Below are 144179 nucleotides of genomic sequence, written 5' to 3'. Positions count from 1 at the left end.
TGAATTGTTGGGGCAATTTATTTTGGTGATAATCTGTTGTGGCTATTACACAGCCACGAGGGTAAGACATTTTGACACACAGATCAAAAGATTAAGCCAATGTAATAAATATTTCATCTTTCATATACTGTACATATACTACTTTGAGATAAAATAGCATTCCTGTTGCTTCTGTTTGGTAAGTCCCTGCTTAATTACAATAAACACTTTTTCCTTAAAATAGATGGAAAAATTAATTGTAAAAGTGAGACACAAACTGCTCGATTTAAAAAAAACAAAACACCTACTTGATGACTGCAATTTCTAAAGCAGTGGTTCTCACATTTCAATGTACATAATTACCAGGGCTGCTTGTTTAAAGTACAGATTCCCAAGGTTTTACCTGCCAGGATTCTGATCAGATAAATATGATATGGGTCCCAGGACCCTGCATTTAAAACAAGCTCTCCAGGTACTTTTGATGTCACTTGTCCACGGATTCACTCCTGATAAATCCTGTCCTAGACCTGCCCTTCTCTAACTTTATTCTGCATGAGAATGGCCTGGAAATGTTGTTAAAGTGCAAGTTCTGATTCAGTAGTTCTTGGGAGAAGGGTCTGAGGATTCTAACATTTTCCCAGGTGAGATCAATGTCCATGAACCACACTTTGACAAGCAAGGTTTTAAAACCTAAACCTTTGTTAAACATAAACCAAGCCTCTCAGAGATATGAGATATGACAAAGTTATAATACTTACCAGTAAGTAAATTAAGCGAAGTACTGGTGGTGGTGCTGGTGGTGGAGATGATTTGGAGGTTTTTAGCTAGAAAGGGGGATACTTAGTGATTATGCTAATTAAGGATTGAAAACTAGCACTTTAGAGAGGACTTGAATTATCCATAGGTCTGTCCGTATTTTGGGTAAAAAATAAATCCTACTATTTGTTGGACAGCAAAGACCTTTCAGTTAGGTCCAGTAAGAGTTATTCAAAGATAATGGTATTTTTTTCAACTTCAGCTGTTTAGAACACTTTTGATGAAGCGCAATGTTCAGTTTTATACCACCTAGACAAAAGCTGCTACAGGTGGGGATTTTTCCTTTCAACACTACTAGTGGAGAATTTGTCCAGCAAAACAAGGCAGATAGATGATTATGAAGTCATAAAAGTTTGGTTAGCAGATTTATTTTCTCAGGTGCCTTTTTTTTCCAACATTATTAATTCAGTTTTCATCTTACGTTAAGTAACGGATTCAACAGTTGCTAGAACTCAGTGTCAGTCCCTTGATTTAAACAACAGACTTAATGCTGACTATTATGCATAGGGTAGAGAAGGAACTCTCAGCTTACCATTTATTTCCTTAAGTTGCACCAAGCAGACTTACGGCTTTTAAAATGTGCTCAGTTGGCTGAGCATGTGAAATCCATGGTTCTTTGGGAAATCCATGAAATACAGATGCTAATTTAACCAAGTATATAATTGTATGCAATACCAAGGACTTTAGCAAATGTTAGTAAACATAAGTTTTGTTGAATAGTGATAGTTTGTAAGCAGAGTGTTCTTCTGGCTCTCTTAGCCAATATCAATCCTGGAAAAACTATAAAGAGTAGAGACATGTATTTCAGGAACTTGACAATCACAATAAACCTGGAGAGAGGGAAGGTTGTTTGGGCCTGTTTGGGGATGGAGGGTCAGGTGAGAGGATGCAAGTGGGAAGGAGGAGGCCATGAGAGTAGAGGTTGGAGAATCATGTTAAGTTCTGTTCTTTGTCTCTCCCCTGAGTTTTCTAGGCAAGAATGTTCCCGGTGAATGTAAGGTTCTTGTCCCATTGCAGAAAGAATTCAGAAACAAGACAGGGAGGTCAAGAAAGTAAAGTGAGGATTTATTTAAGTGAATATACGCTCTCAGAAGGAGAGTGGGCAGACAGGTAGTAGATGGCCTGGATTTCTTTGGCAAGCTGGGCATGTGGGGCATACAAATGAAGGGGTGAAATATTCATCGGGGAAAGAGGGGTTTGGCGGTCATATTCCCTGATTTTCATCCCAGCTCTGCCTTCCCAAGGGAAGGAGGGATTTTTGTCCTTATTTAGCTTTGATTGAAAGTGTCATGGTGTCAGTGCATGATGGGTACTTCTTATCTGCAAGGCTGACATAATGAGCAACAGGTTACATTCAGTCACAGGAGATTCTTGCCTTTCCCCATCTTTTTTTCTGCCTCCAGGACACTTGTCACCCCAAAATGTGTGGTTTCCTGTCAGTCTGAAGGGTCCTGCTTTTCTTTGTCTGCCCATGGACTCCTGCTGTTTACAAGATGCCTGGTTTCCTGCCACCTGGCCCATTCCCCCCTTTCTCTGCTCATATCTAGCTACCTGCCTGCTGTAACATGACCACCAACCTCCCTCCATTATGGAAAAAAGCATCAACAGGCTAGATCTGTGGATGCTTGATTCCATAAGTTGGGGTGAGCAGGTGATGCAAAAAGGGGCAGATGGATCTTCAGACAGTCACTCCTCACCCACTCCTTCCAGGTCTGCAGGGCTGGTGGATTATAACTTTAAGGACTCGCACTCCTGCTAATCCCTAAAGATTTGAAGAAAACCTCTGGACAAAGGAGTTGCCTGGTAAGTGGGCAGCAAACTAGACTGACGAACAGCAGTTCATGTCAACTCTGGGGCTTTGCACCGTGACTTATGACCTCTTCCCTTTCTTTTGTCAGAAGTTCAGAAATAACAGATAAGTAAAACCAATGAATCATCGAAGTCATAATTAGTCAAAGTTTATTGTTGCACACACCAGAAAGAGAGTTTGTGAACCAGGAGCCCTCAAACCAAAACATGGAATGAGGCTCAGTGGTATATTTTTATAAAGCACTTCATATAGTGAAGAGGCTGTGACTGTTTATTATTCACAGTGATTGGTTATAATATTAGCATTTTCTTAAATGATAGGAATTAGCTAATGGTTACTGCACATCAGCCCTGGGAAATAGTTTAGGTTTTGATTCTGATTTCCAGAGGCATAAATTAGAAATGGCGCAGGTCAAGTTAGTCTTGCAAAATAAGCTAACTTAACCTTTGCTTGTATGACTAAACCGGTTTTATTTGCTCAAAGCATTTTCAAGGTTGGTCTCTGTTTTTTATTTTAATACCTTAAATTCCCTGGGACTGACACAGACCAGGCTGGGCCTTAAACCTTTCTCCAATACACCAGACCAGACAAGATAACTGATTCCCCTTACCTGCCTCACATGAGTTCACAGGCCAGAATAACTAGAAACCTGAGGAGTACAACCACAGGAATGAACTCTCCCCAAAAGTAACAGGCAAGGAGGAAGAGAAAGAAAATGTGAACTACTACCACATGTGGGAGGTAGAAGGAGAATGCTACACTTGTGACCATACGATTTCCAGAACAAGTCACATTTTTAGAAAAATATATATGAGAGAAAAAGATAAAATGAGAAAAAATTCCAAACATAGAATTTTTCTCTCCTAAGCCATGGAAGACAGCTATTGACTTCTATTAGCAAGAGAACATCCCAGCAACTCAGGGAACATTGACTTCCTTGAAAAGAATCTGAGGACCATCGATCTGGACACATTTGCACAGAGAGGCTTGGGAGTCAGCAAACTAGTCAGTTAATTCTGGCTCTGCTAAATCTGGCCTGGGTTCTCTTATTTATTATAGGAATATTTTAAAATTCATAAAGTGATCAAATCTGGTCTGTGCTGCATACAATTATAGGGTATATATGTGGACATTTTAATCTTACTTTCATGTAATTTAATGTGAGATTATTAATAAATAAATTTCTATCATTTTTTGGTATGCAGCACTTAAAAAAACAGGTTATTTATTGTGGTATTGGTTATAAGTTAAATGTAATCAACGTAACCAATTGCCATTCAAATTCTTATTTAATCTATTTCGTACTTTTTAAAGTGCAAAGTAATATGTGCACATCATAAAATACTGATTTTACAAATTTTTATATTTATTTTAAAGTTTTTAATTTACATTCTCATTGCCAAAGTTTGTGGATCATATTCATAAAAGGGAGAACAGAGTCGAAACCTCCTTATTAATCTCACCCTCTGCCAGACCACTAACCCCTCACAGGAAGTCATCATTTTAACTCAGTCTGAGCTAAACTGTAAACACCTATTTTATTACTATTACTAAAAACACATATATTTTATTATTTTTTGAGAAATGTATAATTTTTAAACTAAATTTATTTTTGGCTGCATCGAGTCTTCATTGCTACACGCGGGCTTTCACCAGTTGTGGCAAGCAGGGGCTACTCTTTGTGCAGGCTTCTCACTGTGGTGGCTTCTCTTGTTGTAGAGCATGGGCTCTAGGCACATGGGCTTCAATAGTTGTGGCTCGTGGACTCTAGAGCGCAGGCTCAGTAGTAGTGACACATAGGCTTAGTTGCTCTGCGGCATGTGGGGTCGTCCCAACCCAGGGATCGAACCCGTGTCCCCTGCATTGGCAGGTGGATTCTTAACCACTGCGCCACCAGGGAAGTCCAAGATGTATATAATTATAATAATCTCCCAACTGCTGGAACTTTGAGACTTCCTTTCAGCTTTAACCCTAGAATGAAGAACTAAGAATTTTGAGTATATTTTGTTTTGTTTTCTTTTTTTCTAAAAAGTTGTAGCCAGACATTTGGTTCATTTAAGGGAAAATTTTAATACTGGATCAATGTCACATATTCTGCCATTTTCCTGGTCCTTACACTCCAATGTAAACTTTTAATAAAATTGCAGTTCTCCCTTGTATGGGGAACCATAAATTGACCAAGAACCATTTCAACGAAAGAGTTTTTGCTTTGTGAACAATGAGTGATTTTGTTAACAGGCAACTATCAAAGTCTAGATCTTCAGTGATTTAAAGAACTGGAAAATGTCAAATACTAAGTATTAGATATATGTGTAACGTCCATGTCTCAACACAAGTATTGATCTGAGGATCTGATTTCTGAAGCTGAGTGAAACAGAATTCATAGTATACATATTTTCACTTGTAATCCATCTTCTCCCTCAGCATGTAAAATTGTAGGAATTTTGACAAATTCATTAAGAACAGAGAAGTTATTTTTTCCATTGTGTCCATAAATAATATTCAAGACATTTTATTGTTTTTTCATCTCAAATCTATTTTTTATTGTTATTAATTTCAAGACAGGCACATGTACATTGAATGTGCCGTACTAATTAATCATGATGCCGCCAGTAAAAGTTCATTTCCTGTTTAAATCAATATTTCAGTTTTAATATTTAACAGATGAAGTAAAATTAGAAGAAAGAAGGCTATTAGTTATAAAATTTTAAATATTGACAGAACACTGAATCTCAATAAGCTGAAAGACAAGATTTATAAATTTGAAGTAGTCTTAGCTTTGTACAGAGCAAACATTTCAAGGAAAATTGATTTGCCATGATTATTTATTCATTTTTATCTGATGATGCTTATAAATTTATAGAGCTGTAAATACATATAATTTCTTTTCAAAACGGTTCATTTTCAAGAGATGAAGAAAATTACATATTTCTCTGAAGAGTGAAGAATGCTAAATGCAGTGAATATATACCAAGAGAACTTGCTTAAGTCCTCAGTGGTTTGGAAGGGGTTTTGACATTCACAGTGATTTCTTTCCATTGTGGTGTTTTGCATTTTATAACTTCCCAAATAACAAACAAATAAATCAAAATATCTGATAATAACAAAAAGGAGTGTCTTAAATTAGGGACTATAAACTTAAAAATATACAAAGTTTTTCATTGTAAATATTACACTGATATTAATTTATATAATTCCCATTTTTCCACCACGAGTATGCTGCTAAATTCTAGGTAGGAAGGGATAAAAACATACTTTATGTCATCACTGATACACAATACTGAGCTAACAACTAAACACTTGATCAAAATAATTTCTCCCAAATTGATGTCCTTTAAAACTGATTTTGTTAATGAATGAACATGATTTTGAATTTGTAATTAATCAAGCATCTATATCTATTTCTATATGTATATATCCCTAATATGTATGACATAAGAAAGAAGCCACGCGTGCGCGCGCGTGTGTGTGTGTGTGTGTGTGTGTGTGTGTGTGTGTGTATGAATACCTCTCTGTGTAAGTGTGGCACACTTGTGTTTATAATTCTGTGGCTACATTGGCATATTTGTACTGTAATAGAAGCACAGATATAAAATTAAAACTTAAGATTACACAAATGACTTCCACGGAGGGAAACCTTTCAGGAATTCTGTATTTTTAGACTGATCATGTTCTTCCCTTATTTATTTCTCCATTATTATCCAGTTTACCTCCCAGTGACTTAAGACCATGAGTGAGCAGATGGGGAAGTAAACTGACCACATCATCTTCAGGTGTCAGCTTTTCTGCCCTAGAACTGTATTAATGACAGGCTAAAAGCAGCTATGTCTCTTAGCCACATGTTGCAAAGTAATGTCATGTTTCAGAGAATTTCTTTGAGAGGGTTGAGAAGTATGTGTTCATTATTCAGGAGGAAATCAGAAGATCACAACACAGATCTCAGTAACAATCAAATGCTCACTTCCCGTTCCGGCTGTCATTATCTAATCATACAGTCTGCTCACATGAGCATTTTGACACTTTCCTCACACATCTACCCACTACTCAACCCTCCTAGTGTCATCCTCTCTGCTTCTCATTCTTGCATCTGCCTACCTAAAGTTCTTTATAAATCCCTATGAGAATCCACCAACATAATGAATTTACTTGTTTTTACCATACATATCCATGGTAGAAAATAACATTTAGACAAGATAATGGCTACAAAAGTCAATCATGATAATGTCACAATAATTTTATTAAGATTTAAAAACCCACCCCTCCTTGAGCTGTAAACACTGTAGAACTCTGTTTAGAACATCATCACCTCTCACTAAATGCCAGCGTTAACATTATCTTTATGATGAATTTGCTTTACACTCAAGATAAATTGATGAATGTTCCTGTCAAAGAAAAGAAAAGTATTCTTTTCTGCATAAACCTCCAATCCTTAATCCAAACAAAAACACAGACACAGGCTCAGGGACTGCTTTAACTTAAATCACAAGTCTCCATGACAAAAGGAAATATAAGTTGCTATGTATATAGTGAATGACTCCTTCATGAAAAGCACAAATATAATCCTAAAAAGCGGACCTTAAAATCACACTCAATGCAAGTTCTTTTTTTTTTTTTTGGTAAGGGTGAAATGAATGAAAACAGTGGTGGTTTGCATGGCATGCAGGGAAGGAGTTAGTCCTTGACACAAATTCTAGAAACTTTGAGTTTCAGCCAGTTGGGGTGACACCTCCACACCTAAATTATGTAGTAGGCTATTTGAGGGGAAATTTTTATTTGATTTTTACTTGCCAAGTAACAATTTTTACCTGATTTGATATTTCATATCCTACAGTGATTCATGTACTCTGATACATCCTTGATTAATTTTTTAATTAACAAAATAGGTAAAGGTGGTTGCATTTGTGGTCAAAATAGCAAGAATAATAACTCCCATTCATAAAGATTTAAGATATACCAAGCACTGTGCCAGGCATTTTACATATATTAAATGCATGCTAACAGACTTTTGACAGTGTTTATTAGACCCACTGCAGAGATGAAGAAACTGAGGTTCATAGAGCTTGAAATGTGCCTGAATGAACAGAATAGTTTGTGACTGTGCCAGGACTAAACCCCTGATCTGAATTGGTCTAGAGACCACACTGTTCCGCTCCTCCCAGCCAGAGGTGAACCTTATGTCTTTTATCAATAATTCATTTCTCTTCTCACTATTCCATAATGTCTCCCAGATGATCAGAAGGACTCTGTCACCAAAGTACTTTATGCAGGCCTAAAGTAGGAAGATGAAAATGAGAATAAAGTATAATTTAATGGTATGTGGAGTTTTTGTCCCCATCGTGTGTCACTGGAGTAGCCCTTGCTGCTGACATATGAGAAAAAGCAGTTCATCACTTTCAGGCCAAAGAATATGAGAGTCAATATGCCACCTCTATGCTTTCTCTTTCATTCAGCTACAACCCCGGAGAGTTTGTGTTGTAATGGTGGAACTAAAAGGTGGAACAGCCTGGATCCATGGGTCACCTGATAGCAGTGTGGCCAGGAAAACCCACATCAGATTTCATGTTCACAGAAATAAATATGTTAAGCCATTCAAAATTCAGGTTTTGTGTGTTGTATCATGCAGCAATCACTCTATCTTATTAACACACTGTCTTATTAGCTACTTTCTTTGCTTAGCTTATTTTAATATCTTAATAAGAAAGCTACTGATGCACATATTTTTGTGGCAAAAGAGTTTTAAACAATATACATAAATCAAAGTTCTCTGCTTTACAGTATTTCTCCAAAATTCATGCCCTCACTGAGAGGTAATCACAAATAAGAGTCTAGTGTGTATTATTTAAAAAATGACTCCAGGATTTCCAATATAGAGATGTAGTATAAAAATATGTTCTATTTTTAAAATAATGGATAAAAATAACGTTATTTTTCTACTTGCCTTGCCTATTAAAATGAATGCAGGATCTTTCCATGACAACACACAGAGATAACCTCACTTATGTAACTATACCCAAAGCAAGTATGTGTCAATGAACTTAACCATTCTCCTACTAATTAGAAACTGTTATTTCTGATTTGTTAATATGATTTATAGAAGTGAAGTCAAAAAATTTTGGAAATGCATTATAGGGCACACATGCATGCTATCTCAAAGGAAAGATACTGCAAAATGTAAATTGGGCTAAAGTGGAGGGGATTGTATATTTTTATAAATATTGTCCAAATTTATTTCCAAAATTTTTCTTCTAGTACTTAGTCTCACAAATTAATGTATTTTAATACTCTAAACACTTACAGATATTTTAACTTATCAGTGCTTTAAATTGTAGTCAAACTTAAGAGTGAGAAAATATTCTCACTTTTTCTTACAATAATATTTTGTATTTTCCTGTTTTCTAATTAGGTTTAGCAGAAAATTATATTACAACCTCACTCACATTAAGCTGAATTTATATAGTGATTTCCTGAGTAACGGGATATTTCTTGGTATGCTTTAAAATTCTGATATGTCAACATGGTATTTCTCCATTTGAGAAGCAAGGATTCGATCAGAATGACCAGGTGTCAAGGAATAAGGCCAGACAGGAAAACCTTACCTAGTGAGGATCCAAGAGGACAGCATTATCCAGAGTCCATGAGAGAAATCACATGCAAAGCAAGTCCAGGGACCCCACTGTAGGATAGCTGTCAGGATTCTGAGTCCAGAGTTCAGCATTATGTGGAGAAAGCACAGGAAGTAGAGAAGATGGGGAATGTGAGGAAGGGGGTGTGGGGAGGGTCCAGGACAAATTACATGAAGAGGTTTGGGAAATCTCTGATCACCATTGCCAGCTGAGCAGTAGGGACATCTCAGAATGGTGAGTCTACTGGATGAAAGGAATAGAGACATGAAAGACAGCCACCTTACCTTAGAATACTCCCTCCATACTGGGGGTCCAGTGTACCCTTCTTGGTGTTCCAGGACTTGTAGCTGGTGTGTGTGTGTGTGTGTGTGTGTGGGTGGGTGTGTGTGTGTGTAATAATAGCACTTAATGTAAAATCTACTGTCTTACAACACTTTATTTTTTGACTATAGGTACAATGTTGTACAGCAGATCCTAGATCTTATCATCATGCTTAACCAAAACTTTCTGTCTGTTGATTAGTAACTCCTCATTTCCCTTTCCCCTCAGCCCCTGGCAACCACCATTCTGCTCTGTAATTCTGTGAATTTGACTATTTTAAATACCTCATACAAGTAGAACCATGCAGTATTTCTTTCTGTAACTGGTTTATTTCACTTAGCATAACATCCATGATGCTCATCCATGTTGTTGCATTTGGCAAAAAAATTTTTTTTTCTTTAAGGCTGAATTGTATTCTATTCTATGTATATACCACATACATTATTGAGTCTTTAGGGTCAGGCCCCAACAAGGGTTCTCTTGCCTAGTGAGGGTGCAAGCCAGTAGAAGGAGGCAGAGATGAGTTCAGAAGCAAAGGAAAGCTTTATTCTTTGGTCAAAGAGTGGAGAGGTGTGAGCTTGTGTTCTAGAGCACGGGCTCTCCCTGCCAGGCCAGGCTGTGGGCGGGGCTGCTTTATTGGCAGCAGAGGGGGGAGGGGGCGGAGTTCTCACGGGGCGCGCAGGCGTGTTGCTCAAGCTCCAGATCCCAGTGCGGGCGCACAGCGTCTCTGCATACAACCCTCGGAGCTGAGGTGTCGGGTGCGGCAGTCTTGCGCTAAGAACTCTGGTCTGAAGTGCCGGGTGCAAGGCCTCTGCACGTAGCACCCTGTGAGCAAGAGAGAGAAGATGAAGCACAGAGGAAAAGAAGAAGAAAAAAAAAGGTTTGACTTTATTGTATTACCCAGATTCTATTTCCCGGGAATTGTTAATGGGCTTTGATGGTGACAAATCTCTCCTCTGCCTTTTGTCCAGCTCCTCATTCTCGAGTGGTGCTGAGGGGCGACAGTTTGTCTTCTGTGACTGCTGCTGATATGGGGCGTCCTCATAACCGCAGGGGGAGGAGCAGAGCTTCCCCAGCTGCCTTTAGTTATTTTTTATTTTTCCCAGGCCTTAGCCCTGTTTGCGTTCCTGAGCTACCACCCATGGAAATTTTTATAGGTTCTAACCTTTGGGAGACAGAGGACACCAGACAATTTGATACATGGCCCAAATGCCAGCAAGAGAACAGTGGTTATTAAGGGACCCATGAAAGGTAGAAACTGGCGACGCTGGGGAGGGCTTGTTTTACTCAGCTCCACATTTGTTTGGCTGGATGAGGCTGGTTGCCTTCTGTTTGCCAAGTTGTTTCCAGTAGCCTGTATGCACTTTCTTTCATAAGGCCACTTGCATTGAAGTAAAACAACCTGATGCATTTTCCAGTGCAAAGACCCCTCCCTGGTCAGCGAACAGCTCCTGAAATCTCTACTGCTCAGCAAGGCATATAGGGTTACTTATCGTTTGCAGTTTTTCAGAAAAGGAGTTTTAGGTCAGAGAAAGGTTCAGAAGAGTAGTCAGAAGGGTCCATTGTCTTGGGTTGTTTACTCTCGAGTGATGCACTCACAGAGTAATCCCCTGCAAGAGTTGCGAGTCTCCATGGGCAGTGATGCACGCACAGAGTAATCCCCTGCAAGAGTTGCGAGTCTCCATGGGCAGTTAGTCCAGATTCCCTTGCCGACCAGTTGACATTGGAGGGCAATAGCCAGTAGATGGGCTTGCATCCCAGGCCTTTTTGTCCTGACATTTTCTCCCCTGTATCTCAGTTATTAAACACCCAGTGGGCAACCTTAACCAGGCAACAGGTAGGGGTGTCTGGTTCTGTTTCCAGTTTCTGAAGTTTACGCCTAATGCCAGGGACAGTTCGGGAAATGAAAGACGACCTCAGGTTTGCCTCCCTTTTCAATGACTCAGGGTCAGTGGTAGTATAGATTCCGAGGCATTCCCTAAGGCTTTAGGAACGTTAAAGGGTTTTCAGTTGGCTCCTGATTGATTTCCTTTATTCCAATTGACAGGTTTCTTTCCTACTACCAGAATTCCCTTTAGGATCATATTTTTATAATGAGTCAGTCTCTGTTTTCTACCTTCTTTTCCATTGTCTCGGTGGTCCCAGGTGGGTTTGTTATCTGGGACCACTTAATTCCCTGGTCTGAAAATAACGCAAACTACGTTGTTTCTCTTCTGTTTGCTTCCTCCTGGGCTTTTAAAAAGACTGTGGCCTTTTCTTCCCCCCTTAAGAGTACATTGAGGGGGCTCTGCATGTCAGCCCAGGTGGGGTCATGAGTCTGAAAAATTCCCCTAATCAGATTCAGGAACTCCTCTTGATCTTCCTTCAACCCCTTACTATGACTTTTCCAGTTATACAGATCAGAAGTGGTAAATGGGACGTATACCTGGATGAGTTTTTCTTCTCCGTCGGGGACCTGACTCAAAGGGAGTAGTTTTCCTGGTGGATTGTTGGACCTTGGCTGGTAATTAATAGACCCATTGACAGGCCAACTTTAGCCATCTCCCAGCTTGTATTGGAGACATGCTATATTACATAGGAAAATTATATGTTTTTGGTCAAGGGGTGATACCTGAAAAACTTCCAGTTCTGCAGGATGCACCCTAATGAGCTATCCTTCGATTTGGTGCACATTTGGTTTCCTATACCCTTAGATGTTCTGTTTTGGATTTGTTACCAGTTACCGAGGGGGTGGTTGGAGTGATTTGTTGGCACACAAATGCCACAAGATTTGACCCAAATAAGATTTCTGGTTTGGGAAATTTGGAACCAGCAACCAAACCATTAATGGATTCCTCAAGAGACCCAAATAGGCATGGGATCTGATACAGTTGGGAGTTCCCCTTGAATTCATAATGGCCTGTGCTTGAAATAGTCCTTCCTCAGTCAGAATGGACCAGAGGAGGTTAGACGGGACTACCTCCAGGCTAAAACAGCTTAGCCATGTTAGTTTCTGACCACTTTGGTCCTTTAGGGAGTGGCACAGCTGTCTGAAACAGGGCTCTTCTCTTTCCTCCTTTTGGCCGGGTGAGAGCTAAAAGCGCGAGGGATTCCCATGTGGTACTCCCCAGATCACTGGGGCAGCTGGTATTCTTTGCTGATACCGGGATGAGATCCCGTGGAACCCCAGTCAATAAAGAATTACCCAAGGTGCGCCTCACAAGCAGAGGGGCGAGGAGAGGCCAAGCAGTGTGTGTTTCCTGTTCTTGCCAGCAGCTCACAGGGCTTCCCAGTAATGGGCTTGTGAGTGGCTCACAGGGCTCCCCAGCCCAGTTCAGAGAAACTAGCACTGACCAGAGGAGGTCAAATCCCTGGTCACATTGGGACCCTTTCGCATTTGGGTGTCCTCAGTGCCTTTTCCTAAACTCAGATCAAGCATCCTCATTCTGTTTTTTCAGGTGGTCCTTATTACCTGGGCCTTTTCCTCGTCTCGCCTCTTAGCTCACAGGGCTGGCCACTTTCCTTTACCAAACTGAATGTGACTGTGAAGAATGCTACTGTTAACCCCTGGAGGTTGGCGAGGAAGGCAAAAAGCCCTAGTACGGTCACTAGTGCCTTGTACAGGGGTCAAGTGGGCAGCACTTCTGGTGAGACAGCGGGCAAGACTGCCACAGTTCCCTCTGGTCCACAGATCTTCACCATCCCCTGGCATCCAGTACTGAGGGAAGGCCAGCCAGGGGCAGCGGGCAGATACACATTGAGTTTCAGGCTCTGATCCCTAAGGATGCCAGAGTATGATCACTTCAAGGGGTCACAGTCCAGATTACTCTGGAAGCTACGCTGTGTGCACACCACACCTGGCTATTGAGTTGTTGGACAGAGTTGCTCTGAATTCGGCCAAGGCCACCACCATTTTATGGCATCAGAGTGTAGTCAAAGATCACAGTCAGTCATCTTCACGTGACCCTCCCAAAGCGTCTGCCATCCTTCCACCGGAGCTGGGATGAGCCCAGAGCCTTTTGGATACATGCAGGCAAATAGGCCATGGTCCATCCCACCCGGGTCACCAAAATTTGTTACTGACCCTTTCATGTCAGGCCCCAATAAGGGTCCTCCTGCCTGGGGTCACTTGCTCCAATAGGAGACCAAGTTTGGTTCAGAAGCAAAGGAAAGCTTTATCCTTTGATTAAAGAATGGAGAGATACCAGCTCTTACTCCAGAGTGCACACTTTCCCCGAAAGGCCATTGATGGGATTGCTTTATAGTGTTCTCATCTGCGGAGGGAGGGGCAGAGTCCTTGAGGGTCAGGCACAGCTGCTCTCGTGGCACTTCAAAGTGACGTGCTGGGTTCAGCATCTCTGCACACAGTGTGCTATTGCCATCTTGATTTGACATGTCCTGTGTAGTACTTCTGCACACAGCATGCCAATTGGGGTATCAGTCACAGAGGGTTCTGCACTGGGAGCTCTAATCCGTCATGGTAGGAGCAAGGCCTCTGCACATTCCTATAGGCAAGTGAAACTAGACTAAGCACAAAAGAAGAAGTTAAACCTTATCACCTAAATTCCACCTTATTTTTCTCAGGGACGCCAGTGGGCGTTGCTGGTGACACATATTCTCTATCCATTCATCCACCCATGGATGTTTTAGTTGTTGCTGGGAGTTTTCTTATTGTATACTGAAGATGGGTGTTTCTTCCCCTGTGGACAGTGGCCCTCCTCCCCTGACGCTGGGGCTACATAATAGTTGATATTGGTGACTGATGACAGTGAAGACAGGCCAGGAGTCTCATGAGTAGTGGAGGTGGGTGTGCAGCTTCGAGTGTGTCTTGTTTTTCTACTTGGAAATTAGAGGCGGGGATACATGGGTGCTAATTACCTCAGTAACTCAACAGATGAAAGGCTGCATGTGGATGATGTCTACTGAATCAATTCAGATAGTGTCTTCAGCTCAGACTCCTTTCCGTGGTTTCTGAGCACTTGGCACACTGCAGAGTAGGTGTTCTGTGACTTTGATTGCTGGCCTACATTGGCACCAGTTACTGCCTGGAGTAGGAAGTTGGCTCAAGGTATAGACATTTGCAGGTTGGATGTGGAACCCATGAAGATGGCACACATTCTTCTTAAATTGACTGGAGTAACAGAGATGTGTGTAGTACAGTGCAGAAAACATATCATCCTGTTGTGCACACTCCCACCTCTAAAATGAAGAGTTTACGGCCTGGGAATGAGATGTCCATTATGACATTCAGAGTGATAATTTCACATGGGAATGCTTAAGTTAGATGAGCAGCTGTGTTGGAGGAGACGGAAATGTCATATCCTGGGGACCGCAGGAGTCCTTAAGACAGGCCACCAAGTGAAGCTTCTTGGTTTTCCACGGGAAAGAATTTAAGAGCGAGCCAAAGAAAAGCAAAAGCAAGTTTATTTGATAAAATAGAGGGATACACACTCCATAGGGAGAATGCAGACCTTCTTAGAAATTGAGAGCAGCCCCAGGGCATGGGGGTCATCTCAGAAGGTGAGAGCAGCCCTGGAGTAATTTAATATGCTAATAAGTGGGAGGAATATTCTTGCTATTTCAGGGAAGGGTGGGGGTTTCCCAGGAATTGGGCCACTTGTCCACTTTTTGGCCTTTTAAGGTTTGTCTTGGAACTGTCATGGCATAAGGAGGAGTGATTTTGAGTATTACAAGGAAGGCATAATGAGCTAAAGGTCAATGACCAGACTCTTCTCAAAGCCACCTAAGTTTCAGTTGGTTCCAGCCAGTTGGTTCCAGGTTTTTATTGCATCCCAACAGCTGCGCCCCTTCTTCATTTATCTAGCATTTATGTCCTGCCCACCCACCTCCTATCTCAGCTGTAGCACTTTGAGTTTCTTCAGTGGAGGCTGAGGTAAGGCTCTACATTTTGAATCAGGAAATGTGACCCTTTAGTACTTTGATTGACTGATTCATTCAGCAAACACTGATTATATGCTGAGAGTGAAACAAAGATGATTTCTGCCTTCATTTTCTTGAGGGTTTGGGTATCTTAGGCTGCTCACTTACTTGTACATATCAGATTGATTGATTGATTGGATGTGTTGGGTCTTCGTTGCTGCACACTGGCTTTCTCTAGTCGCAGTGAGTGGAGGCTACTCTTCGTTGCAGTGCGCAGGCTTCTCTTGTTGTGGAGCACAGGCTCTAGGTGCACACAGGCTCAGTAGTTGTGGCTCACGGGCTTAGTTGCTCCGCAGCACATGGGATCTTCCTGGTCCAGGGCTGGAACCCGTGTCCCCTGCATTGACAGGTGGATTCTTAACCACTGCGCCACCAGGGAAGTCCTTGTATCAATTAAAAAAGGGGACAAGGCAACCCCAGCAGGTTTTTTTCCTTTCAATTGATGAATTATTTTTCTCTGGTGTTCATTAAGAGACCAGGTAGTTTTAAGCCTCAGACATTTATTTGCAACATTATTTAGGCTGCTAATTTCTATTTTCAGGAAGTTTTAGTAATCATACTAGACCGAACATGAACTGCTGTTTGACAGTCCATAGCCACTCCTAAAACCTTAGGGAAGCCACTCTCTCTCATTGTGTCTGTGACACAAAGGTATTGTGCTTATTTGTTTTCAAACTGTCCTGTCAGTTATAATAGCTATTTCTTGAGGTTTCTTTTTAATCTGTTTAAGGGGTTTGAAAGTGTTGGTAAGAATGACATTCTGTGACTTAAGCACTATCATCTCATGGTGTTGGTTCACAGCGGTAAACTGTGCCAAAGAATCTAGAAATTCCATATTAGTGATTTTCGTAGGTGAAATTTAATAACAAAGTAATTCATATTTTCTATTGCATTTGTTTCTAATTTCCTTCCTTTAAAGAATCTTACCTTACATTTGTGAAAATTACTGTCTCTATAATCTTATCTATATTCTTTAGGTCTAAACATTATTTCTAGTAAAAGGCTAAATAAATTAAGAAAGCATGTTTCCAGTCAAATATGCTTTAATTTGATTTTTACATCATAATTAAAATTTGTGTTTAAATATTAGCTAGCATAAATCCTTGTGCTTATGAAACTTATCTTGAAGTCAAAAGTCATTGCAATATAATTATAGCTCTAAGCCTGTTAGCATCCTCAGTCCTTGAATGTCATTGGAGTTAGGGAATTATCCTAGTAAATACTGCTGAAGAAATTTTCTTATAAGCTTTATATCTCTTCTGACAAAAACAGAAAAATAAAATCAAGTAGAAGAGCACACATCTCAATATTTCTTAACAGAAAATGGGGAAGGAGATGCTTTTCTTTCTCTAATCTGAACCCTTTACCCTTTGAGACAAGAATTTAGTTTTTTTCCAATTTATAACTGAATCCTTATCAAGCATTACTCACACCCTCTTGCAGCCTACACAGTTTTTTTTTTCCTCAAGGAGATTACAGTTACAACTTAAAGTTCACCAGAACATACTTTTAAAGACCAGTATGAACAAGTTTTCAACATAAGAATAAAATTATTTTATCCTAATACAAATGTGAATAAGAATACATAGAACAGCTTGAAGAAATTAACATGAATCAGATCAAAGTGGTAAAATATTTATTATACAAAATAAGATTATATCATCCCATAATGTGCTGAGAAAAAAAACCTGGTTGAAGATTTTATAAAAACTGGTAGAAGGGATGGTCTTAGATAAATATAAGCAATTTAAAATCGTGTTCTAAAAAATATTTCTTAAGTCCTAATATGGAACAAATAATTTGGAAAAAGTGAGTTCAGTGTACCCTGGCAGGATATTTTCCCATCGAAGATGGCACTTGGAAACCTTGACATAATTATTTAGAAATGTTATCAGCACACCAGGCTCAGAAATTTCATTTTCAATTTCTTCTGCAAGTTGATAAATATATAGTTACACTTTTAGTAGTTCTAGCGTATCAAAAAAACTGTAGTGGAAATTAGCTGGCCCTGGTCAGGAAAATTATCGTTATTACGTCCCTTTTTATATCCTCACTTGAAAAATTCATCTAGTGTGTAAATGTCTAAAGAAAAGCTGAACACACTCAGATTACTAGACTCACCTTAGAGCATCAGTCCTTTCAAACATGAAATAGATCTCAAGAAGCCTGGAGGGACTGTACCTTAAAAAGTACCTAACTCTCATTTCCCATGTCACCAAACTCCATTAATTTCATGAATAACAAAGGACTATGATTCATTGTTAGTGGTTATTATAATTAAGTGTAAATGTTTCTTTTACTTTTATAAATCCTGCATCTAGAAGAAGCATATTTGCTAAGTCACTCAATTTTAATAAAACTGTATCACATTAATAATTGTTATTAATTTAGGCATATGAAAGAAATATCTAAAACCTGACTTACGTGCTTGAGTCACATGTATTTTGGTCCAAAAGGTACCCATGCGTATCACACTGTCATGTAGAGTACAATGAAAGAATGTCACCTTCTTTGGGAGATGTATTAGTAATAATTCACACATATAGACAGAAAGCATGAGCGATGGGATTGTATTTAGGTCACAAATGTCAGTGACCCACTTTCATAAAAGAAAAACAAATTTAGAGGATGCACAGATTAATTTAAATGTATAAGAATGTGTTAAAACATAGTATAGTAATCATTGTACTATTTTTTAAAGTTACTATTTGTCAACAGCAATGACCTGCAGAAACAGCAAACTTCAAATTGAAGTAAATCAGAAGATACTGCCTTACGTGTTGAAAGATTAACTAGAATTACTAAAAGATAAATTAGTTGTGTTCTAAGTAGGACACTGACCTCACAGCCTCAAAGACTGTATAATAGCTAGTCAGAGAGCAGAAGAATACTAGACTCTAGAAACATCTAAAGTGACTAAGACACTATCCCTATCTTAGAGAATCATATAATGTAGTAAAATACAAATGGCAAGTAGACAAATTGTTGTGCAATGAAGAAATGATGGCAAGAGATTTTCAACGAAAAGCCCATTGGAGGAGGCTGCATTTGAGATGTGCCTTGAAGAACTCTAGGATCCTGAATAGGTTGTGTTTGGGTCAAGGAAAATTGTGACTTCACTTTTGTAGCCTAAGTATGTAAATTTCAAAATGAAAAATTTGTTGCTGCTTAGTCCTGTGTGATGGACCAGCCTATAGGTTTGATCCAAAGAGGGCTGTTTGAGGTGATGGAGAATGTGTTTTTTGGGGAAATGAGGAAAAGTAGTAGCAGAACAATCTGGGCTCAAGCCTGGGGCTAATAAAATTCTTTTGAAACTTCTCTTAGTATACATGACTTAAAATAGATAACAATATAAAAAATATTTCAAAAACTGATCTTTGAAAAAATATATATCGTGAGCATGCAGTAATTTGGTAAATGAAAAAAAAGTTTATCTCAAAGGAAAAATATACTTGATAATTAAGGTAGAGTAACCAGATAAAACTCTTTAAATGAAAGAACATTTTAACTTTCCTTATGATACATTTCAGTGAAAAAAGCCAAAGAAATTACATTTTTGTCACTCTTACATTTAAAAACTGTTAAAATAAACCAAGTTTCTCCTAAACTTGATTCACATGTGAAATATCTTTCAAAACATAAAATTTCCCTATCTCTCTTTATCGAAAAAGAACTTAGGTGTTTAGATCTTTGATTTTTTTCTCCTGAAGATAGTGTTTTGCTACTGGACTAGTGAAAGGCAGCGAATAAAACCAATGAATGAAGGGAAAAAACCCTTATTTTGTCTTCATCGGGATTCTTGGCTCACAGCTCTTAAATCCCTTGGAATTTCCTGAATGATAAGAGCCATGGGAACATCTTTTGTTAAAATATTTGGTGTCTTGTCCTCAGTTCCTGAAAATGCTTCAGAACTATAAAGGTGAACTGGGTGTCCTGTTATTCCTAACAAGCCCCTTCCCACCACAACTGGTTGATGTCAATGAGATGACTTTCAGAAAGCACCCAAGGATGCAGCAGGGGGAAGGGCTTGTTGTCAGGAGAATCAACCATGTGATGAGAAGTCGGAACTTTCAGTCCCACTCCCTGAGGGGAGAAGGGTTGAAGGCTGAATCCATCATTAATGGCCAGTAATTTAATCATTCATGCCTATGTAATGAAGCTCTGTAAAAACCCAAAGGGAGGGAGTTCAGGGAGCATCCACAGTGGGGAACCAGAATGCCTCCATGTGCCACCGTGCCGGGTCCCACACTCCATGAGGACAGAAGCTCCTTTGTTCAGGACTTTGCCCCATGTATGTCTTCATCTGGCTGTTGATTCCTACCCTTTAATATCCTTTGTAATAAATCACTAATCAAGTGAGTAAACAGATTTCCTGAGTTTTGTGAGCCTCTCTAGCAAATTAATCAAACTCAAGGAGAAGGTCATGGGAACCTCCAAATCGGTAGCTGGTGGGTCAGAAGCACAGGTAACAATTTGACTTTGCAATTGGCATCTGAGGTGGAGGGTATTCTTGTGGGACTGAGCCCTTAACCTGTGGGATCTGATGCTATCTCTGGGTAGTTAGTGTCAGAAGTTAGTTAAATTCTAAGATACCCAGCTACTATCAGAGAATTGTTGGTGTTCCCCCACATGTTGGCTATTGGGTGACCAGTACCCTTACGTATGTGTTAACTTCATAAACCAGGATTGCTTTACACCTGAAATTTGAAGACTTAAGTTTTCCCTAGAACTCAAATGTTTTAGACGCTTCCAGAAATAGTACTGGGCATATATATTTGCCTCCACTATTCTCATTCGCAGAGAAATATTGGAAACTTGACTATAAATCAAGCTAATTTTCCGTTGTGGTTATGTGATTATTATTATTGTTTGGAAGTCACATATAGCGTATTAATGATTTTGTTTTCAGCCCGAGGAGCTGAAAATTCGGAGATAGCATACAGTTACTTAACCATTCTTGTAAGAACCAAATCCTATCGTTTTTGTAAACAGTTTTTCCAAGAACTTTCGCGTCACTTCACTGTCATGATGGCCTCATTAAGAATCCTAATTTATCTGAAAACAAACATTTTTTGAGTGCTTACTATGTATCAGGCACTCTTTGAGGCCTAGAGTTATAGATAACAATGTCTGTCATCAGGTTGCCAGTAGACTAGTGAGGAAGGCAGATAAGCAAAGAGTTACGCTAGTTGTGTGTAAATTCTAAATGACTGACTACATACAAAGTCCCGTGGGAGCAGAGTGGAAGCATGCCAGAGCTTACCTTGATCTTATCTGTGTTAGTTATTTATAGCTGTGTAACAAATTAACACATATTTAGCTGTGTAAAACAATACACCTTTATTATCTCACAGTTTCCTTGGATTAAGAGTCCAAACAAGACTTGGCTGAGTCATCTGCTTAAGATCGCACACATTTTCAATCACAGCATCAAACAAACTTACCTAGTATATAGAGGATAATTTATACATGAAAAGTAATACAGAATATTAAATATGTAAAATAAAGTTTAATTTTACACATGAAATTACACATATAATGATGTTGTATGGTAACAGTAAATCTTGTTTATCTTCTTTAAAGTAACTTTTGACTTAACTAAAGTCTCCTATATAAAACTTTGTGAAAAAAATAAACTACAATGTGATCAGTGTTTTAATCAGATGCGTCTGAATCCCCTTGTTGTGCTAATTCATAATATAACCTTAGAAAAATGTTAATGTTAATTTATAGTAGCATAGTAATGAAGTCAATTTTATTCTTTGAATTAGACAATTGGAATATTAATATTTTACTACCTAACTTTATATCAGTCAAAATATAATTACACTTATTTTGGCATCTAAATGCATTAAAACATGTCTTGATCACACATACTTTGTCTTGGTAGAAAAAATATTAGGAAAAAGCAACAATCATAAGATTATATTGCTGTCAAATAAGAAACACTGCTCTAAATCTAACGGATTGTACTGAATTACAAGTACTTATGTGGGAAATGTATCTACTAATTTATGTTCTCAATTATATTGGTAAGCATGTTGAAAATTGCAATAATGCACTTAAATATATAATCAAATCAATGTTTAAGCCCACCTACTTAGCTCTTATTCTAATTAAATGTGCAATAACTTCTTTGCTAATAAGAACCCCACGTTGAATCCTGTAAAGTAATCAGGCCTCTATTTGATGGCTTTACGTATATAGAACAGAAACATTTCTACTTTACACTGCTGTAAGGAAAGACCATTTGTTTCATTTTAGCTCTTCTATTTGAACTTTCAAATAATAATTAAATAATTTATTTAAAAGCTCTTTGAAAATAGAAATGGTTCTACAGAACTCCCACTGAGATTCATAGAAATTCTAAAATTAGGGGAAAACCTACAAAAGCCCTGAAAATTCATGCTCTCAAATGCTAGAAATCCCAAGAGCTTTCTGCTCATGCGTGGATAGGGCAGATTGAATGGAGGAAACTGGAGCAGAATCATGACCCAGTCCCTGCGGAAATGCACTTTCTGGGAGGAGAGGTTGACAGACCCCCACACAGAGCACACAAACACTGCACAGCACAAAGCCATGTATTGACACAACCCTGGGGCTCTGTCCTCACTTTTGGTGCACATGCGAACCTCTGCTCTGTGCAGTCCTGGGTTCCAAAGTTGGAAACTACCCAGCATTGCTGGGCTTATCTCTCTGGGGAAGGTAGAAAGATCAAGTATGGGCATCCAGTATTATCTCTGTGCGAGGGAGGTGAGGGGTCCTTGAGCTTGGGCTGGGTTAAGAGAGGGTTCCAGTTTGAGCCATTTGCTGTGGCATAACCAGCCCTCTCCCACCAAATCTTGGGCCTATCTTTGAGGTAAAACTAGACTCCCCTTTCCCCCTACTAGATTTCTTTTCCAAGCCTTTCTGTCTACAAATGCTTGTCAGAAACAATTCCATTATTTTCTTTGCTTCCATGAATTTGACTATTTTAAATACTTTTTAAAAGTGAAACCATATAGTATTTGTCTTTTTGTGATTGGCTTCTTTCACTTATCATAATACCCTCAAGGTTTATCCATGTTGTCTCCTAGTCCAGCATTTACTTATTTTTTTAAGGTTTAATTCTTATTTTTAAGGTTTCCTTTTTATTTAAGGAATAATATTCCATTGTATGAGTATACAACATTTTCTTTATCCATTTATGCATCAGTGGACTTTAAACTTGTTTTCACATCTTGGCTACTGTGAATAATGCTCCAGTAAACATGGGAGTGCAGATATCACTTTGAGATCTTGAATTCAGTTCTTTTAGATATATACCCAGAAGTGGGATTACGGGATCAGTGGTAGAATTATACTAGATGAAAGAACAGTTGTTCCTATTTTCCCACATTGATGTTAATTTTATGAACCCATGTACCCTTGAAGGAAACCATAGAATACGGGGAAAGATTTTGCTAATTTTTAAGTTTGCCATTTCAAGTTGAATTCTCAATAAGTTTAATTTATTATTGTGTTCACTCCTCCCAACACAATTTAATTAATTAAATGGGGAATGTAAATGAATGAGAAAGATCATGAACCCTGCACTCAAGGTTGTCACAATCAAGTGAAGAGGGCAAACTTGCATAGTGCTTCCCCATGGAGTAGGTGCCTCCTCCAGGTGGATGAGAAAAGCTTGTTGAGCATATATCAAATTTGCAAGTATAAGAAAAATGCATCTCTTGTTTCAGTGGATGGAGCCTTGTGCTGAGACAACCTTGCCCTCAACAAGATACCCCTTGTAAGGTATAACATTTGCTAGAGTACGTGGTATCCCAGAACATGGTTACTAATTTCTGTAATACACTCAGCCGAACAGACTGACAATTTCTGGAATAGAGAGAAGAATGCATTTCTGTGTGATGGTAGACATGGGGATAACTGCTTAACAGAGGAGTTTGATCAAGGAAGATGAGTAGGAATTTGCCAACAAAATAATGAGATGGCAAGGGACAGATGTGCTTGAGAGAAGACTGTGAAAAGAGCAGCTAAGCATGAAATTTCATGGACAACTTGAGTGGATATTTCTGAGAATGGTTTATAAGAAGTGTCAATAAATTGGTTGTATGTGTAAGACAAAATGGAATTGAGGAGACCAGTAAATTTTAAATTGATTAATTGGTATTGTTTTACTGAAAGCAGGAACTCAGTGGAAGGTGTTGATCACAGGCAAAATCTGATTTCATCTGTGTTTTAGAAAGGGTCTCTGGAGCCAGTGTTGAGAATACATTAAAAGTTTGGAGACAGAAATCAGTCAGGTATACTGACTAAGAAGCTCTGGCAATCTATTTCTACCTCCCTTTGGTTTTTCTTCTATGATTCTGGTAAGGGTCACAATTTGATTACTAGCAGTAGAAACAAAGAAGGATGTGAGAAGCAATAGTGACAAAAGAGGTGACAGTATTGCACTTGGAGGAAGGAATAGGAAGAAGGGACAACTGTAAAGATGAATCTGAATATAAAGATTAATCTTCCATATGACCCAGCAATCCCACTACTGGGCATATACCCAGAGAACACCATAATTCAAAAAGACACATGCACCCCAATATTCATTGCAGCATTATTTACAGAGCATGGAAGCAACCTAAATGTCCATCAACAGATGAATGGATAAAGAAGATGCAGTACATATATACAATGGAATATTACTCAGCCATAAAAAGGAATGAAATTGGGTCATTTTGTAGAGACGTGGATGGACCTAGAGACTGTCATACAGAGTGAAGTAAGTCAGAAAGAGAAAAACAAATCTCATATATTAACACATACATGTGGAATCTAGAAAAATGGTACAGATGATCTTATTTGCAAAGCAGAAATAGAGACACAAATGTAGAGAACAAACATGGATACCAAGGGGGAATGGGAGGCGGTGATGAATTTGCAGATTGGCATTGACATATATACACTAATATGTATAAAATAGATAATGAGAACCTACTGTATAGCTCAGGGAACTCTACTCAATGCTCTGTAGTGACCTAAATGGGAAGGAAATCCAAAAAAGAGGGGATATATGTATACATGTAGCTGATTCACTTTGCTGTACAGTAGAAACTAACACAGCATTGTAAAGCAACTATATTCCAATAAAAATTAATTTTTTTATTCAATAAAATATTTTCTGAAGTTTATCATTTTTACAAAACAGAACAAAAAGCAGGTATCAAAAACAGCAAAGAGTTTACAGAATTTATGCACAAGTTTTCACAGACGTCAATGATTATGAAACTGGTGTCTAATGTATATACTAAATACAGTCTAATTTCCCTCTTGGTCATAAGCATTCAGGTGGTTTGTTTCAGAGTTACTGAATAATAACTTTTAATAAGCACTGGTCATTTTGTGAGAGCCGATTAATTTTAAAAAAGGATTAATCTTAATGGTTTGGTTGATATTCACAGTTGAAAGAAAACAAATTTTACTTGCAGAGCAAATTGGTGGCATTTTTAAAAATAAAAACTTTTTCTTTTCCCAAGAAATGTGGCAATAGTGGGGAAGAAGAGTATTAATTTTATCACCACAATGACTTCTGGAGTCTAGGCACAGTTTCCTGGGATTTGCTGAGATAATGTCATACAGCACACTAAATTTTTATTAGGAAATCCATTTGTATGTTTTTCCATTTAAGTATGTATTACCTTCTCAAAATGTCTGTGGAATCATCTCTGAGGCATGCAGTTAAGATTGTGTTCAAATGACTGAATTTTTCACTGCAGGCTTTGAAGTTTTTTTATAAATCTTTCACCCTCACTGAGTTTTCCAGCACATTCCCCTGAGTTAATTATTATTAATTATTCAATTAAAATTATTCTTTTCAAAATAGCAGCCATTATTCTGCCCTGGTCATGTTATTGTATAATTTTTTAAAGTCAAGTAGTCATCTTGAATGATTAATGGCCTCTTTCTAGGGTATGCAATTTAACATTTTATAATTTCAATTTAGCTCTCATTTGCCTATCTAGCCTTCAAACTCATATAATTTGCCCACATAATTCAAACAAATTACAAAACCTGGCAGGATCTAGGCTCAAGGTAAGAACATAAGTAGAATTTAAGATCTGTAATACAATATGGATATCTGTCTAGGACAGTATCTTATTATAAGACTGAGCTTATTTGTATCTAGAGGGCATCCACAACATGTCCAAGGTTACCCAGATAATTAGTTATGGAGCTAGGATTAGACCTTTTCTGCCCATTCAGTTTTGTGTCCTTCCTTTCTGGGTCATTAATAGTTGATCTTCTTGCAAAGTTGCATGCAGCCATGCTATTTGAGGAATGCAATTACCTAGATACACAGAATGAACAAAATATTTTCTGAGTGCTTCTTAGTTTCTCCCAGGATAATATAATTACAAGAATCATGTACAATAAAACTATGAAATTAAGAGCAGGAAGGAACTTGTACAGGTGACTCTAAGGACAGCTCACAATGACAAGTGTCTGTTATATTTCAGAGAATTTCATTTCTCTGGCCATGATCTCTAGACTTATAAATTAAGGAACTTTTTTCCCAGTATTATTGAGATATAATCGACATATAACATGGAGTATATTTAAAGTTTACAGTGTGCTGATTTGATAAATTTATATACTGCAAAATAATTGTTACAGTAAGATTAGTTTACACATCTATCACCTCATGTAGTTACAATTTGTGTTGAAAATTTTTAAGATTTACTCTTAGCAACATTCAAAGATACAATACAGTATTTAAAAAAAAATTTTTTTTGGAGTGTACAATTTGGTATATTTTTTTTCTTTTTAGTAATGTATATGTGGCAATCCCAATCTAAAAATTTTTTATTGAAGTATAGTTGATTTACAATACTGTGTTTCAGGTGTACAGCTTCAGATTCTTTTCTGTTATAAATTATTACAAAATATTAAATGTAGTTCTCTGTGCTATACAGTAAATCCTTGTTTATCCATTTTATTTTTTATTTATTTTTTGTCTGCGTTGGGTCTTCATTGCCGTGTGCGGGCTTTCTGTAGTTGCGGAGAGTGGGAGCTACTCTTCGTTGCGTGGGCTTTTCATTGTGGTGGCTTCTCTTGTTGCGGAGCACGGGTTCTAGGCCTGTGGGCTTCAGTAGTTGTGGCACACAGGCACAGTTGTTTTGGCTCACGGGCTCTAGAGCGCAGACTCAGTGGTTGTGGTGCACAGGCTTAGTTGCTCCGCAGCATCTGGGATCTTCCCGGAGCAAGGATGAAACCCGTGTCCCTTGCATTGGCAGGCAGATTCTTAACCACTGCACCACCAGGGACGTCCCTATCTATTTTATAGATAGTGGTGTGTATCTATTAATCCCAAACTCCTAGTTTATACCTCTACCTCCTCTTCCCCCTTTGGTAACTATAAGTTTGTTTTCTATGTCTGTGAGTCTCTTTCTGTTTTGTAAATAAATTAATTTGTATTATTTTTTAGATTCCACATGTAAGTGATACTATATTTGTCTTCCTCTGTCTGACTTACTTCACTTAGTATGATAATCTCTAGGTCCATCTATGTTGCTGCAAGTGGCCTTATTTCATTCTTTTTATGGCTCATATTCCATTGTATACCACACCCTGTTTATCCATTCATCTGTTGATGGACACTTAGTTTGCTTCTGTGTCTTGACTATTGTAAATAGTGCTGCTATGAACATTGGCTGCATGTATCTTTTCAAATTAGAGTCTTTGTTTTTTTCAGATATATGCCCAGGAGTGGGATTGCTGGCTCATATAGTAACTCTATTTTTAGTTTTTTAAGGAACCTCCATACTGTTTTCCATAGTGGCTGTAGCAGTTTACATTCCCACCAACATTGTAGGAGTGTTTCCTTTTCTCCACCCCCTCTCTAGAATTTATTGTTTGTAGACTTTTTGATGATGGCCATTCTGACTGGTGTGAGGTGATATTTGATGTAGTTTTGATTTTTGCTTTTCTAATAATTAGCAGTGTTGAGCATCTTTTCATGTGCCTGTTGACCATCTGTATGTCTTCTTTGGAGAAATGTCTATTTTAGGTCTTCTGCCCATTTTTTTGATAATATACAGCATTTTTAACTCTAGTCACCATACTGTACATTACCTCCCCAGAATTTATTAATCTCATAACTTACAACTGTCCTTTATTACATTTACATTCTTTTCTTAGTCTGATCTTATTTTAAGAAAAGTAAAGAAAAATAATTACATCAGACTACAGATTAGAGTTGCCTGAAAAACTTCTCTGACATAAGCAAAGCAAGATTTTCATTTATTTTAAGGGTTGTTACATAAGAGAACGTATTCAAAATGAACAAGTTGGGTAAAATAATTTTTAGAGAAATGGTACTATACTCTCTGTGTAAGAAATGGAATTGAATGGAGACTAATTCATTGATATCTTCATAAAAATTGGCTAATCAGTGGCTGGGAAACAATTTATCATTTGTATTAGAGAGATTTTGGAAATAACAGTTTAGTCCTTATATATAGACAGTCATGGTTTGCTACTCATTTGCATGAGGTAGACAAACTTCAGTTCAGGCTTCATTCAGCCACACACAAAAACACTGAAAATTATGATAATGCTTTAATCACTGAGTCTAATTGCTTATGAATACTATATTTTGGAAAAAAAGCTGAATTTTAAATTAAAATAAGAATGTCATGACAATTCAAATAAAATTAAAAGAACTATTTCTTGTTTTCTCAAGCCTCTGCTTTGTTGAGCTGATGCTTTTGTCCTCTAATTACTATTGAAAATTTTCCATCATTAGCATTGATCACTCAGCTATATTTATACTTTAAAAAAATGGTTTTTGTTTCCTGCAAAGTACATGGCTGCCTAGGAAATATTCTATATGCAAATTATATAAAAATACTATGTATTTCCTGGAGTAACTGTACTGAAGACAAATTGTGTATCTTAATTAATGAAATTCTAGGAAACTTTATCCTATAGAAGTAGACCACTAAATGAATTATAATATAAACGACTTGGGAAGAAGGTGAGGAAGCTGGGAATGTGACCTTACAAACACATTATTTATTCCTACATTGTCTTCCTATTTAATTTTCCATTTCCATTGTTTTACTTCTTATCTAAGATAGTTATACTATTTTGGAATATTTAAAAATAGATTGCATACTTGCAGATATCCATGGAATACTCTCTCAGGCATGCAGTTAATAGTGTTTTAAGACATAGACATATATATACTACCAACCGTTAAATAGCCAGTGGGAAGTTGCTGTATAACAAAGGGAGATCAACTCGAGGATGGATGATGCTTTAGAGGACTGGGACGGGGAGGGTGGGGGGGAATCGAAGGAGGGAGGGAATATGGGGATATGTGTATAAATACAGATGACTGACCTTGGTGTACCTCAAAAACTGGTACAAGAGTGTGAAGCAATTATATTCCAATAAAATAAATTTAAAAAAAAATAGTGTTTTAAGATTGCGGGGCACTTCAAATGAGTTACAAGCCCTCTTCAGAGCTGGGTTTGATACTCTGTTGGTTCTCTAGTAGTTATTTGTATACCTGTCACAAGCCCATGTAGTTGCAAGATTCTCCACTGTAGGTCCAAATCTAAATTTTCCAGCCTTTATTTTCACTGATCCTTTCTAGTCTTGGTCTCTCTAGACCTTTTGTGTCAGAATCTGCATTTCGCAAGATCGCCAAGTGATGTGTATGCTCATGAAAGTTTATGAAGCCCTGCTCTCAAAGAATGGTCCCACTCTATTTAAATGGGTCCCTTAAATGCCTGGTACGTGCCTGGAAAAGGGTTAGGTTTCTAATATGTGTTACTTCATTTAGTCCTCACCACACCCTTACTATCATTCCACTTCTTAAGATATAAGGATTGTTTAAGTGAGTCATTGAAAATATAAAATATACATAATTGTAGAGATAAAATAACAGCAAACCTCTGTATCCTATACCCAGATTCCATCGCATAGCCAAACATTTTTCATGATTATTTTGAAGCAAATCCTAACCATCACCCCATTTTATCCTTAAATAGTGCTGTTTCTCAAACAGACTCTCTATTTTTGACACAGCCGTGATGCTGTTACTATTAAAATATTTAAGTTATTCCTTACTATCCTCAAACATCCAGGCAGTGTTCATACTTCCCTAATTGTCTCATAATTGTGTTTGTATTGTTGCTGCCATTTCTTTTTAAGTAACTTTGTTTCAATTAGCATCCAAATACAGTTCATCCATTGTGATTGTATGTTTTGTCTTTTGACTGTCTCTGGCTCTCTCTGCAATATTGTGATTTATAAGAGATATACATTTGGTCATTCAGATGATCACAGTTCCTGGCTCAGAGCTCCCAAAACCCTCAGCATTCCCTGAACCATAAGAGGAATGGGAACATCTTTTGTTGAGATATTTGGTGTCTTATCCTCAGTTCCTCTAAATGCTTCAGTCATAAAGATGAAATGGGTGTCTTATTATTCATAATGTAGGGGAGGAAAACTTTTCCCTCTTTCCCTTCTAGGTTCTTTGGCTGGTCTAATAATTAAATTGACATAAGACAGATTAACAGGAAAAACAAAGTTTAATTTTGTATGTACAGGAGCTCAGAAATATGAGCTCAAAGAAGTAACTAAAGCAGGCAGCTTTTATACCTTTTAAACAAAGAAACAATTTTTTGTGAAGAATGGACAAAGGCGTTTGGACTAGGGGTAGTAAATGGCCAACAAGTAACAAGGTTAGTTTACACAGTCTTCTTGGCTCTAAATTCCATGTCTCTGCTGATACGGATGTCTTCTACCCTCTTGGTACAGGGAGGGTACCTTTCACATCAGAGATTTATCTCCTGCTTTCTGGGAGACAAAGGAGGGTCAGAGTGCCCTTCTTGCACTGGCTGTTTCTTGAATAACTTTAATTCAAAATAATCAATATTTCAAAGTGGCATATTTGGATATGGCCTGTCCTGAACCCTATCAATAATGAGCCCGTTTCACCACAGCCAGGTTTATGTTAATGAGGTGACTTGTGGAAAGCACCGAAGGATGGGGGCTGGTTCCCAGGAGAACCAATCATGAATAGAGGGGTGAAACTTTCAGTCCCATACCCTGACCTCCTGGGTGGGGAGAGAGGCTGGAGGTTGAATCAGTTCCCAATGGCCAATGACTTAATTAGTCATGCCTGTGTAATGAAGCCTCCATAAAACCCCCAAAAGACAGAGTTTGGAGAGCTTCTGGGTTGGTGAACACATGGAGATGTGGGGAGAGAGGAGAACCTGGAGAGAGCATGGGAGCTCTCTAAGCAATTTCCTTATACTTTGCCCTAGGCATCTTTTTCATTTGGCTGTTCCTGCGTTGTATCTTTTTATAATAAACTAGTTATCTAGTAAGTAAAATCTGAGTTCTATGAGCCACTCTAGCAAATTAATCAAACCTTAGGAGGGGGTTGTTGGAACCTCTGATCTATAGTCACCCAGTTAGAAGCACAGGTGACAAACTGGACTTTCCACTGGCATCTGCAGTATGTGTTTGGGGGGAGGGTGAATCTTGTAGGACTGAGCCCTTAACTTGTGGAATCTGATGTCATCTCCCAGTAGATAGTGTGAGAATTGAGTTAAATTTTAGGACACCAGCTGGTGTCCTGAGTATTTGCTTGGTGATATGGGGGGAAACCCTCCCCCTTCACACATTGGAATTGGGCATGTAGAATCTATATACTCTCCCTAAATCTCATTTAATCTCTAGTTTACTACAAATGAAGGTATTTTGTATTCCAATTTACAAAGGACAAAACTGGAACTCAGAAATTAAGTATATTGCCTAAGATTAAGCAGCTAGTAAATGGCAGTGCCAGAATTGAAACCAGGCCTGTCCGCTTCCATTAATTCTTCTCTAGATCACGTTAGTGCCCTTACAATGTCACCAGTTTTATCTCTTCACTCTCATTTAGCTCATTGACTTCTTGCCTTTTCGTTCATTCTTAAAGATTTTTCATATCCGCACGTGTCCATTTAGGAAGTTCACAGTTTAAGGTCTAGTTTCCTGGGAAATCAGACACACCTTGAATGATGTCACTACCCTCCAACAATAAGTGACAGAATGAGGAAAAAGGGTTGTGCATGTATGTGTGCGTGTGTCTTGCTTGCTTTCTTGATTGTTCATTAATTTTAAGCTTGCGTTCTTTCAAAGATTATGTGTATCTATAAAGATTCAATTATTGTTGGTGCCATCCTGGGACCTTTTAAATCCACCCCCATGTTCTGGTCACATGCACAATTTCCTTCACACTATTGTAGGGCTATATTTTTGCCTTACTTTTTCTCCAGCATTTAGGGCCTGTATTGCATAGTGTATGGATTTTGCTGTCACATGCTGAGTCATTCTCAGCAACTATTTAGTTCTGCCTTTAATATGGAAACATAGTTTTGTTTTAGGATTTATCATAATTTTTCTGAACCTTAAAAAATATTGTCAAGTTGTGTTATATATTGCAGAATATACATTGTGCCTTCCACCTTCCTTCCAAGAAATTTTTAAAGTTTACTTAACTACATCAGTATTCCAGAATAAGTTAGAGTACATATACATTATATTTCATTTATAATGCTGAGGCTTAGAGCTTATCTTCATATAGTCACCTAACCATCTTCACAGCAATTTTCCAGCATGTGATTCGATTCTGGAAGGCATCCTTTTAACTTTATGATACCAGCATGAATGTAATAGAACATTTCACCAATTTTAAAAAGTATTAATTACGGTGCTCTTGTAAAACTTTAATTTTTGATCTTAAGATTGATATCAAAATTTGGTGTGTAAATTATTTACTCAGCAAAACTTTCTGTTTCTCAACTGATGAGGAAACCACTATATTCTCAAAATCTATGTATTACAGTATGATATAGAACTCTATCCCATGTTTTATTTGCTTGATCATTAACCACTAAAGAATTAAGTATTAAATGGTTAAGTTGTGACCAAATGTTCACTATTGCCCGTTACATGCCCTCTACCTTACCTTAAGCAACTTTTAGTCAGGGTTTTCTCCACCCTACAGGCCTCCGAACTTTGGCTTGCACTCGAGTTTGATCATTAAAATGCAGAACATCCACCCTTAACATCTCATCCTGAGAACTAGCTGACCACATTGAAAAAGACAGCCCTGATCATGCCGTCTGATCACTCCCACTCATTCCCCCATTTTCCCTTCAAAAAGTATTTTTAAGTTGGATTTTGAGACATGTTCAGATCCTAAGGTTGGAGCATCCTCCCTATTGCAAAACTGTTTTTGAGTAAAGTCTCTACTTATTCAAGTCCAGATTTGTTTTTATTTGACGTTTGTTAGCATCTCCGACTTGTTATACTATACATCTTTACATTTACTTTTACTCTCCCTGCCTTCTAATGCCTAATAAAAGCATAGTGGTCACTAAATTTTTTGAGCATGTTAATGATGTTTCTTTGAGAGAACTGTTTGACTAGAACGCATATTCGATATTGTCACTAAAATGCCTCTTCTCTAATTCTTCTTGAATCATTAAATTAGAACTACTAGAAATGGTTTATCCATTTATATTACCCTGTCTAATGAAGTTCATGACTGCACTTTTATGTTTCATATCTCCCAAGTCCACCCTGGATAACAATGACAAGGACATAAATGTTCACTGCAGTCACCAATGTTTTTGCTTCCCCTAGCGTTTAATAAGATCTAGTTCTGTATTTGGAATGAGAGCTCCTTCAAATACTGGGTGTGGAGCTCCAATTGCTGCTAGTGAAGCCAAGGTAAAGACTTTGGCTTTTGAAGCACAGCAATAGATGTCAGACATGAAGTATGAGCAAAGGTTGATGAGAGGCACTGTGGAGAGCAGTATTATCCAGGTAGTCATTGCCCTTCTGAGGCTGACCAAGGTCATGATGGGACTGGAAAATAAATGATGCACTTAAATTATTCAGTCATGAAAAATGTGTACACAACTGTTACCACTTAATCAGTACCAATATTTTTGATAGAAAATTTGGAGTTTACACTGATGGCTTTTCCTTAGAAAAACTCAGTTAATTTTTCCCCAGAAAACTCAGTTTGTTTTTTTTTAAAACCTCACTAAAAATATATTTGAAACACATTGTTCTACTAGGTAATTTTAGGCATTACAGTATGGTTGTTATTTCACAATAGTTCTCAATTCTGGCTGTACATTGAGATGCCCTGGAGAACTGATACCAGTGCCCAGGCCCCACCAGAACAATTCAATATCAATCTCTGGAAGCGGTTGAGTGGAGACATGTTCTAAAAGTTGTCCAGGATATTCTGTTGTTCATCCAGAGAGGATCGTTTCTGGGGTCAGATTACCAGGCTGAGAATCCAGACACTAATAGTGTCCAACTGTGTGACTGTCAGCTGGTAATTTAAAACTCCTCCAGACTTGATTTTTACATTTGTAATAAGGAGATAATGGTTATTAATGGAAAGCAAGTGAGATAATTATATAAAATGCTTAGCGTAGTACCTGGTATATAAGTGCTCTCTAGATGTATGGCGTTGTTGTTGTTACTATGACTGTAGACTCTATTATTACAGCTTGAACTCTATCTTATAACTGAAATAAGGTACAATCGAGTCTCCACAGAGCCACCAAAGCAATTCTTCTAAAATGTAAACCGGAGTATTTTGCTCCTTTGCTCCCCTGGTTTTTCCAGCTCATGTCAGAATGAAAACCAACATTCTTATGGTGGTCTTCATGACCCTCCTGATCAGGCCCACCCCTCCCCCCACCTCAGCATCTCCACAGGAGCCCATTCACTCCTGTCCCTCCCTGTGCACAGGCCTCCTTGCTGTTCTCCAAGTGCCCTAGGAAGGCCTGCTCCCTGTGGCCTGTGTAAGTCTGTCCTTTATTCCTTTTCCCTGGACGTGAGAGGTTGTGTTCCTCAGTTACTTCAGGTCTGCTGGAATGCTACCGCTAAGGTTCTGCTTTACCAATTTGCATTTTTATTTTTTCATTTAATTTTTATTTTATATTGGAGTATAATTGATTTACAATGTTGTGTTAGTCTCAGGTGTACAACGAAGTGGTTCAGTTATACATATATCCATTCTTTTTCAGATTCTTTTCCCATTTAGGTTATTACAGAGTATTGAATAGAGTTCCCTGTGCTATACAGTAGGTCCTTGTTGATTATCTATCTTACAATATATATAGTAGTGTGTATAAGTTAATCCCAAACTCCTAATTTATCCCCCCCACCCCCCGCCACCTTTCCCCTTTGGTAACTATAAGTTTGTTTTCAAAGTCTGTGAGTCTGTTTCTGTTTTGTAAATAAGTTTATTTGTATCCTCTTTTTAGATTCCACATATAAGTGATATCATATGGTTTTTGTCTTTCTCTTTCTGACTTACATCACTTACTATAATAACCTCTAGGTCCATCCGTGTTGCTGCAAATGGCATTATTTCATTCTTTTTTTATGGCTGAGTAATATTCCATTGCATATATGTACCATATCTTCTTTATCAGTTCCTCCGTTGATGGACATTTAGGTTACTTCTGTGTCTTGGCTATTGTAAATAGTGTTGCAGTGAATGGTGGGTTGCATGTATCTTTTCGAATCTATGGTTTTCTCCTGATATATGCCCAGGAGTGGGATCGCCGGATCATATAGTGGTTCTTTTTTAAGTTTTTTAAGGAACTTCCACATACTGTTTTCCATAGTGGTTGTACCAATTTACCTCCCACCAACAGTGTAAGAGGGTTCCCTTTTCTACACACCCTCTCCAGCATTTATTATTTGTAGACATTTTTTTGGTGGCCACTCTGACTGGTGTGAGGTGATAACTCATTGTAGTTTTGATTTGCATTTCTCTAATAATTAGTGATGTTGAGCATCTTTTCATAGGCTTTTTAGCCATCTCTATGTCTTGGGAGAAATGTCTATTTGGATCTTCTGCCCATTTTTTTATTGAGTTTGTTTTATTGATATTGAGTTACGTGAGCTGTTTGTATATTTTGGAGATTAATCCATTGTCAGTCATTTCATTTGCAAATATTTTCTCCCATTCTGTGGATTGTCTTTTCATTTGGTTTCCTTTGCTGTGCAAAAGTTTTTAAGTTTAATTAGGTCCCATTTGTTTGTTTCTGTTTTTATTTTCATTACTCTAGGAGGTGGATCCAAAAAGATATTGCTGTGATTTATGTCAGAGTGTTCTGCCTGTATTTGTCATAGATTAACTGACCATAGGTGCATGGGTTTATTTCTGGGGTTTCTATCCTGTTCCATTGCGCTATATTTCTATTTTTGTGCCACTACCATACTGTTTTGATGACTGTAGTTTTGCAGTATAGTGTGAAGTCAGGGAGCCTGATTCCTCTAGCTCCATTTTTTTTTTCTCAGTATTGCTCTGGCTATTTGAGGTCTTTTGTGTCTCCATACAAATTTTTAAATTTTTTGTTCCAATTCTGTGAAAAATGCCATTGGTAATTTAATAGGGATTGCATTGAATTTGTGGATTGCCTTGGGTAGTATGGTCATTTTAACAATATTGATTCTTCCAATCCAAGAACATGGTATATCTTTCCATTTGTTTGTATTATCTTCAGTTTCTTACATCAGTGTCTTATAGTTTTTGGAGTACAGGTCTTTTGCCTTCTTAGGTGGGTTTATTTCTAGGTATATCATTCTTTTTGATGCCATGGTGATTGTTTCTTTCACTTCTCTTTCTGATCTTTCATTGTTAGTATGTAGAAATGAAAGAGATTTCTGTGTATTAATTTTGTATCCTGCAACTTTACTGAATTCATTGATAAGCTCTAGTAGTTTTCTGGTAGCGTCTTTAGGATTTTCTATGTATAGTATCATGTCGTCTGCCAACAGTGACAGTTTTACTTCTCCTTTTCCAGTTTGGGTTCCTTTCATTTCTTTTTCTTCTCTGATTGCCGTGGCTAGGACTTTCAAAACTATGTTGAATAAGAGTGGTGAGAGTGGACATCCTTGTCTGGTTCCTGATCTCAGGGGAAATGCTTTCAGCTTTTCACTGTTGAATATGACGTTAACTGTAGGTTTGTCATATATGGCCTTTACTATGTTGAGGTAGTTTCCCTCTATGCCAACTTTCTGGAGAGTTTTAATCATAAATGGGTGTTGGATTTTGTCAGAAGCTTTTTCTGCATCTGTTGAGGTGATCATATGGCTTTTATTCTTCAGTTTGTTAATGTGGTGTATCACACTGATTATTTGCGGGTACTGAAGAATCCTTGCACGCCTGGGATAAATCCCACTTGATCATGGTGTATGATCCTTTTAATGTATTGCTGGATTCAGTTTGCTAGTATTTTGTTGAGCATTTTTGTGTCTATGTTCATCAGTGATATTGGCCTATAATTTTTTTTGTATGTGGTATCTTTGTCTGGTTTTGTATCAGGGTGATGGTGACCTCATAGAATGAGTTTGGGAGTGTTCCTTCCTCTGCAATTTTTTGGAAGAGTTTGAGTCGGATGAGTGTTAACTCTTCTCTAAATGTTTGATAGAATTCACCTGTGTAGCCATCTGGTCCTGGTATTTGTTTGTTGGGAGGTTTTGAATCACAGTTTCAATTTCAGTACCAAGTTACATTTTTTTTTTTAAATCCCTACTTCCACCAACCACTCTCCAAACTCTAAACTTCTTTCAATTCTCTCTATAGTTAGCATTTATCATCTGAGAGTAGTATAGATATGTGTTTACTCTTTATCTCCAGCAAGGGAATTTTTGAGAAGATATTTGTTTAGTTAACTTTCATATCAGCAGTGCCTAGAAAAGCATGCACTGTGCCAAAGGTAATCACTAAATCTTTGTTCACTGAAGAAATAATAGTAATTTTAAAAATCCTGCCAGTTTAATGTTAGCGTTAATTTACATAGGTTACAACAAAACCCTTGGCATTGTAGGGATAGTTTCTTTTGTATTTGTGAGAATGCTAGAATCAATGCAGGGGAAAAAAAGCTTCCCAGCTATTAATGATGGCTTTTTAAGAATGTCCCAAAACATCGAGGCCTCAGGTTCTGATGTCCTCTTTTTTTTTTTTAATTTTTTTAATTTTTTTAATTTTTTTTATTTTTTGGGGGGTACACCAGGTTCAATCATCTGTTTTTATACACATATCCCCGTATTCCCTCCCTTCCTTGACTCCCCCACCCTCGAGTCCCCCCTACCCTCCCTGCCCCAGTCCTCTAAGGCATCTTCCATCCTCGAGTTGGACTCCCTTTGTTATACAACAACTTCCCACTGACTATTTTACAGTTGGTAGTACATATATGTCTGTGCTACTCTCTCGCTTCGTCTCAGTTTCCCCTTCACCCCCCGCCCCCTCCCATACCTCGAGTTCTCCAGTCCATTCTCTGTATCTGCATCCTTGTTCTTGTCACTGAGTTCATCAGTACCATTTTTACATTCCGTATATGTGAGTTAGCATACAATATTTGTCCTTCTCTTTCTGACTTACTTCACTCTGTATGACAGATTGTAGTTCTATCCACCTCATTACATACAGCTCCATCTCATCCCTTTTTATAGCTGAGTAATACTCCATTGTGTATATATGCCACATCTTCTGTATCCATTCATTTGTTGATGGGCATTTAGGTTGCTTCCATGTCCTGGCTATTGTAAACTTGTACCATAATGTTTATTGCAGCACTATTTACAATAGCCAGGACATGGAAGCAACCTGATGTCCTCTTAATTGATCCATCCATTCTGTGATTCTAAGAAGTTGATGGCTATCTTCAATTCATACCTGAAAGCCTACTTATGCTATAGAATAGTGCATTGGGGAAGTTTATGTTCAACTCTCAGTGCAGTATCACAGTAAAAATGTTCGAGTGGCCATTTTAAACTTTAAGCCTATCTTAGAGTGCCGTCTCACTCTCCTTTTAAATTCATTTTCTTCATTCTTACCTCTTTTCAAGAGATTTTATTGAAATGGAAAATGATTGAAGGAGATAATTTTGTACAAGGACCAACTTTCTATGATGAATGTACTTACACTGTGAATTTTCTCCCTCTCTCTTTGGTTCTCTCCCTGGAACCCAGTACATTGATTGTGTTAAATACTATGTCATTGCAGTGATCAAATTATGTTTTCTATTGATTTACATTTACCCGTACTGCCCAGCAGGTTGTGAATACCTAAAAATCTAAAGAGCTTTTCTTACATATTTTTTGTCTCTCTCTTAATGCTTTGTGCATGATATGTGATCTGTCATTATTTAATTGAACATATGCCTGAACGAAAAATGGCTCTTTTAAGCTACTTGACTCACACTCTTTGGGCTGGATTTATCTGCAGTGTCGCATTTTAGATAGAACTGTATTGAACTAGATTATGTCTAAAGAAGCATTATGCATGGGCGTAGTATGTGAGTAATGGTGGATGGAAGTAAAAATGTCCAATTTAGATAACAGGAGTTTTGGACAGCTGTGGAGGGGTAGGAACTAGTTGCTTCTATATGTTTATAAAATTGTCATTAGTAAAAGTGGCAGACTCACTGTGTACTGCTAATAAGAATATACCCGTCAGGTAGATGTAAAGGAGCACAAGTTTCAACTCAAGAAGACAAGCTCTTTTGCAATACCGTTCATCAGTAGAATGGTTTCCTCCCAAGTCAATGAATTCCTCAACACTGAAAACATTAGAGCAGAAACATTAAGCCCCTCTTGATAAAGGGTGACTCCACTGGTTCTGTGAAATGTGTTGGTGTTATCTCCCAATAGTTAAATAAAATTTTGGCTAAAGAAATGAACCAATTTAATCTCTTGGTGGATCTTTTCTCCAAACATGAAGTCTAAATACATAATGCTCTTTTTTAAAAAAATTATTTATTTATTTATTTTTGGCTGTGTTGGGTCTTCATTGCTACGCAGGAGCTTTCTCGAGTTGTGGCAAGTGGGGGCTACTCTTCATTGTGGTGCGAGGGTTTCTCATTGTTGTGGCTTCTCTTGTTGTGGCACATGGGCTCTAGGCAAGCAGGGTTCAGTAGCTGTGGCACGTAGGCTTAGTAGTTGTGGCTCACAGGATCTAGAGCATAGGCTCAGTAGTTGTGGCACAAGGGCTTAATTGCTTCATGGCATGTGGGATCTTCCCGGACCAGGGATCGAACCCATGTCTCCTGCAATGGCAGGTGGATTCTTAACCACTGCACCACCAGGGAAGCCCCCATAATGCTCTTTTTTGTTTTGGAAGTAAAAGTTAATTCCATTCTGATTTTACTCTATTTGCAGTCCTTTATTCTCTTTAATACCTCAAAGCTGAGGAAGCTTAAGTTCGTTTTATACATGATAGAACAGAGCCTTCTAGGATATTTCAGCATCCCCAAGAAAATCTATATCCCTTAGATTCTGGAAATTCAAGCTACATTGACTCAATACCAAGGAGGTAAACTTCAAAGAAAACAGGTTATCAGTAACATGCATATTGCAGTATTTAGCACTGTCCCAAGTACTGCGAAGTACTAAAAAAGAGAATATCTTTACTAACAGAAGTTTGTAATACAATTGAGGAAAGTTTCAGCTACCTGAATGCCTATTATTGAATGATATTTTACATTACAAATAAGAAACATTACAACACAGTAACCTAAATTATATACTACATTTGAGTGCTAAAGACTGGTACTAAAATTTAAAGATTTGTCTTTCTTAAAGGATAGTTATCTGATAAAGACCATAAGTGCATTTTAAGAGAGGTGAGCTCTTGATCTGACAGTGAACTTAGTTACAGAAGTTGTGCTGCAGTTGAGGCTTAGGCTGGCTCTAAAGGATAGGCAGGATGTTGATGGCAAAAGCATATCAGAGGAGAGCAGTGGATTATTTTTGAGTAATTTATATTTGACCTAGACTAGCGCTTTTATTTATTGAGTACTTACTTATGGTCTCCTGTTGCCCTTTTATTATGTTTTTGTGACCTAGAAGGAATAAGACAGTTTTAATATAAATGTTGATATATTATTAAATAGCAATGATAATATATAAACTATGTGGCCAAATATTTTTAACTATTCAAAATTCCCTTTTTCTTTTCTTACACTTCCTTCCAGACTGCTGCATAATAACAGAAACGTAATTTCTTCTCTAGGGCTATTCCTAGAGTGTACAGTATACGCAGTGTTATGGATTGCAAGTTATGTTTTTGCTAAATTTGGTTTTGTTAAATTTTCGTTTGTTATTCTAGGATGATTTATGTTAAATATAATATAGTTTTTAAGTCAGAAAGTATGAGGGCTACAAATTATAAGTTACAGGGTCCTCTGTTCATTTGAACTTCTCAGAGAAGTGGGATCCTAGATTCAAATGCTAAGTGGCCAAGTAGATAACAAAGATGTTAAAATTAGCTCTAGTATAAGCAATGGAGGTGATGTAGCCTGGGGCAAATGGCAAATTGTAAAGTAGATGCCGTGACTGAATGTTCAAATTAAAAGAAAAACTAAAAGCTTGAGCCTGCCAAACAGTGATGGGGCCATATTCAGCTCACCAGCTGCCAGGATGGTATCCCTCATCTTCAGTTGGTTTCTGTTTGTTTGGTTTTGTTTGATTTGGTTTTACTGATTGATTGATTTATTTTTTAATGCATCTTTATTGGAGTATAATTGCTTTACAATGTTGTGCTAGTTTCTGCTGTACAACAAAGTGACTTACATATATATATACATATATCCCCATATCCCCTCCCTCTTGAGTCTCCCTCCCACCCTCCCTATCCCACCCCTCTAGGTCATCACCAAGGACTGAGCTGATCTCCCTATGCTATGCAGCAGCTTCCCACTAGCTATCTATTTTACATTGGGTAGTATATATATGCCGTTGCTATTCTCTCACTACGTCCCAGTTTCTCCTTCCCCCTTGTGTCTTCTAGTCCGGTCTCTATATCTGCATCTTTATTCCTGCTGTGATCAGTACCATTTTTCTATATTCCATATATATGCGTTAGCATACGGTATTTGTTTTTCTATTTCTGACTTCACTCTGTATGACAGTCTCTAGGTCCATCCACCTCACTACAAATAACTCAGTTTCGTTCCTTTTTATGGCTGAGTACCTAAGAGAGAAGCTGTCACCCTGAATATACAAGGAATATCTCAGTTCAAATCATGAATAGCAGCTAAAGCGAGGATAAAGCTCATCAAAAAATCCTCATCACTCAGATACAAGATTGGCTCACAATAACTCCAGGCTGGGTGGATTTTCCTTCAGGCAAATCATACAAAAAGAGTAGACAGTTATATACCAATACATAAACCCTTGTCATCCTTTCTCCACACTGGTATGTTTTGCACCTTAATGTAAACTTTGTAGGGTGTTCCTAGGCCTTTCTGCACATCCACTTCAAGAGACCTCTGGGACTTCCTACAGGTTGTACAGACCTTGGGAGCACTGTCTTTGCAGGATACACACCTCCAAGCTATAGCCTTGTTAAAGTAGTCCAACCATGAGTGAGGTGCAATGACTACAGCAAGTAGGACTGGAAAAAAAAAAACTTGATGCTAAATCAATGACCTTTTGGCTTTGGTTCAGCCAATAAGAGGGCCTGTGTGGTGACAGTGGCACAGCAGCTGGCCTTTGCTGCAGCTGTGACATGTCTTGTTGCTGTTCTGGGCTCATGGGCATGAAAATTGATGGGGAAATTTCTGGGTTTGGAGTTTGTGTTTCTTACTAGCTCAGCTAGTTCTTAGTTTCAGATCATGTGCAGGAGGTGCAATGTTGAAATCCTTAAAAATAGATTCACAGAAATTTGGAATTTTGAGCTCTATATTTATTCTAAATTTATCTCGTTTTATTCAAAATTTCTATATCAGCTAATAATTCTCTCCTGGTTGCTTCAGAATTGCTTAGCTTACTTCTGAAAGAGAGGTTTGTATTTAAACTTTTCTCAGTTAATTTTGAACAAGTTGCCTGGCCTGGTTGCTTACCTCAAAAGCAGACTGAAAGCCCTGCAGACATGCCCAGCTTCTCACTGTGATGACCCTTCCAAAGTGGATCCAGCATTTGTGATCCCAGACTAGACCTTTTCAGTTTCAAACCCTTTGGTCATTTTAGAAACAAGAGCTGCAAAATACTCCTGGACATCTTTCTCATTGCTGATCCAGTTCATGGTTTCTGCAATCTAAGCTTCCCAGCAGGCCCCCTACTCTTAGCTGCCAAATCCTTAACCTCAACTTCATATTGTGTATTTTGAGTTGTTAGATTATCTACAAGTCAAAGCCTTTCATTTTCACCCGTAATTTCTTGGTTTCTTCGCACCTCATTGCACTTTGTCAAAAATACATCTTTTACCATGTCTTCTGCCTCCTCCATTTCATTATGACATTCTTGTTTTGACTTTTGTTATTTCTCTTTTAACTTTAATTTTTTTTTTTTCTGCAGGATAAGCTGATGGCTTTCTGAATCGCACACTCTGTTTTTTTTTTGTGGTTTTTTGTTTATTTGTTTGTTGTGGGTTTTTTTTGTTTTTTTGTTTGTTTGTTTTGGCTTCTAAGACAATGGGATGTTTCATGTCCAACACATTCCTTTTCATAAAACAAGCCTTTCTTCTCAAGTTCAGATTTTATTTCAGAAATCTCTTGCTGGTATTCTAAAGTGGAACCTGGAATTTAACCTCCTAGGCTTGTTATGGGGACCTCAAGCTCACTTTGTTTAGAAAAGTTCTCTTTGCTTTCATGAGACCTGTGTTCCTGTGAAGCCTCAGCAAAACTATCCTCAAGCTGAGCTTCCAGCTCTTTCCTGAACATCTTAGATTCAGAGATTTCCTGTTCCTTGGAGTCACTTTTCGGCATGGCCACTTCCATCTCTTCCTCTTTGTCATTAAGCTTTGAGGAAATCTTGTGCTTCTGTAAGCCATACGTGCTTTTATCTTTGAGAATTCCTTGCAGGGTCAGCTTTTACTGCTAATGGGCATCTTGTAATTTTTGGCCTGGGATTTTGGACTGTCTGAAGGTTCAACCAGTTGCTTATGAAAGATCTTATTTTTCCTGCCTCATGATGTGATACTGGTTTTCTAGTCCTTTCAGTCTAGGTGTGGATCTTCATGTTCTTGGCAAAGTGTTACTATATTCTCAAGTTGTTGCTCGAGCCTGTTTGAATCAGCTATTTATCCTTTAAATATATAATTTATTCATTTAATTTTAAATTTCTTTTTCTTGGTTTGAATTTCTATGGCATGAAGTGAACAATGTAGAGTCTGTGCATTCTTGTAACTTCCTATTCAGTTCCAGTTTCTCTTGGTCTAGTTTTCATACTCTACTTTCATCCTTCTACCTTTAATTCTTGACTGCTATAGACCTGGCTTTTTTTTCTGGCACTGAATTCAGGGCAAAAAACAAGACAGAGAAGCCCCTGCCCTCATGGGGCTTCTGTTTCAGTGGTGATAACAGAGAAAAGAACAACAAATAATATGATATCAGTCTGAAAAGGAAAATAAATGAGTTCACGGAGAAAGAGTAAGGGATAGCTCTGTGTGGCAGATAGATAAGGCATCCTTAGGATATTTTGAGCAGTTGCCTATTGTGAAATTTAATGAGAATTCCTTTCAAAGTGCTAGTAACAGTCACTTGCTAGTTGTAATAATAGAGTCAATGTTCTAATATTGTCGTTAGTGATAGAATTACTATTTCAGCTTTCCAGAATGATCTCAATGGCTACTGTAGAGATATGGGCTTTTTACTGTTAAGAATATTGTTGGGTCCAAACTGGATTATAAGAGACACTGTCGTAGAGACAGAGAGTTTCTGCAGGAAGGGAAGAAGGGGCAGAGGCAGAAATGCAATTCATGGGGAGGGAGGAGTGCTTTGGATAACCTCCAAATCATTTACATTGAGTTTTAGAATTACTGTTTGTTTTTATGTTGGAAAGATGTGCCTGATTTAGAAATGCACTGAGATTACATGGTTTAAGAGATGCCAGAATGTTGAAATCCCTGATTTTGCACTGTGGTTTCCAGTGTAGACAAGGGAAGGAAAGATTATATCCTGGAGGAGCTTATGATAATCAGAATGAAGGCTTGCTGCCTCCTCCTATTTTATAATAAGTTCACTGCCTGACTAGAACTTGGGCTAGACCTTACAAGGGACTCAAGGAATATCTCTGGGTGATTATTTTTACCAGAATTGTAAAAATGCCAAAGAAAGAATAAATTTTCTGATAATTAACCCCAAACCTAGGGTGTTTACTTTTGAAAAGTTAAGAGTTGATGTCGGGGCTTCCTAGGTGGCGCAGTGGTTAAGTAATCCGCCTGCCAATGCAGAGGTCACGGGTTCGATCCCAGCTCCAGGAAGATCCCACATGCCGCGGAGCAACTAAGCCCGTGTGCCAATAAATAAATAAATTAAAAAAAAAAAAAAAAAAAGGGTATTATTCAAAAAAAAAAAAAAAGAGTTGATGTCAACTGCATGTTTCAGGTACCATGAGAGTAACTTGAATTAGGAGCGCCTCTATGTTAAAATACAAATACAAATCAAGTGTTCATAATTAGCAGAGGGGAGGTAAGAACACGAAGGTTTACCACTCATTTTCTTCGTCCCACAAACTTTTAAGATATATTCGTTATATTGAAAACAGATTATATAATTCCTACATTTCAGTACCCAGGTTCAGAGTGATTAAATTTAGGCCGAAAGAAAAATTTGAGCTGTTTTTTAAGAGAACTAAAGTAAGTTATTGGAAAAAAAATTAAACTAAATGATAGAATTCTGAATTATTTCACTAGATAATATAAAACATATATATGGGGTGGTTGTTCAGATAATAACTGTTTTCCCGTTCTAGAGAAGTGGTCTCAACTTTGGCTGGGCATTTGAATCACCTGGGGAATTTTAAAACTACAAATGTCTTCTTGCTACCCCAAAATGCTGATATTAATTATCTGAAGGGTGACCTAGAGCACTGAAAGTTTTAAATGCTTCCCAGATGATTCTAATGGCAAGCCAAAGTTGAGAACCCTTGCTCTAGAACACTGATTCTCAAAGTTTATCACGCATATGCCTTTACCTGGAGAGCTTGTTAAAACAGCTTCTGAGTCCCACCTCCTGATTTCCTGGTTTAGTAAGTCTTTGATGTGACCTGTAAATTTGCCTGCTGAGGTCACTAGTTTGAGGACAGACTTTGAGCTTGTTTGAAAGACAGAATTTCAGGTCCTACTCCAGATCTAAGGATCAGCAGCATCTGTATTTTCAAAATATCCCTGGGTGATTCTGGTTCTCAGTAAAGTTAGTGAAGTATGGGAACCTAGAAAGACTGAACAAGAGAAAATGCCATCAGGAGGGATTAGATCAAACATTTTGGCAGGAAATGACATTAGTACTAGAAATGATGTTGCTGTGGGAAACTATAGGCTCAATATGTATCTTTATGACATTACAGTAGATTTTGTTTCTCCTCCTAATTCTGTCTTTATATATAAGCTAATGAAATACAAAAGCAGGTATTACTTAACTTTACCCTTTAAATAATTCCACGTTGTACAGTATTATATAGTCCCCAAATTACAGAGAAAACAGAAACATTAAGTTATTTATCTTTTATACTTTCGACTGCTCTTAGATGAGAGAAGCTACATTTGAAATCGTGTTAGTATATCTAGTACAACATTTAGCCTCCTTCTAACTTTTTTATCTTAATAAAATTTTATAACAGCTTTAGATATGCGGAAAAGTTTTAGCAATAGTACAGACAGTTCCTATACCCCTCACACCCAGTTTCCCCTACTGTTAGCATCTTACATTAGTATGGCACATGTGTCACGACCTATATGGATACATTATTACCAACTAAAGTTTCTACTTTCTCCAGATTTCCTCAGATTTTCCCTAACATTATTTTACTCTTTGAGGATCCTCACTAGGATTCCACATTACATTTAGTTATCATGTCTCTTTAGACTCTACTTGGTTATGACAGTTTCTCAGACTTACCTTGTTTTAGATGAGATGACCTTGACAGTTTTGAGGAGTACCTGTCATGTATTTTGTATGGTGTTCCTCAATTTAGTTTTGTCTAATGTGTTTCTTATGATTAAACTTGATTTATAGATTTCGTGGTAGAAGACCACTGAGGTAAAATACCATTGTCTTTCTATCATACCAAGGGAACATGCTATCACCAGGACTTAATGTTAACATTGATCACTTAACTGAGATATTGTTTATCAGGTTTCTCTGCTGAAGTTACTCCCCCCCACCCCCTTTCTAAACTGTACTCTTTGGAATGAAGCCATCACACTCTACCTCCACTTAAAGAGTGGGATTTATGCACTACCTCTTTGAGCGGCCTGAGTACTCACATGAGTTATTTGAAATTGTTCTGCAAAGGAGATTTGTCTATTTTCTTTAGTTTACTTATTTTTATTTATTTGACCATTTATTTATATCACTATGGACTCTTGAATATTTATTTTATACATTGGATTATAATTTTATACTACTTTCTATATTTTCTTACTCAAATTGTTCCAGCTTTGGCTATTGAAAACTCTTTCTTTTGATTCCTTTGTGCCTTTGACACATCCTTATCTTTGTGTTTGTTTTTAAGAATTTCCATGATTTCTATCATTACAATATAGTCCACAGTCACTATGTATATTTCTTGTCCCAACCCTAGAATTGACCATTTCCCCAAGGAGTCCTGGTTCCTTTTATTGGAGAATATTTTTATTTATTGGAGAATGGGTGCCAAGTATGCTTATTGCAACTGGGGTGTCAATGCTTCTAGGCCTTCTCAGCTGACAGAACAAGGAAATATATGTATATATACAAACCCCTACACATGTACATCCCTATAAATACTTCTGTATGTATCCATCCATATCTACATTAAGCTAAAACATTAGTTCTTTCTGATATCTTCGATTCTAATCCAATACCACATGAGTCATTCTAACCTTTCCCCATTGCTTTTCTGTAACCTCCTAGTCCAACAATGAGAGATCTGTATCCATCATTTTCCAACTATTTATTTAATTGTTAAATTTGGTTTACATGTGTAGTACTTTCAGTGTTGGTAACCTGTGCCAGTATGAGAAGGAGCTTTATCAACCAGATTTTTTATTGCTATTACATGATCAGTTTACTAAGAAATCTGTATAAAATTATTTTTAAGTTGTGAAAATCCATTACTTATATAGTAAGACTCTGGTGTTTTAGTGGATTATGTTCCAAATGAGGGGCCAATTAGAGATGCACAGTAAGAATCATATAGACAATGTTTGGTAGATGACAGTGAACTAAGCTCAGGGATGGTTTTCAACTGACACAAAATTGTATATATTTGCCAGTGGATAAAACCTTGACATACTTCTTTGTTAGTTGGTAACTGGCCACTGTCATTAGTGCCCGCACCTTATGCCTGGGCTGTCTACCCCTTCCCTCTGGACTTCATACTTACTCAAGACCTAGTAACCAAAGGGTTAATGCCTGGCATAGTCAGGATTCTTCAGGATCCTATGCTACTCATCTATTTATCTATAGTTTCCTTTTGCATTGGAGGATTTATTAGCATTAGAAGCTAACTCTTCTGAATATCACCCCTTTTCCATATGAAACATGATCATGTTCCCAAAGACACAGTAGTTATATTTCTAATGCCATCAGGAGCAGTGATCCTGCACATTTGCAGTTGGCTGGTGTGCAGTAGCTTCATCATCATTAACAGCAAAGCTATCATTGGACTGTCTCCTCTATGAATTTCTTGGCACACAAACTCGTGGGTTGTGCCTGATTTAGCCACCCATTCTAAACTAATATCAATTAGTGCTTTTCCTAATCATGGGTGAGATATATTTTAGCAGAATTCTTGGACTTTTCTTAAAAAGAAAAATGACATAAACTTGTTTACTTTGGAGTTGCTGGTGTTAAGGTGCTGGTTTATATAAATTTTTTCTGACTAAAATACATGTAAATGGAACTTTGCACATATATTTTAATATGTTCATTAATGGGGAGTTTAATGATAATTAAATTATAATTTAGACTTCATTTGTTGATATGGTAATTAAGTGTTCTGTTCTTAAAAGTCTTTATCATAACTGTAGAATATTATGTTGATGAGAAATATATTTTAAAATATGTAAATCTAATGTTAAAACTGAGAATGTAAAGCTCTTAATTATATTTACTGCTTTCTGATATGGCAGACACATTTTTTCAACCTTGTTATAGAATCATAAAACTTTTGGATGCATAATAAACCTTCTTATGCTTGTCTCATTACTATGATAAGGCATTGCCACTCAAATGGAAATTATGCTGTTAAAAAATTGTCAGTGCATACTGTGGTATTTGCGAAGGGTACATCTGGGCAGATTGGGCTGGATTCCAGTATTTATTAAATTATTTTAAGCATTCCTCTTCTAGATACTTTACTTTTTTTTGAAAGAGTAGGAGCCTGCATCACACAGAGCAGACCAGCAGAAAATAAATCAGTCCCATTCCTGGTGGTGCAGTGTTTAAGAATCTGCCTGCTGATGCAGGAGACATGGGTTTGATCCCTGGTCCAGGAAGATCCCACATGCTGTGGAGCTACTAAGCCCGTGCGCCACAACTACTGAGCCTGAGCTCTAGAGCCCACAAGCCACAGCTACTGAGCCCATGTGCCACAACTACTGAAGCTCATGTGCCTAGAGCCCATGCTCCACAACAAGAGAAGCCACCACAATGAGAGGCCCATGCACCACAATAAAGAGTAGCCCCTGCTTGCAACAACTAGAGAAAGCCCACAAGCAGCAATGAAGACCCAACACAGCCAATTAACTAATTAATTAATTAATAGAAAATAAGTCAATCCCAGAGTTAAACCACTTGGACTGCACTCAGGTTGGCAACAGCATACTAACTATAATGTAGGTAAAGTAATAGCTGGTTCTTTGGGAGGAGGTCAAGACGGCAGAGTAGAAGGAGATCGAGCTCACCTACCCCAATAAACACATCAAAAATACATCTACATGTGGAACAATTCTCACATAATACCAGCTGAAAGCTGGCAGATGATCTCTTACACAACCAAAGCTGCAAGAAAGATGCCCACATAACCGGGTAGGATAAAGGGAAGAAGAAGAAAAAAAAAAGGAATCGGGATGGGACCTGTGCCCCTGGAAGGCTCTCTGAAAGAGAAAAGGTTCCATCACCCTTGGGACACCCTTTGCTGTCTAAGAGGTCTGCTGGAATACATAGGGAACTGGAGTGGCCTGGACTTTGCTCAAGAGGAATGTGCAAATGCTATCTTGCTGGCAGGCAGGATAGAGAGGGATCAGCACTTATGGCTGCCACATCGTCACACTTCCCAGCCCAAGATGTGTGCCTGCTGGTGCATATGGCAGCTGGGTGCTGAACCTCAGGCTTTAGAGGACAGACCGGTGGAGAGGACTTGGTTTGGCTGCATGGAGACAATATGAAGGGCCTGGTGTGTGGTCTGGGCTGCCATTGCTAGCGCATACCAGACAGAGTGCTGGTCTGTCACAAAAGTGCCATTATCAGTATGCTCATGGAGAGGTGCAGCTCCAGCAGTGATGGACTTTGGGAGCCCATATACACTGGAGGTGGAACTGACATCCAAGCTGATTATCAGGGCTCCCACAGTGTGGGCAGGTCCAAGGAGTGGTGCCAGCAACAGCAGACTTTGTGGGTATGCACACCAGATGGTGGGTGGTATCACAGAATCACATGTCCCTGGTGGACAGCTCCTGGGAAGGAATATGCAGTGTCTCCTTTCCCAATAGGAGCACTCTGGTCCTGCCTACCTCACACCACAGCTGAGAACTGGATCTGGGGGCTTCTACTTCAACAACTGGGGAGCAGACCCTGCCCCCAATAGGGCTGTGACAGCCACAGACCAGAGAGGAGGCCCTGTCCAACATCCAGTGCAGATACCACAAAGCCAAACATACCCCCAGTCAAGGGGACAATGTCCAGCACACTCTAAGGAAAGACACGGCAGGCATCCATACAAACAATAGCCCTTACACCAAAAATACTGGACTCACACAGTCTACACAGAGATGCACCCACATAAAAACAGTCCTTCCGGACCATAGTAGATAACTGTTTCTCCTCAATTCATAGAGTTAGAGAAAGTTCAATTAAGTAAAAAATCAGAGGAACTACTTCCAATTAAAAGGACAAGAGAAGAACCCTGAAAGAACAAACAATGAAGCAGACCTCTCCAATATATCATGTCCTGAGTTCAAAAAGGAGGTAATAAAAATGCTAAAGAAATGAAGAAAAACTCTCCATATAAATGCAGATCAGAGAATTCCCTGGTGGTCCAGTGGTTAGGACTTGAACTCGGTGCTCTCACTGTTAAGGGCCCAGGTTAAATCCCTGGTCAGGGAACTAAGATCCTGCAAGCAACACAGCATAGCCAAATAAATAATTTTAATTTTTTTTTTTAAAAGAAAGAAATGCAGATCACTGGAACAAGGAACTAGAAACTATAAAGAGGAACCAATCAAAATTAGTCAACTCAATTGCTGAGATACAAAACCAAGCTAAAGACAGCGAATAGCAAATTAAACAATGAAGAAGAACAAATAACTCATCTGGAAGGTAGAATAATGTAAATCACCCAAGGAGAACAGACAGAAAGACAATTTTTAAAAAAATGAAAGCAATATATAAGTTCTATAGAATAGTACTAAGCATTCCAATCTACACATAATAGGGATCCCAGAAGGAGAAGAAAGAGAAAAGGGAATTGAAAATGTATTTGAAGAAATTATGGCAGAAAACTTCCCAAACCTAAAGAAGGAAACAGATATCCAGGTAGAGAAAGCACAGAGGGTCCCAAACAAAATGAACTCAAACAGACCCACACTAAGACATATCAAAATTAAAATGGCAAAAGTTAAAGAGAGGATTATAAAGATGGCAAGAAAAAAGGAGTCAGTTACAAGAGAACCTCCAAAAGGCTATCAGCTGCTTTCTCTACGGAAACTTTGTAAACCAGAAAGGAGTGGCATGAAATATTCAAAGTCCTGAAAGAAGAAAACTGCCACCTAGGATACTCTACAAAGAAAGATTATCATTTAGAATAATAAGAGAAAATAAGAATTTCTCAAATAAGCAAAAACTAAAATAATACAACAATATTAAAACTATCTTAAAAAAATAAAAAGATAATTGGAAGGTCTCTAAATAGTAAGGAAGCAAAAATCTATAGGAAAGGGAAAAACACAATAGTAAAGGCAAACATATAAAAAGACTAAAGATCACTTTAATAAGCCACTACATGGATTAAAAAAATAATCAAAAAATTTTTGTAAAAGCAATTATAACTACAATGAACAGCAAAAGGATACACATAAAGATGTGAAATAGGATATCAAAATCACAAAATGTTGGGGGGGTGTAAAAAAATGTAGATGTTTTAGAATATTGTGGAACTTATATAATTACCAGTTTAAAGCAAGTAGATATAGTTATGGTTTAATATACGTGAAAACCAGGACAACCACAAATCAAAACATAAATAGATTCACAAAAACCAACAACAACAAAAAAAGGAATACAAGCATAATACAAAAGAAAACCATCAAACCACAAAAGGAAAAACAAAAGAAGGAACAAAAAACTACAAAATCAACTGGAAAACAAAATTTAAAATGGCAGTAAATATGTACTTATCAATAATTACTTTAAATGTCAGTGGACTAAATGTTCTGATCAAAAGACAGAGAGTGGCAGATTGGATAAAAAAATAAGAACCTACAATATGCTGCCTACAAGAGACCCACTGTAGGGCAAAAGCAACACATATCGAAAGTGGTTGGGTAGAAAAAGATTTCATGCAAATGGAAATGACAAGGAAATGGGGGCAGCAATACTCATATCACACAAAATAGACTTTAAAACAAAGTCCATAAAGGAAGACATCCATAAAGAAAGACAAAGAAGGACACTATATAATGATAAAGAGATCAATACAGGAAGAGGATATTATACTTGTTAACATATATGCACCCAATATAGGAGCACTTAAATACATAAATACTAACAGACATAAAGGGAGAAATTGACAGGAACAAAATAATAGTAGGAGACTTTAACACCTCACTGACATCAATGGACAGATCTTCCAGACAGAAAATCAGCAAGGCAACAGAGATTCTAAATGACACAGTACACAGTTGGACTTAATTGATATGTACAGGACAGTATATCCAAAAAAAAAAACAAAAAACCCAAAATACACATTCTTTTTACACATACATGGAACATTCTCTAGGATATACCACATACTAGGACACAAAACAAGACTTACCAAAATTTAAGAGGATAGAAATTATTTCAAGCATCTTTTATGACCACAACAGTATGAAATTAGAAATGAACCACAGGAAGAAAAATGAGGAAAAGATTGCATGGAGACTAAATAACATGCTACTATAAAATAAATGGGTCAACAATGAAATCAAAGAGGAAATCAGAAAATATCTTGATGCAAATAACATTGAAAACACAACCATACAAAATCTATGGAATACAGCAAAAGCAGTTCTAAGAAGGAAGTTCATAGCAATACAGGCCTTCACAAAAAAAAAAAAAAAAGAAAGAAAGAAAACACACACACACACACACAAGGAAAATCTCAAATGAACAACCTAAGTTGCCACCTAAAATAATTAGAAAGAGAACAAACAAAACCCAAATTCAGCAGAAGGAAGGAAATAATAGAGGAAATAAATAAAATAGAGATAAAAACAATAGAAAAATCAATAAATTCAAGAGTTGATTTTTTTGAAAGTATAAACAAAATTGGCAAACCTCTACCCTGGCTCACCAAGAAAAGGGGAACCAAATAAAATAAGAAATGAAAGAGGAGAAACAATAACCAATACCACAGAAATTCAAAAAATAGACAAAATTGACAACCTAGAAGAAATGGACAAGTTTCTAGAAACATATAGTCTGCCAAAATTGAGTCAAGAAGAAACAAATCATTTGAACAGACTGATCACTAGAAATGAAATAGAATCTGTAATTTAAAAAACTCCCTACAAACAAAATCCAACACTCGATGGCTTCACTGGGAAATTCTACTAAACATACGAAGAAAAATTTATACCTTTCCTTCTCAAACTATTCCAAAAGATTTAAAAGGAGGGGACATTCCCAAAATCATCCTATGAAGCCACCACCACCCTAATACCAAATCAGACAAACGTTACAAAAAAGGAAATTACAGGCCAATATCTTTGATGAATATAGATGCAAGGATCCTCAACAAAATATTAAGAAACCAAATCCAACAACACATAAATAGGATCATAAACTATGATCAAGTTGAATTTATCCCAGAGTCACAAGGATGGTTCAACATATGCAAATCAATCAATGTGATACACCACATCAATAAAAGACAAGACAGAAACCACATGATCATCTCAATAAATGCAGAAAAAGTATTTGATAAAAATCAACATCAATTCATGATAAAAACTCTCACCAAAGTGGGTATATGAGGAGTATATCTCAACAAAATAAAAGCCATTTATGACAAACTCATGGCTAATAGAATACTAAAAGTTGAAAAGCTGAACGCTTTCTGACTAAATTCTGGAACAGACAGGGATGCTCACTTCCAGCACTTCTATTCAACATAGTATTACATGTCCTAGACACAGAAGTCAGACAAGAAAAAGAAAAGGCATCCAAATTGGAAGGGAAGAGGTAAAATTGTCATTATATGTAGATGACAGGGTACTTTATATAGAAAACCATAAAGACTCCACACAAAAACAATTAGAATTAATAACTGAGTTCAGTAACATAACAGAATACAAGATTAATATACAGAAATCTGTTGCATTTCTTTACACTAACAATGAAATATCAAAAAGAGAAAGTAAAAAAAAACAATCTGTTTAAGATCACATCAAAAAAAAAAAAAAAAAAAACTTAGGATAGGATTAAACCTAACCAAGGAGGTGAAAGACTTATATGCAGAGAACTATAAAACATTGATAAAGGAAATTGCTGATGATTCAAAGAAGTAGAAATATATCCAATGCTCTTGGATTGGAAGAATTAATATTATTACAATGGCCATAATACCCAAAGCAATCTACAGGTTTAATGTGATCCCTATCAAATTACCCATGACATTTTTCTTAGAACTAGAATAAATAATCCTAAAATTTATATGGAACCATAAAAGACCCAGAATTGCAAAAACAATCCTGAGGGAAAAAAACAAAGTTGGAGGCATCACCTCCCCACACTTCAGACAATACTACACAGTAATCAAAACAGCATGGTATTAGCACAAAAACAGACCTATAGATCGATGGAACAGAATAGAGAGCCCAGAAATAAACCCACACACCTGTGATCAGTTTATCTTTAACAAAGGAGGCAAGAATATATGATGGAGAAAAGACAGTCTTTTCAGCAAGTAGTATTAGGAAAGCTGGACAGCCTCATGTAAATCAATGAAGTTAGAACACTCCCTCACACCATATACAGAAATAAACTTAAAATGGCTTACAAACCTAAATATGAGACATGATACCATAAAACTCCAAGAAGAGAACATAGGTAAAACATTCTAGGGCATAAATCACAGTGTTCTTAGGTCAATCTCCCAAGGCAAAGAAATAAAAGCAAAAATAAACAAATGGGACCTAATCAACTTTACAAGCTTCTGCACAGCAAAGGAAACCTTCAACCAAATGAAAAAACAACCTATGGACTGGGAGAAAATACTTGTAAATGATGTGCCCAACAAGTGGTTTATTTCCAAAATACACAAACAGCTCATACAACTCCATAACAAAAAAACAACCCGATCAGAAAAGGGCAGACCTAAAAAGACATTTCTCTAAAGAAGGCATACAAATGGCCAACAGGCAAGTGAAAAGATGCTCAACATTGCTAATTACTAGAGAAATGCAAATCAAAACTACAATGAAGTATCACCTCATACCAGTCAGAGTGGTCATCATCAAAAAGTCTACAAACAATAAATGCCAGAGAGGGTGTGGAGAAGAGGGAACCATCTTACACTGTTGGTGGGAGTGTAAATTGGTACAGCCATTATGGAAACCAATATGAAGGTTCCTTAAAAAAATAAAAGTAGAGTTACCATATGATCCAGCAATACCACTCCTGGGCACATATCCAGAAAAGAGGAAAACTCTAATTCAAAAAGATACATACACCCCAATGTTCATAGCAGCACTATTTACAATAGCCAAGATATGGAAGCAACCTAAGTATCTATCAACAGATGAATGAGTAAAGAAAACGCAGCATATGTGTGTGTGTATAATGGGATGTACTCCTCCATAAAAAAGAATGAAATATTGCCATTTGCATCAATATGAATGAACCTAGAGATTATCATAAAGAAATAATTCAGACAGAGGAAGACAAATATATGATATCACATGTGGAATCTAAAAACTAATACAAATGAATTTGTTTACAAAACATAGTCTCACAGACATAGGAAACAATCTTATGGTTACCAAAGGGGAAAGGGGACAGGGAAATATAAATTAGGAATTTGGGATAGACAGATACATACTACTATATCTAAAATAGATAAGCAAAAGAACTTACTGTATTGCACAGGGAACTTTAATATCCTATAATAACCTATAATGGAAAAGAATATGAAAAAAATATATATATGTATAACTGAATCACTTTGCTGTACACCTGAAACTAACACAGTATTAGAAATCAACTATATTTTGGTTTTTAAAGTATTAGAAAATAAAAAACAGAGCCATACCTGGTTCTTATGTGCCATTCTATCATGTGTGGATTAAATACATATTTTTAAAAATATGTAAAGTGAGTTAAGTACATCTAAAGAACACTACCCCATAGCTATAAGCAATTTTTGAGTTTCTCAAAGCTCCCTTAAGGATTAAGAAGAGCAATACTCTGGTATGTTTTCATCTTTTGGAAACTTCATTCATTCATAGTGCAAACCAAGAATATATTGAATACTTATATTTGCTTTTAAACATAGCCTAGCTTCTAGGTTTATTCATTTTGTATTTCAAATTCCTCCAGATGTGTTACTTGGTTTTGTTGATCCATTATTAGTAAAAAGAGAGAGTTTTGTTCAGATACATCAGGTAGGGCCATTGAGTTCTTCCTCCATTGATCACTGAGGTTAGCTATAAAGCTGTCTATGTCTTTTGTCTATGGCTTTTGATTATAATCTTGGTTTAGGAATAATGTAAGAATATATTTATGCTAAAATTCTGAACTTCTAGCAATAATTTCACATTTGCAAAGAAATTTCCAATCACTTCCAAATTTATACTTAGTAGAAAACATACTAATTTTATTTTTCTACTACAGAGGAGTATGAATTAAGGACATCTTGGTTTACTGTCAGTCTATTGCTTTTTGTTTGTTTGTTTGTTTTTTCCTTGAAACAACATAGAGAAAATGACATAAAACTTATTTGCCATTTTAACAAATCATTGTCAAGTAAACCCTCCTGTATCCACAACTCTTGTCAGGAAATAGAACATTACTGGCACCCCATATGTCTACTGTATATCCCTTCCCAATCGAACATGCTTTAAATTCTGTAGTCATTCATTATAATAATTTTTCTATAATTTGGGTTATTTCACATTAGAGAGGTAATATATTATTAGTCAGGATTTTCCAGAGACATAGAGACAATAGGATGTGTGTATATAAAATCAGATACGTTCATATATCTACATGTATATATTTATAGATATAGATATTTATTAGCTTATACAATTAAGGAGGTTCTGGAGTCCCAGGATACTATAATGATGGATACATGTCATATATTTGTCCAAATTCATAGAATGTATAACACCAACTAGATAAGGTAAACTATGGACTTTGGGTGATTATGATGTATCAGCATAGATCTATCAATTGTAACAGATGTACACATTGGTGAGAGATGTTGATCATCATAGAGTAGGGTATATATGTTTTGGAGGAGGGGGTGTATGGGAAGAAAACTGTACCATCCTCTTAATTTTGCTGTGAAGCTAAAATTGTTCTAAAAAAAATTGTCAGGAAATCTTACAATTTGTATGGAAACGCAAAAGACCCCAAATAACCAAAGCAATCTTGAGAAGGAAAGATGGAGTTGGTGGAATTAGGCTTCCTGACTTCAAACTATACTACAAGGCCACAGTGATCAAGACAGTATTATACTGGCACAAAAATAGAAAGGAAGATCAATGGAACAGAATAGAGAACCCAGAGGTAAACCCAAGCACATATGGGCACCTTATCTTTGACAAAGGAAGCAAGAATGTACAATGGAAAAAAGACAGCCTCTTCAATAAGTGGTGCTGCGAAAATTGGACAGCAACATGTAAAAGAATGAAATTAGAACACTTCCTAACACCATACACAAAAATAAACTCCAAATGGATTAAAGACCTACATGTAAGGCCAGACACTATAAAACTCCGAGAGGAAAACATAGGCAGAACACTCTATGACATAAATCAAAGCAAGATCCTCTTTGACCCACCTCCTAGAATCATGGAAATAAAATCAAGAATAAACAAATGGGACCTAATGAAACATAAAAGCTTCTGCACAGCAAAAGAAACCATAAACAAGACAAGAAGACAACCCTCAGAATGGGAGAAAATATTTACCTATGAAGCAATGGACAAAGAATCAATCTCCAAGATATACAAGCAGCTCATGCAGCTCAATATCAAAAAAGTAAAGAACCCAATCCAAAAATGGGCAGAAGACTTAAATAGACATTTCTCCAAAGAAGACATGCAGATGGCTAACAAACACATGAAAAGATGCTCAACATCACTAGTCATTAGAGAAATGTAAGTCAAAGCCACAAAGAGGTATCACCTCACACTGGTCAGAATGGCCATCACCAAAAAATCTAGAAACAATAAATGCTGGAGAGGGTTTGGAGAAAAGGGAACCCTCCTGCACTGTTGGTTTGAATGTAAACTGGTACAGCCACTATGGAAAACAATGTGGAGATTCCTTAAAAAACTAAAAATAGAACTACCATATGACCTAGCAATCCCACTCCTGGGCATATACCCTGAGAAAACCATAATCCAAAAAGAAACATGTACCACAATGTTCATTGCAGCACTATTTACAATAGCCAGGACATGGAAGCAACCTAAATGCCCATCAACAGATGAATGGATAAAGAAGATGTGGTACATGTATACAATGAAATATTACTCAGTCGTAAAGAGGAATGAAATTGAGTTACTTGTAGTGAGGTGGGTGGACCTAGAGTGTGTCATACAGAGCAAAGTAAGCCAGAAAGAGAAAAACAAATACCATATACTAACTCATATATGTGGAATCTAAAAAAATGGTACTGATGAACCCAGTGGCAGGGCAAGAATAAAGATGCAGATGTAAAGAACGGACTTGAGGACACGAGTTGGGGGATGAAGGGGAAGCTGTGACGATGTGAGAGAGTAGCACTGACATATATACAGTACCAAATATAAAATGGATAGCTAGTGCGAAGCTGCTGCATAACACAGGGAGATCAATTTGATGATTGGTGATGACTTGGAGGGATGGTATAGGGAGGGTGGGAAGGAGTCACAGGAGGGAGAAGATATGGGGATATATATATAAATACAGCTGATTTAGTTTGTTGTACAGCAGAAACTGGCACAACATTGTAAAGCAATTATACTCCAATAAAAAACTTAAAAAAAAAAAGCTCCTAGAAGAAATATAGGCGAAAACCTTCATGACATTTGAGTGCACAATGGTTTCTGAGATATGACTCCAAAAGTACAGACAACGAAATCAAAAATAGACAAATAGGACTACATCAAAATTAATAACTTTTGTACAGCAAGTGAAGTAATCAACAGAGTTAGAAGTCAACCTATGAAATGGAAGAAAATATTCACAGGCCATCTATCAGATAAGATGTTAATATCCAGAATATATTCTAGAAACTTCAACTCAACAACAGAAAACCAAATAACCTGATTTAAAAATTGCCAAAAAATTTTAATTGCCATTTCTCCATAAAGGAAAAACAAATGGCAAACAAGTACATGAAAAAATGTTGAACGTCATTAATCACTAGGAAAATGCAAATCAAAACCACAACAAGATATCACCTACACCAATCAGTGCTGCCACTGGTTTAAAACAAAAGTTTTGATGAGGATGTGGAGATATGGGAATTGTACACTGTTGGAGGATTGTAAAATAGTGTAGCCACTATGGAATACAGTATGGAGTTTCCTCAAAAAATAAAACTACCATGTGATCCCACTTCTCAGTATATATCCAAAAGGATTAAAAACAGAATTCTGAAAGGATATTTGTGCACCCATACTCATGTAGCATTATTCACACTAGACAAGACGTGGAAGCAACCCAAAAGTCCATTGATGAATGAATGTATAAAGAAAATGTGGTATATAAATACGAAAGAATGTTATTCAGCCTGAAAAAAAATTCCTGGTGCATGCTACATGATGGATGAAACTTGCAAACACTACACTAGGTGAAGAAAGTCAATCACAAAAAGACAAATAATGTGTGATTACACTTCTGTAATATATCTAAAATAAACTCATAGAAATAAAGTAGAATGCTGATTGCTAGGGTATGGGGGAGGGGAAATGGAGTTGTTCAATGGGTGTGGAGTTTTATTCATGCAAGATGAAAAAGTTCTAGAGATCTGTTGTACAATACTGTGCACAGAGTTAACAATACTATATATACTGTATGCTTGAAAACTGTTGAGGGTAAATCAATGTTATGTGTTTTCTTTCACAATTAAAAAAAGTTGATTAGTGTGGAAGACATGAGCTGCACCTTCTAGTGCCTTTTCAAGGCAGGACATGTTGTCCAACTACATGGAGTGTTGTCAGCTGACCGCCTCTATTTTTCACCTCCTACAAAGTCTCTCTCAGCCACTTAGACTAAAGTTACGTCCTACTCATGCAGCCTCCTGTGACAGTTAGGGACTGAAGGTTACAGTTTGGAGGATTCTTTCTGTTGACTACAAAGCAATCTTTTCTGGAATTTCAAATTTTTCTTAAATGAGTATGTCATGCTCTCTTCATCTGTCCATCCATCCATCCATCCATCCATCCAATTCCATATTGCGTTCAAAACTTCCAAGTAACGTTTATGTGCTGTGTGCTGGTCTCTGTCTTTAAGGAACTTCTAACCAGATGGAAGTGTTAAGATATTGATGAACAAACTGACTATGAAGGGAGAAAATGTAGAAGTCAGAGCAGTAAATATACTCTACCAGATCGATGCTGTAAAGAGGTGCACATCTACAGTGGTGGGAGTTGGAATGAATAGAAATGGGATGGATGGAAAAAAAGACTATTTTGATAGAATAAATAATAGCCTTGATGGCAATGTAGGACATCTAAAATCCTTTGAAAGGAAAGAACTAACAAGCATTATATATGCATCTGAATAGGGCCCTATGCATATATACACCAATCTCTGCAGCTAGCTCTAAACATCTGTAAAATTTAGTCATTAGAAAAAAGACCTTCAAATCTTGATAACACAGGTCATGTTCTGTTTCTAATCAGTACATGGTTTCAAAAATGGTAGGACATTTTTATTGTTGGTTTGTTTGTTGTGATTAATGGAGTATTTTTTATATGTTTTTGTTAATAATGTACCATATATCTTACTAAATTCCTAAGTAAAACCCTCGTAGTGGTTAGTAAAACTTCAAGCCTTATCATTCAGTTGCTTAAAGTGGGTGTACAAATTGATTTAGTTTTATATTCTTTTTGATGCCACTCTTTCTCCCACCTATACTCTCTGTTATTCTCATGATAACTGTAAACTTCAGTGTTTAAGTGATCATTTTCAAATTTCCAGGTTTAGCCGTAAATCTTAGCTCCATGTTTTGCATAACCTATTCCCTGTAACTGTGAGTGTTGGTCTCCAACTGGATTTTGTAACTGTTGATCACTTGGCTGTTTGTAAATGTTCACATCTGACCTTTTTTCAGTGACTTACTAGACTTAGTGCTTTCTTATAATTATCAGAAAGGTTTACCAAAAAAAAAAAAAAAAAAGAAACCCACATCAATTGCAAGAATTTAAATTCATTTCACCCCTGCTGAAATACAAAAGGTAGTTCAGAATTCCAGTTTTGGGCTTGAAGGTACAGTTGTCTTCCATGCACTTTAAATGATCCTTATTTTAGTCTTGCATAAACTGGCTCTATCCTAGACTACATTCCAGCTGAAGAGCAGTGGCTTCATACTTTTCAAGTACTGCAGACTCTTTTAACCTCAAACCATTTACCAGATCCTCCACATGAGAGTACTTAAATTTTATTTTTTTTTTGAGAAAACATATGATGAAAAGTTAACTCTATAATCAGCAACTCTTTAAAAGCTTCATTTTATTAACTGTTAGAGCATATGTTGACATCTGTAAGATCATGTTTAAAAACATGTGTTAGGCAAATTATTTGTCAGACTGTTTGATGTTCATAAGGCAGTATAGAACCAAAACTGTTTACTATGTTTCCACTGCCCCTCGGGTATCTGCAGTGCAGGAATCAGGAAGTATTTTCAAAGATGATGGGAATCTGATAATTTTGCTATTGTGAGTCTATAATTGATATTGAGTAGAGATATTTTGGATACATTTCACTGACCTCTTATTAAAAAGCAACAAAACAGTGCACTAAAAACATAGTTTGTCTATTTTCCAATCATTGGCCTTATATCCAATGGGAATAGTCTGGAAATGATCATCTATCTTTTAAAAATGAAAAGAGATAAGGCTTCCTTATGCTATATTTGACACATTGTAGTTCCCAGTTAATTTTATTTTTTATGTCCCTTCTAAGCCACTTCTACAGTTTTTTTCCTGTAGTTGATTTCTAATCTCATAACGTTGTGGTCAGAAAAGATGCTTGATATGATTTCAATTTTCTTGAATTTACCGAGGCTTGATTTATGACCCAAAATGTGATCTATTTTGGAGAATGTTCCATGTGCACTGGAGAAGAATGTGTAATCTGCTGTTTTGGGATGTAATGTCCTATAGATATCTATTTAAAAAGCTGATTTATTGTGTCATTTAAAGCTTGTGTTTCCTTATTAATTTTCTGTGTGGATGATCTGTCCATTGGTGTAAGTGGGGTGTTAAAGTCCCCCACTATGATTGTGTTACTGTCGATTTCCTCTTTCATATGTGTTAGCATTTGCCTTATATATTGAGGTGCTTCTATATTGGGTGCATATATATTTATAATTGTTATCTCCTCTTCTTGGATGGATCCCTTGATCTTTATGTAGTGTCCTTTCTTGTCTCTTGTAACATTTTTTGTTTTAAAGTCTATTTTATCTGATATGAGTATTGCTACTTCAGCTTTCTTTTGATTTCCATTTGCATGGAATATCTTTTTCCATCCCCTCACTTTCAGTCTGTATGTGTCCCTAGGTCTGAAGTGAGTCTCTTGGAGACAGCATATATATGGGTCTTGTTTTTGTATCCATTCAGCCAGTCTGTGTCTTTTGGTTGGGGCATTTAGTCCATTTACATTCAAGGTGATTATTGATATGTATGTTCTTATTACCATTTTCTTAATTGTTTTGTTTTTGTTTTTGTAGGTCCTTTTCTTTTGTGTTTCCCACTTAGAGAAGTTCCTTTAGCATTTGTTTTAGGGCTGGTTTGGTGGTGCTGAATTCTCTTAGCTGTTTCTTGTCTGTAAAACTTTTGATTTCTCCATCGCATCTGAATGAGATCCTTGCTGGGTAGAGTATTCTTGGTTGTAGGTTCTTCCCTTTCATCACTTGAAATATATCATGCCACTCCCTTCTGGCTTGCAGAGTTTCTGCTGAGAAATCATCTGTTAGCCTTACAGGAGTTCCCTTGTATGTAATTTGTCATTTTTCCCTTGTTGCTTTTAATAACATTTCTCTGTCTTTAATTTTTGTCAGTTTGACTGCTATATGTCTTGGCATGTTTCTCCTTGGGTTTATCCTGCCTGGGACTCTCTGTGCTTCCTGGACTTGGGTAGCTATTTCCTTTCCCATGGTAGGGAAATTTTCAACTATAATCTCTTCCAATATTTTCTCAGGTCCTTTCTCTCTCTCTTCTCCTCCTGGGACCCCTATAATGCAAATGTTGGTGTGTTTAATGTTGTCCCAGAGGTCTCTTAGGCTGTCTTCAGTGCTTTTCATTCTTTTTTCTTTATTCTTTTCCGCATCAGTGATTATCATCATTTTGTATTCCAGGTCACTTATTCACCCTTCTGCCTCAGTTAATCTGCTGTTGGTTCCTTCTAGTGTATTTTTCTTTTCTGTTATTGTGTTGCTTATCTCTTTTTGTTTGTTCTTTAATTCTTCTAGGTCTTTGGTAAACTTTTCTCGCAGCTTTTCGATCTTTGCATCCAATCTTTTTTCAAAGTCCTGGATCATCGTCACCATCATTATTCTGAATTCCTTTTCTGGAAGAGTGCCTATCTCCTCTTCATTTAGTTGTTTTTCTGGGGTTTTATCTTGTCCCTTCATCTGGTACAAAGTCTTTTGCCTTTACATTTTCTCTGTTTTTCTGTGGCTTTGATTTTCAGTTCCACAAGATGAAATACTGCTGATACTGCTGTCTGCCCTCTTGTGGAGGAAGCTGTCTAGGAGGCTCGTGGGTGCTTCCTGATGGGAGGGACTGATGGTGGGTTGGGCTGGGTGGGTGGAGCTCAGTAAAACTTTAATCGGATTTGGTGGGTGGAGCTCAGTGACACTTTAATCTGCTTGTCTGCCAATGGGTGGGTCTGTGTTCCCACCCCGGTGGTCGTTTGGCCTGAGGTGACCCAGCACTGGAGCTTACAGGCTATTTGATGGGGCTAATGGTGGACTCTAGGAGGGCTCATGCCAATGAGCACTTCTCAGAACCCCTGCTGCCAGTGCTCCATCTCCTTGGTGAGCCACAGCTGCCCCCCACCTCTGCAGGCAACCCTCCAACACCAGCAGGTAGGTCTGGTTCAGTCTCCTATGGGGTCACTGCTCCTTCCCCCTGGGTCCTGGTGAGCACACTTTTTTGTGTGCCCTCCAAGAGTGGAGTTTCCATTTCCCCCAGTCCTGTGGAGGTCCTGCAATCAAATCCCACTAGTTTTCAAAGTCTGATTCTCTGGGGATTCCTCCTCCCGTTGCTGGACCCCTGGGTTAGGAAGCCTGACATGGGGCTCAGAACCCTCACTTTAGTGGGTGGACTTCTGCAGTATAACTGTTCTCCAGCTTGTGAGTCACCAATCCAGCATTTATGGGATTTGATTTTAACGCGATTGTGCCCCTCCTACCGTCTCATTGCGGCTTCTCCTTTGTCTCTGGATGTGGGGTGTTTTTTTTTGGTGAGTTCCAGTGTCTTTCTGTCAATGATTATTCAGCAGTTAGTTGTAATTCTGGTGCTCTTGCAAGAGGGAGTGAGCACACGTCCTCCTACTCCACCATCTTGATTGTTTCCTAAGCCACTTCTATATGGTCAAGAGTCCCTGGGTAATCCCACCATCCGCAATCATAATCCCTCTGAAAATTATGACAGACCATCTCCTGACTTCCCAAGCTACCCAAGCTGCTGGAGTCATTTGTTACAGCCTAATTGATCTCGTTACCTTGCTTAGGCATCAATATTTAACCTTCAAGCTACAAGTTTGTAATCAACAAATCTTCTTTAGCATTGCTCTTATCAATGAGAACACATTTCATGGTGGGATTTTAGAGGCATTTGACTGAATGGTTGAGAAATATATTTTAATAAGGGTTCTAATCAGAGGGAGCTCTATTATGACACAGAATTGATGACCTCCTTTAATAACTTGTAAGGCCAGCTCTGACCTTAGCCTGTGCTACTCTTTGTATTTCTAAAAGTCTCTTCAATAGAATAGCTTGATTCCAGGTATTTCAAGTGCAGCTGTGACTTTTTTTTTTTGTTATGTTCATTTAAAAAATCCTAAAATCTTCTAAGAGATAAAATGTGGATATTCTATAAATATTACCTAGTCTATGTTTTAGCTAGATCATGGCTGCCTTAAAATAAAATACATTAAAAATATGAAGGAATAGTTTAATGAAAATGAGCTTACTGTGTTCATATGAGTTTATGTCATCACAGAGGGAGTTTTAGCTTTTGGTTACCAGCAAGATACTGATAATGATTCACATAATATATTTAATGGCTTTTGCCTCTGCTCAAAATTCTTTGGTATTAACCATTAAAGATGTAAGGATGCAAACAGAATAAGAGCCATTGGATCATATAGTTTACAAATAATTTTCAGACTTAGCTTTATTAGGTATTGTAAGGCTGATCATGTTACCAGAGCAATCTACCATAGATCACATTTCTACTCTTTTGGTATGAAGGCAGTACTATTTAGCACTGTGTTAAAGTATTCTGTATAGCTCTCCAAATACTTAAAGTTTAAATTTTGCCTTTGTATCTCTTTGTAATGATAGTTATTTACAGAGAAAAAATTTTGTAAATTTAGAGTATACACATATAACTGCATAAAATACATACACATACATATGGGGTTTTGCCCAAACATAAATATGTTTAGGCATTGGCAATTTCTCCTTTTTGTCACATTTCATTCCTAGAAGCCACATTTTGAACTTTGTTAACAATAGATTATAGTGTTTTTCTCCAAGAGTACTCTTTTGAAAAGAAAATATATAATATTAGATATTAATCAAAGGTAATGTTTTAAAATACTTAAAATAGGCTCTAAGATATCCAGGTTTCTCAAATGTTTTATAGAAAATGTAGTTTATGCTTATTTTACCAGATTATTGGGTATCCAGCAACTGAGGTGATTCATGTGAAAATAAGGTAAATTTAAGTCATTGCTAGATGGATATATATTTCTATACTTGATGAATATCTACAGATCTCTTATGTGATCTAAAAAAATAATTCCGTGCCCTTATTCTGCTGTGATACAAATCAATGGAAGACTTTCACGTATGTAGCATACTTCCATGGATTTAAGAAATTTTAGATTCAACCAGAAATCTACGTTGAGACACTAAATTAATTAATGTATGTTATCTGGAATTAGTAACTTTCATAAATAGAAGTGGCTTTATGGCCTGCAGATAACATATATCCTGAGCTATTGCAGTATCTAGAAGTGTAGCTATAATTCTACTCCTTTTTTCCTCCCTCTAAAGAAGGGATATTGAAAGATAAATAAGTGAGAGTCACATTATCATCAGGAATATTTGAGCCTGCTTTGATTCTTGAAAATGAAAGAAATTAAAACTCTGGAACTTCTTTCTGCATTAACAAAATGACTTGTGATAGGGATATTCCAATGTTTTACAACACAATGGATGAACTCTATCGTTATGAATATACATTACTGCACCCAAATTAAAATTTACTTGTCTCATCAATTGTCCTAACTTAAATATAGTATCTGTAGTAAGTATTATGTATTTAAATAAACATTAATTAACATTTTTATGTGAATATTTGCTACTAGTTATTAAATTGAGAAATATTTTTTAAAAATTTTGGATAGTAAAATCCGCTTTAGAAAGTTTCCTGAACAAAATTTGTTTTTTGTAATAACTTTCTCTTAAGCAAGGACAGTCATTCAAAATCATCCCATTAATTTTACAATTTTACTTAAATAGTAGATGGATAGTACTAAGCATTTGTTTTGTTTTTGGTTTTTTTTTTTTTTTAGCTTTATCTTCTGGTCATTGCCAGATATATTCTTTCTTTCTTTCTTTATTATTTTTTTGGGGGTACACCAAGTTCAATCATCTGTTTTTATACACATATCCTCGTATTCCCTCCCTCCCTCAACTCCCCCCCACCCTCCCTCAAGTCCTCCCCCACCCTCCCTTGAGTCCCACTCCTCTAAGGCATCTTCCATCCTTGAGTTGAACTCCCTTTGTTATACAACAACTTCCCACTGGCTCTTTTAAAGCTGGTAGTATATATATGTCTGTGCACTCTCTCACTTCATCTCAGCTTCCCCTTCACCCCCCACCCCCCCCAAACCTCGAGTTCTCCAGTCCATTCTCTGCATCTGCGTCCTTGTTCTTGTCTTGTCACTGAGTTCATCACTACCATTTTTAGATTCCGTATATGTGAGTTAGCATACAATATTTTTCTTTCTCTTTCTGACTTACTTCACTCTGTATGACAGACTCTAGGTCTATCCGCCTCATTACATATAGCTCCATCTCATCCGTTTTTTAGCTCAGTAATATTCCATTGTATATATATGCCACATCTTCTTTATCCATTCATTTGTTGATGGGCATTTAGGTTGCTTCCATGTCCTGGCTATTGTAAATAGTGCTGCAATGAACATTATGGTACATGTTTCTTTTGGGATTATGGTTTTCTTTGGGTATATGCCCAGTAGTGGGATTACTGGATCATATGATAGTTCTACTTGTAGTTTTTTAAGAAACCTCCAAATTGTTTTCCATAGTGGCTGTACCAATGTACATTCCCACCAACAGTGCAGGAGAGTTCCCTTTTCTCCACACCCTCTCCAACATTTGTTGTTTCCAGATTTTGTGATGATGGCCATTCTGATCGGTGTGAGGTGATCCCTCATTGTGGCTTTGACTTGCATTTCTCTGATGATGAGTGATGTTGAGCATCTTTTCATGTGTTTGTTGGCCATCTGTATGTCTTCTTTGGAGAAATGTCTATTTAGGTCTTCCGCCCATTTGCAGATTGGGTTATTGGCTTTTTTGGTATTAAGCTGCATGAGCTGCTTGTATATTTTGGAGGTTAATCCTTTGTCCGTTGTTTCATAGGCAACTATTTATTCCCATTCTGATGGTTGCCTTCTAGTCTTGTTTATGGTTTCTTTCACTGTGCAAAAGCTTTTAAGTTTCATGAGGTCCCATTTGTTTATTCTTGATTTTATTTCGAATATTCTAGGAGGTGCGTCAAAAAGAATCTTGCTTTGATGGATGTCATAGAGTGTTCTGCCTATGTTTTCCTCTCGGAGTTTTATAGTGTCTGGCCTTACATGTAGGTCTTTAATCCATTTTGAGTTTATTTTTGTGCATGCTGTTAGGAAGTGTTCTAATTTCATTGTTTTACATGTTACTGTCCAATTTTCGCAGCACCACTTATTGAAGAGGCTGTCTTTTTTCCATTGTATATTCGTGCCTCCTTTGTCAGATATAAGGTGCCCATATGTGTTTGGGCTTACTTCTGAGTTCTCTATTCTGTTCCATTGATCTTCCTTTCTATTTTTCTGCCAGTACCATACTGTCTTGATCACTACGGCCTTGTAGTATAGTTTGAAGTCAGGAAGCCTAATTCCACCAACTCCATTTTTCCTTCTCAAGATTGCTTTGGCTATTCGGGGTCTTCTGCGTTTCCATACAAATCGTAAGATTTCTTGCTCTAGTTCTGTGAAAAATGCCATTGGTAATTTGATCGGGATTGCATTGAATCTGTAAATTGCTTTGGGTAGTACAGACATTTTCACGATGTTGATTCTTCCAATCCAGGAACATGGTATGTCCCTCCATCTGTTTGTGTCGTCTTTGATTTCTTTCATCAATGTCTTAAAATTTTCTGCATACAGATCTTTTGCCTCCTTAGGCAGGTTTATTCCTAGGTATTTTATTCTTTTTGTTGCAATGGTGAATGGGAGAGTTTCCTTAATTTCTCTTTCTGCTCTTCCGTTTTTAGTGTATAGGAATGCAAGAGATTTCTGTGCATTCATTTTGTATCCTGCTACTTTACTAAACTCATCAATGAGTGCTAGCAGTTTTCTGGTAGAGTCTTTCGGGTTTTCTATATATAATATCATGTCATCTGCAAAGAGTGACAATTTTACTTCTTCTTTTCCAATTTGGATTCCTTTTATTTCTTTTTCTTCTCTGATTGCTGTGGCTAAAACTTCCAAAACTATGTTGAATAATAATGGTGAGAGTGGACACCCTTGTCTTGTTCCTGTTCTTAGAGGGAATGCTTTCAATTTTTCCCCATTGAGAACGATGTTGGCTTTTTGTTTCTCATATATGGCTTTTATTATGTGGAGGTTATTTCCTTCTATGCCCATTTTCTGGAGAGCTTGTATCATAAATGGGTGTTGAACTTTGTCAAAAGCTTTTTCTGCATCTATTGAAATGATCATATGGTTTTGATCCTTCCATTTGTTGATATGATGTATCACATTGATTGATTTGGGTATATTGAAGAATCCTTGCATCCCAGGGATAAACCCCACTTGATCATGGTGTATGATTTTTTTAATTGCTGTTGGATTCTGTTAGCTAGTATTTTGTTGAGGATTTTTGCTTCTATATTCATCAGTGATATTGGTCTGTAATGTTCTTTTTTTGTGACAGCTTTGCCTGGTTTTGGTATCAGGGTGATGGTGGCCTCATAGAATGAGTTTGGGAGTGTTCCTCCTTCTGCAATATTTTGGAAGAGTTTGAGAAGAATAGGTGTTAACTCTTCTCTAAATGTTTGATAGAATTTGCCCATGAATCCATCTGGTCCTGGGCTTTTGTGTGTTGGGAGATTTTTAATCACTGCCTCCATTTCTGTACTTGTGATTGGTCTGTTCATAGTTTCTATTTCTTCCTGGTTCAGTCTTGGAAGATTGTATTTTTCTAAGAGTGTATCCATTTCTTTCAGGTTATCCCATTTATTGGCATATAGTTGCTTGTAGTAGTCTCTCATGATCTTTTGTATTTATGAGGTGTCCGTTGTTACTTCTCCTTTTTCATTTCTAATTCTGTTGATTTGCATCTTCTCCCTATTTTTCCTGATGAGTCTGGCTAATGGTTTATCAATTTTGTTTATCTTCTCAAAGAACCAGCTTTTAGTTTTATTAATTTTTGCTATTACTTCCTTCCTTTCTTTTTCATTTATTTCTGCTCTGATCTTTATGATTTCTTTCCTTCTGCTCACTTTGGGGTTTCTTTATTCTTCTTTCTCTAGTTGTTTGAGGTGTAAGGTTAGGTTGTTTATTCGATAATTTTCTTGTTTCTTAAGGTAGGACTGTATTGCTATAAACTTCCCTCTTAGAACTGCTTTTGCTGCGTCCCATAGGTTTTGGGTTGTTGTGTTTTCATTGTCGTTTGTTTCTAGGTATTTTTTGATTTCCTCTTTGATTTCTTGAGTGATTTCTTGGTTGTTTAATAGTGAATTGTTTAGCTTCCATGTGTTTGTATTTTTTGCAGTTTTTTTCCTGTAATTGATATCTAGTCTCATGGTGTTGTGGTCTGAGAAGATGCTTGATATGATTTCAATTTTCTTGAATTTGCCAAGGTTTGATTTGTGACCCAAGGTGTGATCTATCCTGGAAAATGTCCCATGTGCACTTGAGAAGAAAGTGTATTCTGTCATTTTTGGATGGAATGTCCTATAAATATCAATTAAGTTGAGATGGTCTAATGTGCAATTTAAAGCTTATGTGTCCTTATTTATTTTCTGTTTGGATGATCTGTCCATTGATGTAAGTGGGTGTTCAAGTCTCCCACTATTATTGTGTTACTGTCGATTACCCCTTTTATAGCTGTTAGCTTTTGCCTTATGTATTGAGGTGCTCCTATGTTGGGTGCATAGATATTTACCATTGTGATATGTTCTTCTTGGATTGATCCCTTGATCATTATGGAATGTCCTTCCTTGTCTCTTGTAATAGTCTTTACTTTAAAGTCTAATTTGTCTGATATGTGTATTGCTACTCCAGGTTTCTTTTGACTTCCATTTGCATGGAATATCTTTTTCCATCCCTTTCCTTTCGGTCTATATGTATCCCTTGGTCTGAAGTGGGTTTCTTGTAGGCAGCATATAGAAGGGTCTTGTTTTTGTATCCATTCAGCCAGTCTGTGTCTTTTGTTTGGAGCATTGAATCCATTTACATTTAAGGTGATTATTGACATGTGTGTTCCAGTTACCATTTTCTTAATTGTTTTGGGTTTGTATTTGTAGGTGTTTTCCTTTTCTTGTGTTTCCTACTTAGAGAAGTTCCTTTAGCACTTGTTGTAAGACTGGTTTGGTGGTGCTGAATTCTCTGAACTTTTGCTTGTCTGGAAAGCTTTTGATTTCTCCCTCAAATCTGAATGAGATTCTGCTGGGTAGAGTATTTTTGGCTGTAGGTTTCTCTCTTTCAGGACTTTCAGTATATCCTGCCACTCCCTTCTGGCCTGCAGAGTTTCTGTAGAAAGGTCAGCTGTTATCCTTATGGGTTTTCCCTTATATGTTATCTGTTGCTTTTCTCTTGCTGCTTTTAATATTTTTTCTTTGTGTTTAATTGTCATTAGTTTGATTAATATGTGCCTTGGTGTATTTGTCCTTGGGTTTATTCTGTATGGGACTCTCTGTGCTTCTTGGACTTGGTTAATTCTTTCCTTTCCCATGTTGGGGAAGTTTTCCACTATAACCTCTTCAAATATTTTCTCAGACCCTTTCTTGTTTTCTTCTTCTTCTGGGATGCCTATAATTCAAATGTTGGTATGCTTAGTGTTATCACTGAGGTGACTGAGACTGTCTTATTTTCTTTTTTCTTTTTCCTGCTCTGTGGCAGTTATTTCCCCCATTCTATCTTCCAACTCACTTATTCGTTCTTCTGCCTCAGTCATTCTGCTGGTTATAGCATCTAGGGTATTTTTAATTTCAGTTATTTTGTTATCCATTGCTGTTTGTTTTTCTGAGTTCTTATGAACTGTTTCTTGTACTTTCTCTATTTTGTTATTGAGATTTTGTATCATTTTTACTATCATTACTCTGAATTCCTTTTCAGGCATTTTTCCTATTTCCTCCTCATTTATTTGGTCTTGTGGGGTTTTTTCCTGCTCCTTTGCCTGCATGGTGTTTCTTTGTTTCCTCATGGTAGTCCAAACTTTTGGGGTTGCTTGTCCTGGCAATAGATGTGTTTATAGAAGACTGTCCAAGCCTCAGACTAATGTCCAAGTGTTGGATTAAACAAATACAAAGTCTTATTCAAAATATTTTAATGTGTTTTTAAGGTGTCGAGTTCAGAAAACTGAAAAATGAAAAGTTCTGAAGATCATGAAGTCCAATATCAGGTGCTGGCAGATTCAGTGTCTGGTGGGAGCCCACTTCCTGGTTTATAGATGGCAGTCTTTTCACTGTAGCCTCACATGTCCAGAAGCAGTCCTCCAGAATAAAGCCAGAGCTGATCCTATATAAGCTTTTGCTCTTTGCTCCAGTGTAGGCCCTAGATGCTGTAGCCACGGCGCGAGGCTAAAACTCCAAGAGAAACCTCATATTTCTAACAGGAAAAGGAGACCCCCAAAACAATAAGTTTCTAAACGACATCCTATGTCCATGGTGAAAGCACAGAGTTCATGAGCCTTAATTAAAATAACTTCTCCAAAAACTTGAAGAGCCCAATACACCTTTCCGCCTTAGCGCAAACGGAAGAACCCACCTTTGCTACGCATTTGTTTTGGATGATGATGTTGGTAGTAGTAAATTTCTTAATATAAAGCACTTTCAAAGGGCTGACCCAGAATGTTTTCTTTTCTTTCTCCTATTTATGAGTTCATTTAGCCCTATAAAAAGACTTGTGGTGTATCAAAAAAGCAGTGTTAGCAGTGAACTCTCCACTAACCATTCATTGCCACTGCCAGCTTTGTCACCCTGTAATTTTTGGTTGAGTTGCCTTGTGGAGAAATTTTAGACACACTATCATATTAAGATTAGAAGTTTTTTTCTAGAAACCACATCCTGGAGCCTTGCCCCTTCCTCTTGCCCTGACCCTATTTCTATGAATTAAAGCCATGTTCAATCGAACTTCTTTTTGAACAAAAGATCTTTCATTAGTACATATAGGAACAGAACTGTAGTTAAGAGCAGAAAGATATAAAGAATATCACAAGCTTATGATACATAACATATTTTCAGGAGGCCATCAGAGCACTTTATATGCTATTGGAAGGCAATAAAATACTGTAACTACAAAGCCCTTTATCATAAATATTTAATATAAAGTTTCAAAATTTCAACCCTAACATAATTTGGAAAGACGAGGATAAGGGTCATTTATCTTCACTAATGATGGAGAAAGACTTACAGATATAAAATTTGAGTGTTATCATTACCCAGTTAATGACTGAGGTGATGAATGGTGAAACTTCACATACCTTCTCTAATGTGTTATATGTACTCATCATGTCATTCAGCTTCAAATCATGGTGCTTAAAACCATCATTTGCATTGTATCAGTTATTCTCTACTGTGAATTTATATTTTTTGAGTGATTTATGTTAGTTTTTGCCTTTGAAAGATGTTTTTGTTTATTTGCTTTCCTCTCATATGAAGGATAGTGACTTCTTTCCTACATTCTGGCAATGAGGAGAAATGGAAAGTAGAATTAAGACAGTAATGTGTGCCTGGGCTTGGGGAGAGGAATGTGGTATTTATGTGTGCATGCAAGTCTGTGTGTGTGTGCCTTATATTGGGGAGACATGTATTAAATGAATCAAATTAAATTGCCTTTTATGTAGTTGGCAGTTTCATATGTTTCAACCCACTATTTAAGCATTCATTTGATGAAAACAGCCTTAGCACTAATATGGTAAGTGCTACTGCAGCTTCAGGGATATTTCATAATTGTAGCATCCAGAAGTATCATTTTTTAATAAGAGGAAATAGGAGCCCAAAATAACATCATGAGGACATTAAAATACAAGTGAATGAGAGTTACACTGTTATCAGGAAACTTTTGAGTCTGCTTCAATTCAATAAAAATACATATTTCAATAACTCTGATACTTTATTACTAACTAAAAAAATGAATTGTGATACCATCACAGGAGTTTGAGATGTGCTTGAATATAGCAACAATCAAAAGCTATTAATACTTAGCTAGGATTAAACTGATAAACTCATTGAAATAAAATATTAGTATCTCTATATATTAGTTTTGGTTAAAAATTACACAGACAGAACAATATATTAAATAACTGAAATCTTTACAAACAAAATTGAAGTAAATAAATTATCATTTCCATAATAGCATTTTAAAATGATTTACTAATTTATATAGCTCTTTAATTTCATTCAGAAACTGTGCTAATGAAGTGTTCTAATCTAAAACAGATCTGAATTATCATTCTTTAATTACTTCCTTGATTATTTATATAAAAGAAACAACAAAACACTCTAAGGCATGAGAATTATAAAGGCAGTGTCCCATAATCCTAGTTTTCTGTGTTTAATAGGAGTTTGAAAGCAATCATGCTATGAAAATGTAGTCATTATAAGTGTATATTTTTAGAATCATGGCATTAGAACTATCATCCCAACTGTAAATCAATGACATCTATTGTGTATTGATTTATACTGCAGTTTTTGTCATCAAATCTTTAGCAGAAGGAGCCACATGATTTTGTTGGCTAAACTAACTTAAATCCTATAAAATGGCAACCAGTAAAAGATTAATACGATGTATTTGGAAATGAAGTTATACAAAAAGAATGCATTATATTAAAAGTATTAACATAAGAATAATTTGTACTGAATAAGGTGAATTATTGTCATAATTCTTAGTTTCATGTGATTCTGAAAGACTGCTATTCTTAATCCCTGGGAGGAGCGCAAAGCAGTTAATTTCCTTTAGTTCTTAACCAGAGGACTGTGTGCATGGCCTGAAGTAGGTAGAAAAAGGCAATAATTTCTGACTGTGTTACTTAAAAGCAGATATACTGCTTCTGTAAATTTGTATTTATAGGATATAGAGCAAATTTACACACTCACTTCATACTGCTATAAAAAGCATCTGGTTTCGTTTCCATCTTTGGATGCTCCTGTCCTGCATTGCACTTTTCAGTTTGGGGGTCTGGCTCAGCAGTTTTTAGCCCTGAGAACCACTGACCTAGCTGCTTGGAGGAGCCTTTCCAAAGGGCTTTACACAATCCAAACACATTGTGTCTACTTTATATGCAGACCATTAAGGTAAAAGTTGATAAGGAAAAATGAATGTTCACGCAGTCTCAGAGTTTCATCTATAGGTTGGTTATTAACTACCAAGGGAGAAAGGAAGACATCTGGTGGACACCACCATAACCAGATGACCAAATTTAGCATCAACATCACAAATAACTTGGCACTTTTGACCTGTTGTGCTTCTGTGACACACTAAGAACCATACCACAGTACATATACAGTTTTCTTGCAGAAAAGTTTGAACTCCTCTAGTCATGAAGGGACAATCAGAGATTTCAGACAACTGGCCTCATCTCTTAAAAAATGTCAATACCATGAAGGACCAAAAACGGCTGGGGGACTGTCCTGGATTAAAGGAGCCTAAATTCAATGGGTGATACTAATTGGAACCCTGACATTATTGGGACTCTTGAACAGGGACTATAATTTAGATAATGTTGTTATGTAATTATTAAATGTGTTGGTTGTAATAATGGAATTGCTACTAAATAGACTTTTTTTTCTTAGAATATGCATGCTGAATATTTAGGGGTGTATGTGCCTCTGTGTGTGTGTGTGTGTGTGTGCGCGCGCGTGTGCGTACCTGCACATGAACACGTGCAAATACCTTAAGAAAATAAATCACAAAAGAAAGAAAACAAGAGAGAGAGGAAGGGAGAAAGCAGATATGGCAAAATGTCATTTGATGAACTAATGGAGGATTATTTGTGTTTCCTGTTCAAGTCTTCAACGCTTACATAAATTTGGAATATTTTAAAGTACATAGTTGGGGTGGGAAGAAAAAATCATTAATAAGTATTGGATGGGTCATGGGTCTGAACATAAAAACTAAATAGTGCATTCCAGATGTCTTCCTAGGTATTATGGTACTTTTCATTTGATTTATTATACTGAAATATCAAGAGTAATCAGCATTAGACAGAAATTGGCCAGAATGTCTTCTCCATTGTCACATTTTATAGCATTCCTTAGGACCCAAGAGTACTTTTTTTTCTATATAAAACTTCAAACTTTCTATCTTTGTAAGAATTTATCTTGTGCTCAATAGAAGTATTTGGTCAAGTCAATTTTGTAAGTATTGGTTATTCTTTCCTCTGGGGAGCATTTAAATGAAATGTGTTTCTTACTGGAAACCAGGGGAATGTTTATAGCTTCCAAAAAAGGTTACTTTTAAACTACTTTTTACTATGAACATATACAATTGCACATTTTTAGAACTGCTAGAAATTATTAAAATGCAGGTTAGTTAATGATAAAATTGAGAAAATAAGTCAGTGAAGAAAGGTTATAAGTGTTTACATTCCTCATTGTATGGTTTTATTCAGACCTCCTAAGTTTAAGCATCTGTGCAGCCACAGGTCTGGAAACTAACCATTCCCATGCAGTGATAAGAATATAGCTTTGTTTCAGGCAGGTTGAACTTGAACCTGACCACAGTATTTTCTAATGGTGGGATTTTAAACGATTACTGACCTTTTCAGGGTCTTGTTATCATAAACAAAGTCCAAGGAAAATATTAACATCTGCCCTCTGAGACTGTTAAGAGGATTTATAGAAATGAGATAGTGCATATTAGGTATTCAAAACATTATCTGGCACAAATAGTACAAGCCCATTACCACTACTTTTATCTACATCCACACCAGATCATCCTCCTTGTTGTCACCAGGAATATCCATCCTGATTTATGCCCAGTAGAAACATTCTAAATCACTAATGCCAGAAGTGTGTTATTTAAATCCCAGAATGGAGTTGAAAACCGTGGTGTCATGTGCCTTTTCATTTTATTGTCATTCTGATATTGAGTATTTTTAGAAAAAATTTTTACCACTAATTGTTCTTTTCTATATAGATTAGCATAGGGAATCCATAAATATTACCATTGTTTCCTGATGAGGTACCATAAATTGTCCTATATCCCAGGAAGTATTTTTATTAAAATAAAATATTTTACTTAAATTTAAGGTTTTTTTAATTTAACAATATTTATTATAATTTATAATGATATATTATTATGGCATAATATGTAAAATAGAAATCTATTTCTATTTAATATGAATTATAATTTATTTAAAATTAAAATATAATATTAAAACATATAGTATTACTATTACCATCTGCATGTCCCTTTTCTTTTTTAACGTATTTTTTTTTCTTGTTTTTTTTTTAACATATTTTTAATAATAATGCTACCAATGTATAAAGTGCCCATATAGCCATGCAGTATAACTTGTTAAATTTCTGTATCATGTGCATCATGGAAGAATGTGGTCAAGTCAATTATGTATATGTTGCTTATGAAACTGAGCAGGGCCCTGTAGGGCTCCCAGGCACAGTAGCCTTTCTGTGTCTCCCGTTTCTTGTTTATAGGGAATAGACTCCAGCCTCCATGACCTGCCCTGAGTTCCAAAGGGCAGATTTGAACAGTTGCTGATCAGGGAAGGGAGGGGAATGCAGAGACAAGGGAGGAGACCACCTGAGGCTATGTTAAAGGAGTGCAGGTTCTGTATACACCCTGATCCTTATCAGCAGCCCCACCCTTGAAACATTGCTATAAAACTCCTCACCAAATCCCCCTGGGTTGGGACAGTTTTTCAGGGCACAAACCTGCTGTATCCCTCTTTGCCTGGCAAAGCAATAAAACTATTCTTTTCTACTTTACCCAAAACTCTGTCTCCAAGATTCAATTTGGCAGCAGTGCACAGAGGCCAAGTTTTGGCATCAGTTATTCTCACTCTGAGGAGCATGTGAAATCAAATGCTATCTTAATTAATAAACTGATTTTGTGAAATTTTAGTCTCACAATAAAGTTTTATTTTCACTTTTTTCCTTTAGTCCTTTACCATTTACATCCATTCAGTAGTGCTTCTTTCATTCATTCATTTAGTAATTGTCATGGGTAGCTGCTTGTGAATTGTTCCTAAGTGTGGAGGATTCATGGGTATGTGATTTATTAAGGAAATGATCCCAGGGGAAAAAAGAAGTAATGGAGTAGGGGAAACAGGAAAGAGAATCAGTCACCATAAGTAAAAGTGACATTTCAGTCACAGTTCACGCCTCACCCTCATACTTGGGGTTCTCAAGATCTGAAATTGCACCACTGAGATTTTGGACTATTTGAGGCAAGGGAGCTGGACTTTTAAACTCCCATGCTACATGGGCATTGGCTTGGACTTGCTAAAGGGCACATAAACTCCCAGGCATTTCAGGCTTTGAACAGCTACAGTGGCCCAACAGAAGTTCTCTGAAGAAGGTTAGAAGTGCCATTTAGGACTGTTGACAAAAAATTAATCAGCCAATCTAAAAAAGAAATGAAAATTTTATTCAAGCCAAATTGAGGATTATAACCCAAGAACAACCTCTCAGAAAGCTCCAAGAAATGTTCTACCTGTTAAAAGTCAAAGCACACTTATTGACAGTTTACACAATCTAGGGAGTAGTGGGGGCATGTGTCATCATGGCCCCTTTCAAGATTCAGAAGGAATGCTATTTTCAAGAAATTGTCTTGTTGATACTAGGAGAGTGTTGTCTTTTTATGGTTGAGCAGGTATTTCTGCTGATGGGGGAGGTTTGGTCAATGCATAATGCAGATACACAATGCACAATAGAGGGGATTTTGCACAAAATTTTGAAGAATTTTTATTGTTAAAGATAAATGGATAATGCACTCTGTAAGGAAGAAATAGCATATGTAGGACCATGAAAGAAATAACAATTTAGTTATATGAAGCAGATGTATAGGTTTAATACCCCAAGAACTCCTTATATTTGAGCTAAGATATTTTTCTTGGTTCTGTAATGGATGAGTTAAAGTAGTGGTAGGAAGTTGGTGAGATTAATTTAGTTTTAAAATTAATTGATAAAATAAAATAAGTTTACATCACTTTCCTTCTGCAATTTGTGTACTGACTTCCTCTTTTCTTTCCCACATATACCAATCATATGTGCATGTGCACACAAATGTGGACACATGCATACATCTGTACACACATACAGTCACTAACTGTAACACAAAGGAAGTTTCTTAGTCCATTGATTACACATCTGTCACAAGGCATCCAGTTGCAAAGTCATTCAGTGAACTGTTTCAATAAATAGATTGCTTCTCTGCTCAGTTACAAAATTTGTCAATCAGTGGATGGCATAATACACAGTTGAAAAAATAGATTGTTCTCATGTGAGGAAAAAGAGGAATGATAGGAATCAAAGGAATGATCTAAAGGAGCAATATAAACAGAATTTTAAATTTTTCATCATGGCAGTAACAACATTGGAAATAGCTGAAAGTTGAATGATTGTTTCTGAAGGGTATCAGAATATGCCACTGCAAAATATGCCTCTTTGGCATAAGGATTATTTTGAGCTGATTGCTTTGAGAAAGTGCAGACACAGGAGAAGCTCTGAAAACAGAATAGAATTTACCCCTTTGTAAGAAGAATCTACATTTATAAAGGAAATTTGCATTAAAAAGGGGGCATTACTGGAAAGTGAGTTATTATCAGAGATACATTTTTCATCTGAGAGACTTACCTACAGGGCAGGGCAACCTTTGTTTACCACACATTTTCTCCTTTTACCTTTCCATGAATTGCCTACCCCCAACCCCCAACTACATTTTTCTTTTGTCTTTATTTAGCTGAAGATGGGATTTAAGGTGGTGACTTGGGCAATTTGAGGTGGTTAGTTACTTAGTTTTCCTGGATATCTACTGTGTATACAGGGGGTAAGCATGTTAATAAACTGTTTGTTTTTCTCTTGTTAATCCATCTTTTATTACAGGGAATCTTAGCCAAGAATTCAGAAGGGTAGGGAGAAAATTATTCAGCAAAGAATTTATTAATTATCATCCAGTGAGTATGAGGACTGGAATAAAATCTGGCTCCAAATTAAGAACAAGGTAATGGCAGGGGAAGCAACCATCAGTTAAGTGGAGAAGCGCAATGAAGTTACAAAAATCTCAGTGAATTGTTTCAATCTGGCTATTGTATCTTATGTCAATGTAAATTAGTTTATAGACCAATTACTGTAAAATTCAGTGGACTGATTGGAGGATATTGGAGGACAATTGTGAATCAAGGATGGTTTTCAAATCCAAGTCCCTGTGCCCAACACACAGTGAAGCCAAATAGACCTAAACGTTGATGCTGAAATCTCAGCTTCTCTGTACACCAGTGCCGAATTGAATCTCAGAGACAGACCTTTGGGTGAAGTAGAAAAGGATAGCTTTATTACTTTGCCAGGCAAAGGGGGACACAGCGGGCTCCTGTCTCGAAAAACTATGTGTCCCAACTTGGAGAGCATAGTGTGAAGTTTTACAGTAATGGTTCAAAGAGGGTGTGATTAGCTCATGGACATTCTTTTGATTGGTTGGTGGTGGGGGTACGTAGGAGTCAGCATCATCAACCTTCTGGTTCCCACTGCTCTGGGGTCTACTGCTTGTGGGCAGCACATTAACTTCTCCCACTTGGAGGGGGTTTCAGTATCTACAAAACAGTTCAAAGATATTGTTGTGTATATCCTTTGATGGGGAACCAAGACCTTGTCCCAAGACTGCACTGTTGTTTCTTGACTGGTCCTCCCTTGTCTCACATCCCCTCCCTTCCCTAATTAACAACTGCTTGAATCTCCCTGTTGGAACTCAGGGAAGGTCATGGAGGCTGAATGAAGCCTATTTCCTATAATCAAAGAAATGGGGAACACAAAAAGGCTTTGTGCCCAGGAGCCCCACAGGGCCCTGCTCAGTATCAATGTCTAGTTTGGAGCAGAGAAAGGTTTATTGCATGGGCCAAGCAAGGAGAGCAGACAGCTTGTTCTCAAAAGACCCAAACTTCCTGATGGTTTTTAGGGAAGAGTTTTTAAAGGCAGCATTTGGAGTTGTTACCAAATGCAAGTTAGTGTGCCCTATGCACAGTGAAATCAAACCAAAACCTCAGAATTTTGAGCAGAGAAAGGTTTAAGGCAGGGCCATGCAAGGAGAACAGGTAGCTCATGCCCCCAAAACCCCAAACTCTCTGAAGGGTTTCAGCAAAGCATTTTTAAATGTGAGATGAGAGAGGGGCATCCCAGGGTATGTGATCAATTCATGCACAATTCTCTGATTGGTTGATGGTGAGGTAACAGGGTGGTGTCATAGGAGTTAACATTATCAACCCTTAGGCACCAGAAGGTCTGGGGCTACTTGCTCATGATCATCAAGTACTTAATTCCTTCCATTTGGTGGTGATTTTTAGCATCTGAAAAACTCAGGAAATACGCAGAAGATACTATCATCTAGGTACTTCAGAGAGGAGCTTACAGCAGAGGACATGGGGAGAAGTCTGTCCCAGGAAGGCCTTATAGGGTCCTGCTTGGTTACAGGGTGACTGTTGCAGGGTATATGACTTTCTTCTGATTGGTTGATGGTGAGGTAACAGGGTGGTATTCCAGGAATCTCAATCATCAATCTTCTGGTTCTGGGGTCTCAGCATGTAGTTAACATTCTCCACCTGGATGGGGACCTTAGTTCCTGCAGAACTCAAAGATATACATCAGATTGTTATGTATATCCTTTGAAAAGGAACTAGGACTCTGTTTTATCACTGAAATATTGTTTCTCGATTGCTTTTCCTTTGTTTCTGCAATCTATTACTTCCCTAATTAGTAACTGCTTGAATCTGCTCTTTGGAACTCAGGAAAGGTCTAGGAGACTAAAGCCTTTTTCTACAAACAGCAAATGGGGGACACAGAAAGGCTTTCGTACCTGGAAGAGCCTTGCGGAATCCTGCTTGGTTTCAGGATGTAAGAGAAACTGTTAGAAGTCAGTAAAGCCATAGAAGAAACTGAGAATTGGGTTGTTAAAAAAGGAGACCCTAGAAAAGAAATGACTGATTTTATCTGTTATGATAAATCTCTGTTTCCATGATACATCATATTAATTATAGTTTTCTAACCAAATCATATTATTTCATAAAGTTCTAATACATTATAGCTTCCTTAAGAAATCTGAAATAAAGGTAAAGCAAGGGCAAATAAATTTAGTTGACTAAAAACAAAAAACTAGATGTCAAACATCAAAAAGCTAATAGACATCTTGTGATGCAATTGCATCCAGATTTTATGACAGCAAGTGTCAGGAATAACAAGTTTTCAATTTCTGGGCTAATTCTGTAATAAGTAATGTTGACAAGCACTCAATATCCTGAAGATTATTAAAACACCAAGACTGAGTTGAAATGAGTAGCTATCAATGATTAGACTGTCCCCATATCCATCCCAATGATCATTAAGAAAGAAAAATGTTTTTATAAAGTACTTGAGTTGACTGGTCATGTTTAGTAGCTGATGGATGACTTAGACTATTTAAGTCATCAGGGTCTATGGAAACTGGAAGTATGCAAAGAAAAATCAATTAGGTTAACCAAAAGATACAGATGATTTATGACATTTTGTGATTATAAATACAAAATAGAATCCATTCCTTGTGTAATTTGAAAGTTCATGATCGCATTTATCATAAATCTCTAGATGACTAACATTTGTTATGTTCATGGATTCCCTTTGTTACAAGTCCCCATTGCATGTCCCCAGCTCATGGCTTCATTCTCAGCTCTGAATACCTTTCCCTCTACATCCATGACACATTTAGTGGGAGTCAGTCTGTTAGGTTCACATAAGTGGTCTATTCTCAGAAAACAGCTCTGCAAAGAATATGAGTAAGTTTTGTTTCCATAAATTACTTGTCAGGGACCATGGACATTTAGGACTTTCTACAGATAGTCAAATCAACAGTTTGTTAAATTAATTAATGCCAAGGCTTTTGTGATACATTTGTGTGTATGTCTGTACATGTGTGTATTTATATAGTAGTTATATGTCTACTGTATGGCAAGCAGGCTAATAAGAGTGCCAATCTGAACCTCTACTCCAACACCTAGTAACTTAATAGCTATGGGATATCAGGCAATTTTTAAAAATGTTTCTGTGTTTCAGTTTTCCTTTAAACATGTAGATGCAAATACATTTATAATGAGCGTTAAATATACAAATGTACATAAAGTGCATATTCTTAATATTAAGTACACAGTAAATGTTAAATAGTAGATACTATCAATGTGTATATATAACATGTTTGTCATGTATATATGCATGTACATATGTGTAATAAACACATATGTACATATAAAAGGACCAGAAAGAAATTAACCAACATGTTAGTACAACTGTGTTTATCTAATAAGAGTTTTTATTCTTCTTTATACTTTGCTGCAAATTTCAAATTTTCAACAGTGTGCATTTGTCACATTTATAATCAGAAAAAATGATAAATATTCACTTGGAAAAAATGGTCTTAATCTGATACATGAGAGAGTTAGTGTGGTTATCAAGAATAATTTCTTCATAACGAGACCTTTTAAATACTGGAATAGGCTACTAGGTTTATGGATTTGCTTTTTGGAAACCTTAACACTCTTCACCTTTTTAATCCTAATTGAAGGAGGAAGAGTACATCTCAGGTTTTCAAAGCCCTGACAGCATGAGAAATAGTTCTGTGGTTACAAACAAATTAACTTCTATTACAAAAGTTATGTTTTGGGACTTGCCTGGTGGTCCAGTGGTTAAGACTCTGCTTGCACTGCAGGGGGCATGGGTTCGATCCCTGGTCCGGGAACTAAGATCCCACATGCCACAGGACACGGCAGAAAAAAAAAAAAGTTATGTTTTATCAATCAACACATAAGGAAGCAGAAATACTAAAGTACCTGGGAAGTTGATATTCTTATTTTTTTTTAAGGAGTTTTCTTCAGAATTGATTGATAATAAGGAAGCAGGTGAGAATTTTTTTTCCTTCATATTTAATTCAGAATGGATATTCTTCCAACCATGAATATTCAGTTTTGATCATATATATATCCTTTAGCCTGGAGCATTTACGGAAGAAACCAATCACAGTCTAAAGATACAAACTAAGACGACCAAATATGTAAAGACCAAAGAGATAACTAGGAAAATTACTTTTTTCCCATTCTGTCTTTCTGAACTGGTAAAAGTAATTGAATGCAAATAAATTCTAACTGGCTAAAGATCCTTAGTGCTTATGAAATTTGTCAACTCTTCTGGTACGGACACTGCTTGTATTATTTAAGAAGAATATTTGTCATCTTTAGCATCCATTAGCACATCATTGGGGATTTATTGATCCTGGAAGCGTCATACGTTTATGTAAATATGACCATTCTCTGGGATTCTTATGCATACTTTATTTTTAAACTTATTCAATTTTTATTAGTTTAATTGTATACATTTTGCATTTTTATGAATTTGCTTTCTTGTTTCAACTTATGAAATATTTGACACAAATACCTATGCAGAATAATTTAATAAGCACCTGTGTAACCAATGCTAAAATTAAGAAATAAAACATTGCCAGTATTATTTAAGCATCCACTGTACCTCTCCCCAATAATACCCCTCCCCTGGCCATCTTGTCAAAGGAAAGTATTTTCCTGAATGTTCCCATTGTATTTTCATACTTTACTATGTATGAAAATGCCCATAAATTATACATAGTATGTGAACATTTCTATACTCTATTTTTCTGGGGTTTGACTTCTCCATTGATATTGTGTTACAGCCGTCATCCATGTTGACTATGGGTGCTCCAATTAATTCATTGTCTCTGTATTTAATATTCCATTATATAATTGTAGCACATTCTCCATATAAAGGATGCTTACTTTGTTTCCAAGTTTTTTAGTATCACAAAGAGTGCTACTAGGAACATTCTAATACATTTCCCTATTTGCACATACATAATAATTGGTATACACACCCCAAAGTGGATTTAATGTCATAGGAATTTACATATTCAAGTGAACATGTTATTGGCAAATGTTTATATCAACTTACCATCAACAATATTCTTTACCAATACCTCTTATTATCAGACTTACTAACCATTCAGGTTTCTTCTTTGGTAAATGACTGTTCATGTCTTTAGCCTATTTTTGCTATGGGATTGTTTATCTTTTTCTGAATTTTTAGATCTTTGTATACTCTGAACATCAAGCCATTGTTAGTTATATTCATTAAAAATAGTTTTTCTTGGACTATGACATCTTTTCATATTATTCATAATTTTTATTTTTTAAACATTCATTAAAAAATAGGCTTGAGATGTTGCAAAAACAGTGCAGAGTATTGCAGTCACTAAGCTTCGTGCATCTCCCAGCTTCCCTCAATGGTGAACAATCACCCAGTTTCCCCAATAGTGACATCTTATGTAACTATAGCATATTATCCAAGCCAGGAAATTGATATTAGTACAATGAAATTAACTACATTAGAAACGATACAATTTGCCAGTTTTTGCTTGCAACTCTTGTTTTGGGGGTGTCTTTTTGTACAATTCTACAACATATATCTAGATTCGTATATATATCTGTATATGTATTAATTCATATAATTCTCACCACATTCAAAGTACAGAGCTGGTCCATTGTTACAAAGGAGCTCCCTCATATTGTTACTACGTATAATTACATATTACACACTCCTTCCTACTTTACTAACCCATGGCAACAACTGACCTGTTACCCATCTCTATATTTTATCATCTCAAGTGTGTTATATAAATAGAATCATACTGAATGTAACCATTTGTTTTGAAATAATTGCATATTGTTCCAAAAGAAATTGCAGAGATAGTACAGAGTTCTCACGTAACTTTTACCCAGTTTCCCCCAATGGTATTAACTTACATAATTGTAGTCCTTTGGTAAAATGTATTTGTTTAGATCTAGTCCTTTTATCACGCGTGTACATTTATGTGACTACCACTGCAATCAAAATTCAGTACGGTTACCTAGTATTACCCCTGAATAATGGTACCAACCCTCTTTGCCCAACCATGCCTAATACATGGCAAAAACCAATTTGTACTCCATTGCTATAATTTTATTACTTGGGGAATGCTATGTAAATGGATCATATGGTATGTGACCTTTTGAGACTGATTTTTTTTTTTCACTCAGCAAATATGGCCTTTAGATCCATCCAAATTGTTGCATGTATCAATAGGCTTTCTTTTTCCCTTTTCATTCCATTGCATAAATGCCCCACAGTGTTTTTATTTATTTATTTAAATTTATTTATTTAATTTATTTATTGGCTGCTTTGGGTCTTCGTTGCTGCACATGGGCTTTCTCTGGTTGCTGCGAGCGGGGGCTACTCTTCATTGCAGTGCACAGACTCCTCATCATAGTGGCTTCTCTTGTTGTGGAGCACGGGTCCTAGGCGCGTGGACTTCAATAGTTGTGGCACGTGGGCTCAGTAGTTGTGGTTCACGGGCTCTAGAGCACAGGATCAGTAGTTGTGGCGCACGGGCTTAGTTGCTCCATGCATGTGGAATCTTCCCAGAGCAAGGCTCGAACCCTTGTCTCCTGCATTGGCAGGCAGATGCTTTACCACTGCGCCACCAAGGAAGTCCCCCACAGTGTTTTTAAACATTCATCTACTATAGGACATTTTGGTTGTTTCCAGTTTTCAGCTATTACAAACAAAGCTGCTATGAACAATTGTGTGCGGGTTTCTTTGTGGACATAAGATTTCGTTTTCTAGGATAAATACCCAATTCTGCCATTTCTAATTCACATGGTGAGCATATGTTTATTTATTTTAAACTTTCCAACTGATTTTCAGAGTCACTGTGCCATTTTACATTGTTGACAGAAATAATCAATAAACTGATCTATAGTAGGAATAGAAAAGAGTTTTATGTGAGCCAAACTGAGGCCTATAGCCCAGGAGACACAGATTCAAGAAGCACTTAAATTGTGTTCCACTGGACTACAAAATGGGGGAGGCTTATGAAGGCAAAAACCACAAAATTGCAGAAGTTGTCTGTCAATAATAATTGGAACTGGTAAGAAGTAAGGGTGCTTGTTAAGGATTGTTTGGGGTCTGAAATTGTTCCATAGTTACACGGGGAAGACTTGCGACCATAAAGTTGCAGCTGCCAGCTGCCAGCTGCCCGCAGGTATTGTTTTGAGAATGGCTGGTGGTGTCCTTGAGTCTGATACAGTGCAGAAAATTCAAGTTCTCAGTGATGCAGGAGCATGTCTGAAACCATATCCACAGTGGCCACTCAGCTCCATTTTGAATGCCTGAACCACAGTTGCTCCATTTTGATTTTTAAATGCATTCTTTTCTTTAGTGGTTAAAAAGGATGTACAATGTATGTTTGATAGGCCACAAGACAGGCTGTTCTAATTAGCATAAGTTTAGCTTAAATCACATATAAACCAGAACAACTTCGCCATACCTCAATATGTGAAAATTTCTTCCATCAATTTCCACCAGCAATGTATGAGTGATCCAGTTTCTCTGCATCACTGCCAGTATTTGATGCTGTTGCTTCTTTTAGCTGTTCTGATAAGTATGTAGTGATATCTCATCATTATCCTTAATTCACATTTCCCTGAAATCTAGTAAAGTTGAACTTTTTTTAATGTGCTTATTTGCTATCTGCATGTCCTTTTCAGTGAAATCTTTCATCATGTCTGTATAAGAAAAAACTCAGTTTTCCACCTTCTTGTGTAAGCGAAAACCCAGTTCGTCCCTACTGTGTGTTTCTTTCCTATGTGTCTCCTTTACTACTCACATAGAACATTCACACTTCTGTCACTTCTGGTCACCAAATGTTTGGAAGATTTTTCCCCTCAAAAAGCAATCCTCTGTGACACCAGCTGGGTGTCCTACAATTTAACTAGGACACTATCTACCTGGAGAGAGCATCAGATCCCAAAGGTTAAGTGCTCATTCCCACAAGAGAGCCCATCCACCTCCCCTCCCCCCAACCCACCCAACTTCAGATGCCAGTTGCAAGCACAGGTTATCACTTGTGCTTGTGACTAACAGGCTATATAGATCAGGGGTTCCAAAGACCCCTTCCTTGGATTTGATTAATTTGCTAGAATGGCTCACAGAACTCAAGGAACCACTTACTTACACTTACTGGTGTATTAAAGGATATGATAAAGGATCCAGGTGAACAACCAGACAAAAAAATATCAATACATAGGCCAAGCTCTGGGAGGGTCCTGAGCATAGGTGTTTCTGTCCCCGTGGAGTTAGGGTGCGTCAGTCTCCCAGTGTGGTGTGTTCTCCAGCCTGGAAGCTCCCCGAACCCTGTACTATTGGGATTTTATGACGTCTTCCTCATGTCAGCAGGATCAATTATTAATTCCATTTACAGCCTCTCTTCCCTCTCTGGAGGATGAGGGATGGGGCTGAAACTTCCAAGCTTCTAATCATGGCTTGGTCTTTCTGGTGACCAGCCTCCATCCAGGAGCCCACCCAGACTCACCTCAATACAACAAACAATGCTCCTAGGGCTCTTATTACTTAGGAATTTTCAAAAGTTTTAGGAGTCTTGTCTCAGAAATGGAGTCAAAAACAATTAGAACAAGAGATGTTCCTAATGTTCTTACCACTTAGGAAATTATAAGGGTTTTAGGAGCTCTGTGCTAGGAACTGGGAATAGAGACCAGTACATATTTGGTTTGGCAAGTATTTCTGCTGGCTTGTATTTTCATACTCTTGAGAAGGTTTTTCATGAATAATTTTTTTTAAGTTGATGAAGTATAATTTATCCATCTTTTCTTTTATGGATTGTGTTTTTGGTATAGTGTCTAAAATCTTCAGTAGACCCCCAAAGTTTGCTCCTACATTTTCTTTTAAAGGTTTTATAGCTTTACATTTTATATTTAAGTCTTATGTAACATTTAATTTATTTTTGTATGAGATCTGAGGTTTAGGTCAAAATGCACTTTTCCCTACTGGATGTTCAACTGTTGCAGCACCAGTTTTTATAAAATCCATCCTTTCTCTATTCAATTGCTTTTGCAGCTTTGTTGAAAATCAATTTCCATACACATATGGGGGTATTTTCTGATCTATTCATGTGTATGTCCACTCAGCCACCAGTATCACGGAGTCTTTATTACTACAGCTAATTAATGTCTTGAAGTCTGATAGATTCCTCTCATTTTTACTCTTTAAACATTGTTTTAGCTGTTCTAGTTCCTTTGCCTTTCCATATAAATTTTCAGATGAGATTAACTATACATGGAAAAAAATCTTGCTGACATTTTTATAGGAATTATGTTAAGCCTGTTTATCAATTTGACAAAAATTGAGATCATTACTATATTGAGTCTTTTAATCCATTAACATATTGGGTTGGCCAAAAAGTTTGGGTTTTTCTGTATGGTGTTATAAAAAAACCCAAATGAACTTTTTGGCAAACCCAATATATCTCTCCATTTATTTAGATATTCTTTTATCTCATTCATTAGTGCTTAGTACTTTTTTGCATGCAATGCCTGTATATATTTTGTTAGATTTATACTTAGGTATTTCAGAGTTTTATTGTCGTTGTTTTTTTGAGTGTCAGTGATATTGCATTTATAGTTTCCATGTGTTCATTACTACTATATAGAAATACAACTGATTTTTGCATATTGATCTTTAAGTCTGCAACCTTGCTGTGTTCACTTGTTGATCTAGGAGTTGTTTTGTAGATTTCTTGGGTTTTTTAATATATACAGTCATGACTTCTTCAAAGAGGGACAGTATTATCTATTCATATATGATGCTTATGATTTTATTTCTCTTATTGCCTTATTGTGCTGGCTAGACGTTCTAATACTATGTTAAATACCAGTGGTGGGAGTGAACATTATTGACTTGTTCCTGATCTTATGGAAAAGTCATTCAGTCTTTCACCATTAAGTATAATGTCAAATTTGGGTAATTTTAGATGTTCATTATCAAGGTTAGGGAATTCACCTCTATTATATCCTAAGAGTTTTGTTATAAATAGATGCTGAATTTTGTCAATAATAATAATTATCATCATCATTATTATCTTCTGTCTGTACGATATTCTACTATTCATTTCAGACTTGGGTAACTTCTGTCTTCTCTCTTTTTTTCTTTGTCTTACTAGAGGTGTGTCGATTTTATTGGTCCTTCCACAAAAATAAAATAAAATAAAATAAAATAAAATAAAATAAAACCCACACAAAAAGAACAAGCTTTTAGTTTCATCGATTTTCTCCATTCTTTTTTTGTTTTTTGTTTACAATTTCATTAAGTTCTGCTCTTATCTTTATCATTTTCTTTCTTGTCTTGCTTTGGGTTTATTTTGCTCTTCTTTATCTAGGTTCTTGTTCTGTGAGTTTAAATTACTGATGTGAGACTTTTCTTATTTAGTTTACTATCTTAGTGCTATAAATTTCATTTTCAGCACTGCTTTAGCTGTGCCCCACAAATTTTGAAATGTTGTATTTTCATTTTAATTCAGTTCAGCATATTTTTACATTTCTTTTGAGACTTCTTCTCTGACCCATGGGTGACTTAAAAGTGTTTTTTAGTTTCCAAATATTTAGAGTTTTCCTGTTATCCTTCTACTATTGATTTTAATATTGACTCCATGATCATTAGAAAGTACACTCTATATGATTGTAGTTATTTTCAACTTGTTAAGGTTTGTTTTATTAACTACGATATGGTCTATCTTGGTATCTGTCGCATGAGGTCTTGAAAAGAATGTACATTCTCCTGTTTTTGTATAGAATGTTCTGTAAATGTTGTTAGATTTTATTGATAGATGGTTCTTCTGTATCCTTGGTGATTTTGTATCTGGTCGTTCTATCATTTGTTGAGAGAGAAGAGTGTTCAACACTCCTGGTATGTCTTTGTTAAATTAACATTTGTTAAAAGGAACACAAATTAAGGGTGCTGAATGGTGAGAAGTGGTCCAACAACAGACCACAAGAGAAATTTAAATAGAGAAGCTTGTTACTCACAGGTCCTGGGGGAAGTACACCCAAGCCTCCAGGGGCCACATGGCAAGATCAAGGCAGAGTGCAGACAGAGGTAGAACCTGGGGCACATACCTTTATTAGGGTCTGTGGGTAAAATGCTTTGGGACTCCCAGGCTAAGGCCGGATTGGTCAATTCAAGACAAAACTGTAGAATTTTGGTAAGTTACGTGGAATCTCATCTAAGGGACATAGAAGGGGGTGACCCTGAGAGGCAGAGGAGAGTGTTGATCACAAGCTCTATTGCAGAAGTCGTATCAGGAACTTAATTTGCTTGTGACTCTGTGGTATGCTATCTAGAGCATGCACTTGTATGAGGGGCTAGTGTCAGTTTAAGTTCTCTGCAGGCTGATTGACCAAAAAAAAAAATGAATGCCAAGGCAACAATACCATGGAATAGCTTAGCTAACCTTTAATAATTCCAAACATAGTTATAGATTTATCTATTTTTCTTTTCAGTTTTATCCAGTTTTGTTTCACACATTTTTCAGCTCTGTAGTTTGGTGAATCCACAATGAGCATTGCAGTATCTTCTTGGTAAATTGACCCTAAAACTTGTAGAAAGGTAATGTAGTCCTGTCAATACATTGATTTTTGTCTCACGATACATATGTCAGACTTTGGAACTACAGAACCATAAAATAATACATTTGTGTTGATTTAAACTGCTAAATTTGTGGTAATTTGATAAAGCAGGAAAGGAAAACTAATATGCTAGTATAAGCAATTAGTGCTATAAATTCTTCTAATCACTGCCTTACTTGCATCCCATAGATTTTGATGTATTGCACTTTAATTTTCATTGATTCATTTGAACATATTTTTTAAATTTACCTTGAGAAATCCTCTTTGACCCATATATTCTTTAGGGGTATGTTGTTTAATTTCCAATAATTTGAAGATTTCCCTGTTGAGTTTCTGTTATTAATTTCTAGTTTCATTCCATTACATGCAGAGAACACACTCTGTGTGTTTTCATTCTTTTACCTTTGTTAAGGTTTTTTTTATTACACAGGGTATGGTCTAGCTTGTGAATATTCTATGTGTGCTTGAAAACAATGTGTGTTCTTTTGTGTTGGGTTGTGTTCTATAAACATTAATTGTATCCTGTTGGATAATGATGCTGTTCAGTTCTGTATCCTTTATACTATATTTATATCCTCCAAATCCTTGATGAGATCTTTTCTACTGTTACTGTTGATCCCTTAGAGAAAGGTGTTTAAATCCCTAACTATAAGTGTGGATTTGTCTACAAGTCCATTTAGTTCCCTCAATTTTTGTTTTATGTTTTCGAAGCTCTTCTTTGAGGGCTTACATATTAGGAATGTTGTGTCTTTATAATTTCTGTGGGCATCCCTTGAAGACCCTGGGTCAGACTGTCAGCTAAGTGTCCTATTCACTTCTTTATATCATCTCTAAGGGGATGATGGTGTAGCCATTGGTCACCAAAGGGAATAGCCCCAGGCCCTACCTGGAGCCAAGGTGAAGATACTCCTTCAGTAATTAGGAACCAAGTATCCCAGAACAGAGAGGGACCAACAGAATAGTCTTTGCTAGGTATCCCATGGTAGGGATGGTGGCTGACACACCCATTCACTTTCTTTTCCTGGGGACCCAGGGAAGTAACTGCCTTGGTTTGAATTGTCAACTTCACAGCAGCAGAGAGGAGGGATCCCAAGCCTAGTTAATAGTTACTATGATGATCTTAAATGTGAGCTAAGAGTACAACTCACTAGAACAGAAGGGGCTTGAATGCCAGCCACTGCTCTCACCCCAGTATACCTCAGACAGGGCTGGAAGGCCTCATCCTAAAACTCTGTGTAACTTTCTCCTTTGGTGTATTAGTTTCTAGGACTGCCATAACAAGTACCACACATTTTGTGGCTAAAATAACCAGAAATGTATTCAATCATAGTTCTGGAAGCCAGAGGTTTGAAATCAACTTGTTGGCAGTGTTGGTTCCTTCTGAAGGCTCTGAGGCAGAACCTATTCCATGCTTTTACCCTGGCTTGTGATGGATTGCCAGCCATCTTTGGTACTCCTTTGTCTTGTAGAGGCATCACTCCAATCTCTGCCTCTGGCATCACACGGCCTTCCTCCCTCTGTGTCTCTGTATCCAAATCTCCCTCTCTTTTTCTCTTACAAAGATATCAGTCATTGCATTTAGGGCCCACACTATTTTAGGATGACCTCATCTTAATTTGATAACATTTGCAAAGATCCTCTTTCCAGATACGGTCACATTCACAGGTACTGGAGAATAAGGCTCGAACATATCTTTTGGGGGCACACAATTCAATCCACTACCCCAGAGATCTTAGGGGATGGGAAGAAGAAGAACAGAACCCCTGTGGGTTCCTAGAGTATTGTCCTCAAAGAAACCTGCAAAAATGGTCTTTATTGTAGCTACAGAATTATATCCCTGTTGAAGATGAACACACTCTCCACCCTCCTTCCTCCAGTGGACTGTCATTACCTGCCCTCCTGCTCACACGTCTGCCTCATGTCCCTGGCCAGTGTCACCATGTCTTGGGAACAGAGCAGTAAGAAATGTGAGAAACACCACAAATCCCAAATTCAGACACTTCCCCTCCTATTTTGGGGGATATTCCCCAGAGACTCCCCCCCCCCGCCCCCGCTTGCCGCTGGCATTCCTAGGAACCTCAGAGAGCCACATCCACTACCATTGCTTCTGCAAGTGTTTCACGCACGAGGTAAGATGAAGGTGCCAAGAGCCAAGATGAGAAAAGGACAAGCACATCCGAGGCCTGACTTTCATTTCAGAGTTGACCCGGAGGCCTCCTAATGAGGAAGAATAGTGCAGTTGACAGCACACTTCCTGCTGCACAAGTATAAAATAAGAGACCCACTACAAAAGCAGACATGCTAAAGACTGTCAACACAAAGTACAAACACTACTTTCCTGAAATCTTCAGGAGAAACTCTAAGTACACAAAGCTGACCTTTGGCATTAATGTAAAAGAAACCAACCCCAGATTCCCACAGAGAACCAGCTGAACACCAGCAGACGGCCTCGGACACCGGAAAGGGCTGCGGAGAACCTGACATAGCCGACTGAATATTCGTCTAATCCAATACTTGGACATTAGTCTGAGGCTTGGACAGTCTTCTATAAACACCTCTATCACCAGGACAAGCAACCCCAAAAGCTTGGACAACCATGAGGAAACAAAGAAACACCATGCAGGCAAAGGAGCAGGAAAAAAACCCACAAGACCAAATAAATGAGGAGGAAATAGGAAAAATGCCTGAAAAAGAATTTAGAGTAATGATAGTAAAAATGATACAAAATCTCGATAACAAATTAGAGAAAGTACAAGAAACAGTTCATAAGAACTCAGAAAAACAAACAGCAATGGATAACAAAATAACTGAAATTAAAAATACTCTAGATGCTCTAACCAGCAGAATGACTGAGGCAGAAGAACGAATAAGTGAGTTGGAAGATAGAATGGAAGAAATAAATGCCACAGAGCAGGAAAAAGATAAAAAAATAAAAAGACTAGAAGACAGCCTCAGAGACCTCAGTGATAACCTTAAACGTACCAACATTCGAATTATAGGCATCCCAGAAGAAGAGGAAAACAAGAAAGGGTCTGTGAAAATATTTGAAGAGGTTCTAGTGGAAAACTTCCCCAACATGGGAAAGGAAATAATGAACCAAGTCCAAGAAGCACAGAGAGTCCCATACAGAATAAACCCAAGGAGAAATACACCAAGACACATATTAATCAAACTAACGACAATTCAACACAAAGAAAAAATATTAAAAGCAGCAAGAGAAAAGCAACAAACAACATATAAGGGAAAACCCATCAGGATAACAGCTGACCTTTCTACAGAAACTCTGCAGGCCAGAAGGGAATGGCAGGATATACTGAAAGTCCTGAAAGAGAGAAACCTACAGCCAAGAATACTTTACCCAGCAAGAATCTCATTCAGATTTGAGGGAGAAATCAAAAGCTTTCCAGACAAGCAAAAGTTAAGAGAATTCAGCACCACCAAACCAGCCTTACAACAAGTGCTAAAGGAACTTCTCTAAGTAGGAAACACAAGAAAAGGAAAACACCTACAAATACAAACCCAAAACAATTCAGAAAATGGTCATTGGAACACACATGTCAATAATCACTTTAAATGTAAATGGATTAAATGCTCCAACCAAAAGACACAGACTGGCTGAATGGATACAAAAACAAGACCCTTCTATATGCTGCCTACAAGAAACCCACTTCAGACCAAGGGATACATATAGACTGAAAGTGAAGGGATGGGAAAAGATATTCCATGCAAATGGAAGTCAAAAGAAAGCTGGAGTAGCAATACTCATATCAGACAAATTAGACTTGAAAGTAAAGACTATTAAAAGAGACAAGGAAGGGCACTACATAATGATCAAGGGATCCATCCAAGAAGAACATATCACAATGGTAAATATCTATGCCCCCAATATAGGAGCACCTCAATACATAAGGCAAATGCTAACAGCTATAAAAGGGGACATCGACAGTAACACAATAATAGTGGGAGACTTGAACACCCCACTTACATCAATGGACAGATCATCCAAACAGAAAATAAATAAAGACACACAAGCTTTAAATGACACATTAGACCATCTCGACTTAATTGATATTTATAGGACATTCCATCCAAAAACGACAGACTACACTTTCTTCTCAAGTGCACACGGAACATTTTCCAGGATAGATCACATCTTGGGTCACAAATCAAACCTCAGCAAATTCAAGAAAATTGAAATCATATCAAGCATCTTCTCAGACCACAACGCCATGAGACTAGATATCAATTACAGGAAAAAAACTGCAAAAAATACAAACACATGGAGGCTAAACAATTCACTATTAAACAACCAAGGAATCATTACAGAAATCAAAGAGGAAATCAAAAAGTATCTAGAAACAAATGACAACGAAAACACAACAACCCAAAACCTATGGGACGCAGCAAAAGCAGTTCTAAGAGGGAAGTTTATAGCAATACAGTCCTACCTTAAGAAACAAGAAAATGATCGAATAAACAACCTAACCTTACACCTCAAACAACTAGAGAAAGAAGAACAAAGAAACCCCAAAGTGAGCAGAAGGAAAGAAATCGTAAAGATCAGAGCAGAAATAAATGAAAAAGAAAGGAAAGAAACCATAAGAAAAATAAATAAAACTAAAAGCTGGTTCTTTGAGAAGATTAACAAAATTGATAAACCATTAGCCAGACTCATCAAGAAAAAAAGGGAGAAGATGCAAATCAACAGAATTAGAAATGAAAAAGGAGAAGTCACAACGGACACCTCAGAAATACAAAACATCATGAGAGACTACTACAAGCAACTATATGCCAATCAATTGGATAACCTGGAAGAAATGGATACATTCTTAGAAAAATACAATCTTCCAAGACTGAACCAGGAAGAAATAGAAACCATGAACAGACCAATCACAAGTACAGAAATTGAGGCAGTAATTAAAAATCTCCCAACACACAAAAGCCCAGGACCAGATGGATTCACAGGCGAATTCTATCAAACATTTCGAGAAGAGTTGACACCTATCCTTCTCAAACTCTTCCAAAATATTGCAGAAGGCGGAGCACTCCCAAACTCATTCTATGAGGCTACCATCACCCTGATACCAAAACCAGGCAAAGATGTCACAAAAAAAGAAAACTACAGACCAATATCACTGATGAATATAGATGCAAAAATCCTCAACAAAATACTAGTGAACAGACTGCAACAGCACATTAAAAAAATCATACACCACGATCAAGTGGGGTTTATCCCTGGGATGCAAGGATTCTTCAATATACGCAAATCAATCAACGTGATACATCATATCAACAAATTGAAGGATAAAAACCATATGATCATTTCAATAGATGCAGAAAAAGCTTTTGACAAAGTTCAACATCCATTTATGATAAAAGCTCTCCAGAAAATGGGCATAGAAGGAAATTACCTCAACATCATAAAAGCCATATATGACAAACCAAAAGCCAACATTGTTCTCAATGGAGAAAAACTGGAAGAATTCCCTCTAAGAACAGGAACAAGACAAGGGTGTCCACTCTCACCACTGTTATTCAACATAGTTTTGGAAGTATTAGCCACAGCAATCAGAGAAGAAAAAGAAATTAAAGGAATCCAAATTGGAAAAGAAGAAGTAAAATTATCACTCTTTGCAGATGACATGATACTATATATAGAAAACCCTAAAGACTCTACCAGAAAACTGCTAGCACTCATTGATGAGTTTAGTAAAGTAGCAGGATACAAAATTAATGCACAGAAATCTCTTGCATTCCTATACACTAACAACGGAAGAGCAGAAAGAGAAATTAAGGAAACTCTCCCATTCACCATTGCAACCAAAAGAATAAAATACCTAGGAATAAACCTGCCTAAGGAGGCAAAAGATCTGTATGCAGAAAACTTTAAGACATTGATGAAAGAAATCAAAGATGACATAAACAGATGGAGGGATATACCATGTTCCTGGATTGGAAGAATCAACATCGTGAAAATGACTGTACTACCCAAAGCAATTTACAGATTTAATGCAATCCCGATCAGATTACCAATGGCATTTTTCACAGAACTAGAGCAAGAAATCTTACGATTTGTATGGAAAAGCAAAAGACCCCGAATAGCCAAAGCCATCTTGAGAAGGAAAAATGGAGTTGGTGGAATCAGGCTTCCTGACTTCAAACTATACTACAAGGCCATAGTGATCAAGACAGTATGGTACTGGCACAAAAATAGAAAGGAAGATCAATGGAACAGAATAGAGAACTCAGAAGTAAGCCCAAACACATATGGGCACCTTATCTTTGACAAAGGAGGCACGAGTATACAATGGAAAAAAGACAGCCTCTTCAATAAGTGGTGCTGGGAAAATTGGACAGCAACATGTCAAAGAATGAAATTAGAACACTTCCTAACACCATACACAAAAATAAACTCCAAATGGATTAAAGACCTACATATAAGGCCAGACACTATCAAACTCCTAGAGGAAAACATAGGCAGAACACTCTTTGACATACATCAAAGCAACATCCTTTTTGACCCACCTCCTAGAATCATGGAAATAAAATCAAGAATAAACGAATGGGACCTCATGAAACTTAAAAGCTTTTGCACAGCAAAAGAAACCATAAACAAGACTAAAAGGCAACCCTCAGAATGGGAAAAAATAATTGCCTATGAAACAACGGACAAAGGATTAACCTCCAAAATATACAAGCAGCTCATGCAGCTTCATACCAAAAAAGCAAATAACCCAATCCACAAATGGGCAGAAGACCTAAACAGACATTTCTCCAAAGAAGACATACAGATGGCCAACAAACACATGAAAAGATGCTCAACATCACTCATCATCAGAGAAATGCAAGTGAAAGCCACAATGAGGTATCACCTCACACCAATCAGAATGGCCATCATCACAAAGTCTGGAAACAACAAATGTTGGAGAGGGTGTGGAGAAAAGGGAACTCTCCTGCACTGTTGGTGGGACTGTAAGTTGGTACAGCCACTATGGAAAACAATTTGGAGGTTCCTTAAAAAACTACAAATAGAACTACCATATGATCCAGTCATCCCACTCCTGGGCATATACCCAAAGAAAACCATAATCCCAAAAGAAACTTGTACCATAATGTTTATTGCAGCACTCTTTACAATAGCCAGGACATGGAAGCAACCTAAATGCCCATCAACAAATGAATGGATACAGAAGATGTGGCATATATATACAATGGAATATTACTCAGCTATAAAAAGGGATGAGATGGAGCTATATGTAATGAGGTGGATAGAACTACAATCTGTCATACAGAGTGAAGTAAGTCAGAAAGAGAAGGACAAATATTGTATGCTAACTCACATATACGGAATCTAAAAATGGTACTGATGAACTCAGTGACAAGAACAGGGAAGCAGATACAGGGAATGGACTGGAGAACTCGAGGTATGGGAGGGGGCGGGGGGTGAAGGGGAAACTGAGAAGAAGCGGGAGAGTAGTACAGACATATATATACTACCAACTGTAAAATAGTCAGTGGGAAGTTGTTGTATAACAAAGGGAGTCCAACTCGAGGATGGAAGATGCCTTAGAGGACTGGGGCAGGGAGGGTGGGGGGGAATCGAGGGGGGGGCGTCAAGGAAGGGAGGGAATATGGGGATATGTGTATAAAAACAGTTGATTGAACCTGGTGTACCCCCCAAAAAAATAAAATAATAATTAAAAAAAAAAAAAAAAAAAAAAAGAAACCAACCCCAGAAGCCACTTCTACGCCATTGTCAGCAAGTTGGACATGAGCAGCAAAGGTAGTTTGATTGGTGGCAAGGAGGTACATAAGACTAGGTTCCTGATGCCTCTCCTGGGTTTGATCTTCATGAATGGCACTTATGCCACTGAGGAAGAGATCTTAGGATTCCTGATTAGTGTAGGGGGTATATGCTGGGAGAAGGCATTTAATTTGGGGGGACCCAAGAAACTCACCACCAGAGATTTGATGCAGGGAAAATACCTGGAGTAGGGGCAGGTGCCCAGCTGTGATCCTCCAGATGTGATCTGTGGGGTGCAAGAGCCCAGGTTAAAACCTGCAAGATGAAAATCCTGGAAGTTTTGGCCAAAGTCAACAAAGCTGTTCCAGTGCCTTCCAGTCCTGGTATGAAGAGGCTTGGAGAGATGAGAAAGAGAGAGACTGAGAGTTGCAGCCAGGACTGGCACTGCTGCCATTGTCAGTGCAAATTCCAGGGCTATGCCCAGTAGCTTTTCCTGCCCCTAGTGAAATGAGGCAGATTCTTCATGTTGTGAATGAAGAGTGAACGTTCTTAGTAATGGAGGGCAAAAGTGGGCTGGAGGGAAAACAGTGTGTAAAATCTCTTCCTGTTCTTTATGGAGAACTTTACTGTTTTTGGTTGTTTTTTGTTTTGTGGTGTTGTGTTTTTTTATATTTTTCAAATGTCTTTTTATGGCAGGTTTATTTAGCATCAGAATCCAAGTTTATGAATGACATGGATCACACATTTGCTGCTGTTGATCATGTTTAAGAGTTTTGATATTTTCTTGGAAATATCAATAATTTGGATCACAAAATAGAGGGAAAAATAAAATGGTTAATTATTGGTTTTTTATATTTTAGACTTTTGGTAAAATTAAAGACAGATTTGCTTAGCTTATTCAAGGATGTTGGAGAAAAAAACCATAGTTAATTAACCCTTAGGCCATAAGCCCTTTCATCCTTCAGACATTATTGGGCATCTGCTCTTTGGAAGGTTCCTTACTAGTACCGGGAATGCTAAAATAAAGAAGATTCAGCCCTTGCCGATGGAATTCTAGAGTCTAGGAACAGCTTTGACATGATCAAGATGGTGAAATACTCTGCACAAATGAAATAGAACAAATACAAAGGAGTTAAGCAGGATGGGTTCCAGGTGAGAACAGTCAAATGTAAATGTCATAAGCAAGGAAGTTTGAGATTTGGACCCTGCAATTTCTTCAGTGGGAGGTAATTTTAAGTTAAGTTGGGTGGTGGGCTAGATGAAGCTGTCAGTATTGTGAGCAGAGGCCAGACACTCAAATGTTGTATCTCAGAGTTGAGAGACTAAGCCTGGAATGAAAAACTGTTCATAACAATTATTTTGGTGTTTTAGGTAAACTAGAGAGAACCTCCACTTGTGGCAGTAATGGAAGGGGTCCTGCACTTTGTCCCAGTTCAGTTGAACCCAGTACAAAAGCTAGGTATTTTATGTATATTGTGTCCAGAGTTTCTGTGAAAAAAGTTTGTTACTCGATTGAGGTAAGATGTGAAGAAGACACGGAGCTTGCACTCTTTGTCTTTGGGCTGAGAGAGCCAGAGCCTGCTCCCTTAAAAAGGTCATTTGAATTATTATCTTGAATGTAATTTTGTAAATCTATAAATGAGGTTTGGATGGAAAGGCAACTGGGAGGAATAGAAGAAGATGGCCCTTCACACAAATTTTAGGAGTTTTGAGTTGCATCCAATTGGAGAAGACTCCCCAGCACTCAAATTAAGTAATATTGTTACTGAATGCAAGTCCACGTGCCTGACGGACAGTGAGGCCAAACAATACCACAACGTCAGAGTTTGGAGCAGAGAAAAGTTTATTTCAGGGCCATGCAAGGAAACAGGTGGCTCATGCATTTAAAAGCCATGGTCAGTCAGGTCACATGATGTTCGTGTAAACCTCCAACAAGAGAAAGTTTTTCTCTGTTTAGGTCAGGTCATGGTCAGGCTATCCCATATATTTCAAGCTATAGGCAACATTCTTTTACAAAATGTGCAGAGCCAGCATGAGTAAGCACAGGCAGCAGAGCACAATGGTTAAAGTGAGGTTAAAGTAGAAGGAACAGATCTAATATGGAGTCAGATCTGTTCTTCTCTGTTACAGTATGTAATAAGGGAAATGGGGGAAGTTGATGAAGTTTTACTTGCAAATCAGCATTTTGATTGATTTGCTATTCCACATCCCATAGCACTTAATGTTCTCTGAGATATGCATTCATAAAATATTAATCATCTAAGATATGCCAGTAACTGTGATATGCACCTTATATATATTACATATATTCCAACAGTCCTGGAAGACAGGGCTTATCAAACCCATTTAATAGATGAAGAGCCTGAGGCTCATAAAATTTGGTAGTGTGGCCATGTTCACAGGGCTAGAACATGACAGAGCTAAGACTAGACCCCTGTTCTGAATTCTTCTGGAGCCAACTGTTCTGCTGTCATTTCTTCATAAAAATACTGCTCTTTCCCCACTTCTCTGCAATGGCACATTTTTTTTTAATAAATTTATTTATTTTATTGGCTGTGTTGGGTCTTTTTTTGCTGTGTGTGGGCTTTCTTTAGTTGCTGTGAGTGGGGGCTACTCTTCATTGTGGTGTGCGGGTTCCTCATTGCTGTGGCTTCTCTTGTTGTGGAGCACCGGCTCTAGGCACGTGGGCTTCAGTAGTTGCAGCACATGGGCTCAGTAGTTGTGGCTCACGGGCTCTAGAGCGCAGACTCAGTAGTTGTGGCACATGGGCTTAGTTGCTCCGCAGCATGTGGGATCTTCCTGGAGCAGGGATTGAACCCATGTCTCCTGCATTGGCAGGCAGATTCTTAACCACTGCGCCACCTAGGAAGCCCTGCAATGGCACATTTTTAATAAATCAAGCAACCATTTACAAAGGGGTCTGTTTGGAGATATTCTGTTTGGTTACTTTGGTCTATTTGCCTATGTCTGCACTTATGCCACAAGCTCTAGGTTACTACAGATTTTTAGTAATTCTTAATATCTGATAGAGTAGGCTATATTTTATTTTATTTTTCAAGAAGATATTAGATAATTTTGGAGATTTACAAGTCAATTTAAATTTAAAATCAGCTTATCAAGTTTCAAACACACATCCACATATACAGACATTTCTATACAAACCTTTAAGATTTTATTTGTAGGAGAAAAATTATAGTCATCCGTATATTAAATTTGGGGAGAATTAACATGGTCATAATATTAAATCTTGTATCTACAAACATGTATTTATTTAGTTGGTTAGGCCTTAATTTCTTTAAATAATATCAGTGTGTTTTTTCCATTGAGTTGATACACTTTTAGAATTATATTTACTTATAGGTACCAGGTATTTTGTTATGGTAATTTATAAGTTACATTTTGTTTAATTTCATTTTCATACTTTTTATTGCCATGGATACAAGTATATTTTTACATATTAATATTATACCTAGCAGCCTTTATAAACACTTTTTTATTTGATAATTTATTAGTAGCAGATTTTTTTCACATATATTCTTATCATCTGTTAATAATGCTAGATTTGTTTCTTCCCAACTCCAATCCCTTTGATTTCTTGTGTTTCCATTACTTCCGTATATTGTATCTTCATTGAAATATTGGCGAGAAATGGTGATAGCAGGCATCCTTGTCTCCTTCCCAATTTTAAAGTTCTCAATGATTCAGAATTAACTATAATATTCACTGTAGGGTTTTGTATCCTTTATCTAGTGTGATAACACATCTTTTCATTGTGAATGAATGCTGATTTTTGTAAACCTGTTAAACGATTTAATATGATTTTTTCATTTAATCTGTTAATGTGATATTCCCTTCTCATATGAGTATGAAAAATTTCAGAGTAAAAATTTTAAAAGTAGATTTCTAATCCACTTGGAATTGGAATTTGTGTTAATCCATTTGGAATTGAAATTTATGTGAAGGGTGGTTTTAGTCACATTTTGTGTTTAATATGGATACCAAAATGTTCCATTGTCATTTTTTTGTTAGAAACAATGTTCTTTCCGCCCACTTCTCTGCAGTAGCTAACTTTCAATAAATCAGGAGATGGTGTGTAGTGAGTCTGTTTTGGAACATGCTGTTCAGTTCTTTTGGTCTATTTATCTATGCCTACATCTATACCACAAACTCTTATTACTATAATGTTTTCATAATTTTTAATATCACATCTTATCTTTCTTTCTCAAGAGTATATTGACTATTCATAGACATTTGCAAGTCAATTTAAATTTTAGAATTACCTTGTCAAGATTCACACACACATGCACAGGTACATAAACATTCACACACAAAAATTATGTGGCTTTATTGAGGAAGAGGGATTATAGTCATTAGTAGATTAAATTTGGGGAGGATTCACATGTTTACAATATTGAATCTTCCATGTAAATACATATAATATTTCTCCACTTAGGTCTTTAGTTATTTCAATAAATAATAGCTGTATGATTTTTTTTCTATAGAGTTCTTATACTTTTTATTACATTTATTTTTAGGAATGAGGTATTGATCATGGTAATTTAAAAGTTATTTTTATTTAATTTCATCTTCATACTGTTTGTTGCTACAGGAAAAGTGTATTTTTGTATATTGATCTTACACCCAGAAATTTTGTGTAAAAATATTTTATTGATTTAAGTTTTTCTGTAGTAGATTTACCTCATACACACTTTATTGATGTTTAATTAGCCTAGCATTGTTTCTTATTTTCCAAGTCTTATCTCATGGATTGCTTCTGTTTCCCATTAGTTTCCTACATAGTATCTTTGTTAAAAAGTAGAATAAAAATGATGATAGCAGACATTTTTGTCTACTCAAGCTTCAATCTTAAAATAAAAGATTTTAAGATTCCCAGGGCGTGGCCGAAGTCAACGTGAGGACCGCGAGGAGGACCAGCAGCCACCTCCCCTCTGAAACTGAGCAGGGTGCGCAGCACCCCCCCTGCTGGCGGCCCTGGAAGGCGCTAAGTGGGGGTCACCGGATGTCTCGCGCTCTGACGTCCGCCTCCAGAGCACGGGTCTGTGAGGGCTTCCATCTGAGGCACAGCCGCGAGGCAGCAGCAGGAAGAGCCACAGGTGGTGCGTGGTGTCAGGTGAGACTCTAAATGAGGACTGAGGGGACCAACCGCCCTAGAAAGGAGGGCGCCCCCCTGATCAGAGCCCCAGCCCAACCCCGGGAGGCGCGGGCAGGTTCAGGCTGACCTACCCCACCCTTCCTCTTTGGCGATGTGACTGAGGTGGTGGCCTTTATGTGCGGGGCTCAGAGTCCGCCACCTACGAGTCTTCAAGCAAAGGCCCCTGAGTGAGTCCTGAGAGGACCCTCCCCCTCAGTAGTAGCGACTCACTGAGCCTCGGCGGGGAGGTCGGCCTTGGGAGGCCCCGGGGAAGGAGCGGCCGGGAGTGCTGCTGACGACTTAGGTCATTGGAGTCTGAGGGAGGGGACGCCTTAGTCAGGGGTAGGTGGTGTCGTGTTGTTAAGGAAGGCGTCTCAGGCCCCGCAGGAGTCCTGGTGAGGACCCTGAGTAAATCCTTAGGGATTCTCAGACCCCAGGACGAAGGATGTGCACAGCGTACACCCCTGTTGTCAGCTATGGATGTCCTGTCACGAGGTTCTCCTCACTTCCATTTTTGGGTCTCACAGAGATGGGGCCTTGATTGGAGGGAGCCTCAGGCAGTAGATGGCAGTGGGCACATTACCAACCAGGATCCAATTTGAGGAGTGGATGTGAGGATTGTGGGACTAACCAACCCATGGCAGAGGGGGCTTCACAGCCCTGAGAGGTCCAGGGAGTGAAGCAGGCAGAGGCCACCCTTCCTTTCCTCCTCTGGGTTTCAGGAAGGTAAAATTTGTTCTGAATAGATTAAGTCAGGAGGATCCCAGACACTGGCAGGTGTCACTGAGTTATGTCTGAAGGGCAAACTCATCCATAAAGATGAGTTCCATAGATTGCAGGGAACCCTTGGGAGACCCCAAGCTGTGATAGCCAGAGGAGACACCCAGTCATTCCTCCGCGGTGTTCCCTGGGAAGTGAGGCCTTATTGTAAGTGCACAAACTCAGGGCAGAATCATGAGTCCCAGGCCATGCCCATATTCAAGGGGAGGACCCCATGATAAGGCTATTTGGACCACATATTCCAGAACAGCAGGTCAACATCAAGCTCTTCTATTCCTCTGTAGCTAACCGTGAGAGGTCTCTAGAAGGGGTGACCCTGTGTCAGGTAACTTCATTTCATCCTTTTTACTTTTAGGAATTTGTGAACCTTGGTCTAAAGAAGTGAAGTTGGTTATTAGAAGGAGTATATCGAGGTGCTTAAAGGATTCAAAGTAAGGGCCCAGAGTTAGGAGTGAGAGGAACATCCACCCCCCCAAACACATGTGGTCCCACAGTGTCCACCTATATTGTCACCCTGGGAGGCTGTGGGCAGCGCTATCCAGAGGAAATAGTCCTTCACTTCCTCCTTGGAGATTGTAAAAGGAGTGAACGTCAGGTCAGCAGAGAAGGGCCTCATACACTGCCAAGAACAATATAGACATTGAATGAGGACTAATGGGACACCCATTCCAGTACAGGTGTGATCTCCATGAGCTTGACTCTGCCTCTGCATTTAGCCCTTGGAAACCTATGTCAGGAGTGGTCAGAATTCTCACATTCTACCTTAGTCTTCAGAGAGCTCAGGGAAGCTATTGTGTTTGTCTGAGTAGGGGCCTAAGGATTACAAAAGGAAAAGTGCAGAAGGGGTTCCAGAAACTTTAAGACACAGAATTGGGTCTAAGAGTATCAGCCACCCTAGGACAGAGGGGACACAACAAGGATTCACTCTTAATGGCAGTCCAGGGAAGTCACATGGGGATTACATGATGATATACTGCTCCTCTTCCATCTTGGGGTTTTAGTGAGGAGAGTATTTGGATATACAGGGCTTAGCACATTAAGTGAGCACAGGATGAGTCCCAAGGCCTGTTAAGACCAAGATAAGGCGCCTAAAGGAGGTTTGAGGGGCCTGCCAGCCTCAGAACAGAGGGGTCCAGATTGTCTTGCCCCTACTCTCAACACTGGTAAACCTGCTACGTTGATTGGATAAGATTTTCCCCTCCTTCCTTCTCAGTTGTCTCAGTGAATAGATTTTTTTTTTTAGGCAGGGATGGCCTTAGATATCAGAAAGTGATGACTTAGACCCTACTAGTTGCCAGAGTAAAGCCCCTGAGCAAGGACTGAGAGAACCTTCTATCCCAGAAAATAGGAACCAAACATAAGTCATCTTAGCCCTGCTGTCAGCTCTGGGAGGCCCCAAGCAGAGCTGTCAGACTGAAACATCACCACATTTACTGCTTGGTGAACTCAGGGTGATGAAGGTTGGTCTGTGAACATGACGTGGGGTCCCATAACCTGTTATGTCAAGGAAAGTACCCTAATTGAGGCTTATGGGGATACCCACCCCAGAATACTATGATCTCAACAGAGCTGGGTTCTTCTGCCATGCTGGGAACTCTGCATATCACAGCCTCTTAATTCTTCCTCAGAGGTCACAGGGACTCCTTAGTGTAAGGAGCAACTGCAGGTCATCACAGGGGAGGATTTTCATACACTATCAAGTTCCAAGGTACAGACATTGTTTAAGCAAAGAGCTGACCATCTGCTCGAATATAGTTGGGACACCATCATACCTGTCATGACTCTGTAGTCATTCCCTGGCATGTCCTAGACCAGGATGGCCAGAAGTCTCACCATCTCACTTCATACACTGGGGTTCTAGGGAGGTGGCAGTCTTGGTCTGAAGGAGTTGGTCCAAATCAGGAGGGTGTAGAGTAACCAGGCAGTACAATGGTCTATGTGGAGACACAGAGTAAGGACAGAATGGAATCCAGTCCAGAACATAGGGTCATCAAAGAGCCCCAGAACTTTATCAGCTCAGGGAACCTGGGCAAGGATCTCATGACAAGTTCTCTACTTTCTTCCTTCTTGTAGGTTATAGACAGGTGATGTTCTTGGTCTATGCCCTATATCATATGAGGTCAGCAAAGGAAGGAGTTCAGGGCCTGTAACAGTAAGGATGCAGAATGAGGTCTGAGGGGTCCATCCACCCCAGAACAGAGGGAGCTCCGCAGTGTGTAGCTCTTATTGTTTACCTAGGGAAGACCTAGTAGAGGTAGTTAGAAAGTATCCTTCCTCAGTTCATCCTCTGCTAACTCCAAAAGACAGGGGACTCTTGTATGCAGACAGATTGGTACCAGTTTGTAGAGTGGTCAGGCCTGAGGCCCCACCATTATTCAAGGCAAGGACTCTGAGTGAATACTGAAGGAACACGGAACCCAGTAGAATAAAGATAAAGAGTTCAGCCCTGCACTGTTGTCAGTACTTAGAGGCTATGGGCAAGTATGTCAGATGCATATGTCCTCTAATCTTACCCACTCTAGATCTCAGTAGGTGGAGGCTTTGTTCTGAGCAACAGTGTTATGCCAGCAAAAGCAGAGATCCCAGACTTACCTGTATTCAAAGTAATGCAATTGAGTGAAACTAGGGGGACCACAGCACAGGCAGAGATAGTATCCACGATTCTAACTTTGTTGTCAGCCCTGGGAAACCACAGGTAGAGTTTTTGGAGAAGGTACCTGCACACATCCTCCTCAGTCGTTTTAGGAGATGTGACGTCTGTTGGTCTTAGGAGGACATCCTCATATTAGCATGGGAGAGAAGATCCTGGCCCAGGCCAAGGTAATGAACCTGAGTGAGAAATGATGGGACCACCCTCTTCAGAAAGGTCGTGGTGCTACAGAGGCAAAATACACCTGCCTATTGTGATCCCTGAGAATTTTTACCCTGGGTTGGCTGCCATGTCCCTGAGGGGCATTGAGTCCTCCTTCATGGGGGACAGAGCAACCAGGAGCCCAGGAGACCTGTGAGGCCCTATAACACTGTTGTCAGGAGAAGTCCATTGGAGGCAGCTTTTATATGAGCCGCCACAGTTGAGTTTACCAGCTGAGGCCACTCATATGTGCCTTCTTTCCCTTAGGTGGTGATTTCCCATTGCTCACCCTCCTGTCCACACTCTTGCCAACTGCCACCCACAAGAGTCAATATGCCTCGGCGTTGGAAGAGTTCACGATGTCCACAGGGTCAACGCCCTCAAGCTTGTAGTAAGTCCCAGGGCCTGGAGGTTGTGCAGGTCCCCAAGGCTCTGGAGGAGGCCCATGTCTCCTCAGATCCTCTAATGCCTGGTAATTTGAAGGAGGCTCCTGGTGATGGTAAACCCAGTACCTCCGAGGGTCCCCATAGTTTCTATACATCTTCCATTGGCATCACAGCCACCACATCCAGCAAATCAGATGAGGGCTCCATGATCCAAGAAGAGGATAATAGTCCAGGCACCTCACAGGCTGCGCCAGACCCCAAGAATGTGCCCATAGATGCTCTAGATAATAAAGTGGCTCTGTTGGTCAATTTCCCGCTGCTCAAATATCTAATGAAAGCCAGTAACAAAGGCAGATATGTTGAAGATTGTCTTCGATTGCCAAGTCTACTTCCCTGAGATCCTCCTGAGAGCCTCTGTGTGCTTGGAGATGACCTTTGGCCTTGATCTGAAGGAAGTGGATCCCACCAACCACCGCTATAGCCTCCTCATCAAATTGGGCCTCACCTGTGATGGGATGCTGCATGGTGAAGTGGGCATGCCCAAGACTGGCATCCTGATACTTATCCTGGGTGTGATCTTCATGAAGGGCAACCGCGCCACTGAAGAGGAAGTCTGGGAAGTTCTGAATGTGACTGGGGTATATTCTGGGATGAAGTACTTCATCTTTGGGGAGCCCAGGGAGCTCATCACCAAAGATTTTGTGAAGGAAAAATACCTGGAGTACCGGCAGATGGCCAACACTGATCCTGTGCAATTTGAGTTCCTGTGGGGTCCCAGAGCCCATGCTGAAACCACCAAGATGAAGGTCCTGGAGTTTCTGGCCAAGGTCCATGGGACTGACCCAAGTTCTTTCCCATCTCAGTATGAGGAGGCTTTGCAAGATGAAAAAGAGAGAGCCCGAGCTAGAATTTCAGGCTGGGCTTTCTCTCCTTCTGTGGCCACTACATGTTTTAGTGTCGAGACTAGCAGTTTTTCCCACACCTAGGGGAGTCAGGGTTAGTTTCTTCATGCATTGTTAGAAGAGGCAGTTAGTGTTGATAGAATTTAGGTCTGAGGTGGGGCTGAAAGGAAAACAGTATACATGCCTATGTGTTCTTATTTTGTATGTGTAACTTGAAATTTTTTTTTGATATATGTATTCTAATATTTGTATTAATATAGATTTACCTTCAAAACATTTAAGTGTATGAATGATATTGGTGATGAATTTAATGCTATAATGTTTAATTGTAAGAACTTTGTTGGTTTATAAATAAATTGTGAAACCATCCATCTTATTTTGTCATCTGGAACAGGATACCATGATATTGCTATAGGCATTTCCTTGCAAATGTGAAAGAAATCAGCTTTAAGATAGATAGAATCAAAAGAAAAATAAAAGAGATACTGAAATCCTAGTTTTCTTACCTTTGTTAATGCTTGTTTCATAAAATTAAATGATAGGTACATGAATTTGCTTAGTTCTTTCAAGAATCTATATGAGATAAATGTTAATAAATTAGACCTCATGCATACTGGATTGTTTATTCTCCAAACCTTCATTGAATAGCTGCTCTTCAGAAAGCACCGCACTAGTGCCGGGAATGCTAGGATTGATGACTCAGAACCTGCCCATAGAGTTGTGTTTTGGTTTTTTATGCCCCCATAGAGGTGTTTTTGTTTTGGAGATTTTTGTTTGTTTGTTTTTTAATTGGCTGAGTTAGGTCTTTGTTGCTGCACGCACACAGGCTTTCTCTAGTTACGGAGAGCAGGAGCTACTCTTCATTGCAGTGCGTGGGCTTCTCATTGCGGTGGCTTCTCTTGTGGAGCGTGGGCTCTAGGCATGTGGGCTCAATAGTTGTGGCTCGCAGGTTCTAGAGCGCAGGCTCAGTAGTTGTGGTGCACGGGCTTAGTTGCTCTGCAGCATGTGGAATATTCCCGGACCAGGGCTTGAACCTGTGTCCCCTGCATTAGCAGGTGGATTCTTGACCACTGCACCACCAGGAAAGTTCCCCGCCCCCCCCCCATAGAGTTTTAACATATGGAACCAATAATCCTTTAAGGATAATTATGGAATCTTCTAATTCCTAAAGACTAGTAAACTGAAGGAGTGAGTAGGTAGTAGAAGTGGACAGTCCTATGAGATGATCATCACAGTAATGCAGTTAGGCGTGGTGGTTTGGGACTTTGGGAAACTAAGAGGCAGACTTAAAGATATAGAGAACAAACTAGTAGTTACCAATGGAGGGGTAGGGTAGCAATACAGGGGTGGAGGATTGGGAGCCACAAACTATTAGGTGTACGATAGGCTCAAGGATGTATTGTACAACATGGGGAATATAGCCAATATTTTATAATAACTGAAAATGGAAAATAGCCTTTAAAATTGTATAAATTAAAAAAAAAATCTTCCTAAAATCTTTTAAAAACAATAGAAGAGTATAATTCTAAAAAAATTTTTTAATAAAAAATAAAATTAAGGGATGGGGATAAAAAGAAACTTCAAGTCCTTCAGTGGTAGTTAATTTTACATGAGACTGAATGGTGAGCCAGATGAGGCTGATGGCATCGTGAGCAGGGACCAGACCCCTAGATGGTGTGTCTCAGTGTTAAAACCCAAATGTCTGGAATGGTAAACTGCTGTTAGCTGTTACTTTTGGATCCCAAGTAAACCAGAGAGAAATTCTCACCTGGAACAGGAATGGAATGTGACCTGCATTCTTGTCCCAGTGCATCTGAACTCATGCACAAACTAAGGTTTGTTTGCTTGTTTTTTTGTTTGTATATATCACCTCTAAGGAGTTTCTGAGAAATATAGATGATACTCCCTTGAGATCAGACACCCAGAGGCCACTGTGCTGACAGTTGCTCATCGCCTAGGAGAGCCAGCACTCACTTCATTTAAAGGAGAATTTAATCAAGCTGTCTTCAGTGTAATTTGGCAAATGATAAGTGAGAGCTATATTTTTGGTGGGGTTGAAATGAATGTAAAAGTGGGGGAAGGGTTGCATGTAAGGTGTAGGGGAGGAAAAATAATTTTCCCTCTACCCTTCTGTGTTCTTGGCTGAGACTTCCCTGTAATAAAAGGACAGATTAACAGGGGAAAACAAATTTAATTATATATATATATATGGGAGCTCCACAAAGATATGAGACTCAAAGAAGTGACTAGAGGAGGAAGCTTTTAGACAAACAATAAATTTGTGAAGAATTGACATAACAAAGGCGTTTGGACTAGGTAATAAATGGCCAAGAAGTAGCAAGATTTGTTTACACAGTCTTCTTGGCTCTAAATTCCCTTTCTCTGCTGATATGGATGTCTTCAACCCTACCAGTACAAGGAGGGTAACTTTCACATCAGGGATTGATCTCCTGCTTTCAGGGGGACAAAGGAGGGTCAGAGTGTCCTTCTTGCACTGACTGTTTCTCAAGTACCTTCAATTCAAAATAACCAATATGTCAAAGTGGAACTTTGCGGGGGGAGATATGGTAGGACTCCCTTATCCTGGTTGTGCTTTTTGATGTTTCAGCTACCCGCAGTCAACTGTGGTCCAAAATATTAAAGTGTTAAATGGAAAAGTTGAGAAATACATGATTCACAAAATTTAAATTGCATGCAGTTCTGAGTACCATGATTAAATCTCTGATGTCCTGCTCTATTCCACCTGGGACATGATTCCCTTTGTCCAGCATATGGCTTCTGTTAGTCACTTAGTAGTCTCTCTGTTATCATGACAACTATTGAGGTTTCATAGTGCTCATGTTCAAATAACCCTTATTTTATTTAATAATGACCCAAAGTGCAAGACTAGTGATGCTGGCATTTTGTGCCTAGTTTATGAATTAAACTTTATCATAGGTATGAATGGGGAGAAACATTGTTTATAAACGTTTCATCTGTGGTTTCAGTCATCCACTGTGGTCTTGGAAGGTAATTCACACAGAGGAGGAAGGACTAATGTATTATGAACCCCTGCAAATGGCGACTTGGAGGGATGGAAGGGGTTCATCCTTGACACAAATTCTAGGAAATTTGAATTACATCCAGCTGGGAAGACATTCCCATACTTAAATTAAAGAACATAAACTCTGAGGGGAAATTTTTACAATGTTTTACTCTCAGCAAGTAAAGTTTTACTTGCAGAAGCATTTTTGTCTGATTTGATATACCATGTCATATAGCACTTTATGTTTTCTGAGAAAGCCTAGATTTAGAAAACACACACTCATACACACACACACACACACACATAGGTGAGTGTTAGGATTTGCAGTCAACATAGGTCACAGCAATAACTCTCATTCATCAAAGCCCTATGTTATGCCAGGCACTGTGCCATGTGCTTAATATACTTCATACACATTACAAAAGTCTTAGAAGACAGGACTTATAAAACCATATTCACATATGAAGATCCTCAGGCTCAAAGAGCTTGTGATTTTATCTGATTTCACGTCTAGTCTGTGACAGAGCTGCCACTAGACCTCTTCTCTGAGTTCATCTAGAGCCCACTCTGCTCCACTCTTCCCAGCCTGAGTCAGATCTTCTGTCTCTCACCTCTCTTCTCACTACTCCTTAATGCCTCTCAGGATGTAGATAAAAAGGATGTAGCAGCCAGGAACTTAAAGCAGTTTTAAAGAATAAAGGTTTAAATGAGAGACACAATTTGGGGATTGTCTGTGGGCTTCATTTACCTAGGGTCTTCTACTCCAGCCCCAGAGTTCCTTGAAGGTTGACTCTGCTTAGGGACTGGCATTTTGATCAGCTTCTGCTCTCTCTGCAACATAGTGCCGTTCCCCTGGGTCTTCTCCAGTACACCCTCTTGTGCAAACTGGAAGCTGACCTGCTGGCCAACTCTTTGGTCCTCCTCTGAAAGCTGTACCTGCTTCCAGTGGAACAAATAGGGCAAAAATCCAACTGAACAAATGATGTACAGTTATAATAACTGCTTCTTTGTCCTTGTCTACTCATTCTATCATCTGTATCATTTCCAGGTTAGTTTTGATTGATTAATTTTCTCCTAATATTGGTTTTATATTCTTTCTTCTCTCCAAGTCTAGTAATATTTGATTTAATGCCAGAGATTGTGAAATTGCAATTTTACCTTATTCACACTTTCCTATAAAAATACTTTTTTAAAATTATTTTTTATTGAAATATAGTTGAGATAATATTATATGAGTTTCAGGTGAACTACATAGTGATTCACCCTTTACATGCATTACAAAATGATCACCATGGTAAGTCTAGTAACTACCTGTTCCCATAAAAATTAATCTAATAGTTTGACCATATTCCTTATGCTGTATATTACATCACCATGGCTTACTTATTTCATAATTAGAAGTTTTATGGTTTCAGATTTTACATTTAAGTCTTTGACCTATTTTTATTTTGCTTTTGTAAATGGTGTGAGAAAGTGATCATTTCATCCTTTTGCATGTAGCTGTCCAGTTTTCCCAACACCATTTATTGAAGATGTTGTCTTTTCTCCATCGTATACTCTTGTTTCCTTTGTCATAAAATAATTGAGCATATAAGTGTGGATTTGTTTCTGTGCTCTCTATTTTGTTCCATTGATCTATGTGTCTGTTTTTTTAATGCCATACTGTTTAGATTAGTGTAGCTTTGTAGTATAGTTTGAAACAGGGTGGCTTGATACCTCCAGCATTGTTCTTATTTTTCAAGATGGCTTTAGCTATTCTGTGAAATATACATTTACTTTAAATTTCAATACATCAGTATACTCAAGATGTGTTCTGTAATGCTATGAAGTTTCTTAGAAATGAAATAATACTTTGCATTCTTGCTTTCAAGCTTTGTTAGTTGGGACTGGAGCAGAATTAACTATGGCTTAGCTCACCACACTACTGATAAAAAACAGTTCTCAGTACTCTCACTGATATTCCATGAATCATATGGTTTATCACTCTGATAGGAAATACTCCCAGCCCTATGTGGCCTCCACAGTTCTTTCTCTGTGCAGCTCTTTCCTCTCCAGTATTCTCAATACTCTCTATTAGGAACTCTATCTGAATTATCCTCCCCAGACTCTTAGCTTCATCTCTTAAACTCACAGAGAACCCAGGTTCCATCTGGGTCCAGGCAGTAAGGCTGGCTCACATCCTTTGTTTTCCATCTCTCAGCCATAACTGTCTTTTATGAAATAGTGTCCAATATGTTGATTATTGTTCTCATATATTTTATCTGTTTTTTCAGTTGTTTCAGGCAAGTTGATAAATCCAGTCACAGCTACTGCATCTTCACCACAAGTGTAAGTTGTATACGTCATAAGTAATACCTAAATAATTGAGGCATGCTGATGTCTCAGAAGAGCAAACCAACATTTCAAATGCATTCAAATAAATTAGGATTGTAAGACTGAAGCAAACCTGCAAACACATATACCTACATAATTTTGTCCTTTTGAGAATTTTATGTAAAGGAAATTAGAATAAATAAGGTTTAAGATTGACTTTTTTTCACTCATCATTAGAACCTTGAGATTATCCCCGTTGTAACATGTACACTTGTCTCTTCTTTCTTATTGTGATGTACTATTCCATGGTATGCATCACAGTCTTAATCATTCCTAATAAAAGGGAATTTAGGTTTGCTTCCAGTTTTTGGCTATAAGAAATTAAGCTTCTGTAAACATTAAGATGCAGATTTTTTGGTGTGAGTATAAATTTTTATTTCTCCATGAAAATATGCAGTAGGTGCCTGTTGAAACATAAGTAAAAGTTAACTTTATTAGAAATTTTTGAATGGTTTTCCAGAGAACTAGAACTGTTTCACATTTCCACAATCAATGTGTGAGAGATTCAGTTCCTCCACATCCTCACCAGGACAGGGTATTTTTAGTATGTTTAAAGCCATTTTCACAGATATGTAGTGTTATCTCAGTGGTTTAAATTTACATTTCCTTAAAGGATAATAATGTTTAACGTGTTTTCAGGTTTTCATCTGCTTATCTGGTAGCCACATGTCCTCTTTGGTAAAGCATGTGTATAGATCTTATGCCAATTTTCTAGTTGGACTCTGTTTATTACTGTTGGATTTAGAGAGTTCTTTTTTATTTAGGGACCAAGCCCTTTTTCAGATATGTGATTTACAAATATTTTCTCCCAGTATGTATATTGTAATCTCCTTTTCTTACCAGTGCTGTTCACAGAGCAAAAATATTTCAAGGTTCATTAAGTCTAATACAAAGATATTTGATTTGATGGATTAAAGTCAAGTATAAGTACTTTTCGCAGTGGAGAGGAGGGGCATACTATGAAGTTATGTGAGACTGAAGTCTATAATACAAGACAGATGACAAGATGGTTTGGAGTGAACATTTTAAAGCTCCCCTTTAGCTATTCCAAGTGTGACTTAGTACAATGGATTTCTGTTGTTTCACTGCAGGAACCTGAGGTGGCACCAGTATATAAGCCTGTGTCTTCCTGTATTATATGTATAACTTGAAAATTTATTCTTTTCTTGTGTACATATTATTCAAATATTGTTTCTTAAATTTATATTACCATCAGCATCTTCAAGTTTATGAATTATATTGGTCACACATTTCATGCTGTAGTGAGGTTTATTAATAAGAGCTTTATTGTTTTGTAAAAGACTGTGAAACCATCCATCTTATTTTGTCATCTGGAGTAAGATAATATGGCATTGCTATAGGCATTTCCTTGCAAATGTGAAAGAAGTCTACTTTAAGATAGTTGAGATGAATAGAGAAAAACAGGGAAGAAAATCTAAAAGATATTGAAGTCTTGCCTTTCTTATCCCTTTTAGCTCTTGTTCTCTCAAATTAAATGATATGTACATGGATTTGCTTGGCTCTTTCAAGAATGTAAAAGAAATAAATATTAATAAATTATACCTTAAGCTCATTGGGTCATTTATTCTCCAAACCTTTACTGAACACCTGCACTTTGGTTAGGACAGCATTAGTACTGGGAATTTTAGGATTAATAACTCAGGACCTGTGGTAATCCTTTAAGGACAATGGCAGGATCTTCTAAAACCTAAAGGACAAGTAAAATGAAGGAGTGAGTAGGTATAGGTAGACAGTCCTGGGAGACTGTCAAAGTGTTAGTGCAGTTAGGCATGACAGTTTGGGTCTTTAGGAAACTTCAGGCCCTTCAATAGGAGTTAATTTCACACTGAACTGGATGGTGGGCCAGATGAGCCTGAGGGCGTCATAAACAGGGAGTAGACCCTAAGATGATATGTCTCAAAGTTGAAATCCAAAACTCTGGAGTGGTAAACTACTGTTAACTGTTACTTTTGGATCACAGTAAACAAGAGGGAAATTCTCACCTGGAACAGGCATGGAAGGTGACCGGCACTCTTATCCCAGTGCAGTTGAACACATGCACAAACTAAGTCTTTTATATATTGGATTGGCCAAAAAGTTCGTTCAGGTTTTTCTGTAACCTGAACGAACTTTTTGGCCAATCCAATATATCATCTCCAAAGAGTTTCTGAGAAATATAGATGATAATCCCTTGAGATTTGTCACCGAGAAGCCACTGGGCTGGCACTCTGCCATGGCCTAGGAGAGCCATACCCAATTCATTCATAGGAAAACTCAATGAAGCTGTCTTCAGTGTAATTTGGCAAACAATATGCAAGGACTAAATTTTTGGTAAGGGTGAAACGAATGAAAAAATGAGGGCAGTGTTGCATGGATGGGCAGCTAGGAGGGAGGTGAGGAGTTAGTCACTGACACAAATTTTAGGAATTTGAATTATATCCAGCTGGGAATGACACTCCCACATCCATTAAAGAACGTAAACTCTGAGGGGAAAATTTTACAAAGTTTAATTTCTATGGAACATTTTTGTTTGATTTGGTATATTATGTTCTAGAACATTTTATATTTTTGAGAGAGCCTAGATTTAGAAAACGTACGCTTATACACACAGGCATACACAAGTGAGGGTGGTAGAATTTGGGACTGACATAATCATAGCAGTAACTCTTATTCATTAAAGCTCTAAGAAATGCCAGGTACTGTGTCGTGTGCTTTATGTACTACGTACACATTCCAACAGTCCTAGAAGACACAACTTATAGAACCAAATTCGCATATGAAGATCCTCAGGCTCAAAGAGCTTGTGATTTTATCTGATTTCACGTCTAGTCTGTGACAGAGCTGCCACTAGACCTCTTCTCTGAGTTCATCTAGAACCCACTCTGCTCCACTCTTCCCAGCCTGAGTCAGACCTTCTGTCTCTTACCTCTCTTTTCACTACTTATTAATGCCTCTCAGGATATAGAAAGAGGGATGTAGCAGCCAGAAGCCGAAAGCAGGTTTAAAGAATAAAGGTTGAAACAAGAAAGACAATTTGGGGATTGTCTGTGGGCTTCATTTACCTAGGGCCTACTACTCCAGCCCCAGGGTTTCTTGAGAGCTAACTCTGCTTAGGGACTGGCATTTTTATCAACTCCTGCTCTCTCTGTAATACAGTGCCCTTCCCCTGGGTCTTCTCCAGTACACCCTCTTGTGCAAACTGGAAGTTGACCTGCTGGCCAGCGCTTCAGTCCTCCTCTGAAAGCTGCACCTGCTTCCAGTGGAGCAAACAGGGCAAAATTCAACGGCCTCCCCCTGATTTGGAGAGTTCCAGTTCCCTGGTGGTCCCTTCCCTCACCTGTACCCCTGTGATAGCAACATCCTCTTCCACATAAAAGGTAACTTTCACATTGAAATTTAGATCTGGCCACCCACTGGGCATCTCCTCCACATTCTCAAAATGTTTTCCCAAAGAGCTGGTGAATATAGTCTAATTTGTCACAGAATCTACGAATTTGGGGCATAAAACCCTGAAATTGCAGGCAAGGTTTTGAAACCCCCTTGATATTTGCAAATAGAATTTTATTTATTTATTATTTATTTTGAGACTGGCCACTGCGCAGACACACCTGTGAGCTTAGCTATGTGGTTAATAAGAATTCCCTCACAGGTGATAGTTGAAAACAGACTGTTGGGGGACAGGGCAGGCTGCCCCCAAATATACCACAGTGGTATATTGATTATTTTGAATTCAAATTACTTAAGAAACGAGCAGAGCTTGAGCGACACTTTGACCCTTCTCTCTGTCTTTCTGAAAGCAGGAAATAAATCTCTCATGTGAAAGGTACGCTCCTTGCCGCTGGAGATAAAAGAGCATCCTCATTGCCAGAGACAGGGAATTCTAGGCGGAGAAGCCTGTATAAACAAACCTTGTTACTTCTTTAATTTACAACCCAAAGCCCAAACTCTGTTAAGTATCTTCACTAATTAAGCACCCAAAGCCTAAGATTCTTTGTCCTGACAATTCCTCACACATGTATTGTTTTGTGTCTTAAAAGAATAAAAAGTACAAAAGTATAAAAGCTGCCTGGCCACTTCTTAGGTCTCATTTCTATGAGACCTCCATGCACATGAATTCAACTTGTTTCTTTTCCTCCTGTTAATCTGCTGTGTCAATTTTATTATTAGTCCAGCCATAGGAACTCAAGAGGCATAGAGGGGGAAATTTCCCCTTCCCAGAAAAGATCAGAGACCATGGAAATCACTGCAAAGCAAGCATCTACTGAGGATTAACTTTCTTAAAGCCCTTGAGTGCTTCTAGGAGGTGAAAAATTGTTTATTGACAGACGTGCTGTCATTGGTTAACTGAGATGAAAATAATTCAATGTCTTTTTACTGCCTCTTGTCTAACTATGTGACCCAAAATAAAATTCTGGTTTTTCTTTGTGCCCAGTGACGCCAGTTCAAGTCTTCAGGCATGTTCAGTCACCTGGAGAGTGGCAAAAATTCACAGATTTTTGACCAGACACCAACAGGAAGAAGAAAATTCTCATCCTATTAAGATTTTAGAAGTTATGGTTTAGGTCAGTGCAGGAAGGTACTACCAAGTGAAGAAGGCAAAATCTTCTGATACTTTACATGATCCTTTTGAAAATTTGATGTGAGCCTGTGTTTGGAAACAACTGTCACATAGTAGGACCTCAAAAAGAATTGGAGAATTACAAGGAAATTTGGTCCCTTCAGAAACTACCAGGAAATAAAGAGGGTGGTTGTCATAAATTCTACTAGTTGCAATCTGTTGAGGACCTACTATGTAACAGTTCATGGGGGAGAAAGAGTGATCCATATCTTGCCTTCCTCTCCTTCCCAGGCTCACGGGGAGACTGTATGACGAAGTGAGCCTGTAGTTAGAAAGATCATGTGACTAGCCCTTGGCATTGATGTATGAGCAGAACCCATATTTGTCATTTCCAGGCCAAAGCATTTGTTGTCCAGTTTACCATCTTTCATGTTTTGTTCTTGCATTCATCAGTAAACATGGAAATCATGTTTATTCATGGACCTACAAGAAGCAAACAACTTGGACCCCTGTGTCCTGTATTAGACAGAACGTCTATCCACATGGAGACAAAACTTTATTGTATTATGCTGTTCATATTTTAGGTTTTGTTTGTTATATCATTAGCAGTCACTTCTTTCTGGCTAAAATATAGCTACTCATTCTTGTGTTAGTCTTATTTAAATATTTTAATCACTAAGGTAACTGCATATATCCTTTTTGCAAGAAGGTCTAACAGTACTGAGAAATCTTAAGTATCTCCCTTCATAACTCAGAAATTCTTCCCCTTTCTCAAAGGTGAATACAAGAAACATCTGGTATATAGAACTGTAAAGCTGATTCTAGTTTTTTTTTTCTCCTTTAATAGGTGTACTATAAAAATATGTTGTGATATTTTTCACATGTGTGGGTTTCACTAAACATTTTTATTCTTTCAGTATTCCTAACCAGTGTATATTTTTATCTCAGATATTGTATTTTACATCTCTTCGGTTTCATTTTGGGTCTTTTCTATCTTTTATATCTCTAATCAGTTTAATCTGTCTTCTTGTTTCTTAAAATATAGTTATAATAACTTTTTTGTCCTTATCTACTCTTTCTATCATCTGTATCACTTCCAGGTCAACTTTGATTAAATTTCTTCTAGTTATCATTATATATTCTTGTTTCTTTGCATGCCTGGTAATATTAGATTGGATGTCAGACATTGTGAAGTTGTGATTTTACCTTGTTCACACTTGTGCAGAACAAAAACATATCTTTTCCTTTCAGTACATCAATTTTCTCAAGCTCTGTTCTGTAATGCTATTAAGTTACTAAGAAACAAAATAATCTTTTCAGTTCTTGCTTTTAAGCTTTATTTAGTTGGGACCAGAGCAGCATGAGCTATAGCTTACTTCACCTCACTACTTAGACAAAGCACCTCTGAGTACTCTCACTGATGCCCCATGAATGATATCACTCTGAGAGGAAGTACTTCCAGCCCTGCGTGGGCTCCACAGTTCTTTGTGCAGCTCTCTCCTCTCCAGTACTCTGTCTTAGGAACTCTGCGCAACCTTCCCCAGATCCTCAGCTTCATCGCATGAACGCATAGAGTCTCCATGCGCCACCTGGGTACAGACAGTAAGCTGGGGAAATTACAGGCTCACACCACTTGTTTCTGTCTTTCAGTGATCACTGTTATTTATGGTCTAATGTCCAATATATTGAATACTGTTATAATTTATCTGATTTTTAAATTGTTTCAGGTAAGTGGATAAATCTGGCCCCAGCTACTACATCTTCACCAGAATCAGAAGTTTCATGAGTCATAAATAACATCTAGGTTATTAGAGCATGCAAATGCCTCAAAATAAAACAACAAAATGGAAATTAGGACTTAGAGATTGAGGCAAAGCCACAAACACATATGCCTATATAATTTTGTCCTTCTGAGAAGTTTATACCAATGGAATTATACAGTAGATAAGGTTGACTTTTAATGCTGGCTTTTTTTCACTCAGCATGATTTCTTGAGATTGAGCCCAGATGTAACATGTACACTTGTCTCTTCTTCATTATTGTGATGTAGTATTCCATGGTGTGGATCACCGTCTTTTATTCCTCATTGAAGGAGATTTAGTTTGCTTCAGGTTTTTGGCTATTACAAATAAAGCTTCTACAAACATTCAGATGCATTTGTGTGTGCATAAGTATAAGTTTTCATTTCTCTATTAAAATACGCAGCAGGAGCCTATTCAACCTAAGTGCAAGTTAACTTTCTTAGAAACTTCTGATTGGTTATCCAGAGATGTACTGACCCTTTCAAGTCCGGCCCCAACAAGCATCCTCCTGCCTGATGTGATTTGAGCCAACAGAACGAAACAGAGTTTGGTTCAGAAGCAAAGGAAAGCTTTATTCTTTAATCCAAGAATGGTGAGGCACGAGCTTTCACCCTTGAGCACAGGCTCTCCCTGATAGACCAGGCCTTGGGTGGGGATGCTTTATAGGGATATCTTTAGTGGGGAAGGGGCGGAGTTCTTGGCGGCTGGGGCGCAGGTGTTGCTCATGCTCCAGATTGCAGTGCGCGCGCAGCGTCTCTGCACACGGCCCGCTGCTGCCATCTTGAATCACGGCATCAGGCGCAGACTCTTCACACCACGAACTCTGGGCTAAAATGCCAGGTGCAAGGCCTCTCCGTGCGGCACCGTTTGAACAACTGAAAGTAGACGTGCGGCACTGTTTGAGCAACTGAAAGTAGACGAAGCACGAAGGAGGAAAAAAAGGTTAGACTTTATTTACGCAGATTCTATTTCCCAGGAATTGTTAATAGGCTTTGCCGGTGACACATCCCTCCTCTGCCTTTGGTCCTGCACCTCATTCTCGAGGGGCGCTGAGGGGCGACGGTCTCCTGTAACTGCTTTCTGCTGAGTTTGGGCTGTCTTGTCATAACCACAGGTAGAGAAGCAGAGCTTCCCCCAGCTGTCTTTGCATAAGTTCAGTTGTTACCAGGGCTTGGCACCACTTTCTTATCCCTGGGCGACCACCATTTGTCTAAAGTTTTGGGGACGAAGGACAGCAGACAATTTCAGACACATGGCCCAGATATTAGCAAGAGAATAATGGTCACGTGTCAAATCTTTCCTAAAAATGAAGGTATCTAGGTCTTTTGCCTGTAGGCAAAAGTGTGCCCTGGTGTCAAGGCTCACTGCCGTGGCCTGAATCTCCCTGATTACACTTTGGTTGTTATTCCAAAGAAACTTCAGGTCAGAGAGAGGTTCACAGGAGTAATCAAGGGGGTTGTTGTCCCAGGTTTTCTCTCTGGAGGCTGGGGTTCAGGGCCCTTTTCACTGGTCTCTCTATTTTCCCCAACGATTGGCTTCTCCAGGCTGAGTGCAAGGTCCGTTTTATGCCCAGGGCACTCGCTATCCCCTTCGTTGCTTGGGACACAAATGTTGGACCATTATCACTTTGTAGGGATCCTGGAAGCCTAAACCTGGGGGTTATTCCTGGTAGTAATTCGTTAGCCACTTCAGCTGCCATTTTAGTTCTAGCAAGCAATGCTTCTTTCTACCCAGAAAATGTATCTATTAGCACCAAAGTTACCTGAATTAGCCTGGTATTCTCTGCATGACAGTGAAATCAATCTGCCAGTCTTCTCCAGGATGTCCCTCTGGTCTGAATGGGTCTTATCTGGGGGCCTGTGGCGGGTCTGGTGGTGTTCATTGTGCAGATGGGGCATGTCTCAACTCTCCGACTGATTATACTTTTCACGCCAGAAGCTACCCTAACCTCAACTAACCAATTATATAGGGCTTCCCTCCCTCAGTGAGTTCCTTGATGAGCCTCCCTGATGGCTTAACAAGCTCCAGTTGGAAAAGGAGGTATTGCCCGTGTTCATTAACTAGCCACCCATAGCCTCCTAGATCTCTAATGAAGCCGCATTTTCAGGCTTTGTCTAATACTTCCTTTGTGTAGATGGGGGGAAAATTGGATGTATTTGGCCTTCAAAGTATGAGGGATGGTTGCCAAGTTACTGATTCTAGAGCCGCCCTTTTGGCAGCTGCAACTGCCTTGTTGTTTTCCTTTACTACCTCTGCATCCCCCTTTTGGTGACCTCTGCAATGAATCACTGCTACATTTTTTGAAAGCTGTACTACTTCTCAGAGCTTCAGTATGCTTCAGCCATGTTTCAGCTATTCTCTTCAGTAAGCAAACTTCTTTCCTTCCAAATAGCCTCATGTGCCTGTAGGATGGCATATGCATGCCGGGAATCTGTGTAAACATTTAAGATCTTCCTTGTCCTGAGCTCGATAAGGCTCAGGTGAGGGCTCTTTCATAAAACTGCTCCTTTCTGTGAACCATTCCTCTTCAGCTTTCAGGAGAGGGTCACTTCCTAGGTCGCGGTGACTGGAATAGGTCATGTCTATGGTTTCTATACAGTCATGCTGCAGGGCTCCCTTTCTGGGGGTAGCAGGGTGGAAGGATTTAGCATGTAACAGGTTTTTATGGTAGCCACTGAGTTGTCTAAAAGCAGAGCCTGAACTTGAATCAATCTTCCACAGGATAGCCATTCTGTTTCCTTAGAATTTGCTAAAGCCTGAACCTGGTGTGGAGTCCATATAGTGATTAGCTGATCAAACATTAACTTTTCAGCTTTCTTTAGCAGGGTTGTAGTAGCTGCTAGTAGGCAAGGAGGCCATCCCTTAGTGGTTTGATCTAATTTTTTAGAGAAATAAGCAACCACCCAAGTAAGGGGTCCCAGTTTTTGAGCTAATATCCCAAGAGCAATTCCCCTTCTCTTATGAACGTAAAGGTCAAAGGGTTTTGCTAAATCAGGGAGAGCCAGCACAGCGGCCTAAAGTAACTGCCTTTTCAGTTTTTGAAAGGCCCCTTCGTATTCTGAATTCCACTCAAGAGCATCATCATCCTTTCCTTTCATCTTTTGATATAAAGGGCCAGCTATTAGACCATAGTTAGGGATCCAGATGTAGCAAAACCTGGCCATCCCCAGGAAAAACCCTTAAACTATCTTCTAGTTTTAGGAGGGGGTGAGGCTGCAAATGGCTTCTTTCCTTTCCTGGGATCGACTTCTCTGACCTTCTGTGACGATGAAACCTAGGTAGTTCACCCTAGTTTGTGATATTTGAGCCTTTTTATTGGATACCTTATGTCCTTTATTAGCTAGGTGGCTCAGAGTGGTTATAGTATTTTTGTCAGAGGCCTTCTTAGTAGGGCTGGTGATCAGAATGCTGTTGACATACTAGAGGAGGGTTCCCTCCTCAAGATGTAGATCTTAAAGATGTTTAGCTAAAGTTTCCCCAAAGATGGTGGGGAATTTTTTGAGCCCTTGAGGCAGGACTGTCCAGCAGAATTGTTTTCATTGCATATTTGGGTCCTGCCACTCAAAAGCAAAAATTTCTTGTGAGTCTGTGGCTAATGGAATACAGAAGGCATCTTTTAAATCTAATACAAAATACCAGGTCCTGGTGGGCAGTATAGTGGCCAGCAGGGTGTAGGGATTAGGGACTACTGTATGTATATCCTCAGTGGCTTTATTGACTGCTCTGAGGTCCTGTACCATCCTGTATTCCCCATTGGGTTTCTTTATGGGGAGGATGGGGTATTACAGGCTGATTGGCATGGTCTAATGAGGCCCTGGTCAATTAGACCTGTATAACAGGGGCGATACCCAATAAGGCCTCTTGACAGAGAAGGTATTGTTTTCTTTTTCTTTTTTTTTTTTAAGAAATTTTATTGAGATACAGTTAACATACAATAAACTGCATATATTTAGAGCGTACAATTTGGTATTTTTTTTCTTATTAGTAATGTGAGAAGGTATTGTTTTCTATTGGACCATGTATGTTGGGCTTTTTTTTTTTAATTAATTTATTTTTATTTTTGGCTGCATTGGGTCTTTGTTGCTGCACGCAGACTTTCTCTAGATGTGGAGAGTGAGGAATACTCTTCATTGAGGTGTGTGGGCTTCTCAGTGAGGTGGCTTCTCTTCTTGCAGAGCATGGGCTCTAGGAGCATGGTCTTCAGTGGTTGTGGGACATGGGCTCAGTAGTTGTGGTGCACGGGCTTAGTTGCTCTGCAGTATGTGGGATCTTCCCAGACCAGGGCTTGAACCCTTGTCCCTGTATTGGCAGGTGGATTCCCAACCACTGTGCCACCTGGGAAGTCCTATGTTGGACTTTTAAATAGACTTTTACAGGACTGGCTTCTACAGTTCATTCCACCCATCTCTAGGCCCAGATCTCGGGATTTACTCCTGGGAGGTGGACTTGCTCTGTCCAGGGAGGTTTGTCCTCAGCTGTCAGCATTATCATCTTGTGCCCTTCGTCTAAGGGTACAACAATCTCCAGTTTGTCTTCCATTAGGTGGATAGTAGCCCCCAATTTATGTAAGATCTCTCTTCTTAGCAGGGGTATAAGGCATTTGGGGACATACAGGAAGGAATGGGTAAGTGTGTGTTCATCAAATTTACGTTCTAATGGCTCTATGAATGCCTGTTCTTGGGCCTTCCCTGATACCCCTATAATTTTACAACTCTTGTGACCTAGTGTGCCTGATCTGGTGTTCAGAACTGAGGAAGTGGCATTGATGTTGACTAAGAACTCATCAGGCTTTCCCCCTATGTCCAATGTCAGCTGGGGCTGACACTCGGAGTGTCAGCTTAGGAGCCTCCTGGCCCCATCATTCTTCATCTATTTGGATCATCTGCTTTTGAGGGTAGTGGCCAGGATCTGCCATTTCTGTCCCCCTTCAGGAGCAGCTAGGGCAATGTGTCTTTCAATGTCTCTCTTGTTTACATATGGTGCACTGATTGGGTCCTAGTTTCCTTGGCTTGCCATCTCTCAGTGGGGGTCAGGGTTTACTCACCAGAGTCCAGAGTCTCTGTGGGTGGTTAGTCCAGATTCCCATGCCAACCAATTGACATTGGAGGGCAACAGCCAATAGGTGGGCTTGCCTCCAGGCCTTTTTATCCTCTGACTTTTCCTCCTCTATATCTCAGTTATTAAATACCCAGTAGGCAATCTCAACCAGGCTAAGTGAAGTAAGTTAGAGAAAGGAAATATCATATAATATCACTTATATGTGGAATCTAAAGAAATGATACAAGTAAACATTTCCAAAACAGAAATAGACTCACAGACATAGAAAACAAACTTATGGTTACCAAAGGGGAAGGGGGGGGGGAGGAATAAATTGGGAGTTTGTGTTTACACACTACTATATATAAAATAGATAAAAAAAGAAAAAAACAAGGACCTACTGTATAGCACAGGGGACTATATTCAATATCTTGTGATAACCTATAATGAAAAAGAATCTGAAAAATAATATATATATATGTATAACTGAGTCACTTTGCTGTACATGTGAAACATTGTAAATCAACTGTACTTCAATTAAAAAAAAGTGGTACATGGGACACATACATGGATGAGTCCTCCTTCTCCATTGAGGAGCTGCCTCAAAGACAATGCTTTTTTTGGTAGGTTGTTGGACCCTGGCTTATAATTAGTCTCACTTTGTGTACTTGCTGGACTAGGTTCTGGGGGATGGGGCTGGTATGGCAGGGGCCCAAATTGCGATTTATGAAAGAAGGGAGTAGGGAGGGAGAAGTAGGAGGAAGGTTAGGAAAGAGATACGGAAGGTCCTTAGGGGGACTGTTAAGGACTGGCATTACCTTAGTGGGGGAGCGCCCCCATCTCTTTTGAAGGCCTTTGTTCTGATATAAGGCCATAAAAAACTGGATATAGGGAATTTCATCTCATTTCTTTTGTTTCCGGCATAGCAGGTTCAATTGTAAAATGGTGTTATAGTTTAGAGACCCCGTGATGGGCCACCTTTCCTCATCTCCCAGCTGGTAGCGGGGTCAGGCTGTATTACTTAGGAAGGTTAAATGTTTTTGAGTCAGGGAGTGGTACCCAAAAAACTTCCAGTTCTGCAGGATGCACCTTAGCAGGCTATCCTCATGGTGGACATTTTGTTCCCCATACCTTAGATGTTCTGTTTTGGATTTGTTTCCAACTACCGAGGGGGTAGTTGGAGTGATTTGTTGGCATGCAAATGCCACAAGATTTGACCCAAATAAGATTTCTGGTTCAGGAAATTTGGAACCAGCAGCAAACTGTTAGTGGATTCCTCAAAATAACAAAATATGAGGCATCCAAATGTCATGGACTCTGACATAACTGGCGGTCCCCCTTAAATTTGTAATGGGCTGTGCTTGAGATAGTTAGTCCCTCCTCAGTCAGAATAACCCAGAGGAGGTTGGACAGGACTGCCTCCAGGCCAGAACAGCTTATCCATGTTAGTTCCTGAAGAACTTGGTCCCTCAGGGAGTGGCACAGCTGTTGGAAGCAGGGGTCTTCTGTCTCCTCCTTTTAGCTGAAAGGAATTTTTGAACTTCCCACCAGATGAGATCTAAAAGCATGAAGGATTCCCATGGGGGACTCACCAGATCACTGGAGGAGGACAGCCTGGGGAACCTCAGTCAATAAAAAATCACCTAAGGTTTGCCTCACAAGCAGAGAGGGGAGGATAGGTCAGGCAGTGGGTGTTTTCTGTTCTTACCGGGGCTTCCCAGTAATGATCTTGTGAGTGGCTCACAGGGCTCTCCAGCCCAGTTCAGAGAAACTAGCACTGACCAGAAGAAGTCAAGTCCCCGGTCATGTGCTTACCTTGGGATCCTTTCGCATTGGGGTATTCTCGCTGCCTTTTCCTAAACTCAGATTGAGCATCCTCATTCCCTTTTGTCAGATGGTTCTTACTACCTGGGCCTTTTCCTGGTCTCGCCTCTTGACTCACGAGGCTGGACACTTTTCCTTTAGCAAACCTAATGTGACTACGAACAATGCTACTATTGACCCCTGGAGGTCGGCCAGGAGGGCAAAAAGCTCTGGTATGGTCAGTACTGCCTTGTACAGGGTTCAAGAGGGCAGCACTACTGGTGAGACAGTGGGCAAGACTGCCGTGGTTCCCTGTAGTCCACAGATCCTCACCATTCCCAGGTGTCTAGTATCTAGGGAAGGCCAATCAGAGGCAGCGGGCAGATATGCACTAAGTTTCAGGCTCTGATCCCCAAGGATGCCAGAGTATGATCACCTCAAGGGATCACAGTCCAGATTACTCTGGGAACTATGCTGTGTGCACATCACACTTGAATATCGAGTTGCTGGGCAGAGTTGCTCTGAATTTGGCCAAAGGTTGCTGCCGTTCTACCCCATCAGAGTATAGGCAAAGATCAGAGACAATCATCCTCACACAAACCTCCCAAAGCCTCTGCCATTCTCCCGTTGGAGCCAAGGGAACCCAAAGCCTAGTGGATAAGAGCAGGCAAAAAGACCATGGTCCACCATCTCTTGGTCACCAAAATTTGTTACCAATCCTTTGGAGTCAGGCCCTCATATGGGTCCTCCTGCCCATTGTTACTCGCTACAATAGGAGACCAAGTTTGGTTCAGAAGTAAGGGAAAGCTTTATTCTGGATCAAAGAGTGGAGAGGTGCCAGCTCACACTCCAGAGTAATGGCTCTTTCCGAAAGACCATCAGTAGGGCTTTATGGGGTTCTTGTCAGTGGAATTAATTCAGGCTGATCATTTTTAAGAAACAGAAAACTCACAAAGTCTTTCTTTTTATCATCCTCTTAGCTGCCTAAAGAATTTAGCCAAAGGGCCTGTTTCTGGAATAGAGCTATTTGCAGAGATATCTGTAAAGACTATGGGCTAGATATGATGGAGGAAACTCTGTAGGGCCTAGAGATAAGGGTCTACTCTGTGTCCCATTTTCTCTGCCTGGCCCATCAAACATTTGTTTACCAAACATATGCTTTTCTATCTCCATGTGAATTGTTTTCCTTTATTTTGAAGTTCCAAACCCCTACCCCCAACAGCTTCTTTTGTCTTCAGCTGGAGATGGTACTTAAGGTGAGGGTTTCAACCATTTTAGGAAGTTATTCTATTGTCCTGGGTCTATCCCATGTATACATGTTATTGAACTTTGATTTTCTTTTATTAATTTATCTCATGTCAATTGAATTCTTAGGCCAGACAGAAGAACCTTCAAGGGTAGGGGAAAAGTTTTTTCTTCCCTAACATAAGGCATGAGTTCAAGTGAGAACGGTCTCCTATAAATGTCCCAAGCCATGGTGTTTTGTGCATTCAGTAAGCTCCTTGTTCTTCAGTGAGAATGAAATTTAGATAGCTTTGGAGTGGACAAATAAGATGTGCTGAAGTGTTCAGCAGAGAACTGATCCCTCAGATGGTGTCTCACAGTTGTGAGATTAAAGCCTGAGATGCAAAATGGGTCTTGGCATTTAGTCTTGACTGCTGGATAAACCAGAGAGGAACTGTTAACTAGCAGAAATAAAGTAGGTGTTTTGGGCCCTTGTCTCAATGCATTTGATCATAGTTTGGAAAGTTGCTGTTTTGCGTACTCAGTTGTAAACACATGCTACCTTTCATAATAAAGGAAAGGTAACTCCAAAAGAGAGATCAGGAACCCAGAGACTGGCCTTTGGAGAATTATATGAAGGCTGTTAGGGAGGGAGGAATTTTCTTCTACCCTTCTAGGTTCTCAGGCTGGTCTAAGAATGAAACTGGCATAAGACAGATTAAGGAGAGAGAATCAAACATTTAATAGCATGCAAATAACATCTCCTGGAATAGACACAAGAGAACTAATTTACTCTCCAGCATGGCTGAAACCCATACCTTAAATTCCATCTTCAGCTAAAGACAAAAAAAGGATGTTGGAGGTAGCAGTTAGTGGCTTAAAAGAGGAGGAAGGCAATTCACATAGATATGCAACAGCAAATATTTCGTAAGCAAATGTTTGCTGGTCCATGAAGAGACATTTGGACACATAGTGGACTCTGATCTCTAGGCTCTGCTGGTTTAGCCCACCACATCCAGTCCATAGTCTTTACAGATATCTTTAGTGATAGCTATATTCTGGGAGCAGGCTCTTTATCTGAATTATTTAGGCAGCTAAGCGGGAGGCAAAAAGGAACATTTCTTGAGTTTTCTGTCTCTTAAAACTAATCAACCTAAATAAATCCTCATGCCAAAGAGACATTTTGGGGTGGCAAATTTTGCTCCCCTACAATGCATTAAAATCTAATCAAGGAATTCACATTTGTCAAATAGAATTTCACAATACTTTCGGGCAGAGAATATTTTACACCTTCCATTTTTCCTATTATTGAACAGGAATGCCTATTATCATTGTCCTATGCCTTTCCCATTATTATATATTGGGTGTCTTAGGGCCACATAATTTATTCGTTTTATTTCACAGGTCCACAAAGACAGAAATATTGTGCTCCATTTGGTATACTTTGTACTCTCTAAGACCCTTACCTGTACATGAGCCTTATTTAGTTGATAAGATTTAGATTTTGAATTGCTATTACAGTGGATTCAGATTTGGGGAGATCTTGGGAAAAGACGAATGTATTTTGCATGAGGAAGGGACTTGAATCTTTGAGTTCAGAGCATAAATTGTGGTAGATAGAGTGTAAAGGAGTCACAACGATCCTGACCTTTTGGTATTCATGCCTCTGTATATTATTTCTCTTGAATGTGGACAAGGCCTATGGCTTGCTTCTAACCAATAGAATATGGCACTAATACATATGTCACACCCATGATTACATTACATTAGATGTCAAAGAAGCTGGGATATTCATTTGATTACAGACCACCTGACTTCATTTTGCTAGAATACTTGCTCTCACTCTCCTGCTGGCACTGAAGAAGAAATCTGCTATGTTAAAAATATACCTATGGAAAGGGTCACCTGGCCTGGAACTGCAGGTTACCTTTGGAAACCATTAAAATTGATTTAGAAAGTTAGAAAAAAAATTAAGCTCTTAGTTCCACAGGCAAGGAGAAATGAGTTCTGACACCAAACTGAATGAGTTTGGCAGTGGCTTTTTCTTCAGTCAAGCCTTCATATTAGAACACAGCTCTGTAAACATAATAATTTCACCCAGGAAACAACCTGAAGTGGAGAAAGCAGTTGAGTTATGCTTGGACTCCTGATACACAAAAACTGTGAGATAATAAATTTGCATGTATTTTTTTAACTGGTATATTTGTAGTAATTTGTCACAAAGCAATAAAAAAAACTAAAGCATGAAAAATACAGTCTACAATATTTTCCCAGAAATTAACTCTTCACTTTTTCTTCTCCATTTCTGTATTTCATGTTTCAAATCTAAATTGGTTACCTTGTGACAAACAAGAATAGGTTCATATAACTTTTGAGTAAGTAGGAGTTGTTCCTTGACTGTAAAGGGTGAGGGCGGCTGGAATGAAGTATGTGAAGGAAGGATGGTTGCATGACTTGCTCTGTGCTAGTAAGTATCCGTGATTCACATGGTGACCAACATGGCACTAACCCTCTTCAAGTTCCTCCTCAGCTTAGGACTGTGTGGACCTATTTCTTGGAGTCATTTTCCTGCAGAGTATGGTGATAATTTATCTTCTGAATGAAGAGGCCTTTTTCTTGGTTCACTAAACCTTCCTGCCCACTATTCCCATCACATCCAGATACCCTGGTATGGCACTACATCTAAGTCATTAATGTCCTCTTGGTCCTCAGTGTGGCCACAATCATGATTTTCCCTGATGACTCTTCTCTGGAACAACACAATCCAGGTTATAATTCTTGGAGATGCAGAGCAGCTCAAGTCAGTATGCAGGATGATATAGTGGGAAGGAATGAACAGATCATTGGCTCAGATAGCATTCTCTCAATATAGCATCAGTCCCAGTTTCCACTTTTTGAAAATGAATGCCCAAGAAGGAAAACTATATGCAGAACATGGGGAAGAAGACCTGCCATTTCTTCTGCTGCCTTGCTCATGTCACCTCAATGCCTTCTGTTATTGATGAAATATATGTCCCTAGACTTTTCATTCTTTCTCCTCCAGATTTATTGATGCCCTCAGTGATGAATGCTGCTGGCTCTCTAGTTGATAGAATATATTAAGGTTCTTTATGCTATTTCTTCTGTTATGCAAGATCTATATGACAGATGATTTTATAAGTATTATCAATTACAAAAGAAAAAATAGAAATGTGATAATAGTTAAATAATATTACATAAAATATAGGTGCAGAGATTCAGATATTATAAGAGAACACTAGAAATATGTTATCACAATACCTCAGGATAAACTAATGGCAGACAAGGAAAGATTTACACATAAAGAAGACTTCAGGTAATGAAATAAAAAGAATGGAGATGACAAGTATGCCCGCATGTCCAAATTGGAACCTGAACCTGCTAACCAACTCTTCTCTGCATCCTCCTCTGTAGCCTGCACCTGCTCCTAGTGGAATAGCCCAGAATCATCTGCCCTTCCCTTGATTTAGAGTATTCCAGCTCCCTGGCAGTCCCATTCCTCACCATGGAACCCCTCTGTTAGCAATATCCTATTCCATGTGTAAGGTCATTTTGATAATGGAATTTAGACCTGGTCGTCAGCACTGGGGCATCTTCATTACATTCTCAAAATGATTTCCAGAGGATCTGGTGAGTAAAGTCTGATTTGGCAAAGAATCCATTAGTTTGGGTGCTATATTCTCAAGAGATGGGATTTTGATATTTTCAGTAGAATTTTAACAGGATTTCTTATTTGAGAATAGGGGAAAGCTCTCATTTATTCAATGAGAGTTAATTTTAAGTTAAATTTGGATATAAGGCAAAATGGAGCTGAGGGGGTGAGAGGGTTGAAGGGCTACTGGACACAGAAATTGATAAGTGAGCTTACCTTGGTGCTTAAAAAATAAAGCCTTTCCTATAAATGATAAATGAGGAAAGACCATTGAAATAATTAAGTAAGCAAACATCTGCAGTATCTAAATTTTTGTAAACTCCTAGTCCTAAGAGGTAGAATGTGGTTCCTTGGTCTTACATTTGGGTGACACATACATACATACATATGTACCTACATAGAAAGAAGATAGATAATGTAGAGAGAGAGAATCTTGGTTTTCAATAAGCATAATTGTATCTGTGCAGATGTCCAGGCATTTTCAATCACATAGCAGATAGTAGAAAATCATAAATTAAAGTTTTGTCAGTGCACCAAAAGTAAGGAGGAAATTCTCAGTGTACTCTTATCACAGTGGTTATTGAAAAGGACAGTGCAGAACGGTACTTTTGAGTGAAGTATAGCAAACCCTTCCTGCAGAGGTTTACAAAGTCTTTTGGAAAAATATATATGACCCTATATTGGAAAGCACCTGTTACATAGAAAGATTTCAAAAAGTTGGAGAATTGCAAGGGACATTTGGCTTCCTCAGAAACTCCATCAGGAAATGAAGAGGATTGTTGACGTAACAAATTCCAGTAGTTGCTCTCTAGTGGGCACCTACTGTGTAGGAGCTTATGAGAGGAACTACAAGTGCTCATCCACAACTTGTCTTCTACTCCTTCCTGGGTTCATGGGAAGGCTACGTTGCCCAGTTTGCTTATTGTTAGAAAGGATCATGTGACTGAGGTATGAGCAGAAGCAATGTTTGTCACTTACAGGCCAAAGCACTTGAGAACCAGTATGCCACCAAAACGTTTTCTCTTCCATCCTCTAGCAAACATGGGGACCCTATGTTGAGATATGGAGGTATAAGATGGAGGCAGCCTAGATCTCTGGGTTACTTGGTAGAAAGATTCCCTGCCAAATCAATCAGGTTTTATGTACAAAAGGAATAAACTTATGTTATATTAAGCCATTCAGATTTCAGCTGTTGTCTGTTCCATCAGCGAGCAGAAATTTTATCTGGCTCATATACAACTACTATTTTTGTTGTTAGGCTTATTTAAATATTTTAATGATAAAGCTAATCGTGCACATATCTTGGTGCAAAAATCCTAAATACAGATAAATCATAATCTCCACCTTTATAATATTCCTTTATAATTCAGCCACATTCTCAGAAATAGCCATAATTAACAATCTAGTATATTATTTTAAAGCTAATTCTAGGCTTTCTCATATACAGGTGTAGTATAAAAATATATTGCAATTTTAAAACATAATGGGTAGTAATATACATACTATTCTGCTATTTGTCTTTCCCACTTAACATGAACATAGGATCTTTTCATGACAACACATATAGATCTTCCTTACTTTTATAACTGCTCCCATAGCATGTTTTGCTGTAATTAATTTAACCATCTCCTTCTGACGGACATATAATTTGTTTTCCATTTGTTGCTATGACTTATAGAACTGAAATATTTTGAACATGACTTATTGGGCTAAAGTCTGTTCTGATAGCAAGGTGGAAATTGGTTTAGAGTGGGAAGTGTGTGGAGATCGTAAAGCAAAGATTTGATCAAAATGACCAGTTGACAGGGGATGGGGCCAGACAGGACACTTACACTTAGTGAGGGATGGGGATCCAGGGTAAGCAATGTCAAGGGTCCCTAAAGAGACAACATACAGATCCAAATCCAGGGAGCCCACACGGATAGTCAAAGTGCTGAATCCAGGTGTAGACTAGAAAAAGAACCAGAAGAAGAGAAAGTGGTGAATCTGGATGGAAAGTCCAGGACAACTCACACGAATAGACTGGAAAAATATCTGAATCACCACTAACAGCTGGAAATTGTATGACTGTCTGAGTGGGGAGGTCTATTGGTTGAAAGGACCAGAATTATTCACCGTCCTGTAGAATTCCCCCACCTTCTCTTAAGTCAAACATAGCTGTCTCTCCTGCATCATCCAGTAATGTTATTGGCAGATTCTGAAAAAGCTACGTGTCTTGACTACTCTGGTTGCCCACTGAACATTTGCCAATATATCAGAGCTGAGATGTCTTGATTCCTTCTGGCAATAGGTATTTTGTCTTCTGTGTACAGCGGACCCTCCCCACTGAGGTTGGGGCTACATGAATGTTAATGAGTTGTGACAGACAGTTGAGATAGGCCAGAAGTACCAATGAGCAGTGGAAAGCAGCCTGCAACTGCAAGGAGGGGGAAATTTGAAGGGGGATACCCTAGTACTAGTTTCCTCAGTTTCTCTTCAGGTAATAGACTAGGTGTGGACATGTCTTCTAAAATAATCCAGACGGTGTCCCCCAACACAGACTGCTTCTCATTTTTCCAAGTTTGTGACACACCAGAGTGGGTATCTTCTGACTATGATCAGTGGCCTACATTGCCAACGGATGCTGCTTGGGGTACGGGATTAACCTAAGGTGCAGAGATTTGCAGATTGGATTCAGATCCTGCAGAGATTGTACTCTTCCATTTTGAACTGACTGTGGGTGATGGGAATGTGAAGAGTCTAATGCAAGAAGCATCATATACCATCCTGTAGTAAGCATTCCCAACTCCAAGACAGTGTTTGAGCCTACAGCCATCACAGGCTGCTCAAATAACTATAAATATCATTTATGATAGGGGCAATTTTTTCTTTTAATTCATTAGTTTATTTCTAGTGTTCATTTAGATAGCAGATAATTGTAATTCTCATATTTATCTGCAACATGATTTAAGTTGCTAATTTCCATTTTTAGGAGGGAAATTTTGAAAATCATAGTAGACTCACAGTGAACTATTAGTAATTGATAGCCTTGGAATAACCATAACCAGCCCTGAGAACTAAAGGAAGCCACTCAGTCTAATTATGTCTTATGTCACAATGGCACAAAGACATTGAACACATCTGTTCCATCAAGTTTAGTAATTCATAGAATGGTAGTGAGAGGTACATGGGAAAAAGGGAAACTGTTCAAGAGAAGGAGAAAAAAAATTTGGCGTCTCCTTTCCTCTTTTGCAATGAGAGACTTTTAACTACTGGGCTTCCACGTAAATTGTGTTTTAAAAAGAAGAAAATTACAGCTGTTCAGTTTTTAGAAAAACAATATTAGAAAATCACTGAACAACATGATCACTCTTTTCTGAGGGGCCAACATTTTATATTTCCATTAGTGGCATATACCTACTGAAATACTTTTTCATTTATAAAAGCTAATTTTTGAGGTTTTTCTATATTCTACAGAGTCAAAAGTGTTGGTGAGAATGACATTCTGTGACTTAGGCACTGTCATTTCATGGTGTTGGTTCACAGGGGCAAACTGTGCCAAACATTTCAGTTAGCAATTTCCAATTAAGTTATTTTTAATAGAATTTAAAGTCAACTGATGCTTTATATTAAATTTATTTCTATTTTTTTATTTTTAAAAAAATTTTATTGAAGTATAGTTGATTTACAATGTGTAAATTTCTTCTGTATGACAAAGTGGCTCAGTTATACATATATATATATAAACTTTTTCATATTCTTTTCCATTATGATTTGTCACAGGATATCGAATATAGTTCCCTGTGCTATACAATAGGACCTTGTTGTTTATCCACCCAATATATAATAGGTTGCCTCTGCTAATCTTAAACCTACAGTCCTTCCCTCCCCTCCCCTGCAAACCCAAGTCTGTTCTCTACATCTGTAACTCTGTTTTTGTTTCATAGATATGTTGACTTGTGTCATAAGTTAGATTCCATATATAAGTGAAATCTTATGGTATTTGTCCTTCTCTTTCTGACTTACTTCACTTAGTATGGTAATCTCTAGGTCTATCCATGTTGCTGCAAGTAGAATTATTTCATTCTTTTTGATGGCTGAGTAATATTCCATTATATGTATATACCACATCTTCTTTATCCATTCATCTCTCCGTGGGCATTTAGGTTGTTTCCATGTCTTTGCTATTGTAAATAGTACTGTATGAACATATGGGTGCATGTATCTTTCCGAATTATAGTTTTGTTGGGGTATTTACCCAGGAGTGCGATTGCTGGATCATATGGTACCTCTACTTTTACTTTTTTGAGGATCCTCCTTACTGTTTTCCATAGTGGCTGCACTAATTTACATTCCCACCAACAGTGTAAGAGGGTTCACTTTTTTCCCCACACCCTTTGCAGCATTTGTTATTTGTAGACTTTTTAGTGATGTCCATTCTGACTGGTGTGAAGTGATACCTCATTCTTCTTTTGATTTGCATTTCTCTAATAATTAGCTATGTTGAGCATCTTTTCATGCCTATCAGCCATCTGTATGTCTTCTTTGAAGAAATGTCTATATATTAAATTTATTTTTAAATTTTAATTTTTCAATCAAAGAAACTTACCTAAATTTGTGAAAAATAAAAGCCATATCTGTATGATCTCATCTATGGTCTTAAAGTTTGAACATTATATCTAGTAAAAAGATGAATGGGGAAAGATGGTGGCAAAGTAGAAAGACATGGAATGCATCCCTATCTACAGATGCATCAGGAATACACCAAAAGATGCAATAATTCCCACAGAGAACCAGCTGAACACCAGCAAATGACCTCAGACACCAGAAAGGACTGCAAAGATCCTGACATAACTGGGTAGGACAGAAGAAAAAAAAAAAGGAGAAAGAGGAGGAGAAGAAAGGAAAGGGACAGGTCCCACACCCTGGGGTGGGGGGAATCTGAAATAGAGGGGAGATTGCCAAATTCGGGGAAACATCCCTTATCTGATGGGGAAACCCCTTCTCCAATGGGGAATTTCCCTGGGTCAGAAGGGAGACGTTTGGGACTGTTCAAAGAGGGTGAAGTGGCTGAGCTGTGGCAGACAGGAAAGAGGCAGAAATACACGGAGGGTCTGCACCACGGCTCAGTGCGTCTGGACTGAGACATTGGTTCACAGCTGAACAGGGGGTCTGGGAGCTGGAACGTGGGAACCAGAGATCTGGTTCAGGGTGAGAAACATTGTTGGCAGTGGGGAGGCGGACTGAGAGGACAGGAGGGAAGAAATCCACAGCGGAGAATGCCTACCTTGGAAAGCTGGGCGGCCATGGCAGCAGCTTGATACTGCTGACTCACAAGCAGGGGGGAAGAGCTGCGGGTGTAGCTTCTCTCTCAGCGCCTGTGATGGATAAAGGAAGGACCCCTCTGGGCCTCGCTAACACACCCAGGGATAACAAAGGCCCCCAGGCAGGGCTGGCCTAGAGTGCCTGCAGCTGAGAGCCAAAAGTCCATAGAGTGGCCCAGCTCTGGAGATACTCTGTTTACACCTGAGCCACTGGTGTCCCTCTGCAACAGGCACCGCCACAGCCGACTGACACACCGTGACCCAGGCAGGGTGCCCCGGCAGAGTCGTAGTGGGGAGGGGGAGCTGTGGTTAGAGTCACTCTCTCGGCCTGAGCTGCCCAAGCTGTCGTGACCCAGGCAGGGCGCAACTGCTCACTCACTCCCAGGGAAAGGAGCCACTGTTGTACCCTCTCTCTCCCCACACAGCAGTGCTTACAGATGAACAATAAAGGAAGCTCTGCTGGTCGCAGGGTAATACAAAAAGCCCAAGGCAGATAGAAGGACACTTACAGCTGAGACCCCAAGGAAACAGAAATATTATTATTAATTCTATTGATCTGGTCCATTCTGGGGTCAGTTCTAGTTGTATTTACTTACTTACTTACTTATTTATTTATTTATTTACTTATTTACTTAAACTTTATTAATTATGATCTTAGTCCTAAGGGAGCTACATGTTTTATAACAGTTTTTATTCTATTTTTATTTTTAGCCCTTTTATATATTTCTATTTCTAGCTAAGTTTTTTGTAGTGCTGACTGTATCTCTCCTACCTTCTTTTCATCTCTATCTTTTATACATTTCTATTTCTTTTTCTTTTCATATTTCCAGTCACACTACGCTCTTCTGTTTCCGGGTCTTCTATCCTTTTTTAGTTCATTTTATCTTAATATGCTTATAAGCAATATTATCGGTCTGCTCTGTTTCCTTGTTTTAGTCTCCAGATGACACACTGCTTTAGTTTTTACCATTAGGTTTTGTCTTTATCTTAGTTCTAAGTATAACTGTCCTATTTCATTCTGAGAATCTTCAGTCTGTCTGGTGATACTCTCACTCTTTATTATATTTGATCCTAGCTTTCAGAATCTCCCTGGGTTTGTGTTTGTGTGTGTGTAGTTTTTTTTTGTTTTTGTTTTTTGTTTTTTTTGCTTTTGAATTTCTGTTGGTTTTCTCTTTTATTGTCTGATGGCATACTGGGGTTTTTCTGTCAGGTCTTTCTAGTGCTTTATGTTCTATTGGGTTCAGTATTTCTGTGTCCTATACATGTATGTGTTTCCTTGACTTAGAATTTGTTAGACTCAACACTCTGCCATTAGTCTGGGGCTTGGACAGTCTTCTTTAAACCCCTTTATTGCCAGGACAAGCAACCTCTGAAGTCTGGACTACTCCATCAGAAGTCAGGTAGGAGGCTCTGGGGAGGGAGCACTGAATCCAGGATGCTAGACTACTAGGGAGTCCTCAGACACAGGTAAGATTAACTGGAGAGAACTCTCATGGAGCCCTGTATCAGAGTCTAAGACCCAGTTTTGTTGGACTGTCTGCAATTGACAGTACTGGACACCTCACATAAAACTAAAAATGAAACAGGAAGACAAAACCAACCATCAGCACACAGATTACCTAAAACCATATTAAGCTTACAGATACCCTAAAACACACCTCCTGACATGGCCCTGCTCATTAGAGAGAAAAGACACAGAGCCACACTAGAAAGCAGACACCAGACCCCCTCCACCAGGAAGCCTACTCAAGACACTGGACAAACCCCACCGCAGGGGGCAGAGGGCAGAAACAAGAAGAACTACTACTAGGCAGCATAGGGAAAGGAGACAGCAAATCCTATAAATTAAACAAAATGAGAAAACAAAGAAATACCTTGCACACAAAGGAGCAGGAAAAAACCCACAAGACCAAATAAATGAAGAGGAAATAGGAAAATGGCCTGAAAAAGAATTCAGAGTAATGATAGTAATGATGATCCAAAATCTCAATAACATACATAATACAGAAAATACAAGAAACAGTTAATAAGGACTCAGAAGAACTAAAGAGCAAACAAAAAGTAATGGACAACAAAATAACCGAAATTAAAAATACTCTAAAAAAAAAAAATACTCTAGATGGTACAAACAGCAGAATAATTGAGGCAGAAGAACAAATAAGTGAGTTGGAAGATAGAATGGGGGAAATAACTGCCACAGAACAGGAAAGAGAAAAAAAGAATAAAAAGAATGGAAGACAGTCTCAGAGACCTTGGTGACAACATTAACTGCACCAACATTTGAATCATAGGCATTGCAGAAGAAGAAGAAAAAAAGAAAGGGTCTGAGAAAATATTTGAAGAGGTTATAGGGGAAAACTTCCCCAACATGGGAAAAGAAATAATTAATCAAGTTCAAGAAGTGCAGAGAGTCTCATACAGAATAAACCCAAGGAGACATACACCGAGGCACATATTAATCAAATTAATGAAAATTTAACACAAGGAAAAAATATTAAAAGCAGCAAAAGAAAAGCAACAAATAACATATAAAGGAAAACTCATAACAGCTGATTTTTCTGCAGAAGCTCTGCAGGCCAGAAAGGAATGGCAGGATATACTGAAAGTCCTGAAAGAAAAAAAGCTATAGCCAAGAATACTCTACCCAACAAGAGTCTCATTCAGATTTGATGGACAAATTAAAAGCTTTACAGACAAGCACAAGTTAAGAGAATTCAGCACCACCAAACCAGCATTAAAACAATTGCTAAAGGAACTTTTCTACGTAGGAAACACAAGAGAAGGAAAAGACCTACAAAAAGAAAACCAAAATAATTAAGAAAATGGTAATAGGAATATGCATATCAATAATCACTTTAAATGTAAATGGGTTAAGTGCTGCAACCAAAAGACACAGACTGGCTGAATGGATACAAAAACAAGACCCTTCTATATGCTGCCTACAAGAAACCCACTTCAGACCAAGGGACACATATAGACTGAAAGGAAAGGGATGGAAAAAGATATTCCATGCAAATGGAAGTCAAAAGAAAGCTGGAGTAGCAATCCTCATATCAGACACATTAGACTTTCAAGTAAAGACTATTACAAGAGACAAGGAAGGACACTCCATAATGATCAAGGGATCCATCCAAGAAGAAAATATAACAATTGGAAATATCTATGCACCCAACATAGGAGCACCTCAATACATACAGAAAATGCTAACAGCCATAAAATGGCAAATCGATGGTAACACAATAATAGCAGGATACTTTAACACCCCACTTACACCAATGGACATATCATCCAAACAGAAAATAAATAAGGACACACAAGCTTCAAATGGCACATTAGACCATCTCGACTTAATTGATATTTGTAAGATATCCTATCCAAAAATGACAGAATACACTTTCTTCTCCAGTGCACACAGAACATTTTCCAGGATAGATCACATCTTGGGTCACAAATCAAGCCTCGGTAAATTCAGGACAATTGAAATCATATCAAGCATCTTCTCTGACCACAACACCATGAGACTAAATATCAATTACAGGAAAAAAATTATAAAAAATACAAAAACATGGAGGCTAAAAAACATGCTATTAGACAACCAAGAAATCACTAAAGAAATCAAAGAGGAAATGAAAACCCATCTAGAAATAAATGGCAATGAAAACACAACAACCCAAAACCTATGGGATGCAGCAAAAGCAATTCTCAGAGGGAAGTTTATAGCAATACAGTCCTACCTCAAGAAACAAGAAAAATATCAAATAAACAACCTAACCTTACACCTCAAACAATTAGAGAAAGAAGAACAAAGAAACCCCAAAGTGAGCAGAAGGAAAGAAATCATAAAGATCAGAGCAGATATAAATGAAAAAGAAAGGAAGGAAACAATAGCAAAGATCAATGAAACTAAAAGCTGGTTCTTTGAAAAGATAAAGAAAATGGGTCAACCATTAGCCAGAATCATCAGGAGAAAAAGGGAGAAGATGCAAATCAATAGAATTAGAAATGAAAAAGGAGAAGTAACAACGGACACCTCAGAAATAAAAATGATCATGAGAGACTACTACAAGCAACTCTATGCCAATAAATGGGATAACCTGGAAGAAGTGGATAAATTCTTAGAAAAGTTCAATCTTCCAAGACTGAACCAGGAAGAAATAGAAAATGTGAACAGACCAATCACAAGCACTGAAATTGAGACTGTGATTAAAGATCTCCCAACAAACAAAAGCCCAGGGCCAGATGGCTTCACAGGCAAATTCTATCAAACATTTAGAGAAGAGCTAACACCTATCCTTCTCAAACTCTTCCAAAATATCGCAGAAGGTGGAACACTCCCAAACTCATTCTATGAGGCCTCCATCACCGTGATACCAAACCAGGCAAAGATGTCACAAGAAAAGAAAATTACAGGCCAATATCACTGATGAATATAGATGCAAAAATCCTCAAGAAAATACTAGCTAACAGAATCCAACAGCACATGAAAAAGATCATTCACCATGATCAAGTGGGGTTTATCTCTGGGATGCAAGGATTCTTCAATATATGCAAATCAATCAATGTGATACATCATATCAACAAATTGAGGGATAAAAACCATATGATCATCTCAATAAATGCGGAAAAAGCCTTTGACAAAATTCAACATCCATTTATGATGAAAACTCTCCAGAAAATGGGCATAGAAGGAAATTACCTCAACATAATAAAAGCCATATGTGAGAAACCAATAGCCAACATCATTCTCAATGGGGAAAAACTGGAAGAATTCCCTCTAAGAACAGGAACAAGACAGGGGTGCCCACTCTCACCATTATTATTCAACATAGTTTTGGAAGTTTTAGCCACAGCAATCAGAGAAGAAAAAGAAATAAAAGGAATCCAAATTGGAAAAGAAGAAGTAAAATTGTCACTCTTTGCAGATGACATGATATTATACATTGAAAACCCTAAAGAGTCTACTAGAAAACAACTAACACTAATCAATGAATTTAGTAAAGTAACAGGATATAAAATTAATGTATAGAAATCTCTTGCATTCCTATACACTAACAACAAAAAAGCAGAAAGAGAAATTAAGGAAACTCTCCCATTTACCATTGCAACAAAAAGAATTAAATACTTAGGAATAAACCTGTCTATGGAGGCAAAAGTCTTATATGCAGAAAAGTATAAAACTGATGAAAGAAATCAATGATGATACAAACAGATGGAGAGACATACTATGTTCTTGGATTGGAAGCATCAACATTGTGAAAATGACTGTACTACCCAAAGCAATTTACAGATTCAACGCAATCCCTATCAAATTACCAATGGCATTTTTCACAGAACTAGAACAAGAAATCTTACGATTTGTATGGAAACACAAAAGACCCAGAATAGCCAAAGCAATCTTGAGAAGGAAAGATGGAGCTGGTAGAACTAGGCTTCCTGACTTGAAACTATACTACAAGGCCACAGTGATCAAGATAGTATGGTACTGGCACAAAAATAGAAAGGAAGATCAATGGAACAGAATAGAGAACCCAGAGGTAAACCCAAGCACATATGGGCACCTTTTCTTTGACAAAGGAGGCGAGAATATACAATGGAGAAAAGACAGCCTCTTCAATAAGTGGTGTTGGGGAAATTGGACAGCTACATGTAAAAGAATGAAATTAGAACTCTTCCTAACACCATACAGAAAAATAAACTCAAAATGGGTTAAAGACCTACATATAAGGTCAGACACTCTAAAACTCCTAGAGGAAATATAGGCAA

General features: G+C 38.2%; 1 protein-coding gene and 1 pseudogene across 1 annotated transcript; one reads left to right on the top strand and one right to left on the bottom strand.

Moving 5' to 3' along the window:
• Positions 1–41504: 41504 nt before the first annotated feature.
• Positions 41505–93305, bottom strand: LOC130841555 (serine/threonine-protein kinase MRCK beta-like; annotated as a pseudogene).
• Positions 93306–108666: 15361 nt separating this feature from the next.
• Positions 108667–109705, top strand: LOC130841554 (melanoma-associated antigen B16-like). Its single transcript, XM_057717675.1, is given in 2 exon segments — positions 108667–109055; positions 109057–109705. Coding segments are annotated over 2 exon segments (1038 nt in total).
• The last annotated feature ends 34474 nt before the right edge of the window (positions 109706–144179 follow it).

This window comes from Hippopotamus amphibius, chromosome X (genome assembly GCF_030028045.1).
Source record: "Hippopotamus amphibius kiboko isolate mHipAmp2 chromosome X, mHipAmp2.hap2, whole genome shotgun sequence".
NCBI lineage: Eukaryota > Metazoa > Chordata > Mammalia > Artiodactyla > Hippopotamidae > Hippopotamus > Hippopotamus amphibius.
This window is presented reverse-complemented; position numbering and strand designations above follow the sequence as displayed.